The following is a 144,179-nucleotide window of genomic DNA, read 5'->3' as shown; positions in this document are numbered from 1 at the left end:
CATTGTCAAAGTGGATGCCACTTTCTGTTTTACTTCTCTCCTTGCCTCTTATGATTTTGTTTGTAGGGATACCCATCACACTTTCATTGCGAGAGTGGATGATACCATCACTTCAGTGGCACCCATTGCTGCCCAAACACAAGGCATTCTACTTGCAATTTTATGGGTGACTGAAATGTAGTGGCAAGAAGTAACCATTGTTTCAGATTGCAAAGCAGTAGTGGAAAACATCAATAATACATAATTAACAATACACATGATATTCTAATCTTTATGGAAAATGCAGTGAATTGCTAAGAAGTCAAGGAAGCCTTTGTTTGAAGTTAAGAAAAAGAGAACAATTGATGGAGGTGGATTGTGTGGCAAAGAAAGCCAAGGCCCAACTGAGTCTGTTCCATCAAGGAGTTGATCATCAACTGGCATTTCTTTTTTAGAAACAATCTCACTAAGAAGTATTTATGCCATTGATGGCTGTAATTTGTTTCAAATGGAGTGGAAGTTGATGATATCAATACAAAGTAGTTGTTGTATATTCTAATGTTTAATTAATCAATGCAATGACTCATTTTGACCTAAAAAAAAAAAGCTAACCACCCCATGAGGTCAGTAATGAAAAGGCCAAAAATTTCAGGAAGAATGGAGAAGTGGCTGCTCAAAGAAACTACAACATCGGGTATGAATCCATGACTGCTATAAAATTCCAATGTTTCGCTGCTTTTGTGGCAGATTTTAGTCCAACACTAGAAATTGAAGCCCAAAAGGAAATCCTACTGCTTACCGATCCAAAGGCAGAGCAACACTAGACACTACACACTGATGGCGCTTCTAACATTAGAGGAGTACGTGGGGCTCAAAGAAGTGTTGAAATATCCAAAGGGATATATGATATCACAAGCAGTGAGGTGTAACTTTCAAGCCACAAAAAATGAAGTAGGGTATGAAGTTAATTGACTATTAATTAACTAACTAAATACACAAAGTAAATTAAAAAAAATAATAAAAGAAGTTACTTTGAATGTACTTTTATGATTGCAACTTGGATAAAGAGATCGAGATTCAAGAAGAAATCGACTTACTAATCTAATTGTCCTGCCATAGAAATCTACCACACCATATATCTTCCATTCTATCACTTTCTTCGATGTAGATAATGTCAACCTTTCCAAATGCAACCCATAACCAGAAACGACTCCCACCATCTAGACCTCCTCGTTTAACAAGTCCTCAATCCCCCCATGGAAAGGTTTTAATAATCCAACCTTTAGATGGAATTTTCCTATAATGGTCTCTTGTGACCAGTTATCTGAACAATACGTAATAATTTTTTTTAAAAGTTTTTCGCACATAAATGAAGAGTGGCAACTGTAATCCCTTACGGCCCTAAGAATTTCACCAGTTCCCTTCTCAATTCAAAATCCACAAATTTTCAACAATAACAATCACCCTTTAAACCTCTCAACCAACTTCCCTCCACTATATCAGTATCCATATTCCTTATATGATGAAATACAACTAAGGGATGAAGTCCATTACCTCAATTCTCTCTGGCGTCGAGGCCCTCCTTTGATCTTAAACCGTCCTTCTCAAGCTCTACACTCTCTTAAACCTTCAACACCAACAATATTAAAAAAAACTAGGAAATTCCCAAAACCCTCAACCCCAACCTCCATTATTCAAATAAATGGCCTGTTGAATCAGAAGCGCCCAAATATCCATCACCATCTGGGTCAAGTTGGCCTGAGTTTAAGCCCCACTTGACCCCCGTTATATCAGTCGGCGACGACTGAAGAGTAGAAAAGTGTCTTGGCTGTGAAGATTCAGTTGAAGGGTTTGCATTATTTCTATGGGTTATTTCATAAAGAGGGATGAATTCCACCAGTTTCATCATAACCAACGGTTATTACCATCATAATCATAATCATCGCAAAAAATTTGACTTTTTGATACAGAGGAACCAATGGAGAGAGGGAGGTAAGTGGGGTGGCAGAGGGTTGCAACTTGCAAGTTGTGGTAGTGGGTGGCCATCGGCACTGATTCCACATAGAAGAAGAGAGAAAAGGAGGGAGAGAGAAGGAAGAAAATCAAGAGAGGAAGGGAGGAGAGTCTATCCATGCTGGTGGAAGGAGAGAGAGCGAAGATCACATCTGTAGGGCGGTGGTGGAAGGAGGAGTTGGGGGGGTGTCTTCGGTGGAGGAATAAGTAGGGGTTCTCCCAGCTGATGGAGAAAGGATAAGAGGAGAAGGAGATCGAGGGGGGGGGGGAAAGGAAAGAAAGAAAATATATTTTGACTAATTAGAAATCAACACGTGTATATGTAACATGTTATAGCGGGTACGTGAGTTACCTGACGAGACTGTTAAAAGCAAATTAGTCTACAAGTTCAGATTATTTAATAAAAACACATATGTACACTTAATAAAAGAAAACCGGCCAAATGTTGGATTAATATTTACAAATGTTCCTAAAAAAAATACAAAACATGCATTAACAAAGAAATAAAAGTGAAAAAAACCACTTTATCTTTTTTGTTTAAAATTTTAGGATAAGTAGCGTTCGTTTTCTTATTTATTTGTATTTTGCGATTTTTACGACTAGTTTTTGCTTCTGTCGTTAATGTTTGGTTGCTAAAAGTGTCATTTCTAGTAGTGAAAACTTTGTTCATTTTGACACATGAATTGTAAATAATCGACTAGAGTAGAAAATTAAGTAACGGAGATAATATTCATATTACAAAATATAACGATGTATTTTATATATTGACGAGGTACAAATACAAGTAGTACGATTATCACAGAAATCGTACGTGTTATTCCATTATACAATAATAAAACATACATTATTATAAATTATTGCATGCTACGTAGTACGGCATAGAAAGGTATCCAAGATGAAATGATATTAAAATAGAAATATATTTTTAATTAGTGCCACCAAAGAGTCCCTTGAGCTTCTGCACCTGTGCAGCATCAAACAAAGTGATCCTTTGAATTATTTCAGTTGGTAGGTCATTTGCTCCTATAGAAGTGGTAGTAAATTGGAAACCAGGATTCGCGCTGTTTAAGCTAACGAATGCAAGAGCAGGAGCATCGCCCACGTTAACTTGGAAGTGAAGTAAAGTGTGTGGGAAGATCATAACATCTCCCTTGTTCAACGTTTTATAGTACGCGGTGTTATTTGAGTCTATAAACCCAGCAATTATCGTTCCTTCAATCATCAAGATAATTTCCGACACTCTGTGTGAGTGGATCGGAACAGCTCCACCCACTCCTATATCTAACCGTCCCAATGAAAGGCCTAAACCGTTCAAGGCAGGGAAAGTAAGGTCGATTGCTAATGCCCCAACAAAATCGAAATTGTTGACTAATGGGTTACCAGGGACACCCAAGCCTGAATAAACAAAGTCATCCGCTGTGAGGTTAGCAGGATTCCTACAAGGATATCCTGCCGGTGTAACAGGAAAGTTGAAGTCTGCCACACAAAAATCAATGACACTGGTGGCGGACGTGAATGAAACAAGGAGAGGGAAGATAATAATAATTTTCGTAAGGTCCATGCTTGAATGTGTTGAAAATGAGTGTAGGTTGTAGTTGTGTAAGTTTGTAGTTTGTATGTTGTCTTTCATTGTGGGAATTTGGGATCCTTTATATAGAGGGGAAAGGGCGTGTGGAAGTGTTCTTTAATTTGTGTTTTCAATTGGCATCCAACTATGCAAGTGACTTTTATGATTTCATTGTCGTCATTTCTTATATGGATTGGATTATGTGTAATCTTGACATTGAAAAAAGTTGCCTTTCTCCTTCATTTTTTAATCGATGCTTATAAGATTATCCCTTTCATATAAAAATTGTTCTTTGAATAGTTGGTGAAAACAACTAAAAGTTAGATTAATTACTAGTCCGTACTAATTTTTTTTGTTTTTTTCATAGAAATTAATATTCTAACATAAGAAAGAAATGCTTAAAAAAAGTGTTACATATAACACTACAAAAATTTGTATCATTAAAGACAATCTAATAATGACGGGTCAAATAACCTAATAAAGACGGAAACAACCGTCACAAATGTCTTTTACAACGGGCTAATGTTGGAATTTTCCATCAATAACGACCCCTTTTATGACAGATTCACGATAAGAAATCCCCCCACTATTGCCTTTTAGCGACGAAAGTTCCTGTTGTTAATGGTACAATTTTTTGTAGTGATAGAACCGACTCATATGTGATTAGACAATTATTGCTCTTACGTTTATGTTCATTTAAATTAGGTGAATTCAAAGTCCAAACCCGAGTCTTCAACCGAACTTAAAAACTGTTCAAGCTTTCTTTCATTAAGATAATCTTGCATGATATCCAAAAACCTACAATTACTAAAATATCCGATCATTACCGGCTATAACTAGATTTGTGATCGACTTGTTTATTAAATGAGCTTTCTCATAAACGTGCTTTTTTTTAGAAAACAAGATCTTCTTGTTTGTGTTTTTAACATTTGTAAAAGCCAAATATGAAGTATGTGATTTTTATATTTCAAACTTCTTTTTTTGAGAGGTAAAAAATCCAATAATTTTTGTTTATGAGTCTCTAAGTAAATTAGTTGTTCATAAAATAAACAAGTAATTCATAAACTTAAATGAACAAGCATATTTATATTTATGTTTAAGATTATTTATTAAGTGAATATTAAAATTTGGTCAAGCTTAACTCAGCTCATTCATTAACTAAACGGATATAAAAGATCTTTTGGCCAAGCCTAAGTCTATAACTCTACAAGGCAAAGTGATAAGGTTACAATTTATGATCATTAAGACGTGTCCCAATGATAATATGGGACACTTACGTAGTTACGTGTCATATTTTAAATCGAAAAGTAAGATGTCTAATTTATATACCATATTTTACATGTTATGAAATAGGGAGGAAAACTTTAATATCCTAATTTACAAATTAATTGAATAATGTAATTTTGAAAAATCTAATATTATTATATATATGAGAGTTTTTTCAAGAGATTTTGAAGTGCCACGTAAGATTTCCATGTCACCAAATTAAATTATAAAGATTAAAAAGATTAAGAAAATGATAAGTCAAAGTAAATTTAATCTAAATAAAAAAGATAAAGCCCAAAAAATAAAGTCAAGGTAAATTTAATCCAAACAAAAAAGATAAAGCCAAGGTAAATTTAATCTAAATAAAAAAGATACTCGTAAAAAAATAACTTGAAAATAGAGTTTGGTATAGTCATTCTTCAATTAAGTTGTCCTATAAAAACCAATTAGGAACATTTCAAACTAAAGTGTAGTTTTAGGTTTGTTGAATTATTTTGTTTAAATTGGTGATCCTGTTGAATACTTCAAGTTAGAGATTTATGGCATGGATGCATGATGGATGAATCGTCCGAGTTTACCATATGATTATTTTTCATTATAAACTAATATTTTTCAAAGAGTATTAATAATACTTTTAAAATGTAAATTTGTTAATAGCAGTACATTAAAAATACACTTAAAAGTTCATATACGAAGTACTATATATTTTCATCAAATATTTTTCTTATTTAGAGTAAATTTTTTATTTTAGCTTTGGTATTACGATTAGGCCAATTAGGGATATCATAGACGAAGTCTAAGATTTTTTTTATAAATCATACTATAAGTAATTGTATTTTAACTATTTTTTTTGCCGTGCATTGCACGGACTTCAAACTAGTATTTATAATTTGTAATTTTGTTTTTCAATATTTACATATAAAATGTAGCAATTGTAATTGCTTTCAATCTCAGCCTTTAAAATTCTAGTAATCAGTCTTGTCCACCCATATATTTGACTTCAAAAATCTTAAACTTAAAAGTAAAAGAACCAAACAAATATTTGTCAAATTTACAATTAAATTGTTTTCCGTTTGCTGGCCAAATGAATGAATGCTTGTGATCGAAAAAGAACATTTTTTCCCTAAAACAAATTGTTTATTGTTTCTCACTTTCTCTACCTTCAAACCAAAGCAAATCTCCACTAAATAAGTACTGTAGTACGTTTGAAGAATCAAAATAAGAGTACTCGGTATTATATTTCTTCCAATCTATAATTAATCATAAATTCATCATCTTCCCCTTGCAATTTGGGAACTTGTTCCTTAATTTTCATAAAATTTTAAGAGAAATAAAGTCATAAACAGTAGTAAGGTTGATAAAATATATTATTGATAGGGAAAATATAATATTGTGTTGTCTGTTATACGTGGTCATACGCCTCTATTTATAATACAAACTAGATCTCATACTCTTCATAGGTTTCCTAATTCATATAGACTTATATCTTATACTTCCTCCGTCTTTTAATACTCGCAACGTTTGTAAGTTTCACGCATGCCAATGCACAACTTTGATCATTTATATCTTAAATTCTCTTTATGCAAAAATTATAAAAAGTTGATATTTTGATAATACTCATTGAGACAAATCTAACAAGATCTCACATGACTATGTTTTATCTTATATAAAAAATACTACGAATAGTCAAAGTAGATTATATGAATAGTGGCAAAAGTCCAAACGTTGCGAGTATCATATAGCCGAGTTATAACATAACTCTACTATATTCGATATTCTATCATATAGGATGACTGCGTTATCCTCAATACCCTCCCGCAATCGGAACGGCAGTTTAACGAACGTTGCGATTGGAGAAATAAAAAAATATGCCATATGCTTGTCCTGTCATGTCAAGGAGCCCGGTCGTTACTGTAGTTTCAAGGAGTCTTGTCATTTCGTACAAGGAAAAAATGTCATATGTCTGTCTTGTCGTGCCAAGGAGTCCTGTCGTTACTGTCGTTTCAAGGAGTCTGGTCGTTTCGTACAAGAGAAAAAATGTTATATGTCTGTCTTGTCGTGTCAAGGAGTCCTGTCGTTACTGTCGTTTCAAGGAGTCCTGTCTGCCTTGTCGTGTCAGGGATTCCTGTCGTTACTGTCGTTTCAAGGAGTCCTGTCGTTTCATACAAGGAAAAAAATTGCCAATATGAAAAACCTCTCTTACGGCAGATGGAGAACCGTCCATGTCTTACGACAAATGAAAAAGCGTCCATATCTTACGACATATGGAGAACCGTCCATGTCTTATGACACATGGAGAACCGATAAATCATGACAACTTTCGTGGAGTTTTAGTAGTACTCCAACATGAAGACAAAAACCTTACTATTACCCAAATCATCCACTAGCCATATTGTTAGGCATAATTGGACATAACAAACAATCGAGCAAACCACTTCGGCCACGAACACCAAAAGGAGTAATAATTTCAAAGAGCAGCGAGAGGAAAAAATAAAACAAAGAAATTGCGCAACGGAAATAATTGAAAGAGAGAAAAATCGACAAACTTTTTGTAAATTTCGCCTGCCGGTGAGCTTAATTTTCTAACCCACCGGCAGGGGGTATATTTGTGTAAACGATCCCAAGATCTAACATGCTCTTGATACCATGATAAAATATATTATTGATAGGGAAAATATAATATTGTGTTGTCTGTTATACGTGGTCATACGCCTCTATTTATAATACAAACTAGATCTCCTACTCTTCATAGGTTTCCTAATTCATATACACTTATATCTTATATCGATCATATAGCCTACTTATAACATAACTCTACTATATTCAATATTCTATCATATAGGATAACTGCGTTATCCAGTTATCCTCAATAAAGGTCTACAATGAAAGACATCATATGAGAATCACATAGAGTACTGATTTAGTTTTTGTTTTCTTATATTTAAAGTAATCGATTGATATTACTAATTTCTTCAATTAAAATATATTACGGAGTACTTCGTATTAGATTATAAATTGATGCATTTTTTTTAATTATTACACAAAAATATTACTCCTCCGTTTTTTAATGATAGTCCCTTTTGGAATCTAAGATCATCCAACTTAAGTACACTTGTCACATGAATCTCAATAGCATCTAATCTATGTGGGTAGGAGAGATAAATAATTAAGGGGTATCATGGAAAACTTTGGGAGTAAATAAGTGGGTCATTTGGATGTTTCGAAGGGTATAATGGAGATAAATGTTGGATAAATAAGGAAAAAAATCTAAAATAGACTAACAAACAAAAGCAATTAATTAAATACGGAAAGAGGACTAACATTCAGGAACAAAGGGAGTATTAGATTATAATTTATTTATTTTAATTTGTAATTTACAAAATAGAAAGAAATATACATTTACTATAAATATATTAAATATTTGTTTCATTTCTTATATCGACTACCTAATAAAAAGAAATATACATTTTCATAGTAAAGCTAGTGCATAGCTTGAGCGATGCCCCAATTTTCTAGTTTCAATAATATAATTTTTTTAGCATGAATAATTATTCCTTTGATTTTCTCCTTAAAAATTCTTTGGTATCAAATTAAAATGTTTTTCCCATCAACATCTAATGAAAGTATAAAATAACTGTAAGAGTTATTACATAGTACTTGAAATAAACATTCATAATTTTAAGTTATATATTTATTGAAGTAATTATCATATTAAATAATTGGCTAAGATGACAAGAATTCTACCTTACATCTTGTTGGTCCTATATTGCATGTTCAAGCCTTACTAAGATTTGTTTTTGTATGTGTATATCTTGCTAAGTGGATGAAATGTCATGTTTCTAGGGAAAGAGGGTTCAACGTGGTACAATACTTTATTATAAACGTCTTTCAATATATTAGTAATTTAGTATAGATTTAACATTGATAGCAAAAGTAAGTTGATGACCTTGACCTACGTGGCGCCCATGTGGCACAATTAAGACTTGTTATAAGTTGCGACCTTTATCATCACCCATTTAAGAGTATTTTTCCCAAACAAATAAAAATCATAGCCTACGCTCAAATTACCGGCCTTTCAATTTCTATAAGTGTACCTCCAAGAAATAATAAAGAAATTAATAACATGTTACGTAGTATATATATTAATTAGATTTTAGCCCATGCGATGCACGGATTCTATTAAATTGTTAAGTTAAAAACAAACTCTTTTATACACCAATCGCTATATTTTATATATACTTCCTCCGTTCCGGAAATGTTGCACCATGTTGACTTTACGCTTCCCAACACATGACTTTGACTCGTTATCTCTTGAATTATGTATAAGTAAAAATTATAAAAAAAAAATTGATATTTAGAAAGTATATATCGATATGGATCTATTAAGATCCTACATAATTACATACTTTTTACGTATATTTTACAAAAGATGGTCAAAGATACGACTTGAATAGTGTAAAAGTCAACATGGTGCGATATTTGCGGAACGGAGGAATTGAAGTACTATATTAGATTAGATTAGTTTTTGATTTTGGATTGAATTTCATTTTAGATTTATATTTTAATTATTAGTGTGTTTGATTTTGGAAGAAACCGTATATGGGTAATATAAATAATTAAATAATTAAAATATCTATGTGGCACCCAATTATTTATCTACGTGGAATTGGACTTTTATAATTCAAAAATAAATTCAAAATCTTAATTTTCATTGTCCGAAACCATTAGCTTTCATATGTGGCACTATAATATTGGATTAGTGTTTGATTTTGGATTGAATTTTATTTTAGATTAGTATTTGATTTTGGATGAATTTTATTTTAGATTTTTTTTATTTTATTATTAGAGTGTTTGATTTTGGATGGAGTTGTATATATTAGTCATTAATTAATTAAAATATCTATGTGGCACCTAATTAATTATCTACATGGCACTCAATTTTTTTAATTCATAAATAAATTTGAAATGTTATTTTTCATTGGTCGAAAACATTAGATTTCCTACGCTGCGCTCTAATAATTCAGCAAATATGCCTCTTTTACATGTATATATATGGAAAATTTGGTAATATTAATCCAACATTTTGTCAATTTTCTTTTATTAAGCCCACCTAAGACATACTTTTTAATATCCCACATTTAATACCTAACAACTTTTATTGGACCTAACTGGCTGGTTTGTGGATAAAAAGTCAACGTTTTTAAAGTTGACAACCCAAACTTGTTTTGTTCTCTTTTCTCCTCCATTTTTCGAGTAGGACAATTCACCGGATACAACAGGTCTATGACCTGTTAGGACTAATAAAAGTTGTTGGGTAATAAAGGTAGGATTATTAAAAAAATATGTCTTAGGCGGATTTAATAAAATAAAATAGGCCAAAGGTTGAATTAATATTATCAAATTTTCATATATATATATATATATATATGTATATATATATATATATATATATATTAGATTTCTTTAGTTCGTGGATAAATTGAAATTTAGCTTTTCAATAAAGAAATGGAGATAAGGATGTGTACGTGTAACTTATATGAAATAATTGGTAAGATAATTAACATACCAAACATTAATCATTCCTCCCTCTAAAAAATAAAAATTTCTATATTGAATTATGGATAAATTGATTGTTACCAACTAAAAGAGCACCAATCTATTTTTACACCTACTAATTTCAAACTTTTTGATTTTACCATCTAGAAAACATAAAAACGGATTTTGCTACTGTTCATCAATTTTATTTTGACCAATTTTTGTGATTTATACGTAAGGAATAATAATTTCATGTTCAATTTTGTTGGAATCGTCTCAATATTAGCATAGCAATCAATTCAAAAATTTAACAATTGATAATTTTTGCCAATACATAACTAGAGATACTAATGATCAAATATATACATTGACTAACGTGAAAATGTATAATGTACCCTTATTTCGAAACAGATAGAATATATTGTAGTTATTGAAGCATATATAACATACTCTATCCTCATTAAGTGCTGAAAAAGAATACCAAGCAAGCTCGATAAAGTTAGATGGTGGGAAGTTGTTACTATAAAATTAGAGTATTACTAGAATATTACACATATTGTACTATATATAATTGACGCTTATCTAGAATAGATGAGAGCTTTGGCACTCTCATCTACTCTCTTGGAGTCTGGAAGGCCCATCTGAATCGATTAGTTTTACTTGGATGTCATAATTTTGAGGCTCTTCATTTGTTTGCGTTTGCGTTTGCGTTTGCGTTTAGAGTAACGTTTTTCTTATATAAACCTCTTATATAAATAGGTTTACGTAAAGATCGGTTTTACTAACTTTATGGCAAATGCAAAATTAAATATCGTCAATGACACTGAAGAAACCGCTGAAGAACTTACTTTGGGACATCGATTCTAGGTGCACAATCCTCGTGGTAATAAAAATTTGTTTCATAAAATTACGTCAAAGAGTATTTACAATTTCATCGTAAATGCAAGAGATGCGGTAAATATTTAAAACTCGATATATTTTAGAAACACTATGCTAATGTCAAATTTGCACACAATATGTAAGAGGGAATAATTTAGAACTACATAATGAATGATATATTCATAAACATTAAAAAAGACTCATTCTTGATTACTTTCTGGAGATACATTAGAATCAAATTTTCTGCATCAACATTTCCTTTTTTCATCCAGAAATTGAATTTATTACAAAATTCAGTATACATTATATCAATCTTACAATCAATTAGACTTAAACCGTTTGATCAATATTTCCTTTTTTTCATCCAGAAACTCAATTTATTACAAAATTCATTGTACATTTATATCAATCTTTTTTTTGGTAAGCAAGAAATATATCAATCTTACAATCAATTAGACTTGAACTGTTGAAAAACTACAGATGATACATGGAATGGGCCATGCATGTGTCTCATTTATGAAAAAAGGCACGAGCACACACGACACAACTTTCCCTTGTTAGGGTACGAGGCACAAGGGCCTGACATGTGGTCCCACAAGGCCCGACTATACTACTGAAACACAAAAGTACATGCTTTACAGAAACGTGTAACCTAAATCGTGTCTCCCCTAAGGGGATGATGACGATACTATTATCCTTGCTAGGTGGTTGGTGAAAATTCATGCGGAAGTCCCAATTGCTAAAATGTATTCCAAAATCCAAAGTCCAATCCCCGAGCTCGTTCCCATTAAGTAACTCGGGACAAAATTCAATTTTAAAAAATCAATTTCAAAATCTAAACACATTCTCACCCAATGGACCACTCCATTGGATTTATACAAGGCCTTTTCCAGTCAAAATGACACTAAGCAATATAAATTCGTGCGCCGACCCAAAAAACTGAGCATGTCGGGCCCCGTCCCGTAAAACTGAGTCCAAACACAATTTCGAAATTCATAACGGCTTGTTTTTAGACGCAAATCAAGCCTTGAACTTAAGCATTCACTACGTGCCAACTTCGTACAATTTGTACAAAGGTACACCCATAAGAGACAAATGCAAGGACGGGGTCATCGTCCTTGCTTTGGTGGATTCTGAGCCACGTCACCCCCGCCAGGCGCAGGTGGCTTTTGAGTTTAGCCGGATAATTCTCTATTTAAGCCCTCATTTCTTAAGCATTTGAGGCAGCAAATAAAAAATACAACGTCGTAATTTCAAAATCTGCTCTCAAAATCCAAATACAAAATTCAATTCTAAACTACAGTTTCCTATACAATTTTAAGCATTTAAGAAATTGGGAGCACTAATCAAAAATCCAACCTAATCCTAAATAGGTAATTCCGAATCCCTACTTAAATATATAATATTTTCTACTCTTCTACCTTTCTAAATCCAAAATCCTATGATGTTATCATTAGGGTTCACACCTTTGATTAACTATGAAAAACAATGCCAAAGGTGTCATCTTTGGGAGGTTTCACCCTTGAAACCGTCTCCAAATGATTTTCCAAAACACCACTTCCATTATGCCATACAAGATTCAATATTTATTTCAAAAATGATTAGTAAAGTTGACACTATTACTCTTAAAAGTGTTACTTACAACAATCACACATTTTTACAAAATCAAAACCCTTTTATGATTCAAATACAAGTTATGGATTCTATGATGTTTAAGGTTGTTTGTAATCACTTCCTTAAACTAGAATCAATGTCAAAGTTATGGAGCACATTAAAGTTGAGATCTTTTTCACATTAAAAGATTTGGACTTTAAACATTTAGCCTCCTAAGTTCAAGATTTAATATTCAAGATTCAATATTCAAAGTTCAATATTTCAATATTCAAAGTTCAATTTCAATAATCAAAATCTTAGACACTTTTGGATGAGCAACTTATCCTAAAGTTGAGATTTTTATAATTGAATCCGTGTCGGACGCACTTATTATTAAGTAGTCGTTTGGCGTTCGGATCTCAAAACCATAGTACAATTTCAATGCCGCAATTTCAATATCGCACCTTTCAATATCGCATTTCAATATAGCACCTTTCAATACCGCATTTCAATAACGCACCTTTCAATATCGCATTTCAATATTGCACCTTTATTCTTGCTATTTCAATTCCGCACGCTTTACTCACCTTATTTTAAAGTGATGTGGTTATGTACGCATTTTAATAGTTCCTTTATTTCTTGTGATGATGTTTTACTTGTTTATTGCTTTCATCACCTCACATGCTAAATTCAACAACATACAAAAGGTCACGTCACGCTCAACAAAGAAAATTCTTGCACAAACCGGCCCTAGGTTCCTTTAATTAACTTTAAAGCAAGTGATCACGTACAAGTAGAAAATTTGATGTTATAAATGTATGTTCAAACCAACATAGTGTCATGACTAGGGTTATCCGAAAATTCTTCTTGTCATGTACTCGAATACAATTTTAAAAGCTCGCAAAATAAGCATCTCGTTTCCTTTCCCGGATCTTACTCATCCGTTTCTAAGATTCAATGCCTTATCCACAATAGATTCATTTTTTGTCTTTCCAAACGGGACCCTAAAAATTGTTTGGTGGCGACTCCTTCGAAATTCAAAAGCTTACAAAATCCCGTAGGGAGATACAACACGAAGAAACACCCCTACAATTCTGGCGACTCCACTAGGGAGTTCTGATTTCAAATTCGATTATACGAGCAAGCCTTGAGCAAGCAGCCACTGCCAAGCTCAAGTCCTGGATGCCAGCAGTAGCGCTGGGCGCAGGCCCCTGCGCCAGGAACTGCTTCCTACATTCAGTACAGTGGCTGGTTGCCCATGCTGCCCAAGTTTTCGAGTGGGAGTTCAGTTCTGATTTTGAATTTCGAAGAACGCTCCCAAACCTTGAGAATTAATGCCGAAAAACGAGCTTTTCAAATACAATATCTGAGTATAATTTTCAATTTCAATTTCTAGGCATGACATACATGTTTTCGAAAACCATATTTGTGCAAAACAAATTTCTACCTTGCCCAGCATGAATGTGTTCTACATTCGGGCTAGCCCCGGGGGTAACGAAATGGTCATTCTTCATACGGTTCCTGACCAAAGTGCTTGACCATTTCCGCACCTACCGAAACTTGGCATTTGCTTGACATTCCTGATGTCAAGCATGGAGGTCGTCTGCCGACACACACGTCCCTTTGGTGGATGTGAATGTTGTTGCCTGATCCGCCTCTTAGGCAAGTACCCTTTCGACACCCAAAGCCGACCACTTGCATCATACAAAACTTAGAACAACCTTAGGTTGAGAACTTTGCATGTCGCATTCATATCCATGCTAGTGTGACAACGTGCTATTTGTGCATTGTGTGGCCGTCTTTGCACGCGTGAATGGCTAACCTTGAATTCTAGCTTCGCCCAAAACCATTAGCCTCCAACTAGGAAACCTAACCCCTAGGATCATCACTCAAAGCTCATGCATCTAAAAATCTCCGATTTAGGGTCTTTTAGGAGTGCCACTCCATTTCATTCAAAACCCTCAAACACGCCTCACGTGCAAATGCCAAATTCAAAATTCCAATCCAACGGCGTAATAATGCCGGATTTTCCAATCCAAATTTCAATTTCCAAATTCAAATCCCAATCCAACGACGTCATAATGCCGGATTTTCCAATCCAAATTTCAAGTTCCAAGCTCCAAATTCAAAATTCCAATCCGGCGGCGTTATAATGCCGGATTTTCCAATCCAACGACGTCATAATGCCGAATTTTCCAATCCAAATTTCAAGTTCCAAATTCAAGTTTCAATCCAACGACGTCATAATGCCGGATCTTCTAGTCCAAATTCCAATTTCCAATTTCCAATTCCAAAATTCCATTCAGCGACGTCATAATGCCGGATTTTCTAGTCCAAATTTCAAGTTCAAAATTCAAATTCAATCCAACGGCATTGTAATGCCAGTTTTCTAAACCTCCACTTCAAACTTCAAAACCTCAAGTTCAAATTCCTAAATCCATAATTCACTACTACAAAAGCCTTGGTTTCTAGACGCTAGGAGCTCGACACCGGGCTATGAGCGTTGGTGCAAAAATTATTTTCCGCTATATGACGACGCTTTATGTCGTCCAAGATTATCTCGACAAATTTTGGCGTCGCGAGTACACGTGCTATCCACGTGATGTTGGCTTATTAGCTACATGTTGCCCCAGCTTCACTTTGTTTGATAAAGAAAAACCACCCCGTTGAATATCACTCACCAGCTCTCATCTCCTGCTCAAATATCTCAGATCTACTCTCCTCTCATCGGAATTGTAAGCTCTTTCACGTATTTTCCGCATGTGTCTTCTCTTGTTGTTGAATTTCGTTGTCTCACCTTTCCATTTTCGTTAAAAAAAATCATTATCTAAATTTGTAGATCTTGTTCGTCATATCAATGGGTTTAACATCTTCTACCTTATAAGTCTCGTGAAAGGTAACATATTTTTTTTGTTTAAGATTTCGTTTATTGTTTAATTTTTCAATTTTCATTCTATTTTTTGAAATCTGAATTTATAGGGTTTAGGTATTTCTTTGCAGTTGAATCATATTGTTTGATTTTTTCATTTCATATAATTGGTTTTGATCTGGGTAATTCCGAGTTAACTTTAAATAGGGTTTAGATTTGTCTGGTTGAGTAGAAATTTGCGATTATATCCCTAATTTGTGTTACTTTTTTCGTTTTGAGTGTTGTTGAGATATTTGTTCTTTTCAGCTTGATATTTTGTCCTTACTGAATAGCTAAAGTGTTTTAGATTTAAGGGACCTAATAAGCTGAAGACGTTGACAGCGTAGTATGCACTACATATGCTTAGTGTTAGCTACAATTGAGTTGATTGCCTCTTGATCCTTTGTATCTAATGCCTTTTGTCTACTATTAAGAATAATTTTCTTTCTAGCCTTGTACAAGCCAATTTTAGCCCGTATCTACTGTAAGGCTAGTTTGTTTTTGTTTCTTAATCAAAGTTTTTGAGTGTAATAAAAAGCACTAGCAAAAACCTAAGCATGGACACTTCGTGATGTAAGATCATGTAGAAATTTGATGTTTAATTCATATTTTCTTAAGTATTAGTAACAATAGCTCTTTCTCATTGAATATCTTATGAGAAATAAGTTTAATTGTATGGCATATGAACTTAGAAGCACTAATAAGACAACAAACAAGTCTTATTAATGTTATCTCTACATTAGATAGCAAGGAAATAGCAATTGATAATTTATGCTCCAATTGTTTCCAAAGATATTTCCTCTAGTAAAATGTAAGAGCTACATAGTAGGTTGATTATTTTGTTCATAGTTTATGTAATGAAGTGGTAGAGTGAAAATAATGACTCTTTAGGCCTTGTGGTACTTGATTGACCTTTTCATTTTAGTTAATGTTTTGATTCGTAAATGGTTATTTGACACTAGAATTGACTACAACAGCTTTATAGTAAGTGAGAGTGATTGTAAATGTGGTTAGAGATTTTGAAAGCTATCTATCTGCAAGTGGATCAAACCAGGAAATCTTATTGTGGGGGGAATTTGAAAACCAAGAAAGAGGCATTGTGGTGGTCTTATAAGATTAGGGAAAGATAAATATAAAAAAGTGTCCTATGAAGGGTTTGTCCATAGTAGCACAAAAAAGGAAAATTTGTCAAATAATGAAGATAAAAGTTAGCTAAAGCCAAGGCAAAAAAAATTGATCTTAGGCAGAATGTGGATATTGGACGTTATATGAAAGAGAAATACAAATGAGAAAAGGACATATCCAAGCTGGCTAGAGTTACAAAGGGTTAAACAAGGGTTTTGGATCATAGGCGTATGAGGGGTGGAAGGGTAAATACTTGAATATATGTTGAGATCAATAAAGGGTGGTAAATGTACTTCTATAAGTTTTTCAATGACGTGAGAGATATGTTTAGGTGAACTTATTATGTGGGATGGTAACTGATTGTTTTTTTAGGTTGTGGTATTAATGGAGGTTGAAAACATTGTTTGCGGCTTAGTACATTGGCATCTGTATAAATCTAAAAGAGATTCTAACTTTCTAAGTCGTAGCTACTAATAAGTCTAGAATCATCGACACTGAAACCAAAAAACCTATAGCAAAAACTGAAACAGTTCTCGATTTAATGGTTGTGTTATTGGGCGAACCCAACTCATCTAAATAAAGGGGTTATTTTTCTGGGGTTTGTGTTTGAGAGCTTCACCAATTAAATGGGGGTTTCATGCCAACCCATATACTAAAGAGGGTTTATTTCATTGACCCAAACTTGCTAATTTTGTGCTGGTTTGAGTCTAATTGTCAAGTCGTTTCAGTTCTTGTCAGCTAGTCAATCATCCAAGGAAATGTTGAGATCAAACGAGATATCATATATCATATCAGTTCAAGGGAGTGTTTTGGTCCCTTTTGGAAATCTCGTGCCATAAGAGAATACAAGTTGGAACTCTAGGTGAAATACACTTACCTGACTGGCTATTTAAGTAGAGTTAATTCATAAATATCTTGTGTTGAAATTTTCATTTTTCTGTCTTTTTCAGAAAAAAATTCTACTCGTTCAGGTTGGTAACTGATTAGAACGTAGGATGCATAATTGTTGTTCTAGTTCCTTTTAATGGTTGAGCTTATATTTTAGGGTTGTTTTTCAGTTATTTGGTATTAAGTAATATTAGCTTAACTCTGGTTTGACTGTCTTTGCAGACACTTGGAATAGGACATGCATTTTTTTCATTTATTTGGCAGTGTGGCCCTATCACAGGTCTTGTGGTAGGTCATGGCCCGGTAAAACTCTTCATTGGTCTCTGATGTGTATTTACTTTGATATGGTTGTTCTTTTTTTATGTAATGTTGTATTTTCATCTCCCTTGTTACTGTTTAACTTCTCCATTACATCAGCTATCTGTATAGTTGTATACAGCAACCCTGTGAGGTTGTGATTCCGTGAACACACTGAAATAAAATTATCGTTTTGTCTTCTAGTCTTTTGTTAAGAAGGAAGATTTTTCATAGATTACTGGATTAGGCATTAAGTCTTTTCCGGTGTGTTGTCTATATCTTTTTAAGAAATTGTATTTTTCTTAGGTTTATGATTTTTTTAATAAACCTGCAGTGTTAATCGGAAAGTAATAACATACTACCTATAAAACTAAAAAGGTATACACTAATTCAGTCGGACAACCCTGGTAACTGCACTAAGGCTACTGCTTCGGCAGGGCTGGCTTTTAGTTTTGTTAAAAAGCATGGTGAAGGATTTAAGAATGGCATGCTGCTCCTAGTGTCTTATCATTGAAAGGTCCGGAATCTATCTCCAACTGGTAGAATCAATTGATAAAAGTTAGCTAAAGCCAAGTGCTTATCAATTGTTCTAAGGTACTGGTTCAAATGTATCTGAAGTTTTCAGGCCAAGTGCCAATCTGTCATTACTGGTTCAAATGTATCTGAAATTTTGAAGTCGAACTTCCAACAATAGACAACTGCAATACTATTACTATGTTACTGCTATCTTATTCAGTACCGCCGTCTTTCTTGACGCTACTTTCTTCTCTCTAAATTCAGAATGCGGCCTTGCACCGGAACAAAATTGATAGTGTATTTTGCAATCTCAACTATAGGTTCCCCTATTGCACCGAGCACCCCTTCCCTATAACTATATGTTTTTTTTGTATTGAAACTATATTATTGTGGTGTTTAGTTTTCAATTTGTTGAGCTACTCTTTGATTTGAAAATTCATTTTTGCTCCATAGGTAATTCTTGTGGATTTTGTAACAGGGTCAAAGGTTGGGAAGTAAGAGTTTGATAATGGTGATTAGACAATACTGTCCACTTTTCACACAAGATGGTTGAGGTTATTACATACGGGGTATATCATCTTTGAACTTGCCCAAGTAGCTGATAACTACTTCTATAGGATTTTTTTGGTTTAAATTATTTTATGCAACACTACTAATAAAGTATAGTTTGAGCGGTCTAATTCTATGTTTTAACCTTTAACATAATGCTTTCTTTATCTTTTTTATCTGATGTAAGATAAGAGTTCAATTGTTACCCCGTAATTCTTTATCCTAGCTATATAAATAGAAAGTAGAAGATGTAGAATGCTCCAATGAACTGAAAAATAGCATTTTTGTTGATCACGAGGGAATCCTCCTGATTTTAGCATCCTTTCTGTGACAGTGATGATGATATTGTTGCATTCCTTGAAACGTCTGAAGAATCTTTGAAAGAATTAAGTCTTAATAAAAATTAGTGTTCAGATGCCTGCTGATTCCTGCTGTCTGTCTTCTTTTTGATGCTTGTTGTGTCTGTCTTTCTCCTGTTGTTCTTGGGAAGTCTGAATGGCGGAGCCATCTATAGTTGGATTCTCAGAGTATGCTATTTTCTGTAGGTTGGCCAGAATACCACCATTTCTCTTGATAGGCGTTACAAAAATCTCGAGTTCTTAGATCTTTAATGGTGTCGCCTCCTTAAAGACGAGGCACTAGGAATAATTGCAGACGGCTGCTGGTCTCTCAGGTTGCTCAAAATTTTTGGTTACACACAGGTAAATAATTTTTTGTTCATGACTTGTAATGATAAGCAGCTGGCACTATTCGTTATGCTTTCCTATTGCCATTGGTTTATAGCTGACTTGTTTCTTAGCAAGTTTCCGGTTTATAATCTATTTTTTATTTTCTGAAGCATGATGAGACACTTCACAAGAAAGTAAACAATTTTAGACGCTGATTATGGAACTGAATATTCCATCATCAGCCTGGGTCTTTGTTATTAAGTAAGGACATTGTGAATAACAGGAGCATAGGTGTTCCTTAAAAAGAACGGTATTATTATGTATTTAATTTCCTTCGTTGTTTTGGTTTCCAACTTACTATGTACTTATTACATTTTAATTGTATTTTTCTTTGAAGGTCGTCCAACGTGATAAGTGCAAAAGAAGCATGAAGGCCAAGACAGTTGAGCTTCATATGAGCTAGTACCATTGATATGTTCATATTTTATAGTGTTTTTACCCCCGTCCCTTAGTACTTTTTGATCTCAAATGAGCTCTTCGGAGCGATTTTTAGTACTAATGTGCTCCTTGTAGTGTGTTTGTAGTTTCAGGTTCATCATTGTAGGAATTAGCATGTTTTTGTGCATTTTCTACTCATTTTAATTAATACAAGAGATTATGTACTTTCGAGAGCACACACATTAAGTTGGAAGAGTTTTCGAGCAAAGCGGATAGTGAAAGAACTAGAAAACCGACACTCGTCTACTATTTTGATCATAACTTTCGTTCTACAACTCCAAATGAAGTGATTCTAATTGGGTTGGATTCTAGACTTCTATAGCTTTCCAACGAGTGGTCACTCGTCTAATTCTGACGAATAACGAAGGAGATATGGCGTTTTAAAGATAGAGGATTGTGCAGTTTGTACGCGCGCCCGGCGGGCGAATGGTTGCCCGACGGGCGAACTTCTGCCCGACGGGCGGGAGCTGCCCGACCGGGCGCGTGCCGATGATTTCCAGAATTTCTCCCTCCGCCCGGCGGGCAGACCTTCGCCCGACGGGCGGGTTACGAGCTGGTCGCCCGACGGGCGGAAGGCTGCCCGACCGGGCGACGACAACCCAGGGCCCTTTTTCCGCGGTTTTCTTCCGATTTTTCCTTATGTTTATGGGCAAACTATAAATACTAGGCTTAGTTATTTTAGTTGGACATCTTATTTTCTAGTATTAGCCCCTTAGTTTATTTCTCTTAGCTTTGTTTTCTCTCTAAATTTATGCAAACACTTAGTTTTCAATTTCAATAAAAATTCAAGCTTTCTATTTCTCTTGTTCTTCAATTAAGGTATTGTTCTTTATTTCAATTCTTTGTTTAGCTTTAATTATGTTTTCAATCATGCTAATTGCTTTGTTTATTGTTAATATGCTTGAGTAGTCTATTTTCTAGGGTTTGGGGATCCATGAATAATATGAAGGGATATTGAATAATTGTGATTGTTGGCATTGTAATTAATTCCTATTGATTGGTTTATTTCACTATACAATTAGATTTGCGCAGGTTTAATTGTGGTAGTTATGCAATATCAAATTAAGATTCGAGAGATGCAATTTGATGTTTAGGCTTGTGTCAATAGGTGGAATTAGAGTTAATACGTAGCGAGAGCCCGTTAATTCTAAGTCTATGATTAGTATCGATTCGAGAGAGCAAGCTAGTCTAATTAATTACTTTGTTAAATATTGTGATTGTTCATTGTCCTGGATTGTTATCTGTTGGTGAACCTATGCCCTAGATTCCTTAATATATTGATTCCTAGTTGTTTAAATATCGCCGTAGTTTTAGCAAACCATCAAACCAACTCTTGTTCACAATAGTCTAGATTAATTAATTGATAGTTGAAAGAACGTCTGTTTCCCTGTGGATTCGATCCTGACTTCCCTTGCTACCTAGATAGTGGACCTTAGGTTATTTTTGATTAGGTGATACGACTTTAGCCTGTCAAATTTTGGCGCCGTTGCCGGGGAAACGGTTTAATTTTCTGCTATTAATTTTATGATCTAGATTATTTTCTTGAGTCTCATAGAACTTCCAGTTCTTTGAGACCATGTATATATTTTATTTTCTTTAGTTTATTTTTTATTTTTTATTATTTTTTTTAACTTTTATTTTTTATTATTTTAATTTTTTTTCCTCGAAAAAATGGATTATTATTCTTTCCCTCAATTCGTAAATGAGCCTTTTTGGGTGTATTTCGATAGGCTAAATGATTTCATTGGTTACCACAATCTTAATCTTTGGGATTCTTGTGGTTTTGCTTATGGTGGTTTAAATGAGTATACAAGGAATGTGATAGAAAGTAGATTTAATGGTGATTTTCGAGCCTTGTCTTTGGATGATATGTGGGATTCCTATATGTGGTTTGCAAGGGATTCGTATGAGCGTGAAATGTCCATTCATGTTACATGTGCTAATCCAAATTATGAGCATAATCTACATGTTTCTACCCCCTCTCCCTTGAATGCTTGTTATAATGAGGTGCATTCTAATGTTTATGATAATCATGTCTATTCTAATTACTTATCTAACCCTTGCATGGATATCAATGTTTTGTCTCATGATTCCATTGTTGCTTCTCCCGTGTATTATTGTGAACCCTTACCCAATCCTGTTCAACCCGAATCAGAAAGCAGAGATAGCTTCTTAGAGGAATTAAGAAGATTAAAATCTGAGATTGAAATTCAGTGTACTAGATCTCAAGAGACTACTAATGAGATTATTAAAGCTAGTAAGGCTACTCTTGAGAGATTTAGAAAAGTTCAAGAAATTATTGAAAATAATGATTCGAGTTGTGTTGGGGATGGGGGTCAACTGAGTGAACCCATAGGCAACCAAAAGTGGGAGGAACTTATAACAGAGGTTGAGGATGAGTTGGAGGATAATGATGTGATTGTTGGATCAATAGATGAAGGATTTGTTGAAACTGAAAAGCCATATGTTATAGAGCAAGTCCATGAGGAAGTTGAAGTTGATAAAACCCTTGTTGTTGAGTCAACCCCTACCCCTCATATTCCAAGTCCAGGAAGGGTTTATCTTAGCCCCGTTTACACCGTCTCACTCCCCTTCTCTTTCCCCATAAAACCTTTACTTGAGGATCTTCCTCCTCCCCACGAAAATCAAAAGCCCAATGACCCAATAGAGTATGTTCCTCTTTGTGAGTCTTTTGCAGGTACTTACAGTACTTACAAAGAAGAGGTGGATGCTTTGCAGAGAGCTCTATATGGTGAAAAGCCTGTCCACCTTGAATGCCAAAACAAAGAGAGAGTTATTTCATTGATCATTGAGGTTGAAGATTCAATAGTCCGCAAAAACAACTTCCATAAGGAGAGTATGCCTACTTTCTCTTTTCCTTCTTTTTCTTATTCTTCTTTTATTATTGTTTTTTCTTTTTGTTCTTCTTCCTTTAGGCATCCTACTCCTTACTGGCATAGAGCTCATTCGGACTTTATGCAAATGTTGCTGTTGATTATCATGCATGTCTTGTTGCACGAAAGATGTGCGAGTGCGCATGACAAGCTTCTACGCTCGTTGGTTGGTTATTTACTAACCAATCGCTTTGCGGGAGGCACATAAGAGTTGGAGCCGGAGGGGTTCAATGAATATTGAGACCCTCGATCTCCACTCCTTCAAGCACTGAGGACATTGCTGAGTTTGGCTTGGGGGAGGTATGTGTTATTGCTTTCTAGAGTAGTTTATCGCTTTTGAAAAAAACAAAAACAAAAATACGTTCCGATAAAATACAAAATCATGCTTCCATGTGCCCCTTGATTGAAAATTGTTTTGATTATTGGTATTTGATGATGAGCAATGTAAATGTGTTATCCATGATTTGATATCCGATTGCCTTGATGCCTTAACATGAGTCAACTCTGACTAACTATTTGTGGACTTGGTGCTCGGCTAGTTGATTTGGTTAGGAATGTGTGATAGATTCCTGGTGTGTCATTGATTTTGAGTATTGATTTGCAACTATTAGTAGTGTTTTATGACTCATATACATGCACATTGTGGAGGACGAAGGCATTTTTCTATTTAGGTAGCCTTCAGATGAAATTAGATACATTCGTTCCCTCCTTTTCTACCCATGTTGTTGCTTGTGCCCTTTATTCGGTGACTAGCCACATTACAAGCCCGCGAAAACCCCATTGGTTACTAGTCCCAAGCCTAGCTTGGGGGAGCTAATAGTAGTGAGGTGAGGGAGTTGTAGTGTTGTTGAAAAAGGAGTTCGTCTTATCATGTTTGTTGTTGAAAAATGAGTTGAAAATGAAAGAGATGAAAGAACAAAAAAAATGTGAAGGTTTCTAAAAGAAAAGGAAAAAAAAAAGATTGAAAAAGAAAAGAAAGAGAAAAATCTATTACTCTCAGAAAAAGTTCAAAGCATTGTTTCAATCGAGTTTTGCAAATTCATATCCTTATAAGTGATTGGTAATAATTGTGAAAAAGGCAAGAAAGTATGGTGTGGTTTGTTTGTTGTTTCATCATGTGTTGAGTGGGAGAGTTATGGTCATTATATTGGTTGATCATGGTTGTATTTAGGATTTATGCTCCCCAAAGCCAAGGCTTTAAGCTCACATTTTTCCCAAATTTACCGCACCCTTACCTAAACCTAACATTACAAGCTTTGAAGACCTTCTGACCTTTGTGCATAGAGTCGTACTTATGTGAAAATAGTTGTTTATCAATGTAAGTTATGACATGACACATTCCGAGTCGACTACTAGGTTGAGTGTATGTTTTTCTAGACACACGAGTGTTGTGAGTTTGGGAGGGCATTGTTCACTTATATGTTCGGAGGAGAGCGAATGGGTACATCTTTTATCCGCCACATAAATGAGTGACGAGAGTGTGAGCACTAGTCTTGAATTCCATTGTGCATTTGTGGTTCGCTTTGCGTGACGATTGTTAAGGTGGATTAGCGGTCGAATAGATTTGATCGGTTGACATTGATGCATGCTTGTTGGATTTTACCTTGAATCGTATCCATTGTTTTAAGATGTGTTTGGGGTGAAGTTGATTTATGTATTCATCGATGATTTCTTTGCTTAGGGACAAGCAAAGATCTAGCTTGGGGGAGTTTGATATGTTCATATTTTATAGTGTTTTTACCCCCGTCCCTTAGTACTTTTTGATCTCAAATGAGCTCTTCGGAGCGATTTTTAGTACTAATGTGCTCCTTGTAGTGTGTTTGTAGTTTCAGGTTCATCATTGTAGGAATTAGCATGTTTTTGTGCATTTTCTACTCATTTTAATTAATACAAGAGATTATGTACTTTCGAGAGCACACACATTAAGTTGGAAGAGTTTTCGAGCAAAGCGGATAGTGAAAGAACTAGAAAACCGACACTCGTCTACTATTTTGATCATAACTTACGTTCTACAACTCCAAATGAAGTGATTCTAATTGGGATGGATTCTAGACTTCTATAGCTTTCCAACGAGTGGTCACTCGTCTAATTCTGACAAATAACGAAGGAGATATGGCGTTTTAAAGATAGAGGATTGTGCAGTTTGTACGCGCGCCCGGCGGGCGAATGGTTGCCCGACGGGCGAACTTCTGCCCGACGGGCGGGAGCTGCCCGACCGGGCGCGTGCCGATGATTTCCAGAATTTCTCCCTCCGTCCGGCGGGCAGACCTTCGCCCGACGGGCGGGTTACGAGCTGGTCGCCCGACGGGCGGAAGGCTGCCCGACCGGGCGACGACAACCCAGGGCCCTTTTTCCGCGGTTTTCTTCCGATTTTTCCTTATGTTTATGGGCAAACTATAAATACTAGGCTTAGTTATTTTAGTTGGACATCTTATTTTCTAGTATTAGCCCCTTAGTTTATTTCTCTTAGCTTTGTTTTCTCTCTAAATTTATGCAAACACTTAGTTTTCAATTTCAATAAAAATTCAAGCTTTCTATTTCTCGATCTTGTTCTTCAATTAAGGTATTGTTATTTATTTCAATTCTTTGTTTAGCTTTAATTATGTTTTCAATCATGCTAATTGCTTTGTTTATTGTTAATATGCCTGAGTAGTCTATTTTCTAGGGTTTGGGGATCCATGAATAATATGAAGGGATATTGAATAATTGTGATTGTTGGCATTGTAATTAATTCCTATTGATTGGTTTATTTCACTATACAATTAGATTTGCGCAGGTTTAATTGTGGTAGTTATGCAATATCAAATTAAGATTCGAGAGATGCAATTTGATGTTTAGGCTTGTGTCAATAGGTGGAATTAGAGTTAATACGTAGCGAGAGCCCGTTAATTCTAAGTCTATGATTAGTATCGATTCGAGAGAGCAAGCTAGTCTAATTAATTACTTTGTTAAATATCGTGATTGTTCATTGTCCTGGATTGTTATCTGTTGGTGAACCTATGCCCTAGATTCCTTAATATATTGATTCCTAGTTGTTTAAATATCGCCGTAGTTTTAGCAAACCATCAAACCAACTCTTGTTCACAATAGTCTAGATTAATTAATTGATAGTTGAAAGAACGTCTGTTTCCCTGTGGATTCGATCCTGACTTCCCTTGCTACCTAGATAGTGGACCTTAGGTTATTTTTGATTAGGTGATACGACTTTAGCCTGTCAACCATCGATCATCTATATTTAGTATATATAGTACATCCTAGCTAGTTAGTTTTTCTAGGTTTTAGTTTTAGTTTTAATTTTAATTTCTTGGGTTTGATTTATGATGTTTTGGATTGTTTGGTTATGATTTCAGTTAGTGATATAGATGTGTGTATGTTTGGATTCTGGTTAGTAACATACGTGTACGTACTATGAATTTTAACTACTTAAGTTTTTGTAAATTAATTTTATTGTTAATTGTAGACTAGTTATTCACAATTCAAGTTCCATTGATCTATCTTGTGATGAATAATGTTTTATTATGAATATGTATACTATATATGCGATATAGGAATAGGTACGAGGAATAAAAAGAGCTTATATGCGATACACGAAGAATACGTGAAAAACAATAAATGTGGATGCTTATTGGAGTTGTGTTATTGTAATTAAAACGATTAAAATTCACGCCAATGGAAACTTGTAGACGATATAAAGCGTTGAGAACAAAAATTTCTGGACGCTTTTAGACGTCAAGAAAATTAAATAGCTAAAAGGTGGGCATAGCGGGAAAAGATGTTGCCGACACCAATATCAAAGTTCTGGACGCTTAAAAGCGTCGAGGATCTCGACGCCTCAAAAAAAATGGGGACTGCAAAAGGCGTCTTCCTTCTCAACGCAGTGAAGCGTCGAGAAAATTCTCGACTCTCATTTTCTCGACGCTTCTAGAAAGCGTCGAAGGCTAAATTTTCGACGCTTAAAGGCGTCGTAAAACGGTCAAAAAAGCGTCCGCAACAAGCGGGATTTGTAGTAGTGATTGTCCATTTGACCATTCAAACCTCAAAACCTCAAGTTCAAATGTCCAAACTCATGATGGCGTAATGCCGAATTTTCAATTCAACCTTTCAACCCTCAAGTTCGAGTTTCCAAGACCTTATTCTTCAATTCAATCTTTCAAATTTCAAGTTCAATGTTCCAAACCTCAAGTCCCAAATCCATGATGACATAATGCCGGATTTTCAATTCAATCTCAAGATTCTATGTAACAGACTTGATTTTAAGCAGCCTTTTAATATAATATAAAGAGTAATTACCGTCTTAAACGCGTTGTTAAAGTTTCTCTTAAACCTAAATTGAGATTAAGATCTCAAAATTTTATTCAAATTGGTGAATGAATTTGAATTTTTATGATTAAAGTTAATAATTTTCCCGAATTGTTTCTCGAGATTTACCTCGAGATAATTTTATTTTGTTTTATTGGGAATTTATTCGTTTAAAGTATTTAGATTTTGTTAATTCTGAACAAATTTATCTATACTCAAATTGTCTTATTTTTCCCACGCAATTAGGATTTTTATTTTAAGTCAAACCGGTGATAATATATTATTTTATGTTCGTTAATTTATCTAGTTAAAAGAATATTATCCAAATTACTTTAATCTAAGCTTGAGTCATCAATAATAAAACCATCAAAAAATTTCCAAAAACCATTTGCTTGAAAGAAAAAGAACAAAACCCCCCTTCACTCATTTTCTCTCACCCCTTACTCGTGCTCCTCTCCCTCCCTCCTCTTCACTCGGCTCTCTCTCTCCTCCTCACTCCACTGCGACGCCCCACCACACCGCGCCGCTGCTCCGCCTCCCCTTTTTGTCGGTCGTTGTTGAAGCGGTTGTTGTTGCTGAGGTTGTGTGTTGTTGATGATCTGTTTTCCTTGCTCCGCCTCCCTCTCATCCTTCGTGTCTCCACCGCCGCCAACGGTGGCAATAGAAACCACACCCATCTATGCACCATCTTTAATTGGTAATTTATCCTATTTCCTCTTCTAGTAGATTATATTAAATTGAATTCATTTGAAACCCCCAAATTCATGAACCCTAACTTCTCTCTTCTGCATGTGGTGGTGCGGGCCCATTTTACGGCCGACGTGGGGGTTTGCCGGCTCCCACTGTTGTTGTGCTCGTCGGAGCTCCGTGGCCCTACTGAAGTTACTGCTTGTTGATGGGGTTGGGTGTACCTAATGTTGTCTCTTGCCTTCCTATTTCTCTAAGGGTATAACTCAAGCCTAATCTCTTCTTATCTACTTTAGTTTAGCCCATTCCAACAGTAATAGCCATATAAGATCGAATTACTGATCCGATTATTAGTTTGATAGTATAGAAACGATTTCAGAAATTAATCTCAACTTTTGTAAACAAGGAATTTGAAAGTATTAGTTTGTTTCGAGAAAGTTTTTAATAGCTAAGAAATTAAGATTTTCAATTTTATAATTTGATTGATTAATATTCATTAAGTACATAAATATAATTATTGAATTTTATGTTTTCAATCACGAATTATGATTAGAAAATCCAATATGTTTTTCCTTAAAATAAAATATGTGCTATGCTAATTCTAAATTAAGTTCTTCGAAAATCAATTGAGATTTCAAAATGAATTCATCAAGTTCTAGTTACATTAGAGTGAGTAGTTTATTTATTAACTTAAGTTGTTCTTGTTGAGGTAAATTGATGGAGAATGGTTTAAGAAGATTTGAGTCATGAAGTTAAGCGATGGATGATGATCGAATATGTAGCTTTCAGATTTATGAATGGTTATTGAAGGTACACATCGTCCAACCATCTTCAATGTTTGAAAACATATCTTGTGTTTAAGTATTATGTATATATATATATATATATACATATATATATATATATATAAATTGAATGTTGTTTTGCGAATTGAATATTATTTTGCGAATTAAACTGTGTTTTGCAAAACTGAATTGTATTTGCAAATTGATTTGTTCTTTGCAAATTGAATTAGATTGTAATGCTTTTAAGAATCATGATTCTTTTAAAACGAATGTTTGTGTCAATGAGAACCCAAGTGAGAGATGGTTTGAGTTGAGGCATTGAGCGGCTTGAGAAATTGAGTTAATTGAGTATCTTGAGGTCGAACTTGGGAATCGAGAGGTATGTGAAAGAGCCAAAAGGTTAAGGGAGTGTTAATTAAGAGTTAATCATAAGTGAATACGTTAATGATCAGGTAAAAGTCCTTGCATAATGGAAGAAGTCCTACTTGAGTTTCTAAGGAGTTTAGGTCTTAGTGTTAAACTATATAAGAGATCCTAAAGTAAGATTTAGTGGAACCAAGGACACCATTTTTAATTCTAAATTCTTGTTTCAATAAAGGTTTATGTTTTCTTTCAACTAGGTCATACTTGTTTTTAATTTTCTTAAAAGACGCTTGTTTTCTTAATCACGTGTTAATAATAAAAGAATTCTTTTAATGTAGTAAATGAGAATCTTTAAACTATTTTAAGTATAACAAAAGCGGAGTTTTTAATGATTCTTGAATGAGTCGTTTCAAGGTTTTATAATCTTTCCTAACAAGCCATATTTATTTTAGAATTTCCTAAAATCCACATGTTTTTCCTAAAACCATGAATTATGGAACTTAAACTAGCTTTGAACACTATTAAAGTGTTTAATGAACTTAAAAGTTGGAAAGGTTATAACGAAAGATATTTTCAGTTTTATTTTGTTTTCTATAAATGGCAATAGTTTGCAAATAAAGAAATCATTAACACGTTTTAAAACGAGTTTATTATAGGAATAAAAATATATACTTTAAAATAAATAATCAAGTCTTCATATTTTTTATAACCTAATAGTTTGAAATCTATCGAGAGGATATTTTAATGAATAATAAAGATTATGTTTGAGTAAATATGTTTTATGTAAATGTTTACAAAATACATTTCAAGCACACTAAGCTATTAAATAACGGTTTTTTCATGAAATGCCCCTGAGGTTTGCAATAATGCACCAAATACCCCTGCCCGTTTTAAAATTCATAGAATACCCCTATTTTTTCCAACTGTTCATAAAATACACTTGGATTTAACGTCCGTTAGTCCTCCGTTAGTATGAATTTACGTTTTTACCCTTATGTGGCTCAAATCCCATTCATCTGTATACTTTCTCTCTTTCCCACCCAACCCACCCAAACTTTCTCTCTCCTCCCACTGAACCAACACCACTCCTCACCCCGTCACCATCTTAGCCCCCACTACCGTCGCCAACCTCGGTCAGGATTTGACTTTCTCTGGTGCACCGTCGATGGCATCGGTGACCCGGTCAACTCTCTATCTCCTCCATTGGCGTTGTCGACGAGTGAGATTTCATCAAGGTGAGAGGTGTTGATTAAGGGGAGGAGAAGACGGCGGGAGGAGTTGATCCCGGAGCGGAGGAGAGAGAATTAGAAAAAATCGGGTTGGCGGAGGAAGAGGAGCTTCCACCATCGTTGGGCGGAGATGACGGAGGAGGGGCAACACCAGAAACGTCCGTTGTTGGAGTGGTCATGGTGGGTGAATTCGGCGGCGATTTCGGTGGGAGAAATTAGGGTTTTGAGACCGGGTCGTTTGCTAGGGATGTTGCTATCATGCTATGCATCCTGAGACTTGGATTGATTTCCCTTTGCCTGAGGATGACGAGGATGAAGGTTTGATTCAACTTTCCTTCTTTATTTATTCAAGTTGTGAGCTGCTAAATTGCCAATTGTGTTTTTATCTTTGGTTTGATTCAATTTTTCTTATAATTTCGTTGAATTGTTGAATAATTTGTGCAAAAATAATGACCAGGAAGTTGAATTGCATAATTATAAACGGATAACGGGGAGAAAAAATGTGTGATAGATCCTGCAATGACCTCAGTTTGCGGTGCACCAGGTAATTTTTAGTGTTTTCCAGTTAAAATTTTATAAAATTTCGGCTAAAATTTCAGAATATTTTGTTAAAATGTTATTGATTTATTGGATTATAATGAATTGAAGCTAGATTGAGTGTGGTGTGCTTATTATTGACAATTTTTATTGTTCATTGTTCTGTAATTTTGTTTTTCCAATTTTATTACTCATGTTAGGGATAATTTTCAAGCAATTAGAACTCAGAAGGAGATTTCTTTTTAGGATTAGGTTTGTGGTTTTTCTTTGTGTTTTGGGTTGTATAGTTAGAATTTAGGTTGAGTTTCGTGTATGCGACAGTATGAATGTATGATCATATTAATTGCGCAACCTATGGTGCTTTTGGGAGCATTGAAGTATTGTGCTCGAAATGAATGCGGTTTAGAGACTCTGGACGCTAGCTGTACCTATATCTTCGACCAATTGGGACTGCAGGACTAATTTGCGTTCTACCGGTGTGGTTCTTTCTATTTAAGGGTGGAAATGGCTCAAGCAAGGTAACCAAGAATGTGATGCATTGTAGTACAAGAGTGATTGTAAATGTTCATTGCAAGGGTATTATTACCGGCTTACTTTGAATTTTCAAGAGCTTTTATAGACTTTCAAATGTAATGGCAATGGCAATATAATCAGAGTTTTTGTAAAGCTACTCTGCAAATTAATCGGCTTTTTATGGAATATAATTCCTATTTATTGCTGGAAATTTGTTACAAACGGTTCTACTTCATTGTTAGGAAAATTAGAAATTCAAACTAGCCGTTGAATTCAAATTCTGTAGTTTTAAAGGAGTTTGGGTATTTGGTGCAAAGAACTTTATAAATTGGTGTATATTATGCAATAACTTTATATGTAGGTGTATTTTATGAATTATAAACATGACTTAACGGAGGACTAACGGAAAGTCATAATAGGGGTATTTTATGAACAGTTTGGAAAAAATAGGGGTGTTATATGAATTTTGAAACGCGCAGGGGTATTTGGTGCATTATTGTAAACCTCAAGGGCATTTCATGAAAAAACCGATTAAATAATGAATACGGATTCGAGGAAAGTATACCCTAATGATAACCTTGGAATCTTAAATGAGTATCACTTACTAACAGTCAATTATTAATCAATGGTCTAAGAGTATAGCCCAAGATAAGGAGTGATTCTAAGTTAAAAGGGAATGGTTGAGAAGATTGTCCAAATTTTAATTAGATCGTTACAGTTTGATTAAGTGTAAGAGAAAGTGTCAGCAAGTCTTGAGATTGATATTTAATTGGGTTGAGGATTTATTTTGAGAAATAAATTAAGTTAAAATATAATGAGAATGAAGCTAATACATGAGTAAGGGAATGCGAATGATATTTTGAGAACGAAATTGCATATATTGGTAAAAAAATTCTTAAGTAGGGGAAAGTAGCCGTGTATGTGTTGCATAGTGCTCACATGTGTAGACACCTACTTTTGTCCCCATTCCCGAAAGGGAAGGTTCGATGATGAGAACATAAATCTCCACTTGACAACGCATCTCCTATAAAATAACGAATCTCAATTCCCCTTTTCATTTCACCCGAAACCTGCTATTTATAGAAACCTGCTATTTATGGAAACCTGCTAAAATAGTAACTGCCGAAATGGGTAGTTGTTAAAAGTGGCAAGTCATAAAAGATAGAAACCTGTCAGAATTAGGTGTTGCACTCCAACATAAATCCTAAATGAGATAGAAATTGCGAGAGAATCCTATTCCTAATACGATTCAAAAATAAGAGTTACGTATTAATTAAAATCCTAACGAGCCTAGAGTTCGTAACGGGCCCAGATGCATTCCATCATAAAATTAATAAGCACTAAAAGACTCGATTAAAGTCTCATACACTCCGGATTCTAAGAATCCGAATCTGACAAAGAAACGGCCCAGGCCCTATTTTCAACGCCTAGCTCTGGGCGCCGAAATCTTCGGCGCCCAGCCTTGGGCGCTGAAATTACCTGGGACGTGTTCTTTCCTAATTCCTCGTGGATTAGAGTTCTACAATTCTATCTTTCCACGAACTCTTTTCTATAAATAGGGCCCTAAGGTCGATGTGAAAAGAACACAACACACAATTATTATTCTGAGTATTGACTCTAAACCCCTAAGCCTAAGCCTCACGCTGCGAAACTGATCATGCGTTGTATCGCAATCGATCCAAAAATCGAACAGAACGTATCCTGTCCCGTAATTTGAGATTCGTTAAATAAAAGGAGAAATAGCAAAGTCAAAGTGGTTAGTTTTCTGAGAACCGTGACGCACCTCTCAAGGGTGCGTCGTAATGTGTCCTTTTTCCATGATTTAATTGCTTTCCTCGCCCCTTTTATGAACTGTTAAACTAATTAAATCTGATTGTTCTATCACGCTTAATAAAGATAATATGTTGGGAAATTGGATTATCATGCTAGGTCCCTTAAAACAATCTAAATCAGATAAACGCGATCGATCTAGTATTATATGTTGCATATTGTTAAAATCAACTCAGATTAGTTTAATAATTAACGCATGTCCCTTCAATTATTTATGCTGAGCTAGTAAGGATATCCTGCCTCTGGAGTTATCGAAGAGCGAGTACTCCTCTCGGTAGTTACAGTCCCCGTACCCTTAATCTCTACCTTGCGGGTGTATGTTGAGAGATCCCCACACCAGGGATCACAAGGGAACCTACGGCCGTCGTGGTCAAACATAATTGCACTCCCTTTATATCACGATAACCGGGTTTTGTCAGTTTTTCTCATTGTCGTTAAAAACTGAATGGCGACTCCTATATTACTAGTCAATTGGGTGTAAACTCACAGGAAATCCAATTACACTTGATTTGACAAAAAGAAACGTCACACCCACGAGGGACAAGGTCACCCATTAGCCTCGTGCTTTTTCGACCCCCTCACAGTGGCGACTCAACTGGGGATAGTGAAGGAAATACTCGTGCTTGTAGGTAATCAAAATAGCCGAAGGGTGAAACGATCCTACCCCGCGTTTATTTCCCCATCAAGTTGGGACGACCTGAAAATCAGCATATTAATGTGAACGGACAGAACCGCATAACGAATCTTGGCTCCCTTGGATATTTCATCTCGGGAGTCGGGACTAAGGATACCCATCGCCAATCGGGGGGGTGCATACTCTTCGGATGTTGTCCATTCGGCACTTTCGCTAGTAGTACACCCGTCCCAAACCCAATCGCTCGCCCATTAGGTCCCTCTCATTGGTGCATGCCCCCTTGGCTTACATCGTGATTGGCCTCTTAGGAGAAATTCGTCTGTTGAAGGCACTACCTCGACCGGGGCATGTGTTGGATCTGCGATAGAAGCGGTACCAAGCCAGGCGCAAATACTACCCATAGAAGCCTATCATAAACTACATGACATAATATTATTTCCTCATGATGTAATGTTAGTTATATGTAGCGAAATATGTGATTGTGTGTGACAAACAATGTTAGAAAACCCACGACCTTAAAAATTGCCCAAACATTCATAAATCAATTGGCCAAAGAGTTATACCGAAGTACGTGTTCCGCAAACCCGAACGATCGCCACAAAAATAAGAGACACTCGGGATGGCCTGTAACGAATCCCACAAATGTTGCACAACGCGTAAAGGACGTTATAAGGCAAGCACGCAAAATCAAAGTCGCATAAACAAAAGTAGACGTAAACAGAAAACGAGAACCAGCCAAGGACGCATTTTCAACGCCCCTGGCTGGGCGCCATAATTTCTCACGCCCTACGCTGGGCACTGAAGTTGCTGCCTGGCCTTTGGGTCAGGCGCAACAGCCTCGGCGCCCGCGCGAAAATTAGGTAGCAAAAAAAACCATTCATAAAAAAATTGCTGCAAGGGCGTATGAAAAGCACTCGATTCTTAAAGCGACTAAAAAAAATATATAAATAACTCTTCGAGTCGTTGTTAGGCCTCCTACGACGATAATGCTTGGCACCAAAACCGAACATGCCAATAACTATGAATGTCACAATGGGCAAGTGTTTCGAAAATCCAAAGAATGACTAAAAGAAAGAGCCAAAAGTGTACCAACAAAAGAAAGAGCGAAAGAACCAATAGAGAGAGTCAAAGTCTAGACTAAGTAATGCTTGAAACTTTGGGGCTTGAACTTTAGCTTATCTTATGCATAGGACTGGTCCTGCCACTTGGTGTCGATCGGGAAATCAAAGGTTAGTGCGTCTCGAAGATACATCGCCAACACCAGGTTTAGTGACTCCAAGCTCCGTCTGTCATCCCTCATTTCAAGGATATCCGCTTCCCCAACCTCGATTCGCACCCTCAAACATGTCCATCGAAGAATTTCGAGACCAGATGGCCCAAATGACCCAACTCATGGGCCAACTGAAAATGGAAAACGAAACCTTAGTTGCTGCACAAGCCAAAAATGACCTCGATAACGAGAAGATGATTGAAGAAATGGTCCTACAGCAAACCATGGGGAGCAAGTACTTCTCCCTTGATCCTGAACCTTTTCCTGGCAAACTACCAGAAAAGTTTAGTTCATCTGACTTACCAAAATTTAAAGCCACGGACAATCCCCGTGATCACCTATTGAGCTTTGTGAATGCCATGAACTTGAAAGGCGTGGACAAGTCCATGTATTCACCTGCCTTTCCTTTGTCCTTGGAACCTGTGCCGCTCAAATGGTACTATCACCAGGACCCTAAGCTCTTCCCCACTTGGGAAGACTTTGTCAATGTCTTCATCAAGCAATACTCGTCGAACATGTATTTTCAAGTCACCATGCGCGAGCTGGAAGTTCTCTTCCAAAAGAAAAATGAAGGTTTCACAACCTACTTTTCTAGATGGAGGGACCAAGCGGCCCAGCTAATCAATAGGCCACCCGAAACAGAATTGGTCCAAAAATTCATTGACAACCTGGACCCGGCTTACAGACAACACCTTAGGTACCTGGGACTTGACACTTTCAAAAGAGTTTATGATGTGGGAATAAAGATCGAGGATGATCTCGCAAAAACAATACAAAGTAAACCCGCATACAAAAGCAACACCTACAACAAGGGCAACACATCCCAAGCCCAAGAAGTCCATGCCGTAGAGGAGACTCCCGCCCGAAGAAACCCTGTAAGATGGGTCCGAGACCGAAAGTTTGCCCCACTCGGGTCGACTTTGGTACAAGCCTTTGAAAGACTAACCAATCAAGGAAAGTTGAGGCCTATAGGCCCCACCCGTGACCCTCCTGTCAAGAACAAATACTGGGTCGAAGGTACTTACTGCAAATTCCATCAAGGAAATGGGCATGACACTGAAAACTGCTGGAATCTAAAACATACGATCCAGGACATGATAGAGGATGAAGTGATACCGCTCCCTAACGCTGGCAAACCCAACAACAACAAGAGCCCACTCTGCTCTTGTCACGTCTCTCTCGACCAACCAGAAAATGAGAACTTCGACCCTACGGTGTATATTACACCTCAAGGTGCACCACTTGCTGTGGTCCCTATGGATCGAATCGAGAGAGAAGTGTGCGGTGTGTGGGATGATGATGCTGAAGATATCTACCTATCTCAAGTCTTGGGCCAGGACCTCTTTACTGAAACTTGGCCCGGGTATTCTCTCATCGACACCACCCCTCGGGAACCCGAAGTCGACAATCTCACCCGATCCGGAAGGATATATCAATCGGATATTCGCCCACCTCCTATGGACGATATCCCAGTCAGACAAACTCCTGAGAATGGACGGCACACCACCGTCGCGGAAGTCATTGAAAATCCTCTCTTGAAGCAGCTAAAAAGAACCAAGGCCGAGACTACCATCTGGGACCTCATGTGTACTTCAAAGGAACATCGCGAAAAGCTTATCCGCTCACTTGACCTCATCTCGGTGCCTACAGATATCACACCTGACTTATTGGTTAGCCACGTCATGAGAGATGCTGGAGAAAAGGCCATAGTTTTCACTGACAAAGACTTGCCCAAGGAGGGGGGTGCTCATAATAAAGCCCTCTATCTAGTGGTTGGATGCAAAGGACAAAACATCCCCCTAGCGCTCGTAGATAACGGTTCAGCGGTCAACGTTTGCCCATTGCGAACCGCCCATTGCTTTGGGCTAGGAAACGATGACTTCCAAACCTCCACACAAGGGGTACGAGCCTATGATAACTCTCGAAGGCCTGTGTTGGGAAAAATCAACCTTACCATACAAACCGGGCCTGTGGCATGCACCACGGAGTTTCAAATAATCGACATCAAGACCACTTTCAACCTCCTCTTGGGGCGACCTTGGCTCCATGACTTAGGAGGTGTGGCTTCTACCTTGCACCAAATGGTTAAACTTAACCATAACGGGGTAATACTGGAAATCCGTGCCCCTCCTCTCGACGTCAATTGTACTATGGTTGGAACGACCGAAACTGCAGACGACCTTTATGGGTTTCAAATGGATGAAGCAATCCAGTTCATCAAGATTATGACCCAGCATTCCTAGACCCGCGCGCATCCCGAGTCGTCCCTAAAATGCTGTTATCTCAAGGTTATTTTCCAGGAACCCCATTGGGCATAAGGAAGAAGGAATGCACATTCCATCTTTTACCCAACAAATCTACTCCCTTTGGCTTAGGCTATGAACCAACGGAGGAAGATATTGCTGACCGCCTGTCTGGGCTACGCCTCAACAAGGCCAAACAAATCACCCTCCTTCCCCCGTATCAAAGGACCCTTAACGGGATGTTCGTTCGGGAAGGAGAAGAACACCCATGCTGTGATTTCCCTGAACCCTTCGTTCAAGATGGCTTGCTAAAATCCGGATTTGAAATTTTCCATGACTGCCACACCTTGGATGAGGCACCCCACCTCACCAAGACCAAAACAGCTGAAATATTGGACAACCAGGCTCTATGGACATTGTTTAACGAATCGAGGCCTATAGAGGACGAGACTGTGATGACTACCCTAGCTTTACAAGATGAAGGTTTTGATCCAACCCGGTTAATCTCTCCTGCATCAGCACTATAAGAGATCGAGAACGGATGAGTGAAGACATATGAGTGGGTCAACGCAAAAGGAATAGAATTCAATATGAGTACCGGTGAAGGACCAAAGTTTTACGAGACTAAACCCAAGGTTTGAGCCATAGAGAGCACCTTAGTAAAAAAAAGCGCCTAGTAATTCTTTAGATTGATGAAAAAAAAATAAAGGCTTTAGATGGTCCTAAGACCCCTTAGAATATAGGTTAACTTTGTTTCAGTGTTTTCCTTACTTTCCAAATTAATAAAGGCGTAAGATTTCTCCTAAAAACTTTTATCTAACACTAAAGAAACACCAAATGTACTTGCAAATACAAAAACAAAGAGGCTGCCCACTCTAGGCCCAATAAACAAGGCCCACTCGGTCTTGAATCGTGACATCGAAATGAACCACACTATCATATTGCCACAACATAAGGGTCTAACCCATGCAACCCAAAGAAATCAAAAGGAAATCAAATTCAAACAATACAAATGTTGGTCAAGAAAAAAAAAAAAAACTCATTAATTATAGACACCGCCCCCCGCATCGATACGCATCTCAGCCCACTCAGAAAGCCTACATAAAGATCCTCATATCTTCCACACACTAACCCCATTCTCAAAACCGTTTCGAGTCACGAATAGAAAAAAATAATCCGGACAAAAATACGTCTCACACTAACAGTCAAAAAAGCCTCCGAAATAGCCTCAAAATTGATTTTAATACGAGTAAAAAGCAAAAGCACAAAACGGAAAAAAAAACAAGAAGAAATAAATGCAAGAACATGTGAAGCAAAGCGTCAAAAAAAGACCGCCCAGAAGTCATTTTCAGCGCCCAGGGCTGGGCGCCGGAATCTTTGACGCCCCATCCTGGGCGTTGAAACTCTCTGCCTGCCTAACTTTTTTCCAGAAGTGCTCGTCATTTTATCCGCACATAACGGAAAAATAACGAACACTTGGGGGGTACAGCACGTATCCAGATATGCGTACCAAAAAATAGCCGTACAAAAAACTAAAGGAATTTCATTTTTATGAACAGATACGCGGCTTACGGTAAAAAAAAAACAGCAGACTAAAATAATGATAACACTTCACTCATTTTACCAATTAAATAATATGTTTCCACCTCAGGGCATATTTATTAAAATTCGGCATCCTAGAATTTATTCTAGCTAGAACTACGCGCGACCTGATTCTAACAAAGATACGTAGGCAATCATATTCATGGATTCGGTCCAATCAAGTAAAATATATATACATTGTGCAAAAGTGTTAGACATATATAAAATATAAAAAGAAAAGGGAGAAGCAAAAACGAAAGTAAAAAAATAAAATAAAATACGCCTTTATTAAAAAAATAATAAGAAGGAAAACAAAAGTGCTAAGAAGGAAAAAAACAAACACAACTGGAATAAACAAAGGGCACCTACACCCTAGCAGGAACTACACTACTCTAGTTCTTCCGGATCATCAAATAAAGTTATGTAGAGGGCAATGTTCGCAGGATCCACCCCCACAGTCTTCTGCGCTGCCCCCATATCAATCTCCATAAGAACCGGCTCCTGGACACTAACTTCCAAACATGCCAAGACTTTAGAAGCATTCTCAGTTACAGCCTGCTCAGCCTCAAGGGCACAGACAATGGTGGGAGAAGGATCATCAACATCAACTAGATTAGTCACTGTTTCTGCAGGTGGCTGAGCCTTCATGACCCATACATTGTTCCGGCGACGATCTCCGTGAGAGCCTGCATTTCTTTTAGTAATGGCAGGCCCCTTCATGTTAGGCATCTTCTTAGGCCTAGAACTGGAACGGGGAGGAACTTCCTTTCGCTTTCGATTAGGACGAGCTTTCACAGTCTTAATACTATGGGTGCGAGGATTGCCAGAATCACGGCCCTCATATCTAACCCGAATACGAGGTATCAAAAGCTCAGCCGGCTCCCCATTTCGAGCCTCGATCCTCACAGCTTTATAATCGGAGCTCATCCACAACTTGTAGTTTTCAGAAAGACCCACAAAGCAATTTGTAGCTACGGCCCAACGCGGGAGACCATCATAATACTTAGCCCATGCTTGAACCCGTGCTTGTGAAAAGGCCGCTACTTTAGGTGGTACCGTATCAGAAAAGGGGATAGTCTGTCTTAAGCCGTATTGACGCATGACTCGGTAAAGAAAGATATAAATGGGCCGGGATAGCCCCAACAAAGAAACATAAACCGATACATAAGAACCCCCCCGTCATAGTAGTCAAACCCCACCACGGTACCCCCCACTTAATAGAACAGATACCATGAATAAAAAGGAGGCCCACTCAGCCTTGTCCTGGCCTCGGTGCAAACACTTCCGGTTACCCAAGGCTATAGGGCGATAGTGTTTAGGATCGGCAGGAATTTCTAAGAGCCTAAGTCGTTCCATAAGCCAAATCTGCAAAAAACGGGTACGATCAGATCAAACAAACAAAGCCTGGGGCGCAGTTTCAACGCCCAGGACCAGGCGCCGAAAATTCTAACGCCCAGCCCTGGGCGCTGAAACTCAACTCCAGGCAGGACGAGTAAAAAAGAATGCAAAAAAAAAACATGTGTAGACACCTACTTTTGTCCCCATTCCCGAAAGGGAAGGTTCGATGATGAAAACGTAAATCTCCACTTGACAACGCATCTCCTATAAAATAACGAATCTCATTACCCCTTTTCATTTCACCCGAAACTTGCTATTTATAGAAACCTGCTATTCATGGAAACCTGCTAAAAATAGTAACTGCCGTAATAGGTAGTTGTTAAAAGTGGCAAGTCATAAAAGATAGAAACCTGACAGAATTAGGTGTTGCACTCCAACATAAATCCTAAATGAGATAGAAATTGCGAGAGAATCCTATTCCTAATATGATTCGAAAGTAAGAGTCACGTATTAATTAAAATCCTAACGAGCCTAGAGTTCATAACGGGCCCAGACACATCCCGTCACAAGGTTAATACGCACTAAAGGACTCAATTAAATCTCAAATACTCCGGATTCTAGGAATCCGAATCTGACTAAGGAAAACAGCCAGACCCTATCTTCAACGCCTAGCTCTGGGCGCCGAAATCTTCGGCGCCCAGGCCTGGGCGCTGAAAATACCTGGTACGTGTTTTTTCCTAATTCCTCGTGGATTAGAGTTCTGCAATTCTATCTTTCCACGAACTCTTTCCTATAAATAGACCCTTAAGTTCGACGTGAAAAGGACACACAACACACAATTATATTCTGAGTATTGACCCTAAGCCTAAGCCTCACGCTGCAAAACTGATCACGCGTTCTGTCGCAATCGATCCATAAATCGAACAGAACGTATCCCGTCCCATAATTTGAGATTCCTTAAATAAAAGGAGAAATAGAAAAGTCAAAGTGGTTAGTTTTCTGAGAACCGTGACGCACCTCTCAAGGGTGCGTCGTAATGTGTCCCTTTTCCATGGTTTAATTGCTTTCCTCGCCCTTTTATGAACTGTTAAACTAACTAAAATCTGATTGTTCGATCACGCTTAATAAATATGATATTTTTGGGAAATTGGATTATCATGCTAGGTCCCTTAAAACAATCTAAATCAGATAATCGCGTTCGATCTAGTACTATATGTTGCATATTGATAAAATCAACACAGATTAGTTTAATAGTAACGCATGTCCCTTCAATTATTTATGCTGAGCTAGTAAGGATATCCTGCCTCTGGAGTTATCAAAGAGCGAGTACTCCTCTCGGTAGTTACAGTCCCCCGAACACTCAATCTCTACCCTGCGGGTGTACGTTGAGCGATCCCCACCACCAGGGATCACAAGGGAACCTACGGCCGTCGTGGTCAAACATAATTGCACTCCCTTTATGTCACGATAACCGGGTTTTGTCAGTTTTTCTCATTGTCGTTAAAAACTGAATGGCGACTCCTATATTACTAGTCAATTGGGTGTAAACTCACAGGAAATCCAATTACACTTGATTTGACAAAAAGAAGTGTCACACCCACGAGGGACGAGGTCACGCATTAGCCTCGTGCCTTTTCGACCCCCTCACAGTGGCGACTCCACTGGGGATAGTGAAGGAAATACTCGTGCTTGTAGGTAATCAAAATAGCCGAAGGGTGAAACGATCCTACCCCGCGTTTATTTCCCAATCAAGTTAGGACGACCTGAAAATCAACATATTAATGTGAACGGACATAACCGCATAACGAATCTTGGCTCCCTTGGTGTTTCATCTTGGGAGTTGGGACTAAGGATACCCATCGCCAACCGGGGGGTGCATACGCTTCGAATGTTGTCCACTCGGCACTTTCGCTAGTAGTACACCCGTCCCAAACCCAATCGCTCGCTCATTAGGTCCCTCTCGCCTGCATGCCCCCTTGGCTTGCACTTGCGGGTTGACCTCTTGAGGGAAATTCGTCTGCTGAAGACACTACCTCGACCGGGGCATGTGTTGGATCAACGATAGAAGCGGTACCAAGCCAGGCGCAAATACTACCCATAGAAGCCTATCATAAACTATATGACATATTATTACTTTGCCTCATGATGTAATGTTAGTTATGTGTAGCAAATTATGTGATTGTGTGTGACAAATAACGCTAGAAAACCAACGACCTTAAAAATTGCCCAAATATTCATAAACCAATTTGCCAAAGAGTTATACCGAAATACGTGTTCCGCAAACCCGAACGATCGCCACAAAAAATAAGCGACGCTCGGGATGGCCTGTAACGAATCCCACAAACGCTGCACAACGCGTAAAGGACGTTATTAGGCAGGCACGCAAAATTAAAGTCGCAGAAACAAAAGTAGATGAAAACTAAAAACGAGAACCAGTCAGGGACGCATTTTCAACGCCCCTGGCTGGGCGCCAAAATTTCTCACGCCCACTGCTGGGCGCTGAAGTTGCTGCCTGGCCTTTTGGTCAGGCACAGTAGCCTCGGTGCCTGCGCATAAAAAAATATACGTAGCAAGAAAAAAAAATAACTTTTCGAAAAAATTGCTGCGAGGGCGTATGAAAAGGCACTCGATTCTAAAAGCGACTTGTAAAAAATAAAATAACTCTTTGTGTCGTTGTTAGGCCTCCTATGACGACAATATTCGGCTCCAAAACCGAACATGCTAATTAAATGACCTTGAATGTCACATGGGCAAAGTATTCAAAAAATGATGTTCGAATAAAGTTTTCAAAGAAAAAAAAAATGTTCAAATGAAAAATAAGTAAATCCGAGTCTAGACTAGGCTATGCCGAAGTACAATCTAAATCCTAAGTCTTAGTTGTCTTATCCATAGAATCGGTCCTAATACTTGGTGTTGTTCTGCAAGCTAAAAGGTTAAACCATATTGAGTCTCCCTTCCTAACATTTAAATCAATGAGCACCCATATGTAATTGTCATCCCTTGCTAGGAATCCACGGCCTCAATACTCTCTCTCACCAATAAAAAGAATATATTATAGTATTTGCGAAATGAAAACGGTCACATTCTGGAAATCATTCCCCCATAGTCGCACAACCCCCAAAGTGAACCTAAGGTGTTAATACCATTGGCAAAGAAAAAATTAATGGCCCCCAAGGCTTATAATCACATTGGGTCACGACTATCATAGTCCTCTCGAGTCACTCGCTCCTTGAAATACTACTAAGTACGGACTAAAAAAATTTCCATGAATGCAACATGACCAACCATGAAAATACCCAAATCCGCATACCATAAGGCTACCATTGGGGTAAAGAAATACACACTAAGAGAAGCCGCACTAATGATTCTAGTCTTGCAAAAATAAAAATCCGATCTCCCCAATTAACTACCTTGCCAACATTAAGCAAAATGGCGCATGACAAATGAACACCCAAGGGTTAAAATCTAAAGTGTCAACCAACGAAAGTTATGGTCCAATTAGCCTAAGTCTGAGAGTCACTTAGTCGAGTATTATAGGCTTACACCATGTCATTATTTTGAGTCTAGGCCACCTCCTTGCATTCATACACGGGTTATAATCAGAAAGATTAATGAAACTTTGAGTCTAAATCACAACTTCCAATTAAATCCCAGAAACTGGAATCTGAAAAGAAGCAAAAAGTTATTTTCGATGCAATTCTTTCGTTAAATTTCAATAAGGTAAAAACAAGATCTCGAATCTACGCTATTTGCACATTTTAAGAAACGACTAAATACGCTTGCAAAGTAAGATAATTTAAAGGTCCACCCTAGGCCAAATAAAATTAAAGGTCCACCCTAGGCCAACTAAAATTAAAGGTCCACTATAGGCCCACCAAACGAGGCGAGTCTCGCCTCGTGACTCAAAGACCACAACCATCTACCTTCTAGCCCAAATTAAAAAAGGATTTATGTTGGGGAGGAATCCCAAGCAAAAAGAAAGAAAAAATAGAAAGAGAAAAGGGAGAGCGAAAAGAGCAAGCCATGGAATACTTATCCCGTAGTGCAACATTTACCCAAGTAAACGAATGAAGAGAATTGAGTCAACCAATCCAAATCATAAAGTTCTACGATGTCTACCCTTTCCAATCCTCATGTTCTTAGACGCCTTCGCTCTAGGGCCCCTGTTCAGCTCATCTAACCCATCCATGTTCTCATTGCCATAACCCAAGAAACCATTACCTCGACTCTTGTTCTTGAACTTGTTGTCAACAGCAAACCACGCACGGCCATTGACACGTGCGTCATACCCATTATTTCCAAAGCCCAAAACCCGTTCATACACCACCATTAGCATAATGACCATATAACTTGTGTGGATACATCCTGTTGATATACCCTTGAGCCGTCCCCATACTACTCATTGGCCTTGATTGATGTAAACTCGTGACACTAGCTTGAGGCTGCAAATTGTGAGTCCTAGCAGATATAATCCTCATGCTTGACCAATGCCTATACAAATTATCCTATCTCATTCAACCCATCTTTCAAACCGTCTTGAGTCACGAGTAAAAAAGGAAGACAAATGAAAAGTACAAAAAAAAAATTAATAAATAATAAAAAAGCAAACTTTGCAAAGCGCCTTTAAAAATTCGTCTAAAAAGAAAAAGAAGCATTTAGCGCACCAAAAAAGATCCTCCCAGAAGTCATTTTCAGCGCCCATAGCTGGGCGCCGAAATCTTTAGCGCCCCAGCCTGGGCGCTGAATCTCTCTGCTTGCTAAAATTTGTCCAGAAGTGCTCGTCATTTTATCCGCACATGCACGGAAAAATAACGAACACTTGGAGGGGTACAGCACGTATTCAGATATACGTACCACCAAAGAAATACATGTACTCAATCAAAAAAAATATAAAACAAATTTTTGGCTTACGGCAAAGCAGCAGATTAAAATAATAACAAACTTCATTAATTCTACCGTTTCAAATAATATGTTTTCACCTCAGAACATACTTATCGAATTCGGCATTCTAAGAAACCATTTTCTAGGCTAAGAACTACACAAGACCTGATTCCAAATTAAATCTATTTAAGGCGGATACGTAGACAATCCATGATTCGGTCCAACCAATTTGCAAAAATATTAAAGCCTATAGAAAAACAAGAATTAGAAATAGAGTCCCTTATTGAAATTTAATTACTTGCAATCCAAGTTGAAAGAAAAATTTAAGTCAAAGGAAGAATCCAAGTCATCAAGATGCCAAAATTAATGAGCACACATCGAAAAATAATAAGGGCACGTACCCTTGCCAGAAGGAGCACTCACACTCCTAGGCACTTAGCCAAGACTCAAAAAAATCGCTTTGCCTCAATTGAATTGGGGCTAGCGCAAGCATCCATGACCTCTAAAGTACTCGACTTGACCCTCCCTAAAGCGAACCAACTCACTTAAAGACTTTCTTTCACAACTAGACATAGTCGTTCGCTTAAAGACCTTCTTTCACCACTAGACACAATCATAATCGCCAACAAGTAATAAAGGCAGTAAGCTTGCAATAAAGAGGATTGTTCTACGGCGTCGCCCCATCGTTCCTTCGAACTCAGGGCACCCGTCCATGGTAATTCGAATGCTTGCTAATCCCCTTTGAAAAAAAATATCAGACATTGTCAATAAGACTTGGCACTTAACCAAGGCTCACCCTACTCAGACAGATGACACGGGCATCTAAAATCGAAATCTAAAAGCATCGTTAATGAGAAGACATAATAGCAACTGGGGGCTAAAAGATTGAAATATAAGAGCTAGGGAAAGAACTAAGTATACCTTGACCTTTTGTACAGACATACACCAAGTAAATCTAAGTCGATTTGAAAACGGTTAATATTCCCGAAATTCTGGAAAATATGGCCCTAAAAGCCTAAAGCATATGCCAAACGGGCACAAGTGTATCTTGACGCCTGCACCCTGGCCTCCAGCAAATCGTTAGACAACATTCCAAAAATCGTAACAGTATTTTGATTCACTCAAGTAATCCTGTGCGAACCCTTCTATAAGTCAACTTACTTAGGACACCTCGGATTGTACACAGTAGGATTCGGATTTTAAATAATGTCAAATAATTTTCAAAGACTTCTTCGAACATAATAGAGTGTCGTTGGTTTAAGCTAAGTAGGCGTTTATCTCAATGTTACAAGCGAGTCAAAGATATTTCTAAACATGATTATGGGTAAAGAAAGGCACCTAGCTTTTGGTCAAGGCACACTTCAAGATGTGACTACCTTGACCATGGCGATGTCGCATAATACGATATTTACAAGAGAAGTAGCAGATCACTACTCGAATGTACCTCGCACTAAACGAGTCTGGTTCAAACTATTCATGATCCATGTCACCATGAATGCATAAAGACGTATGCCAAGCATTATAGCACCAAGCCAATCCCGTAGCTACAATTGGGGGCTTGAGAAAAACACTCTAAAAATGCTCGAAACGACGATTTTATAGCAAATTCTCGACGCTAATGCTATGCACACGTCATAGGGGCACAATCCTAAGGTCCATCGTGTTTAACGAACCTTAGAATGGCTACAACCCCTCCCAAATTCTAAGCGTTACTTAGAATATATAAAGTCGCCCCACTAACAATGGTAATTGAAAATCGCGAGTGACCAAAACTCCGATCAAACTACTGCACATAACGCTCGCCCTACAAGCGCCCGTTACACAGTCTACCTCGTTCCAAGGCAAAAGCGAAAGAAAAAAAATCAAGGATAAGAACTGTCAAAATATACCCCGAAATCAATTTCAACGCCTAGAGCTGGGCGCCGATATCTTTGACGCCCCAGGCTGGGCGCTGAATCTTTCTGCTAGCCATGGTTTGCCCAGATATAAAAATAAGAAAGAAACACCTATGAATCCTCGCATCGAACGAAGTAATAAGCCGTGCAAACCCATGCAGAAGGTGCTACACTTGTTCGAGCACCTGAACGAGGCGTGATGAAGCACTCCAATGCAAAAAATAATAATGATATCCCAACACCTGGAGAAATGTTCTAATACATGCGGTTAGGCCACACAAGCCTACGTCGCACCATAAGTTCAACTATCCAACGGTACAAGTCTAAAAAAGAGAGTAAGGCATATTGCACTAATGCGGGCACGACCAAAGAGCATGTGTAAAAGAGGCAAAAACTACTTATCGCCCAAATTCAAAATGCAAGCCACACGACTCCTACATTAAGGATTAAAGGTGGCAAAATATTACCTACCACGGAAGGGATACCTCGCACCTACACGAGCGGGACCCCAAGGCATCTTTCTCAAAAAGAACCTACAAAATCATACGCCAAAAGAAAGCATCCCAACATGCATACTTGGGGGCTCCAAGCTACGAAACGACCATAGCAAAATAAAAAAATCTCGAAGCAAATGTTTGAACGATCAAGAAGGGCACGATGTTTGAGCCCACTTCATGAATGGGCCTGAACCCTATCAAGCTTCTAAGCAAACTATTCAAAATCAGTCATCGCTCAAAAAAAAATGATTCAAGCAAACTGATTAATGGACCGCACACAACGGCCATTCCATGAACGCTCGTTCGCACATACATATCATCATTCTAAGTATCGAACATTCACGAACGCGTTCAAAAGGAAAAATATACAACAACAAGAGCGGTCAAAGTCTCACGCCTCAAGGTATGTTCCTCGGGCCATATAGACTCGCCCAACTATCACAATAACTGTACGCCTTAAGAGCAACAGGTCCTTAAAATAATGGCCCCAAAGCGACAAGCACCGTAGTCCACCAATCAGCTACGGCTCCTCAAGAAAATCATCACGTTCTAAAAATAAAGAAAAAACAAAAGAGAAGAGAATACATAGAACTTCCAAGTGAAATAGATGAATGAACAAGAGGCCGACTGTCTCATCAAAAGACCAGCCCAAACAACACTTTCAACGCCCCATCTGGGCGTGAATTATGTCAACGCCCAGGCCTGGGCGCCGAAATAAACCCAGGCTCAAAAAAGGCCCTAACTTCTATTGGGCCCTGCCGCATCCATTTGACTCGGAAATTACTGATTTTCTTACTGAAAGTCGCACCTCACGACTTTGTTAAGAGTAGCACACCACTAAAAAGATCGCTCGCACTTACGAGCACGATCCCAAACACGATCAAAGACATTACAAAATGCGTAGGAACCTCTTTGACAAGAAATGACCGTCAAGCACGAATGCTTGGGGGCTCGAAAGAAAATATATATTTCAAAAAAAAAAGTATGCAAAGTTAAAACAATATTCCCAGACTACGCTGTACGAAGTCCCGTGTTTGGATAATCTCAAAAGAAAAAGAACCGGTTTACGACTTCAAGACAAAGGTCGCCGTTGATACTTATACATGGTCCCCCAATCAAGGACCCAGGTAGTGGAAAAATTGAGCCGTAAGGACTAGCTCAAAACCATGAAGGAAGATGACCACAAGACAATGGTCCGTCTAAGCACGTTGTCAACCCACATTCAGGTTACAACTAAACCCGAGTATCCCTCGAAAGAATTCGCTCCTACGATAATGAATAAGAAAAGAAATTCTCAAAGAAATCACAAGAACAAATGGAATAGGGACTTGCCCACCTCAATCGGGCAAGATCGTGCCACGAACCGCGCGAGTTCCAAATAGAAAAACGAATTCAGGGATGTCCACCCTTAGCGGATAGGGCTCGCCCACCTTCCGCGGGCGGGGTCTGCGTCACTAACCGCGCAGGTCCTCAGTTTTCGAAAAATAAAATCTTCAAAATGAAACAGGCTCGCCATCTTCAGCTGGCGGGGTCTACGGCGCAAACCACGTAGGTCCTTTTTTTAAAAACAACACAAACAAATTTCAAAATAGATTCGTCCACTTCTATCGGACGGGGTGTCCACCCTTAGCAGACAGGTTCGCCATCTTTAGCCGGCGGGGTCTACGTCTCAAGCCGTGTAGGTCCTTATTTTCAAATTTCAAAAATAGATTCGTCCACTTCTATCGGACGGGGTGTCCACCCTTAGCGGACAGGCTCGCCATCTTTAGCCTGCGGGGTCTGCGTCACTGACCGCGCAGGTCCTTAGTTGCTGCAGCGATAACCTTTATCGATTTTCCCATTTTCCAAAAATTAAAGGATCGGTTTTCCCTTTTTTCCAAAAATTAAAGGATCGGTTTTCCCTTTTTCTAAAAATTAAAGGATCGGTTTTCCCTTTTTCCAAAAATTAAAGAATCGGTTTTCCCTTTTTCCAAAAATTAAAGGATCGGTTTTCCCTTTTTTCCAAAAATTAAAGGATCGGTTTTCCCTTTTACTAAAAATTAAAGGATCGGTTTTCCCTTTTTCCAAAAATTAAAGGATCGGTTTTCCCTTTTTCCAAAAATTAAAGGATTGGTTTTCCGTTTTTCCAAAAAAGAACGATGTGATTGGTTTTCCCTTTTTTCCAAAAATTAAAGGATTGGTTTTCCGTTTTTCCAAAAAAGAACGATGTGATGGATTTTCCTTCGTTTTACGTCCCATAAAAACAAGGAGGTTTTCTCGTTTAACTAGCCTTGAAAATGAGAATCTTTAAAAACATTTTTACCTCGTGGTTGGGCTTGGCCAGGCTCAATTACACTTTATAGTTGTGATTTCGAAAACATCTGTAGCTACTCCCAATGACAAAGTGAGGGAGTTTCTACACTTCTTTAGATCCTTCCAATGACAAAGTGAGGAAGTTTCTATACTATCCGTTGACAAATCCCAATGACACGTGAGGGATATGTCGACACTCCCCTTAAAATATTCAGATTTGGCAGCCTTCTTCAGTTCATCCGCACTCAGCAAAGTCTCGGCAACAACCAACGGCATAATAGAATAGCAACTTTCCATCTGGCTTATCAAGGGGATCAACCTTATGTCACCGAACTCACCATTGTTATTCGACAGCAAATAATGATTCAACAAGCAAAATACAAGGGCTCGAATGTTCAACTTTTGTTCGGTCATATTTTTACTAGGTCTAAAGTGGTGTTTTAAAAGCTTTGCCAAATTAACCTCATCACCTACAAAAATCTCAGCAAGCATGTTAGCATCTAGTCCTAGGAAAGCCCCTATGGTTGTTTTACCCTCTTCAATGGTGCCAGGGGTGGCAGGAGTAGCATTAGTAGGATAAACAAGGATCGCGGCAAATTCATCTGGCAAAGGACATATTTCGTCCTAATTCATCCTAATTCCTCGTGGATTAGAGTTCTGCAATTCTATCTTTCCACGAACTCTTTCCTATAAATAGACCCTTAAGTTCGACGTGAAAAGGACACACAACACACAATTATATTCTGAGTATTGACTCTAAACCCCTAAGCCTAAGCCTCATGCTGCAAAACTGATCACGCGTTCTGTCGCAATATATCCATAAATCGAACAGAACGTATCCCGTCCCATAATTTGAGATTCGTTAAATAAAAGGAGAAATAGCAAAGTCAAAGTGGTTAGTTTTCTAAGAACCGTGACGCACCTCTCAAGGGTGCGTCGTAATGTGTCCCTTTTCCATGGTTTAATTGCTTTCCTCGCCCTTTTATGAACTGTTAAACTAACTAAAATCTGATTGTTCGATCACGCTTAATAAATATGATATTTTCGGGAAATTGGATTATCATGCTAGGTCCCTTAAAACAATCTAAATCAGATAATCACGTTCGATCTAGTACTATATGTTGCATATTGATAAAATCAACTCAGATTAGTTTAATAGTAACGCATGTCCCTTCAATTATTTATGCTGAGCTAGTAAGGATATCCTGCCTCTGGAGTTATCGAAGACCAAGTACTCCTCTCGGTAGTTACAGTCCCCCGAACCCTCAATCTCTACCCTGCGGGTGTACGTTGAGCGATCCCCACCACCAGGGATCACAAGGGAACCTACGGCCGTCTTGGTCAAACATAATTGCACTCCCTTTATGTCACGATAACCGGGTATTGTCAGTTTTTCTCATTGTCGTTAAAAACTGAATGGCGACTCCTATATTACTAGTCAATTGGGTGTAAACTCACAGGAAATTAAATCCAATTACACTTGATTTGACAAAAAGAAGCGTCACACCCACGAGGGACGAGGTCACGCATTAGCCTCGTGCTTTTTCGACCTCCTCACAACATGCGCAAGGAAAAGATCGATTACCTGCAACAATAGGGGGATCCCCTTAAAATATTCAGATTTGGCATCCTTCTTCAGTTCATCCGCACTCAGCAAAGTCTCGGCAACAACCAACGGCATAATAGAATAGCAACTTTCCATCTGGCTAATCAAGGGGATCAACCTTATGTCACCGAACTCACCATTGTTATTCGACAGCAAATAATGATTCAACAAGCAAAATACAAGGGCTCGAATGTTCAACTTTTGTTCGGTCATATTTTTACTAGGTCTAAAGTGGTGTTTTACAAACTTTGCCAAATTAACCTCATCACCTACAAAAATCTCAGCAAGCATGTTAGCATCTAGTCCTAGGAAAGCCCCTATGGTTGTTTTACCCTCTTCAAAGGTGCCAGGGGTGGCAGGAGTAGCATTAGTAGGATAAACAAGGATCCCGGCAAATTCATCTGGCAAAGGACATATTTCGTTGCCTCGAAAGACAAAAACATGATGATCGGAATCCCAAAAGCTTAGGGCTGCATACATAAAGTTATAATCAATATTAATTTGTTGTAAGCCTAAAAGTGCCTCTAAGTGGTATTCTTTCAACAAAGCCTTTTCTGTAGGAGTAAGGGCTCGTAGCCAACGCCTAACAGCTCGTTGAAGTGAGAAAGGAGGAATCGACATGACAAAAGCAAGGAGGGATTAAGACTAAGCAACTACAAGAGAGAAGAAAATTGAGAGTGATAGAAAATAGGGACGTATCTAGCCCCTATATATAGCTGAAGACATCAAGTGACATCCTGATCCCATTCGGAAACGCGTAAAGAAATCCGAAAACCAAAAATCGCCAAGAGAGGACTTTCGGCGCCCACGGCTGGGCGCCGAAATAATTAACGCCCTGCCTTGGGCGCTGAATATGCAGCCCAAGGCCCAGATTTCACAAAACGCGGAACAGGAAAGGACTTAAAACTGTGTCGCTAGGCGCGAGGCCCTATTGAAATTAAGATCAAGCCCAAAAGCACCTTTAGCACCCAAATATCAAAAAATGAATGTTAAAACTTGGTCAAAACTTAGACTCGTCTCAAGGAATATATGTGTACACTTTTCAAAACAAATATGAGCAAAATAAATATCAAGGTCATTCTTCGAAACACCAAAAAAAAAATATATATATATTGTTAAGTCGTTGGTTTCTCAAAATGAAAAATGTTTGTTTGTCAAAAGATTAATCCGGGCCAAGCTAAACCGGATATTATTGGAAAATAAACTTTGTCGCCCGGAAACTGAAGTCGCACTCCACGACTTCGTCAAAATAGCATATCACTATAAAGGCCACTCGCAAATACGAGCATGACCCCAGACATGATTAAAAGACGTTATAAACTACGTACCTCTCTTGGCGAAAAATGACCGACAAGCCCAATTGCTTGGGGGCTCGCGAAAGAAAATATATACTCCAACAAAGAGTGTGCAAAGTTAAAATCATGTTCCCGGACTACGCTATACACAGTCCCATGTTTGGATAATCTAAAAAAAACGGTATTTTAAAAAATATCGTTGACAGAAATATACACAGTGTGGGCCCACTTATAGGACACACCTAATCAGGAAATATTGCGACCCACCAACAGGTTGTAATCACAAAAGCCCTTCTACATAGGCAAAATGAAAAGAAAGTAAGAAATTCAAAATGGGCTCGCCCACCCTCGGCGGGCGGGGTCTGCGTCACTAGCCGCGCAGGTCCTCAGTTTTTGAAAAATAAAGTCTTCAAATTCAAAATAGGCTCGCCATCTTCAGCCGGCGGGGTCTACGTCACAAACCACGTAGGTCCTTATTTTCAAAAAGCACAAACAAATTTCAAAATCGATTCGTCCACTTCTATCGGACGGGGTGTCCACCCTTAGCGGACAGGTTCGCCATATTTAGCCGGCGGGGTCTACGTCACAAACCGCGTAGGTCCTTATTTTCAAATTTCAAAAATAGATTCGTCCACTTCTATCAGACGGGATGTCCACCCTTAGCGGACAGGCTCGCCATCTTTAGCCGGCGGGGTCTGCGCCACTAACCGCGCAGGTCCTTAGTCGCTGCAGCGATAACTTTTTCTGGTTTTCCCTTTTTCCAAAAATTAAAGGACCGGTTTTCCCTTTTTCCAAAAATTAAAGGATTGGTTTTCCATTTTTCCAAAAAAGAACGATGTGATTGGTTTTCCCTTTTTTCCAAAAATTAAAGGATTGGTTTTCCGTTTTTCTAAAAAAGAACGATGTGCTGGATTTTCCTTCGTTTTACGTCCCATAAAAACAAGGAGGTTTTCTCGTTTAACTAGCGTTGAAAATGAGAATCTTTAAAAACATTTTTACCTCGTGGTTGGGCTTGGCCAGGCTCAATTACACATTATAGCTTGGATTTCGAAAACATCTGTAGCTACCCCCAATGACAAAGTGAGGGGGTTTCTACACTTCTTTAGATCCTTCCAATGACAAAGTGAGGAAGTTTCTATACTATCCGTTGACAAATCCCAATGACACGTGAGGGATATGTCGACACTCCAAGTGATGACCCTTAAGTCAAATGTTATCACTCAGGGGCTCGTGAGACCCTTGCAAAAACAGGTCACCATGGCTTGTGTGGCGTGTGAGGGGGTCGAAAAAGCGCGAGGCTAATGCGTGACCTCGTCCCTCGTGGGTGTGACGATTCTTTTTATTCAATCAAGTGTAATTGGATTTCCTGTGAGTTTACACCCAATTGACTAGTAATATAGGAGTCGCCATTCAGTTTTTAACGACAATGAGAAAAACTGACAAAACCCGGTTATCGTGACATAAAGGGAGTGCAATTATGTTTGACCATGACGGCCGTATGTTCCCTTGTGATCCCTGGTGTGGGGATCTCTCAACATACACCCGCAAGGTAGAGATTGAGGGTTCGGGGGACTGTAACTACCGAGAGGAGTACTTCGCTCGTCGATAACTCCAGAGGCAGGATATCCTTACTAGCTCAACATAAATAATTGAAGGTACATGCGTTAACTATTAAACTAATCTGAGTTGATTTTAGCAATATGCAACATATAATACCAGAACGATCGTGAGTATCTGATTTAAATAGTATTAAGGGACCTAGCATGATAATCCAATTTCCCAAAAATATCATATTTATTAGGCGTGATAGAACAATCAGATTTAGTTAGTTTAACAGTTCATAAAAGGGCGAGGAAAGCAATTAAATCATCGAGAAGGGGCACATTACGACGCACCCTTGAGAGGTGCATCACGGTTCTCAGAAAACTTACCACTTTGACTTTGCTATTTCTCCTTTTTATTTAACGAATCTCAATTATGGGACAGGATACGTTCTGTTCGATTTATGTATCGATTGCGACAGAACGCGTGAACAGTTTTGCAGCGTGAGGCTTAGGCTAAGGGTTAGAGTCAATACTCAGAATATAATTGTGTTGTGTGTTCTTTTCACATCGAATTTGAGGCTGTATTTATAGGGAAGAGTTCGTGGAAAGATAGAATTGCAGAGTTCTAATCCACAAAGAATTAGGAAAAAACACGTACCCAGGTATTTTCAGCGCCCAGGGCTGGGCGTCAAAGATTTCGGCGCCCAGGGCTGGGCGTTGAAAATAGAGATCCATGCAATTTCGACGCCCAGGGCTGGGCGTTAAAGATTTCGGCGCCCAGCTCTGGGCGTTGAAAATGATGTCTGGGCCGAGTTCTTTGTCAGTTTCGGATTCCTAGAATCCGGAGTGTTTGAGATTTAATCGAGTCTTCTAGTGCGTATCAACTTTATGACGGAATGCGTCTGGGCCCGTTACGAACTCTAGGCTCGTTAGGATTTTAATTAATACGTAACTCTTATTTGCGAATCATACTAGGAACAGGATTCTTATCGCAAAGTCTATCTCATTTAGGATTTATGTTGGAGTGCAGCACCTAATTCTGACAGGTTTCTATCTTTTATGACTTGCCGCTTTTAACAACTACCATTACGGCAGTTACTATCTTTAGCAGGTTTCCATAAATAGCAGGTTTCTATAAATAGCAGGTTTCGGGTGAAATGAAAAGGGGAATTGAGATTCGTTTTTTTATAGGAGATGCGTTGTCAAGTGGAGATTTACACTTTCATCATCGAACCTTTCCTTTTCGGGAATGGGGACAAAAGTAGGCGTCTACAGTTAGCCCCCACTTTGACTGAGTCTTGGAATAAGACGATGGTCAAAGTATTAGACGGAGTGCGTCACACAAGCCATGGTGTATGTGACCTGTTTTGCGAGGGTCTCACGAGCCCCCGAGTGATAACATTTGACTTAAGGGTCATCACTTGAAATGTCGACATATCCCTCACGTGTCATTGGGATTAGTCAACTGATGGTATAGAAACTTCCTCACTTTGTCATTGGAAGGATCTAAAGGTGCGTAGAAACTCCCTCACTTTGTCATTGGGAGTAGCTACAGATGTTTTCAAAATCAAAGCTATAAAGTGTAATTGGGCATGGCCAAGCCCAATCACGAGGTAAAAATGTTTTTAAAGATTCTCATTTTCAGGGCTAGCTAAACGAGAAAACCCCCTTGTTTTTATGGGACGTAAAACGAAGGAAAATCCAGCACATCGCTCTTTTTTGGAAAAAACGGAAAACCAATCCTTTTAATTTTGGAAAAGGGAAAACCAGAAAAGGTTATCGCTGCAGCGACTAAGGACCTGCGCGGTTTAGTGGCGCAGACCCCGGCGGCTAAAGATGGCGAGCCTGTCCGCTAAGGGTGGACACCCCGTCCGATAGAAGTGGACGAATCTGTTTTTTGAAATTTGAAAATAAGGACCTATGCGGTTTGTGACGTAGACCCCGCCGGCTAAAGATGGCGAGCCTGCCCGCTAAGGGTGGACACCCCGTCCGATAGAAGTGGACGAATCTATTTTAAAATTTGTTTGTGCTTTTTGAAAATAAGGACCTACGTGGTTTGTGACGTAGACCCCGCCGGCTGAAGATGGCGAGCCTATTTTGAATTATGAAGACTTTATTATTCGAAAATTGAGGACCTACGGCTAGTGACGCAGACCCCGCCCGCTGAAGGTGGGCGAGCCCTGTCCGCTAAGGGTGGACGCCCCGCTCGCTGGAGGTGAGCGAACCTGAATTCGTCTTTTTTGATTTGGGAACTCGCGTGGTTTGTGACGCGATCTTGCCAACTGAAGATGGGCAATTTCCTATTTCTTTGGTTCTTTGTGATTTCTTTTGAGAATTTCTTTTCTTATTCATTCTCGCAGGAGCGAATTCTTTCGAGGGATGCTCGGATTTAGTTGCAACCTGAATGTGGGTTGACAACGGGCTTAGACGGACCATTGTCTCGTGGTCATCATCTTTCATGGTCTTGAGCTAGTCTTTACGGCTCAATTTTGCCACTACTTGGGTCCTTGATTAGGGGACTATGTATAAGTATCAACGGCGACCTTTGTCTTGAGGTCGTAAACCGGTTTTATTTTTTGATACATCCAAACACGGGACTTTGTACAGCGTAGTATGGGAATATTGTTTTAATTTTTCATACTCTCTTTTGAAATATATATTTTCTTTCGAGCCCCCAAGCATTCGTGCTTGACGGTCATTTCTCGTCAAAGAGGTTCCTACGCATTTTGTAATGTCTTTGATCGTGTTTGAGATTGTGCTCGTAAGTGCGAGAGATCTTTGTAGTGGTGTGTTACTCTTGACAAAGTCGTGAGGTGCAACTTTCAGTAAGGAATTTGGCAATTTTCGAGTCAAATGGATGCGGCAGGGGCCCAATAGAAGTTAGGGCCTTTTTTGAGCCTGGGTTCATTTTCGGCGCTCAGGCCTGGGCGTTGAAATAATTCACGCCCAGGTGGAGCGTTGTAAGTGTTTTTTGGGCTGGTCTTTTGATGACACAGTTGGCCTCTACATGGCCCGAGGAACATACCTTGAGGCGCAAGACTTTGACCGCTCTTGTTGTTGTATATTTTTCCTTTTGAACGCGTTCGTGAATGTTCGATACTTAGAATGATGATATGTATGTGCGAACGAGCGTTCATAGAATGGTCGTTGTGTGCGGTCCATTAATAAGTTTGCTTGAATCATTTTTTTTGAGTAATGACTGATGTTGAATAGTTTGCTTAGAAGATTGATAGGGTTCAGACCCATTCATGAAGTGGGCTCAAGCATCGTGCCCTTTCGATCGTTCAAACATTTGCTTCGAGATTTTTTTATTTTGCTATGGTTATTTCGTAGCTTGGAGCCCCCAAGTATGCATGTTGGGATGCTTCCTTTTGGCGTACGATTTTTGTAGGTTCTTTCGAGAAAGATGCCATGGGGTTCCGCTCGTGTAGGTGCGAGCTATCCCTTTCGTGGTAGGTAATACTTTGCTACTTTCAATCCTTAATGTAGAAGTAGTGTGGCTTGCATTTTGAATTTGGGCGATAAGTAATTTTTGCCTCTTTTACACATGCTCTTTGGTCGTGCCTACATTAGTGCAATATGCCTTACTTTTTTTTTTATACTTGTACCGTGGGACGGTTGAACTTATGGTGCGACGTAGGCTTGTGTGGCCTAACGACGTGTCTTAGAACATTCCTCCAGGTGTTGGGATATTATTATTTTTTGTATTGGAGTACTTCATCATGCCTCGTTCAGGTGTTCGAACAAGTGTAGCATCTTCTGCGTGGGTTTGCACGGCTTATTACTTCGTTCGATGCGAGGATTCATAGGTGTTTCTTCCCTTTTTTTTTTATATCAGGGCAAAACGTGACTAGTAGAAAGATTCAGCGCCCAGGCTGGGGCGTTAAAGATATCGGCGCCCAGCTTTGGGCGTTGAAATTGATTTCTGGGCAGAATTTTGACAGTTTTTTCTTTCTTGATTTTTTCCTTTCGCTTTTGCTTTGGAACGAGGTAGACCGTGTAACGGGCGCTTATAGGGCGAGCGTTAGGTGCAGTAGTTTAATCGGAGTTTTGGTGACTCGCGATTTTCAGTTACCCTTGTTAGTGGGGGTGACTTTATATATTCTAAGTAGTGCTTAGAATTTGGGAGGGGTTGTAGCCATTCTAAGGTTCGTTTTACACGATTAAAGCTTAGGATTGTGCCCCTATGACATATGTATAGCATTAGCGTCGAGAATTTGCGATGAAATCGTCATTTCGAGCATTTTTAGAGTGTTTTTCTCAAGCCCCCAATTGTAGCTACGGGATTGGCTTGGTGCTATAATGCTTTGCATACGTTTTTATGCATTCATGGTGACATGGATCATGAATAGTTTGAACCAGACTCGTTTAGTGCGAGGTACGTTCGAGTAGTGATTTTGCTGCTTCTCTTGTAAATGTCGTATTGTGCGACATTGCCATGGTCAAGGTAGTCACATGTTGAAGTGTGCCTTGTCCAAAAGCTAGGTGCCTTTCTTTACCCTTAATCATATTTGGAAATCTTTTGACTCACTTGCAAAATTGAGATAAACGCATACTTAGCTTAAACCAACGACACTTTATTATGTTCGAAAAAGTCTTTGAAAATTATTTAAAATCCGAATCCTACTGTGTACAATCCAAGGAGTCCTAAGTAAGTTGACTTATAGAAGGGTTATATGAGTGAATCAAAATACTGTTACGTTTTTTAGAATGCTGTCTAAGGATTTGCTGGAAGCCAGGGTGCAGGCGTCAAGATATACTTGTGCCCGTTTGGCATATGCTTTCATGCTTTTAGGGCCATCTTTTCCAGAATTGCGGGAATATAAACCGTTTTCAAATCGACTTAGATTTACTTGGTGTATGTCCGTACAAAAGGTCAAGGTATACTTAGTTCTTTCCCTAGCTCTTTCATTTCAATTTTTAGCCCCCAGTTGCTATTATGTCTTCCCTTTAATGATACTTTTAGATTTCGATTTTAGATGCCCGTGTCATATGTCTGAGTAGGGTGAGCCTTGGTTAAGTGCCAAGTCCTATTGACAATGTCTGATTTTTTTCAAAGGAGATTAGCAAGCATTCGAATTACCATGAACGGGTGCCCTGAGTTAGAAGGAACGATGGGGCGATGCCGTAGAACAATCTTTTTCATTGCAAGCTTACTGCCTTTACTACTTGTTGGCGATCATGACTGTGTCTAGTGGTGAAAGAAGGTCTCTAAGCGAACGACTATGTCTAGTGGTGAAAGAAAGTCTTTAAGTGAGTTAGTTCGCTTTAGGGAGGGTCAAGTCGAGTACTTTAGAGGTCATGGACGCTTGCGCTAGCCCCCATTCAATTGAGGCAAAGCGATTTTTTTTGAGTTTTGGCTAAGTGCCTAGGAGTGTGAGTGCTCCTTCTGGCAAGGGTACGTGCCCTTATTATTTTTCGATGTGTGCTCATTAATTTTGGCATCTTGGTGACTTGGATTCTTCCTTTGACTTAAATTTTTCTTTCGACTTGGGTTGCAAGTAATTAAATTTCAATAAGGGACTTCTATTTTTATTCTTGTTATTCTATAGGCTTTAATATTTTTGCAAATTGGTTGGACCGAATCATGGATTGCCTACGTATCCGCCTTAAATAGATTTAATTTGGAATCAGGTCTTGCGTAGTTCTTAGCCTAGAAAATGGTTTCTTAGAATGCCGAATTCGATAAGTATGTTCTGAGATGGAAACATATTTTTTGAAACGGTAGAATAAGTGAAGTTTATTATTATTTTAATATGCTACCTTGCCGTAAGCCAAAAATTTGTTTTATATTTTTTTTTGAGTACATGTATTTTTTGGTGGTACGTATATCTGAATACGTGCTGTACCCCTCCAAGTGTTCATTATTTTTCCGTGCATGTGCGGATAAAATGACGAGCACTTCTGGACAAATTTTTAGCAGGCAGAGAGATTCAGCGCCCAGGCTGGGGCGCTAAAGATTTCGGCGCCCAGCTCTGGGCGCTGAAAATGACTTCTGGGCGGATCTTTTTTTGGTGCGCTAAATGCTTCGTTTTTGTTTTTAGACTAACTTTAGAGGCGCTTTTGCAAAGTTTCTTTTTTATTATTCACATTTTATTATTTTTTTTACAATTTTCATTTGTTTCCCTTTTTTATTTGTGACTCAAGACGGCTTGAAAGATGGGTTGATAGGATAATTTGTATAGGTATTTAGTCAAGCATGAGGATTACATCTGCTAGGACTCATAATTTGCAGTCTCAAACTAGTGTCACGAGTTTACATCAACCAAGGCCAATGAGTAGCATGGGGACGACTCAAGGGAATATCAACAGGATGCATTCAAACAAGTTATATGGTCATTATGCTAACGGTGGTGTAATAAATGGGTTTGGGCTTTGGAAATAACGGGTATGACGCACGTGTCAATGGTCGTGCGTGGTTTGCAGTTGACAACAAGTTCAAGAACAAGAGTCGAGGTAATGGTTTCTTGGGTTATGGCAATGAGAACATGGATGGGTTAAATGAGCTGAACAGGGACCCCAGAGTGAAGGCGTCTAAGAGCATAAGGATTGGAAAGGGTAGATATCGTAGAATCTTATGATTTGGATTGGTTGTTGTACTTTGGGAGGTACGGGCTAAGTATTTCATGGCTTGCTCTTTTCGCTCTCCTTTTTCTCTTTCTATTTTCTTTTTGCTCGGGATTTCCCCCCTCAACATAATTTTTTTTATTTGGGCTAATAGGTAGATGGTTGTGGTCTTTGAGTCACGAGGCGAGACTGAATGAGCGTCGTTTGGTAGGACTATAGTGGACCTTTAATTTTAGTAGGCCTAGGGTGGACCTTTAATTTTTGTTGGCCTAGGGTGGACCTTTAAATTGTCTTACTTTGCAAGCGTATTTAGTCGTTTCTTAAAATGTGCAAATAGCGTAGATTCAAAATGTTATTTTTACCTTATTGAAATTTAACGAAAGAATTACATCGAAGATAATTTTTTGCTTCTTTTCAGATTCCGGTTTCCGGGATTTAACTGGAAGTTGTGATTTAGACTCAAGCTTTCATTAATCTTTCTGATTATAACCCGTGTATGAGTACAAGGAGGTGGCCTAGACTCAAAATAATGACGTGGCGTAAGCCTATAACACTTGACCAAGCGACTCTCAGACTTAGGCTAATTGGACCTTAACTTTCGTTGGTTGACACTTCAGATTTTAACCCTTGGGTGTTTATTTGTCATGCGCCATTTTGCTTAATGTTGGCAAGGTAGTTAATTGGGGAGATCGAATTTTTATTTTTGCAAGGCTAGAATCATTAGTGCGGCTTCTCTCTTAGTGTGTATTGCTTTACCCCAATGGTAGCCTTATGGCATGCCGATTTGGGTATTTTCATGGTTTGTCGGGTTGCATTCATGGAAAATCTTTTAGTCCGTACTTAGGAATACTTCAAGGAGTGAGTGACTCGAGAGGACTATGATAGTCGTGACCCAATGTGATCATAAGCCTTGAGGCCATTAATTTTATGTTTTGCCAGTGGTATTGACGCCTTAGGTTCACTTTGGGGGTTGTGCGACTATGGAGGAATGATTTTCAGAATATGACTGTTTCCATTTTGCAAATACTTGAATTAAATAATATGTTCTTTTTATTGGTGAGAGAGAGTATTGAGGCCGTGGATTCTTAGCAAGGGATGACAATTACATATGGGTGCTCATTGATTTAAATGTTAGGAAGGGAGACTCAATATGGTTTATCCTTTTAACTTGCAGAACGACACCAAGCATTAGGACCGATTCTATGGATAAGACAACTAAGACTTAGGATTTGGATTGTATTTTGGCATAGCCTAGTCTAGACTCGGATTTATTTGAACATTTATTTTTTTCTTGAAGACTTTATTCGAACATTATTTTTTGAATATTTTGCCCCTGTGACATTCAAGGTCGTTTAATTAGCATGCTTGGTTTTGGTGTCGAGCATTGTCGTCGTAGGAGGCCTAACAACGACACAAAGAGTTATTTATTTTTTTATCTTTTAGTCGCTTTTAGAGTCGAGTGCCTTTTCTTACGCCCTCGTAGAAATTCTTTTTACAAACGTTTTTTTTTGTGCTACGTATTTTCCTTTTGCGCGGGCACCGAGGCTGTTGCGCCTGACCAGAAGGCCAAGCAGCAACTTCAGCGCCCAGCGTCGGGCGTGATAAATTCTGGCGCCCAGCCAGGGGCGTTGAAAATGAGTCCCTGGCTGATTCTCGTTTTCTGTTTGCGTCTACTTTTGTTTATGCGACTTCGATTTGCGTGCTTACCTAATAACGTCCTTTACGCGTTGTGCAGCGTTTGTGGGATTCGTTACAGGCCATCCCGAGCGTCGCTTATTTTTGTGGCGATCATTCGGGTTTGCGGAACACGTATTTCGGTATAACTCTTTGGCAAATTAGTCTATGAATGTTTGGGAAATTTTTAAGGTCGTTGGTTTTCTAGGATAGTTTGTCACACATAATCACATATTTCGCTACACATAACTAACATTCATCATGAGGCGATAATAACATGTCATGTACTTTATGAAAGGCTTCTATGGGTAGTTATTTGCGCCTGGCTTGGTACCGCTTCTATCGTAGATCCAACACATGCCCCGGTCGAGGTAGTGTCTTCAACAGACGAATTTCGCTCAAGAGGCCAACCCGCAAGTGCAAGCCAAGGGGGCATGCAGGCGAGAGGGACCTAATGAGCGAGCGATTGGGTTCGGGATAGGTGTACTACCTGCACAAGTACCGAGTGGGCAACATGCGCGGCGTATGCACCCCCCTATTGGCGAAAAAAGGTATCCTTAGTCCCAACTCCCGAGGGAGCCGAGATTCGTTATGCGGTTCTGCCCGTTCACATTAATATGTTGATTTTCAGGTCGTCCCAACTTGATGGGGAAATAAACGCGGGGTAGGATCGTTTCACCCTTCGGCTACTTTGATTACCTACAAGCACGAGTATTTCCTTCACTATCCCCAGCGGAGTCGCCACTGTGAGGGGGTCGAAAAAGCGCGAGGCTAATGCGTGACCTCGTCCCTCGTGGGTGTGACGATTCTTTTTATTCAATCAAGTGTAATTAGATTTCCTGTGAGTTTACACCCAATTGACTAGTAATATAGGAGTCGCCATTCAGTTTTTAACGACAATGAGAAAAACTGACAAAACCCGGTTATCGTGACATAAAGGGAGTGCAATTATGTTTGACCACGACGGCCGTAGGTTCCCTTGTGATCCCTGGTGTGGGGATCTCTCAACATACACCCGCAAGGTAGAGATTGAGGGTTCGGGGGACTGTAACTACCGAGAGGAGTACTTCGCTCGTCGATAACTCCAGAGGCAGGATATCCTTACTAGCTCAGCATAAATAATTGAAGGGACATGCGTTAACTATTAAACTAATCTGAGTTGATTTTAGCAATATGCAACATATAATACTAGAACGATCGTGATTATCTGATTTAAATAGTATTAAGGGACCTAGCATGATAATCCAATTTCCCAAAAATATCATATTTATTAGGCGTGATAGAACAATCAGATTTAGTTAGTTTAACAGTTCATAAAAGGGCGAGGAAAGCAATTAAATCATCGAGAAGGGGCACATTACGACGCACCCTTGAGAGGTGCGTCACGGTTCTCAGAAAACTTACCACTTTGACTTTGCTATTTCTCCTTTTTATTTAACGAATCTCAATTATGGGACAGGATACGTTCTGTTCGATTAATGGATCGATTGCGACAGAACGCGTGAACAGTTTCGCAGCGTGAGGCTTAGGCTAAGGGTTAGAGTCAATACTCAGAATATAATTGTGGTGTGTGTTCTTTTCACGTCGAATTTGAGGCTGTATTTATAGGGAAGAGTTCGTGGAAAGATAGAATTGCAGAGTTCTAATCCACAAAGAATTAGGAAAAAACACGTACCCAGATATTTTCAGCGCCCAGGGCTGGGCGTCAAAGGTTTTGGCGCCCAGGGCTGGGCGTTGAAAATAGGGATCCATGCAATTTCGACGCCCAGGGCTGGGCGTTAAAGATTTCGGCGCCCAGCTATGGGCGTTGAAAATGATGTCTGGGCCGAGTTCTTTGTCAGTTTCGGATTCCTAGAATCCGGAGTGTTTGAGACTTAATCGAGTGTTCTAGTGCGTATCAACTTTATGACGGAATGCGTCTGGGCCCGTTACGAACTCTAGGCTCGTTAGGATTTTAATTAATACGTAACTCTTATTTGCGAATCATACTAGGAACAGGATTCTTATCGCAAAGTCTATCTCATTTAGGATTTATGTTGGAGTGCAACACCTAATTCTGACAGGTTTCTATCTTTTATGACTTGCCGCTTTTAACAACTACCATTACGACAGTTACTATCTTTAGCAGGTTTCCATAAATAGCAGGTTTCTATAAATAGCAGGTTTCGGGTGAAATGAAAAGGGGAATTGAGATTCATTTTTTTATAGGAGATGCGTTGTCAAGTGGAGATTTACGCTTTCATCATCGAACCTTTCCCTTTCGGGAATGGGGACAAAAGTAGGCGTCTACATGGCGCACTCCGTCTAGTACTTTGACCATCGTCTTATTCCAAGACACAGTCAAAGTGGGGGCTAACTGTAGACATCTACTTTTGTCCCCATTCCCGAAAGGGAATATTCGATGATGAAAACGTAAATCTCCACTTGACAACGCATCTCCTATAAAATAACGAATCTCATTACCCCTTTTCATTTCACCCGAAACCTGCTATTTATGGAAACCTGCTATTTATGGAAACCTGCTAAAAAGGCCCTAACTTCTATTGGGCCCTGCCGCATCCATTTGACTCGGAAATTGCCGATTTTCTTACTGAAAGTCGCACCTCACGACTTTGTTAAGAGTAGCACACCACTAAAAAGATCGCTCGCACTTACGAGCACGATCCCAAACACGATCAAAGACATTACAAAATGCGTAGGAACCTCTTTGACAAGAATTGACCGTCAAGCACGAATGCTTGGGGGCTCGAAAGAAAATATATATTTCAAAAAAAAAAAGTATGCAAAGTTAAAACAATATTCCCAGACTACGCTGTACGAAGTCCCGTGTTTGGATAATCTCAAAAGAAAAAGAACCGGTTTACGACCTCAAGACAAAGGTCGCCGTTGATACTTATACATGGTCCCCCAATCAAGGACCCAGGTAGTGGAAAAATTGAGCCGTAAGCACTAGCTCAAAACCATGAAGGAAGATGACCACAAGACAATGGTCCGTCTAAGCACGTTGTCAACCCACATTCAGGTTACAACTAAACCCGAGCATCCCTCGAAAGAATTCGCTCCTGCGATAATGAATAAGAAAAGAAATTCTCAAAGAAATCACAAGAACAAATGGAATAGGGACTTGCCCACCTCAATCGGGCAAGATCGCGCCACGAACCGCGCGAGTTCCAAATAGAAAAACGAATTCAGGGATGTCCACCCTTAGCGGATAGGGCTCGCCCACCTTCAGTGGGCTGGGTCTGCGTCACTAGCCGCGCAGGTCCTTAGTTTTCGAAAAATAAAATCTTCAAAATGAAACAGGCTCGCCATCTTCAGCCGGCGGGGTCTACGGCGCAAACCACGTAGGTCCTTATTTTCAAAACAACACAAACAAATTTCAAAATAGATTCGTCCACTTCTGTCGGACGGGGTGTCCACCCTTAGCAGACAAGTTCGCCATCTTTAGCCGGCGGGGTCTACTTCTCAAGCCGCGTAGGTCCTTATTTTCAAATTTCAAAAATAGATTCGTCCACTTCTATCGGACGGGGTGTCCACCCTTAGCGGACAGGCTCGCCATCTTTAGCCGGCGGGGTCTGCGTCACTAACCGCGCAGGTCCTTAGTTGCTGCAGCGATAACCTTTATCGGTTTTCCCTTTTTCCAAAAATTAAAGGATCGATTTTCCCTTTTTTCCAAAAATTAAAGGATCGGTTTTCCCTTATTCCAAAAATAAAAGGATCGGTTTTCCCTTTTTCCAAAAATTAAAGGATCGGTTTTCCCTTTTTCCAAAAATTAAAGGATTGGTTTTCCGTTTTTCCAAAAAAGAACGATGTGATTGGTTTTCTCTTTTTTCCAAAAATTAAAGGATTGGTTTTCCGTTTTTCCAAAAAAGAACGATGTGATGGATTTTCCTTCGTTTTACGTCCCATAAAAACAAGGAGGTTTTCTCGTTTAACTAGCCTTGAAAATGAGAATCTTTAAAAACATTTTTACCTCGTGGTTGGGCTTGGCCAGGCTCAATTACACTTTATAGCTGTGATTTCGAAAACATCTGTAGCTACTCCCAATGACAAAGTGAGGGAGTTTCTACACTTCTTTAGATCCTTCCAATGACAAAGTGAGGAAGTTTCTATACTATCCGTTGACAAATCCCAATGACACGTGAGGGATATGTCGACACTCCCCTTAAAATATTCAGATTTGGCATCCTTCTTCAGTTAATCCGCACTCAGCAAAGTCTCGGCAACAACCAACGGCATAATAGAATAGCAACTTTCCATCTGGCTAATCAAGGGGATCAACCTTATGTCACCGAACTCACCATTGTTATTCGACAGCAAATAATGATTCAACAAGCAAAATACAAGGGCTCGAATGTTCAACTTTTGTTCGGTCATATTTTTACTAGGTCTAAAGTGGTGTTTTACAAGCTTTGCCAAATTAACCTCATCACCTACAAAAATCTCAGCAAGCATGTTAGCATCTAGCCCTAGGAAAGCCCCTATGGCTGTTTTACCCTCTTCAATGGTGCCAGGGGTGGCAGGAGTAGCATTAGTAGGATAAACAAGGATCGCGGCAAATTCATCTGGCAAAGGACATATTTCGTCCTAATTCATCCTAATTCCTCGTGGATTAGAGTTTTGCAATTCTATCTTTCCACGAACTCTTTCCTATAAATAGACCCTTAAGTTCGACGTGAAAAGGACGCACAACACACAATTATATTCTGAGTATTGACTCTAAACCCCTAAGCCTAAGCCTCACGCTGCAAAACTGATCACGCGTTCTGTCGCAATATATCCATAAATCGAACAGAACGTATCCCGTCCCATAATTTGAGATTCGTTAAATAAAAGGAGAAATAGCAAAGTCAAAGTGGTTAGTTTTCTAAGAACCGTGACGCACCTCTCAAGGGTGCGTCGTAATGTGTCCCTTTTCCATTGTTTAATTGCTTTCCTCGCCCTTTTATGAACTGTTAAACTAACTAAAATCTGATTGTTCGATCACGCTTAATTAAATATGATATTTTTGGGAAATTGGATTATCATGCTAGGTCCCTTAAAACAATCTAAATCAGATAATCGCGTTCGATCTAGTACTATATGTTGCATATTGATAAAATCAACTCATATTAGTTTAATAGTAACGCATGTCCCTTCAATTATTTATGCTGAGCTAGTAAGGATATCCTGCCTCTGGAGTTATCGAAGAGCGAGTACTCCTCTCGGTAGTAACAGTCCCCCGAACCCTCAATCTCTACCCTGCGGGTGGACGTTGAGCGATCCCCACCACCAGGGATCACAAGGGAACCTACGGCCGTCGTGGTCAAACATAATTGCACTCCCTTTATGTCACGATAACCGGGTACTGTCAGTTTTTCTCATTGTCGTTAAAAACTGAATGGCGACTCCTATATTACTAGTCAATTGGGTGTAAACTCACAGGAAATCCAATTACACTTGATTTGACAAAAAGAAGCGTCACACCCTCGAGGGACGAGGTCACGCATTAGCCTCGTGCTTTTTCGACCCCCTCACAACATGCGCAAGGAAAAGATCGATTACCTGCAACAATAGGGGGATCCCCTTAAAATATTCAGATTTGGCATCCTTCTTCAGTTCATCCGCACTCAGCAAAGTCTCGGCAACAACCAACGGCATAATAGAATAGCAACTTTCCATCTGGCTAATCAAGGGGATCAACCTTATGTCACCGAACTCACCATTGTTATTCGACAGCAAATAATGATTCAACAAGCAAAATACAAGGGCTCGAATGTTCAACTTTTGTTCGGTCATATTTTTACTAGGTTCAAAGTGGTGTTTTACAAGCTTTGCCAAATTAACCTCATCACCTACAAAAATCTCAGCAAGCATGTTAGCATCTAGTCCTAGGAAAGCCCCTATGGTTGTTTTACCCTCTTCAATGGTTCCAGGGGTGGCAGGAGTAGCATTAGTAGGATAAACAAGGATCGCGGCAAATTCATCTGGCAAAGGACATATTTCGTTGCCTCGAAAGACAAAAACATGATGATCGGAATCCCAAAAGCTTAGGGCTGCATACATAAAGTTATAATCAATATTTATTTGTTGTAAGCCTAAAAGTGCCTCTAAGTGGTATTCTTTCAACAAAGCCTTTTCTGTAGGAGTAAGGGCTCGTAGCCAACGCCTAACAGCTCGTTGGAGTGAGAAAGGAGGAAACGACATGACAAAAGCAATGAGGGATTAAGACTAAGCAACTACAAGAGAGAAGAAAATTGAGAGTGATAGAAAATAGGGACGTATCTAGCCCCTATATATAGCTGAAGACATCAAGTGACATCCTGATCCCATTCGGAAACGCGTAAAGAAATCCGAAAACCAAAAATCGCCAGGAGAGGACTTTCAGCGCCCACGGCTGGGCGCCGAAATAATTAACGCCCTGCCTTGGGCGCTGAATATGCAGCCCAAGGCCCAGATTTCACAAAACGCGGAACAGGAATGGACTTAAAACCGTGTCGCTAGACGCGAGGCCCTATTGAAATTAAGATCAAGCCCAAAAGCACCTTTAGCACCCAAATATCAAAAAAATGAATGTTAAAACTTGGTCAAAACTTAGACTCGTCTCAAGGAATATATGTGTACACTTTTCAAAACAAATATGAGCAAAATAAATATCAAGGTCATTCTTCGAAACACCAAAAAAAAAATATATTGTTAACTCGTTGGTTTCTCAAAATGAAAAATGTTTGTTTGTCAAAAGATTAATCCGGGCCAAGCTAAACCGGATATTATTGGAAAATAAACTTTGTCGCCCGAAAACTGAAGTCGCACTCCACGACTTCGTCAAAATAGCATATCACTATAAAGGTCACTCGCACATACGAGCATGACCCCAGACATGATTAAAAGACGTTATAAACTACGTACCTCTCTTGGCGAAAAATGACCGACGAGCCCAATTGCTTGGGGGCTCGCGAAAGAAAATATATACTCCAACAAAGAGTGTGCAAAGTTAAAATCATGTTCCCGGACTACGCTATACACAGTCCCATGTTTGGATAATCTAAACAAAAACGGTATTTTAAAAAATATTGTTGACAGAAATATACACAGTGTGGGCCCACTTATAGGACACACCTAATCAGGAAATATTGCGACCCACCAACAGGTTGTAATCACAAAAGCCCTTCTACATAGGCAAAATGAAAAGAAAGTAAGAAATTCAAAATGGGCTCGCCCACCCTCGGCGGGCGGGGTCTGCGTCACTAGCCGCGCAGGTCCTCAGTTTTTGAAAAATAAAGTCTTCAAATTCAAAATAGGCTCGCCATCTTCAGCCGGCGGGGTCTACGTCACAAACCACGTAGGTTGTTATTTTCAAAAAGCACAAACAAATTTCAAAATCGATTCGTCCACTTCTATCGGACGGGGTGTCCACGCTAAGCAGACAAGTTCGCCATCTTTAGCCGGCGGGGTCTACGTCACAAACCGCGTAGGTCCTTATTTTCAAATTTCAAAAATAGATTCGTCCACTTCTATCAGACGGGGTGTCCACCCTTAGCGGACAGGCTTGCCATCTTTAGCCGGCGGGGTCTGCGCCACTAACCGCGCAGGTCCTTAGTCGCTGCAGCGATAAATTTTTCTGGTTTTCCCTTTTTCCAAAAATTAAAGGATCGGTTTTCCCTTTTTCCAAAAATTAAAGGATTGGTTTTCCGTTTTTCCAAAAAAGAACGATGTGATTGGTTTTCCCTTTTTCCAAAAATTAAAGGATTGGTTTTCCGTTTTTCCAAAAAAGAACGATGTGCTGGTTTTTCCTTCGTTTTACGTCCCATAAAAACAAGGGCGTTTTTCTCGTTTAGCTAACCCTGAAAATGAGAATCTTTAAAAACATTTTTACCTCGTGATTAGGCTTGGCCAGGCCCAATTACACTTTATAGCTTTGATTTCGAAAAACATCTGTAGCTACTCCCAATGACAAAGTGACTGAGTTTCTACGCTTCTTTAGATACTTCCAGTGACTAAGTGAGGGAGTTTCTATAGTATCCGTTGACAAATTCCAATGACACGTGAGGGATATGTCGACACTTCAAGTGATGACCCTTAAGTCAAATGTTATCACTCGGGGGCTCGTGAGACCCTCGCAAAAGCAGGTCACCGTGGCTTGTGTGGCGCACTCCGTCTAATACTTTGACCATCGTCTTACTCCAAGACTCAGTCAAAGTGGGGGCTAACTGTAGACACCTACTTTTGTCCCCATTCCCGAAAGGGAAGGTTCGATGATGAGAACATAAATCTCCACTTGACAACGCATCTCCTATAAAATAACGAATCTCAAATCTCCTTTTCATTTCACCCGAAACCTGCTATTTATAGAAACCTGCTATTTATGGAAACCTGCTAAAAATAGTAACTGCCGAAATGGGTAGTTGTTAAAAGTGGGAAGTCATAAAAGATAGAAACATGTCAGAATTAGGTGTTGCACTCCAACATAAATCCTAAATGAGATAGAAATTGCGAGAGAATCCTATTCCTAATACGATTCGAAAATAAGAGTTACGTATTAATTAAAATCCTAACGAGCCTAGACTTCGTAACGGGCCCAGATGCATTCCATCATAAAATTAATACGCACTAAAAGACTCGATTAAAGTCTCATACACTCCGGATTCTAAGAATCCGAATCTGACAAATAAACAGACCAGACCCTATTTTCAACGCCTGGCTCTGGGCGCCGAAATCTTCGGCGCCCAGCCTTGGGCGCTGAAATTACCTGGGACGTGTTCTTTCCTAATTCCTCGTGGATTAGAGTTCTACAATTCTATCTTTCCACGAACTCTTTTCTATAAAAGGGCCCTAAGGTCGACGTGAAAGAACACAACACACAATTATTATTCTGAGTATTGACTCTAAACCCCTAAGCCTAAGCCTGACGCTGCGAAACTGATCATGCGTTCTGTCGCAATCGATCCAAAATTCGAACAGAACGTATCCTGTCCCGTAATTTGAGATTCATTAAATAAAAGGAGAAATAGCAAAGTCAAAGTGGTTAGTTTGCTGAGAACCGTCACTACTACAAAAACTGGAATAAGAAACACAAGATATAGAACGGTTAAGTTGGATAAACGTTTTGTCCAACTAAAGAGTACGCTTATCTTAGATCACTGTCATGTGGGAGATAAAATATAAAGCGCGTTCTTAGATAACCGTCCTCTATGCTTTTACCGTAATAAAAAGAAATTAACAACAAATATTATTTACAAAATGCGCAACAGTGATCTACAAACACCCCTTTAGTATTTAACAAGGGAAATGCGACTCGCAAAGTTAAAGTATGTAATTGCAACTTTTTTTACTTTCCATTTTCTTCCAATGAAAACCCTAACTTCCCCCCAACCTACACTTGCTCAACGCGCGGATGGTACATGCGCGTGCACCTAGATCTAGGTGCACCTGCACCAAAACGCAGAAAAATAAGAACAAAACGCAAAAACATAAAAAAGCAACAAAACATAAAAGAACACAAAAACATAAAAGAAAGAACATCAAGAATTAAACCAAAAGAACAATAAGTAAAACAGGAAAGAACAATAGCATTGAAAACCAAAAAAGGTTAAAACAACAAATAAGTAAAAACACGTAAAAGAACAATAAGTAAAAACACGTAAAAGAACATAAAACACTAAAAAGAAAGAACATCAGCAATTAAACGAAAGAACAAATAGAAAAGAACAATCATATTAAAAACCAAAAAGATCAAAACACGTAAAAGAACATAATACACTAAAATGAGAGAAGATCAGAAAGTAAAGGAAAAGAACAAAAAGAAAAAAAGAAAAACACAAACATATTAAAAACCAGAAAGGTTAAAACAAGGAAAGAACGATTTCTCTGCACTTTTAAAAAGAACATGGCAAATGCAACACCAGACGCACAAAAGAAGAAAAGAACCAACGAAAAGAACAACAAAAACGTTAAAAAATGAAAAAACCGCCAAACAGAAGTTTTTTATTGAAATAATGAACGTGGCAAGAAAAAAACCGCAAAACAGAAGTTTTCCTATGAAAACATAAAACGTGGCAGTTAATTTCTCTCTCCTCAAAATCTTTTAATAAAAAAAAATTAAATAAGTTACTTGTATTTCATTTTGTATTTTAAAAAATTAAAAAACAGATTACTGTTTAAAATAAAAAAAATTAAAAAATATAATTTAAGTAAAAACAGTAATAAAAAATAAATTTAAAAATACTAACAACAGATAATAAAAAGAACACAAAGGAGACTCAAACAAACATCATTTTCTTTACTTATAGGCCAAAAGAACAAAAGAGCGGACGAAAAGAACAACAAAAAAAAAGGAAGTTTAAATTTGAAAATACTGTAGCAGTTATTTTCTCTCTCTTCAATTTATCATATATAAATACATCATTGAATGCGACATTTATTTTCACTTTCACACTCAACCTACATGCAAAACCTTCACTCACCAACAATCAAAAAAACAGTGCAAAACCTTTCAAATTATTGCAAATCCGAACTTCCCCAATTTGGAATTCTACTATTTTCACTCTAAAAACTTCCCCAATTTGTTTTTTGGAAGTGATAATCTGGTTACAAAAACTTGAACCCTAACAATTGAAAATGGGGAAATCGAAAAAAGGAGAAGAAGTTGATGCGAAATGTTCTATTGAGTAAGAATTCAACTTCATTTTTCTTTTCTTTTTTCTTGAATTTCAGTTTAATTTTAATTTTTAGAGAATTTCCCATGAATTTTAATTTTCTATAAAATTTCATTTGAAGGGATTATGTTCCTTTGACAACGACTTTATTGAACTTAAGAAACAAAAAGAAGAAAGAGAAAGAAATTACACCAACAATTGATGCAGATTTGTTGGAAGATATCAACAAAGAAGTTTCAGAAACGGAAGAAGAAGAAGAGAGCGAGTAAGTGGATTTTTTAAACAAAAACCTAGGTTCATTTACACCTTCTGTTTGTTCTTTTTGTTTTCCTTAATGTTCTAATTACAATAACGAAACCAAATACATTTTTTAACGAATTTAAAAGTAGATCTACATTTATGTTTTTTTTAAAATGTATTTTAAGTCACTGAATCATACACTTAGAAGAACAATGGTATAGATTTAAAAGAACAACGAATGTTAACTCAAAAGAACAGTGGAAATTTAAATTAAATAAGTAGATCTATGTTCTTTTATTTATTTACTGTCTGTTCTTTTTATTAGCCCTACTGTTTGACGAACAATTCGCCCAGGTTAAAAGAACAACAAATAGACTAAAAAGAACAGTACAATTTTGACGAACTTAAACCTAGATTTATAATTTTGTTCTTATCTATTGAATTTGATCTATGTTCTTTTTTATCTATGTTCTTATCTATAAAAACTTAAAAGAACCAACTGTGCAGGTTTAAAGAACAATCAATGTATGCTCAAAAGAACAACCAATGTACACTCAAAAGAACAGTACAGTATTAATGTAGGCTTAAAAAGAACTATGCATCTAGAAGAAAAGAACAGTCCATGCCTACTTAAAAGATCACTAGGCATTAAAAGAACAATCAATGAAAATTAAAAAGAACAATGTGCTTAGATTTGATGAGATGGTGTTCTTTTTACTTGTTCTTAAATGTATTTTAAAAAATAAAGAACAATCAATCACGGATAAAAGAACAAACCATCTACATTTAAAAGGCAAACCTAAAACTGTTAGCACACAGTAAAAGAACACTTAATAAAAAGAACATAAGAAAAGGAACATATAAGCATACCTTGATCAACAGTTGAACAACATTTATCAACAACATCAACATAAATCCTCAGCAAATGATCACAATCCTCTTGAATTTCATTATCTCCTTCAATTTTCTTTCTACGAAAATTAGCAAATTGTATTTTTTCATCTCCTGAGAATTAGTATTCTGATTAATTCACTAATTCTCAAAAAAACAGGAACAATAATGCGAAAAGTTGGAGAGAGAAGAAAGTAGAAATCGCATTTCACTCTTTCTCTCTCTTAAATTCTCTCTTCTGTTGAGAGAAAATAAAACCTCTCATTTTTCTCTCTCTAAAATGTGTTGCTAAAATTATGAAATGATGAATGAATGAGAATATGGAGGACAAACATTATTTATATATTGTATATGAAAAAATAAAAAAAATCAGATGAATAAGATATTGTACAAGGGTGCAGGATGAGAACTGTGCACTTGTTTTTTGTGTTGTTCCTTTTTTCATAATATGTGTTCTTTCCAAAAGCATAGCTGTGTTCTTTTGTACACGACATGTTGTTCTTTTTCCATTACATGTGTTATTTCAAACATTTTTCTGTTGTTCTTTTTTCATAACATGTGTTTTTGGTGTTGTTCTTTTTTTCATGACATATGTTTTTTCATTATAGACTTTCCAAACAAAGGAAAGCATTGCAAGAACAACAGAAGATGGTGCAAGCACTTCAGGAAAAGCTGCTACAACAGGAAAAGCAGCTGGATCTGATTGAACAAAAAAGAAGGGTGGAGAAGGACAAAAAAATTCCAGCAAAGATCCTGAAAAGCAGGAAGAAACTGAAAAGAAAGAGCATGAAGTAAAAGTGCATGAAGAAGTGAAAGAACCTGAAAAAGAGGAGGCTGAGGTAAAAGTTCCAGAAGAGCTGGATGAACCAGAAAGAAAAGAAAAGAAAACGAACTTAAAAATTACTTTGAGGTATCATCTGTGTTTGTTAATACTATTTCATATTTACATTGTAGTTGTTATTTTCGTTTCTTAAACATACTTTTGCATTTATGTTTTTACTAGAAAGAAAAAAGACGGAGAAGAAGCTGGTGAGGAACCTGAAAAAGCAAAGGGGAAGTCTAGGAAATCAATACCAAACAGGAAAAGGACAAGGTAACTTACATAAATGGTGTTCTTTTTATTTTCTGTGTTTTACTTTTTTTTTACTACTTATGTTCTATTGTTTTGGTCAACAGAAGTCAATTGCTGAAAGAAGAATTTCCCGATCTTATCAAAGAGGTAAAGCAGGAATTGGAAGAGGCACATAAGAAGAAGAGCTTGTTGCCTGCTGAGAAAATTTCAACAAAAAAAGTTGCACCCAATGCTAAGAAGGGGAATGGAGTTACTTTGAAAAAGACTGCAGCACTTAAGGTAAACTTCACATTACCCTTTTTGTATATCTTTTTATTTACCTTAATGTTATATTATAATAGAGATAAATGCTGTGTTTTAAATAAAGAATGTTCTTTTTTTCCTGTCTTGTGTTCTTTACATTATCATTTATGTTCTTTTTTCATTCAGAGGGGTAGCAAAGTTAATCAGATAGTTGTGAGGGAGGTTTATGAAGACGAGGAAGATGAAGAAGGAGGTGAAGAAGAAGGTGAAGAAGTAGAAGAGGAAAGTGAACCCTTAATGAAGAAGGGGGAAAAAGTAGTTGAGAAGGTCAAAAAATTTCTTAAGTTATTTGTTCTTTTTCTTCCTTATAATGTTCTTTTACTCCCTGGCTAATGTTCTTTATATTTTTTCTTTTTTCCAGAGAGCAACAAGAAGTAAACAAATTGTTGTTTCTGATGAGGTCATGGAGGTGGTGGATGATGAGAAACCAAAATCTTTGGTTGTTGCCAAACCAAAACCTGAAGAAAGGAAACTAAATCTAAGGCAAACTCCGCAATTGATGATGCGATTCTTGAGGGGAATTGCATCTAATGAACCAGATGATATAAGAAAACAACAAGCCATCGTGGAGTTAGGCTTTGGATCTCTTCTGCAACTTGACATCCCACAAAACGAAAATCCATTCCCGTACGAGTTGGTTAGGAATTTCAACTCGTCCGACCGTTCCTTGCATCTACCAAAGTCTTCCCTTGATATTACTGTAGAGGATGTATACCTGGTGTACGGTATACCTATTGGAGGAGCTCCGGTCGTGGAATGGACTGATGAACAAGATCCTGAAGTGTTGAGGGTTTTTGCTGAATTTTGGGCATACTGGAAAGTGAAGTCTGGATGCCCAAAATTGAAAGAAATGGTTGAAAAACTGATCAAAGATGAGACTCCAGTTGATGATAACTGGAAGAGATCTTTCCTAGTGGTTGCAGTTAACACCTGCATTAAATCCACTACTAATTTATCGGTATACATCAAAATTCCTTTGTTTCTCATTAATGTTCTTTTATTTCTCATTAATGTTCTTTTGTTTGCGTATTATGTTCTTTTAAATGTTTATTAATATTTTTATTGTTCTTTTATTTGTTTGTCGAATTCCATGTTCTTTCTTTCTCTTTCACTGTTCTTTTATTCTGTATGATATTCCATGTTCTTTCTTACATCAAAATTCCTTTGTTTCTCATTAATGTTCTTTTATTTCTCATTAATGTTCTTTTGTTTGCGTATTATGTTCTTTTAAATGTTTATTAATATTTTTATTGTTCTTTCATTTGTTTGTCGAATTCCATGTTCTTTCTTTCTCTTTCACTGTCCTATTGTTGTACTTTCCTTTATATGAATGTTAGTTGTGTTCTTTTCAGTTGTATTCAATATTCTTTTGCTCTTCTTTCATTGTTCTTTTCATTCTCTCTAATGTTCCTTTATTTTCTATTGAATGTTCTATTTTCTTATTCTATTTAAAATCATAATTAATGTTCTTTTCTTTTATATTTTTCTGTTTCAAAAGCCAAACTTCAGATTCCTAGCAAGCACTGTTGACTTGGAGCAAGTGAGGAATCTAAATTGGTGCCAGTATGCATACACCAGCCTTCTTGGGGCAGCTATGTACTGGAATGTGGACCGTAGCAGATGGTTTGCTGGTCCACTACCATTTCTAATGGTAAATTTCAATCATTAAGCTAGCATTTCCCTTTGTTATATATATTACTTTCATCTTCTTCTTTCACCTAACTAACAATAAATTATGTTGTTATTGTTAAATTAGGTATGTTATTTCGATCGGGTGCAGATCATGGAAGAGTACCCTCCAAGGATCTTCCCCCTAATTTCTTGCTGGACAAGAGATATGATAAGCAGCAGGGTACGCAATGACAATGCTACAGGCTTCGGACATGGCTTGATTCTGGACAGAATTCAAGGTCCACCTGAGCTACAACTGTACAGGAAGGAGATGGAGCTGCTCAAACAGCATAAAGCACTCAGTGAACAACCACCACCACTTCTTCTTCAACACCCACAACAACAACAGCAGCAACATGATGAACAACCATCGCAGCAACCATTGCAGCAACCACAACAGCAACATCAACACCAAGAGCCTAACTGGTCCACAAATGATGTGCCCAGAGAACATCAAGGTGCACCAGTGACTCAACTCGGGGATGACAAAGATTTGCCAGAGCAACAGGCAGACCCCAGTGAGAAAGCAAAAGTCCCTTCTACAATTGAGGTAAAAATTAAATTCACTCAACAAAACCATTGCATTTATTTTTTCAACGTTTTTGTTGTAATGTTCTTTTTCCTCCAACAAATGTTCTTTTACGTCCTCAATATAATCTTTTTTCCTACCATGTTTTTTGCTTTCTGTGTTTATGTTCTTTTTATCAAAAACTAGTTCTTTACGTTCTTTTACATGTTCTTTTAAATGTTTATTCATGTTATTTAAGCATGTTCTTTTTTCTTAAAAAGATGTTCTTTACATTTGAATGTTCTTTTATATGTTTAAGCATGTTATTTACATGTTCATTTATCTCTTTAACATGTTCTTTCGATCTTTAACAATGTTTCTAAGCTCTACTTGAATGTTCTTTTAGGAATCTCTCTTGTTCTTTTTTCCATTCGAATGTTCTTTTTATTTATCCAGTCCTTATTGTTGTTATTGTTAAACAGGAATTCCATGCTGAATTCACTAAAACCACTACTGAACTCAGTAGTGTCATGAACAAGTTCAACGACTTATTGTCGTTGTCCAGAAAGTTCTTTGACACTACTATTGATGTCAAAAAAAGTCTGCCATTCAATATGGCAAAAATGTGGTCAACATGCTCTTGAACTGAAATTCCAGTTACTTTTGAGAAGGGCAACTCTACAGAAGAGCGGCAAGAAGGAAGGAATACTGAGGAGATTGGTTCAATCCTCAGTCAAGATAAAGAATTTTTCAGCTCAGACTACTTCACAATACTATTTGAGGAAGCAGTACGAAAGGCAACAGAAGGAAATGAAAGAAAGGAAATCGAGGAATCTGAGGATATTCCATTTGATTTGCCACCATTTTTAACACCTCCGATCATGCCTTCCCAGCCTAATGTATTTGCTGATTTGACATTGAAGCTTGGAATGGTTTCCGATTCAAATCCTCCTCCTCAGGCACACGACTTTGAAGAGGAAATGAGATTAGAAGCAATCTTGGCAAACAAAACTTTGACTGAACGTGATTTGGAGACAATTTCAGGGGACAACAAAGATGAAGCTGAAAAACAAGAGCCACCTACAGAAAAAACTGAGTATGCGTTCTTTTAAAACAGTTCACATACACATGTATAATAAATATGTGACTGTTTCTTTCATTATTCACAATGTTCTTTTATAAACAATTATTTGTTTTTTTATTCGTTTGATTTGTTCTTTTTATTAATTCTCTGTCTTTATACAATTATTTAATGGATCTTTTGTTTCTTTTATTCGGAATGTTCCTTTCATATATTTCTTTATGTTCTTTCTATATTTACTTTAATATCTTCCTACTTTTAATATTAACTTATATGTTCTTTTTCATTGCACTTTTGTTCTTTAATTCTTCTCATTGTGTTCTTTGTTCCTCCTCACATGTTCTTTTTTTTTTTTTTTGTAATACACAGAGAACCTGAAAATGTGAGATCAGATATGGAAGGTTTAATCCAAGGAGCTGAAGATGGAAAACCAATGTCTCCAACCGTTAGAACTGAAGACTCCGAGTTTCAGACTATGGAAGGTTTAATCAAAGGAGTTGAAGATGGAAACCCCATGTCTCCAACTGTTAGAACTGAAGAATCCGAGTTTAAGACTCCGACTGCCGCTGAGTCGCAGACTGAAATGGAAACTCCATCAATATTCCTGAAGTAAGACTACTGTATTTTATTAAAATATAATTTTCATAATCTTCAATTTAATGTTCTTTTCTTTCTCGCTTTTGTTCTTTTTATTTATAGTAATATATTCTTTTCTTTCCACTCTTTTAGCACTCCAAGTGCGGTGTACTCGCAACCAGAAAATGCACCTACATCTATGAACATAGAGTATGACTACTGAATTTTATTTTATAAGTTATTTTTCGTTTATTATTACAAGTTATTTTTCATTATCATTTATAAAATGTTCTTTTCTTTTCACTTTGTTGTTCTTTTTATTGTTAGTCTGAATTCGTTTTTCCCTCTAATATGTTCTTTTTACTTTATAATGTCTTTGTTTTCATAAGTGAGGAAGATGATCCAGATAACGTACAAGTACCTAAACTTGTTAAGAGAAAGAAAAATGTTCCCCTCAAGTTACTGTCACCCTTCTTAACTCAGTATTCACACCTACTGGTTGGGGAAGAACAGTTGAATCAAAAGGAAAAGGACATGCGATGCGTACTGGATTATGCCTTTGGAAAGGGAAGCCCAACGTAAGAATTTTATACTATTACAAGTATTTGAATGTAGATGTTCTTTTTGTACATGTTCTTATGGAAATTTTATTTTCATTCTTATAACAGTCAGGTGTTGTACACTGATGATTGGAATATAGTTACCAGAGAAGAGTTTCAAACCCTAGGTATATATTTAATTATTGGAATTTAAAATGTTCTTTTAAATGCTGTTGATGTTCCTTTTACTCATATTTTTGTTCTTTTCCTTTAAAACAGCTCCCAATGTGTGGGTGATGAATAATGTTATTGACACTTTTGCAAGAATACTGAATGATGATCCAGATCAAAGTGTCAAGAGTAACTTGAAGTTCTATTTCTCTACAATCCCTTTCGTAAGTTTTAATATCACTAAAAAATCATATTTTCGTACTTCTTCAGTTATTTTTATTATATAACATATATTTAAATTTTTTAATTTTTCGGTGCAGAATATGCTCTGCCAGAATGAACCGTATGGTGGATCACAGGATAGTCAAGCAACCGAGGGCAAACGCTTAGAAAATTTTATTTTAAGTGTATGCCATGAGTATGTAACTGCTGGTGTGAAGTCTTTGAAGGGATTCCATCTGGTAAAATTATAATATTATTCTTTTCTTTTTTACATATGTTCATTTTCCTTTGTTTAATGTTCTTTTCTCTGCTTGTAGTTGTTCTTTCCAGTCTGGTCTGATGATCATTTTTATCTCATTGTAATCAACCAAAAGGCGAAGAAGGTGGAGATCATTGACAATCTCTCCTTACCTGAAGGAATTACATATGATGATAAATATAAAACATTTGCAGAAAGAACTGTAAGTCTATTTGAAGAATTTCCTCTTATATATTTTATTTGTTCTTTCCTTTGTTGTTCTTTATTCTTTTACTAAATTAAATGTTCTTTTTTCCTTCCTTTGTTGTTCTTTGTTTCTTTGTTGTTCTTTGTTCTTTGTTCTTTTACTAAGTTAAATGTTCTTTTTATTTCAGTTTGAAGCATGGACAATATTTTGTGAACAAGAAGGACATCCTTTGCGGAAGGCACAGATTTCAGCATATGAAATTGTGTTGCTTGAAATGCCATGGAAAAACAGAACAAACAAGACTGATTGTGGGGTATATGCAATGAGGCATATGGAGACCTACAAAGGCAACCAGACTTGGAATTGTGGCTTCAAAAACACAGATGAAGATGTAAGTAAATTTTGAATATATGTACGTATATTATTTTAATATATAATCTTTTATTAATGTACTATTTTATGTTTTCAGAAAGACTTTATTTGCAAGCAGAGAATGCGGTACGGTACTGAAATCTTATTATCCGTTCTGAACAAAAGGCATGAGCTAACGTATCTGGCATTGAAGAGAGCTAATCAAGTTGAATAGTTGGTTGTTTTCATGAAGGCAAAATAATAGTTACCTTTTATTAGAAGTATGCTTTAAAAAACAATGGCATATTTTGTAGATGTGGTTATTGCTGGAGTTATGGGTTGTTCTTTTAAACATGTGTGGTGTTCTTTTGGAAACAATTAGATGTTCTAGTAGTTGCAGATAAGTAGTTTGGATATTTTAAACAAGTATTTCAATTAAAGGTTCAAGTTCTTTTCAATCCCAGACCATGTTCTTCTATATCATGGGATATGTTCTTTCCTTTCCAAAATTCTTTTTATTCTCTTTTAGTAAGTTCTTTTCACATTTAAGCATATACTCCTTTATGCAATAATTTTGCAATCCTAATTGCACAAAAATCAAAACAAAAATAAGAATATATACAACTAAAAATTCTCATTTCAAAATATTGATTGAGCGAAACATCAGTAGCCCGTAAAAATATACATCAAAAGAGTAAAAGAACATTATTGAGAATACAAAAACAAATGATTAAAAACACAACAAACTAAAAATCAAAATATTACCAATCGTAAATGAATCTACAAAAGTTGTATGTGTACTCCAAAATAATCATCTGGAACATATGCTTCCAATTGTGAATTTGAAGATGTTGGATGAACCAAAACCCCACCAACAGGTAAATTTATGATACACTGAAAAAGAACAAAGAAACAATAAGGAAAAAAAGAACATGATAAAGAAGAAAAAAGAACAAAATAGATAATAAAAAAGAACAGTTCAAAAAAGAACATAATAAACATTAAAAGAACAAATTGATGTTCTTTTAAAAAATGAACTGTTTAGCAAAAGAACATAAACAAAAAGACAAAAGAACATATAGAAAGAAAAACGAACAATGATAAACAAAAGGAACAAACTAAAGGAATAAAAGAACAAATAGATTATTAAAAAGAACAATTTGCCAACAGAACATAATAAAGTAAACTAAAAGATCATAAACAAAAAGGATAAATAGAACATAAAAATGGAAAAAAGAACAATGATAAACAAAAAGAACATTCCGAAGTAATAAAAGAACAAATAAATGTTTAAAAAGAACAGTTTACCTGATCAGTAGACTGAGTTTCCTCCCTCAAATTATCAACATGTCTTTCTCTTCTCTTGTTCCAACCTTTCAGTTTATTGCGTTTCTTCTCAACAATTCCTTTAGGTCTCACATTCCTCTCATTAGCCTTTTCAGTCCCGTTCTTAATCTTCCTCTTTCGCTTTGGTGGATTTTGAATCATTGTTGGAATGACTTTTTCAGCAATCGGTTCCACAACATCCGGCAAAACTGTGTCTGTTGAAGGCTCAACGACATCAAGTAGAGTTTCTTCTCGCACATACTTGTTTGATACATTACCATCCCCTTCAACACCACCAATATACTCCTTTACTTTGCATGACATATCCAACACACCCAAATCAATAAGCTTCCTTGCAGCCGGACAATGTTGAGCTTCATTTATAACTTTAATGCAATTTCTTATGCTTTGCATCCTCCAAACTGAAGCAGAAACAACACTTACTTCATTATCTCTATCTTCTCCTTCTTCAACAACCGTGTTCATAGCCTTTTTGGTCCATCTCTTCATAATGTATTTTTTGGGAATCTCTTCAACATTATGGACAATGAAAACTCGAAGAATATGAGAACAAAGAACTCCTATCTCTCCATATGACTTGCAAGTACAATCAACAACCATCTCTTGCTCATTAAACATCACAACATGTCTAATAAAATCCTTTGTAGGATGCCCAACAATGTACTTAGAAACTGGAAACTCATAGGAAATGCGTTGACACCTCAAACCAATTGCTTTGATGAATCGTTGCTCAAATATCAAATATATTGCAATGGTATACACATCCCGCGCATGCAAACATAACATGTTATCCGCACATGCGTAATATCTATTTCCAGTAGAAGAATTATAATCTCCCTTGTTCTCCTTACTTCTCCATTCATCAATTACATCTAAAAAACACTTATAAAAATCACATAAACCATTCGTTTTATGCAACCTCCTAGAAATAGAATGATTTGTCGTCTCACTCCTTTGAGAAGATAAAATACCCCCAGAAAACCAGTCTTTGTTATATGCAGGACACCATTTCTCTTTCAAATCATATATTCTCTCTATCCATTTGTGTGTCTTGCAATTGTAATCAGTCATAAGACTACAAAAGAACATATAACAAAAAAAAGAACAATAAGTCACACAAAACGTACACACAAAAAAAACAATAATCTTTGTTATATGCAGGACACCATTTCTCCTTCAAACTATTTAATCTTATTATCCATGAATGTTTAGCGCAATTGTAATCAGCCAAAAGACTACAAAAGAACAAACAAGGAAAACAAAAGAACAATCAGAGACACAAAACGAACACCCTGAGTAAAACAAAGAACAAATGAAGACAAAAAAAGAACAATATACAGTACAATAAAACTTGAAAAGAAAGTACACACAATCACAGTTCAAGAAGTATGGACTCTATTAAACAAAGAAAAGAACATTAATATACCAGATTAAAAGAACAAGTTTCATCAACCATGAAAAGAACACTATTTAACATTACAAAAAACATGTTGTCGAATGAAAAGAACAAAATAAAATTTTAAATACTAATCAGTCTATTAGCAAAATAATTTTTACCTATTCCAATAATGCTCGAACTCAGCAACTGTGTCAGTATATTTCAAAACATAATCAAACCGACGTTTGAAACCTTCTTTGGCCATAACACCTTTGATGTTTACAACAGCATTTTCCTCAATGTGCCATGTACACAACTGATGCCTCGATTTTGGAAACACTTCCCTAAAAAAACATAATCCAAAAAAATAGATAAAAATATAAACTAAACAGAAAGACAAAAGAAAAAGAACATAAAAAATAGTACAAAAATACAAAAGAACAAAAATGTTTGATGAACGAACATACAAACAACCTAAAAGAACTTTACCTTATAGCCTTGTCCATGGCAGAAGATTGATCAGTCATGATAGTCACAAGTTGCTTCCCTCCCATTGAAGTCAAAAAAGAATTAAAAAGCCAGTCAAAAGTACCTGCCTTCTCATTCAATATAAAACCCACTCCAACCATGATATTTTGAGTGTGAAGATTCATTCCAACAAAAGGCCCACAAATCATATCGTATTTATTAGTACGATAAGTTGTATCATGAATCAATAAATCACCAAAAGCTTCATAATCAGACCGCATTCTTCCATCTCTCCAAAAAAAATTGATCAACTGATTCTCTTCATTCAATTGAAAATCATAATAAAAATCATGTTCTTTAGCTTGCCTCATAGCGAACCATCTGATCAACTGATTTGAATCACAACCATCCAACTTTTTCTTCTTCTCTGCCAAAACAGCATCATACGCGTCAGGAACAGTGAAGCCTAAATTCGCCTCACCACCAACTTCTTTCCTCATAGCTCTAAGAACATCAGCAAGCTTCGTGCCACTACAAGTAAAAGTAGTAAGAAAAGCCAATTGTTCTTTTGAAATGTGCCTATGTGACCTAATAAGGTGTCTCTTATTAGCAGGAACCATTGAATGGTTATGCAGACGGGAATGTTTAGAAAGAACATACACTCCAGTTTTCTTATCAACATCAAACTGAACTGAAGCCTTGCATCCAGTTCTCCTATCAATTTTTTTAAAGGATTTAGGCACAACACCATCTGGATTTTTAAACCCCTCGTATGCACAAACAAAAAACCGTTGTCGAACTATTCTAGTACCACTTCTATACTCCTTTTTACCCTTCCTAGTACCAAAACCATTCCTAAATGCATGACTGTTGTATAACTCATACGCCTCATCATCATCCTTAACTACACTTCCCTCTAATGAAACTGGTTCTTCAAAATCTGCATGACGATAAAAAAGAACACAAAGAACATCATAAGTATGATAAAGGAACAAACACAAGACGTAAACGAACATTGTGATAAACAAGTAAAAGTACAATTCATGTACCTTGGCCAACAACCACATAGGATTCTGGATCCTCATTAGCATCATTTTGTTCTGAATTATTAACTGCATTATTTAATATATCTGGAAATTTATAAAATAAAAAAAAATCAGAAAAAGAAAAGAACAAAAGAACTTAAAAGAACAGTAGCCATTAAAAAGAACAATGCACCAAGAGTAAACGAACAATCCATGTAGACTGAAAAGAACACTAGGCATGAAAAGAACAATCAATAAAGAGTTAAAAGAACAATCAATTAGTCAATCAAAAGAACACATTAAAACTTAAAAGAACAATTTGGGCAGATATAAAAGAACAACCAATAAAGAATAAAAAACAACAGTACCTATTAGAAAAGAACAATGCATCAAGAGTAAATTACACACTCCAACTAGACTGGAAAGAACACTATGCATTAAAAGAACAATCAATAAACAGTTAAAAGAACAATCAGTTTTGTCAATCAAAAGAACACATTAAAACCTAAAAGAACAATATCGGCATAATTATCAACAATCAGTTTTGTCAATCAAAAGAACAATGTAAACTCATAAAAACATAAAAGAACAATCCGTGCAGATATAATAAAAAAACCAATAAAGAATCAAAGGAACAGTAACTATTAAAATGAACAATAAAAATAGAGTAAACGAACACAAAAGGTGACCGAAAAGAACACTATGACTTAAAGAACAATCAATGAAGAGTTAAAAGAACAATCAATAAAGAACAATCAGTGATTATTTGAAAAGCTAAATATAATAAGGAACGTCTCAATACGTATTCTAAACATGTTCATTTGATACTGAAAAATGTTCTTCTGAAATGATACAATGTTCTTTTCTGCAAACAGACAAAATTAACGTATATTCCTTAAATATAATAGTTATTACAGAATCAGTTTCACCACATAAATGAAATAAATGCGAAATCAACGAAAAAACCAATTCGTAACCTTCATTATCAACAATCACCAAAATCAACGAAGAATGAGATTCAAAATTAAATTAATCAAACTAATTACAATCACAAAAAACATAAAAAGTACGATTATTATGAAATCGAAATCATAAAATCAAAGAAAAATGCAACTCGTTATTAAAAATTGAAAGAATACCTTCGTAACTCTGATTTTCAGCTGAAGAATTCAGATGACAAGAAGAAGAATCATTCGAAATTGATGTTGAAACAGAGAAATCATGGAATATTTGAGAATTTTCCATCAGTTTCTCTCTCTAAAAAAAATTTATGCACAAATGTAAGCTTTCTCTCTCCTATTCACACTTTTTGAATTCAAAATTATGAAGCACAGACATATAAATACCCGCAAAAAGGAGCGAACAACAAAAAAAATCGCGAAAACTAAACAGGGAAGAACAGAGCACATGATGTTCTTTTGTATTGTGAGACTTGTTCTTTTTAACTGCAGAATTAATGAAAATACGCGTTTTGTTTTAAAATGTTTGCGTTTTAATCCCGGTGCACCTAGATCTAGGTGCACACACCTGCACCATCGAAATTGCGACACTTGCTAGCCACCGTAGCTTTTTTTTACATTTTCTTATCATCTCTTCATTTCTTTCTATCATACAGAGTACTCTAACAATATCACCATATATAATTTTATTCCTATAATCTCTCAATTCATCCCTTCTTCATTTTTTTGTACTCTTTTAGATCGATATCTCTTAATCAATATCCTCTTTCTTAAATTATTGAACGGTTGAATACCTCACGTCCCCAAAACACCACTCGAATAACATCCAATTGAAGGTGAGGTTTGGTTTTTAGGAAAGAGAAAATGGAGGGATTAGACTAAAAACGAAGATATTCAGAAAGTCCTACCATTTGTTGTAGGATCTCCTAGCGTTATTTTCTCTCCGGTAGTCTTCCTCCATATATCCTTCATTGTTGATTGTGTTGTATTAATCAATTGCAAGATTTAAGGTTACCATTATCGATCAATTTGATGGGCTTTTAGTATTTTTCATTAATTAACTTTTTTTGGAATTTGAATTTGTGTGGTAGGTGATTTAATTGGTAATATAGAGCTTTTCATATTGAGATATTGATGATTTTTTTGCGGTTAGATTACATGAAGTGAGCTCTTATGAAATGCAATGAGTTCGTATTTTAATTAATACTTCGTAATTCTTTCTCCGAATTTACTAATTAACAGTGAGCTAAATGGATATTTTTTTTGTTCTCGCAGATCCGTTATATCCTTTATCCCATGAAGTGTTGAAGACACATATAAGTTATATGTCAAAAAAAAAAAAAAAAAAGACACATATAAGTTCTAATTTGTAAATTTTAAAGTTTTTTTTTTTTTTTATTATTTTAGATATTTAACTTCTCAATAGTTCTCATACATGTATCTGATACTGCATAATATTTAAGTTGTATTGTACTCATAATAATTTTAATGTGACTTGAACATGTTTTTATGTATTGATCTACAATTTGTTAATTGTAAATCCGCATTAATGTATTCTTTTGTTCATTTGTTGTTTTTAACTGAATTTTCGTATAATCAGTTTTATTTTAATTTGGTCTTTGAGTTGATTCCTTGAAAGGCGTGATGCCGACATAATAGGCACGCTATTTTCATAATTTTTTTTTAAATTGAAATAAGTATAGAAAGCGGTTGTCTAAAAAACTTGCTCTCTATATTAAAAGGATATAGAACGGTTAGGTAAGATAATAGTTTTGTATTCCAACGCATGAGTTTGGTGCTCTCCATTAACCGCAGATCAGATCCTGAATCCTTTCTTGCCAATGGTTATGTCAGACAACCGTCCTCTATTATTGAATATATAAAACGCCTCTTCCATCTGTTTTATAAACTTTATAGAGCGCTGAGTTGGAGAACGCCTCTAAGGCGTCCTATAAAGCCTATTTCAACAGTCCTCTTTTCCCTTTTCAACACCTCTCAAGGGTGCGTTGTAATGTGTCCTTTTTCCATGATTTAATTGTTTTCCTCGCCCCTTTTATGAACTGTTAAACTAATTAAATCTGATTGTTCTATCACGCCTAATAAAGATAATATGTTGGAAAATTGGATTATCATGCTAGGTCCCTTAAAACAATCTAAATCAGATAAACGCGATCGATCTAGTATTGTATGTTGCATATTGTTAAAATCAACTCAGATTAGTTTAATAATTAACGCATGTCCCTTCAATTATTTATGCTGAGCTAGTAAGGATATCCTGCCTCTGGAGTTATCGAAGAGCGAGTACTCCTCTCTGTAGTTACAGTCCCCCGAACCCTCAATCTCTACCTTGCAGGTGTATGTTGAGAGATCCCCACACCAGGGATCACAAGGGAACCTACGGCCGTCGTGGTCAAACATAATTGCACTCCCTTTATGTCACGATAACCGGGTTTTGTCAGTTTTTCTCATTGTCGTTAAAAACTGAATGGCGACTCCTATATTACTAGTCAATTGGGTGTAAACTCACAGGAAATCCAATTACACTTGATTTGACAAAAAGAAACGTCACACCCACGAGGGACAAGGTCACGCATTAGCCTCGTGCTTTTTCGACCCCCTCACAACATGCATCGGTGATGAAAAACATTAAAAGCGAGTGCTACAAAAGTAGACTCGTAGAAGCGGGATAGACCCGTAGTTCGGGGGGATAGACTCGTGAAAGCGGCTTGGCCGTAAAGCGAGTGCTACAAAAGTAGACTCGTAGAAGCGGGATAGACCCGTAGTTAGGGACATGTCCTAGTTAAGTCTTGCAAGCGTATGTTTATCAGGAGGGTGTCGACCCCCACCAAATAGAGACAGTTGGTTGAATAACACCTCTCTATTCGTGTTCACTTTCCCCAACAATAAGCTAATATGTTGAGACTATGTAAGCTATTATGGTGAGTTTGAGTCGTGTGTTTTCGCAACGAGTTATAAATTTCTTATGACAGTCTATATCTGCATTTGAATTGTTATGAGAACTTTACGAAGAGAATTATATGTCTTTTGAAATGTTGTACCAATGAGTTTCCTCATTGTAGTTAGGAATGTGTATGTATTGAGTTCCACCTTGCGACATAATGATGGTTTGGGAAAAATTTATTTCTGGAGAAATACTAGAGCTATCCCTACGATTAATTGTCAAATAAGTTATGAATGAAAATGATTAAGAGTATGAGAGTAATGATGAATCTTAGTCGTGAGTCTAATTCAGTTGATGTGTTTGTAAATCTAGAAACTTTGTGAGATGATAGTAAGGTGTGAAACTTTTGCAAGTAAAACTATTGTATCGTTTTACCATGTAATATTTTCGAAGTCAGTTTGATAAGCGAAGTTGGTTTTCAAAACAAAATATAAAACTAAAAGTAAAAATATTTTGAGCCACCTATCAAATGCATTTCAGGTTGGATGTGTGTACTCAGATTTCCGCTGATTTTGTTCTATGAACCTGTCCAGGTGGGGGCAGAGTTAAAATGTTTTAAAACAAGAGTCGAGTCTCAGTTCAGATTCAAGGTTCGTAGAGTTCTCCAATGGCCTTATGTGTCCAAGGTTGGATTATGGATTCGCCAAATGTAATTTAGTTTCCTAGAGTTTGTTAATGGGCTGTATAATTTCTCATTAAAGCTTTGGTTTATTAATTATGAATTATATATCTGTATTGGAGTCGTAGTTAAGTTAAGTTTCTTTGGTTTAAAGTTAAGTGTGCTTAGAAGTAGCTTATTAAGTGTGGGCTGTTACAGTGACACCCTGGTGATGTTTTGAGATATGTTATATGTTGGAATGATGTCATTGAAGCAGGTGAAAGAGAATATGACGTAATTTCCTAAATAGTATTTTAGGTTGTCCATATTTAGGGGAAGTGCTGCCGAAATTTTTAATAACTAATTAAGTTTATGGGTCTTGATTAGTGTCTTTGAGATAGGCTAAACCGTGATTAAATATTTGAAGTTGTTTGAAGAGTTAAAGTTTGTTTAGTAGGGTTTAAAGTTGTAATTACGTTGTGTTTGTTTAAATTAAGACTAAGTCTGTTTAGAAAGCAACTCCTTAAGGGCGGGCTTTTACATTCTATGTTCAACACTTCAAATTTCCAAGTCCACGGCGGCATAATGCCGGACTTTCAAGTTTCAAATTCCTATCCCTTTTCAAGAATCAAAAATTCCAAGTCTAATTTCAAACGCCTAAAACCAATGGCGGCGTAATGCCGAATTTTCAAGTCAAAAAATTCTAACCCTTTAAACTTCCAAATTCAAAGTCTCATGTTCTATACAAAGCTCCTCTTTTCAAATTCCAAGTTCAAGTTCCAAATCAAATTCAAATTTCAAGTTCACTTTCAAACTACAAAAACCCTTGCTTCCCATTTCTCCCAAATACAAAATTGAAAAAGCACTTCAAATGGGTTAAAAATCCCCTGAAATAATACAAATTCAATTTCCAAAATTCCAATGGGTTGAAAATCCCCTGAAATAATACAAATTCAATTTCCGAAATTCCAATGGGTTGAAAATCCCCCTTAAATAATACAAATTCAATTTCCAAAATTCCAATGGGTTGAAAATCCCCCGAAATTGTACAAAATCCAATTCTTCTTCTAATGCATGGGTTGAAATTCCCTTGAAATACTCCAAGTCCAAATGGGTTGAAATCCCCCTAAAATATTCCAAATCCGATTCAATTGGGTTGAAATTCCCCTAAAATATTCCGAATTCAATCATGGGTTGAAATCCCTCTAAAATATTTCCAAATTCCAAGCAACGGGTTGAAAACCCCTAGAAATAATACAAATTCGATTTCCAAAAACAATTCAATGGGTTGAAAATCCCTAAAAATAATACAAATTCGACCTTCTAAAACATTTCCAACGGGTTGAAAATCCCTTGAAATAATCCAAACCCCTATACAAATTCCATTGGGTTGAAATCCCCTTGAAATAGTACAAGATTCAATTTCCTTCTCATGGGTTGAAACTCCCTAGAAATAATACAAGTCCGAACTCTATTCCCGGGTTGAAAGTCCCTTGAAATAGTACAAATCCAATCTCTATATTCTATCAGGTTGAAATTCCCCTAAAATATTCCAAACTCGACTATGGGTTGAAAATTTCCCTAAACAGTTCCAACGGGTTGCAAATCCCGGGATAAATATATAAAATCCAACGGGTCGAAATTCCTTTCAATATTCCAAGTTCTAGTGAAATGGGAAAAGGAGGAAACCTCCACAAAAGAATGAAGCTCATTTCAAAAATACTTCCAACGGGTTGTAAGTCCCGATACTAGTACAAATTCTCATACAAATAACAATAGGTTGAAACTCCTTTGAAATATTTCCAACGGGTCGCAAACCCCGGATACAAGTACAGAATCCAAAATCCTGAATCTTCGGAGTGGCACTTAGAGTCAAGTCTAGGTCTCATTCATTGCATGCATATCATACCATGTGTCGGGTACTCCAAGTTCTAAATCCATGTGATGTGGCCTAACTAGGAGTCAGAAGATCTCGTGGGTTCGCCGAAGAGGAGAAAGGTTGAAGAGAGCTTCATCAGCCCTAGCCTCCCTTATAGCCGGCATCGAACAAGCAACAAGTCCACCTCCTACAAATCAAACTTCCAGTCCCTTTCAAGAACCAATTCAAATGGCTACCATCGATCAAATCACTCAGCTCATGGCCGTTGTAGCCAACCATAACACCATCTTAGAGTACGTGAGCAACCGTTTGGGTGTGATAGAGTAGGCTGCACCTCCGGTCGATCTGACCAAAAAGATGGAAAGCATGGTTAACAAGGTTACCAATCAAGAAATCTATTTCGACACTTCAATGGAAGACAATCTCAAAGGGAGGGAAAACTTGCCGGACAAATTCTCTGCCAATGATATTCCAAAATTCAAGTCAACTAACAATCCCAAGAATTTCAGAGCCACCAGGGCCATTAAGGGGGTTGATCCTGAGTTGTACCCCGTGGTGTTCCCAATGTCCTTAGAACCGAACTGTCAGAAGTGGCACTACTCCCTCAAGGACCATCAAACTAGCACTTGGGACGAGGTAGCTCAAGCATTCATGGAACTATACCAGCCCAACATTCAACTTCAAACCACTCTTTGAGAAACGGAGGTTCTTAGGCAAGGACCCCAAGAAGGCTTCACTAACTACCTCAACTGGTGGAGGGAAATGGCATCTCAAATGGTTACGCGGCCCTCCGAGAGAGAACTGGTCAAGATTTTTATTCCTGGGATCCTTCCAAAGTACAACACCCACCGTAGACACCTACTTTTGTCCCCATTCCCGAAAGGGAAAGGTTCGATGATGAAAGCATAAATCTCCACTTGACAACGCGTCTCCTATAAAATAAACGAATCTCAATTCCCCTTTTCATTTCACCCGAAGCCTGCTATTTATGGAAACCTGCTAAAAATAGTAACTGCCGTAAAGGGTAGCTTCTAAAAGTGGCAAGTCATAAAAGATAGAAACCTGTCAGAATTAGGTGTTGCACTCCAACATAAATCCTAAATGAGATAGAAAATTGCAAGAATCCTATTCCTAATAAGATTCAGAAATAAGAGTTACGTATTAATTAAAATCCTAACGAGCCTAGAGTTCGTAACGGGCCCAGACGCATTCCGTCATAAAATTGATACGCGCTAAAAGACTCGATTAAGTCTGAAACTCTACGGATTTCAGGAATCCGAATCTGACTAAAGAAAACAGCCCAGACCCTATTTTCAACGCCTGGCTCTGGGCGCCGAAATCTTCGGCGCCCAGGCCTGGGCGCTGAAAATACCTGGGTACGTGTTTTTTCCTAATTCTTTGTGGATTAGAACTCTGCAATTCTATCTTTCCACGAACTCTTCCCTATAAATAGACCCCTAAATTCGACGTGAAGGGAACACAACAACACACAATTATATTCTGAGTATTGACTCCAACCCTTAGCCTAAGCCTCACGCTGCGAAACTGTTCACGCGTTCTGTCGCAATCGATCCATAAATCGAACAGAACGTATCCTGTCCCATAATTTGAGATTCGTTAAATAAAAAGGAGAAATAGCAAAGTCAAAGTGGTTAGTTTTCTGAGAACCGTGACGCACCTCTCAAGGGTGCGTCGTAATGTGTCTTTTTCGATGATTTAACTGATTTCCTCGCCCTTTTTATGAACAGTTAAACTAACTAAATCTGATTGTTCTATCACGCCTAACAAATATAATAATTTTCGGGAAATTGGATTTTCATGCTAGGTCCCTTAATACTATTTAAATCAGATAATCACGATCGATCTAGTATTATATGTTGCATATTGCTAAAATCAACTCAGATTAGTTTAATAGTTAACGCATGTCCCTTCAATTATTTATGCTGAGCTAGTAAGGATATCCTGCCTCTGGAGTTATCGACGAGCGAAGTACTCCTCTCGGTAGTTACAGTCCCCCGAACCCTCAATCTCTACCTTGCGGGTGTATGTTGAGAGATCCCCACACCAGGGATCACAAGGGAACCTACGACCGTCGTGGTCAAACATAATTGCACTCCCTTTATGTCACGATAACCGGGTTTTGTCAGTTTTTCTCATTGTCGTTAAAAACTGAATGGCGACTCCTATATTACTAGTCAATTGGGTGTAAACTCACAGGAAATCCAATAACACTTGATTGAATAAAAAGAATCGTCACACCCACGAGGGACGAGGTCACGCATTAGCCTCGTGCTTTTTCGACCCCCTCATAGTGGCGACTCCACTGGGGATAGTGAAGGAAATACTCGTGCTTGTAGGTAATTAAAATAGCCGAAGGGTGAAACGATCCTACCCCGCGTTTATTTCCCCATCAAGTTGGGACGACCTGAAAATCAGCATATTAATGTGAACGGGCAGAACCGCATAACGAATCTCGGCTCCCTCGGGAGTTGGGACTAAGGATACCTTTTTCCGCCAATAGGGGGGTGCATACGCCGCGCATGTTTCCCACTCGGTACTTGTGTAGGTAGTACACCTATCCCGAACCCAATCGCTCGCTCATTAGGTCCCTCTCGCCTGCATGCCCCCTTGGCTTGCACTTGCGGGTTGGCCTCTTGAGCGAAATTCGTCTGTTGAAGACACTACCTCGACCGGGGCATGTGTTGGATCTACGATAGAAGCGGTACCAAGCCAGGCGCAAATAAACTACCCATAGAAGCCTATCATAAACTACGTGGCATATTAAATTTTCAAATCCATGTTTGTAATGTAGTTATGTGTAGCGAAATATGTGATTGTGTGCGACAAACTATCCTAGAAAACCAACGACCTTAAAAATTGCCCAAACATTCATAGACTAATTTGCCAAAGAGTTATACCGAAACACGTGTTCCGCAAGCTCGAATGATCGCCACAAAAATATGCGACGCTCGGGACGGCCTGTAACGAATCCCATAAACGCTGTTACGCGTAAAGGACGTTATTAGGCAAGCACGCAAATCGAAGTCGCATAAACAGAAGACAGAAAACGAGAACCAGCCAGGGACGCATTTTCAACGCCCCTGGCTGGGCGCCAGAATTTCTCACGCCCCTAGCTGGGCGCTGGAGTTGCTGCTTGGCCTTCTGGTCAGGCGCAGCATCCTCGGTGCCCGAGCGAAAGGAAAATACGTAGCGCAAAAAAAATGTTCATAAAAAGAATTGCTACGAGGGCGTAAGAAAAGCACTCGATTTCAAAAAGCGACTCGTGAAAAAATTAATAACTCTTTGTGTCGTTGTTGGGCCTCCTACGACGGCAATGCCCGACACCAAAACCGAACATGCTAACAACTATGAATGTCACACGGGCAAGTGTTTCGAAAATCCAAAGAATGACCAAAAAAGCCAAAAAGTGTACCAACAAAAGAAAGAGTGAAAAACCAATTTAGAGAGTCGAAGTCTAGACTAAGTAATGCTTGAAACTTTGGGAACCTAAACTTTAGTTTATCTTATTCCTAGGACTGGTCCTGCCACTTGGTGCCGATCAGGGAATCAACGGTTAGTGCGTCTCGAAGATACATCGCCAACACCAGGTTTAGTGACTCCAAGCTCCATCCGTCGTCCCTCATTTCAAGGATCTCCGCTTCCCCAACCCCAATTCGCACCTTCAAACATGTCCATCGAAGATTTGCGAGACCAGATGGTCCAAATGACCCAACTTATGGGCCAACTGAAAATGGAAAATGAAGCTTTAGCGGCTGCGCAAGCCAAAAATGACCTCGATAACGAGAAGAGGATTGGAAAAATGGTCCTACAGCAAACCATGGGGAGCAAATACTTCTCCCTCGATCCTGAACCTTTTCCTGGCAAACTACCAGAAAAGTTCAGTTCATCTGACTTACCAAAGTTCAAGGCCACGGACAACCCCCGTGATCATCTACTGAGCTTTGTGAATACCATGAACTTGAAAGGCGTGGACAAGTCCATGTATTTACCTGCCTTTCCTTTGTCCTTGGAACCTGTGCCGCTCAAATGGTACTATCACCAGGACCCTAAGCTCTTCCCCACTTGGGAAGACTTTGTCAATGTCTTCATCAAGCAATACTCGTCGAACATGGATTTCCAAGTCACCATGCGCGAGCTGGAAGTTCTCTTCCAAAAGAAAAATGAGGGTTTCACAACCTACTTTGCTAGATGGAGGGACCAGGAGGCCCAGCTAATCAATAGGCCTCCCGAAACAGAATTGGTCCAAAAATTCATTGACAACCTGGACCCGGCTTACAGACAACACCTTAGGTACCTGGGACTTGACACTTTCAAAAGAGTTTATGATGTGGGAATAAAGATCGAGGACGACCTCGCCAAAACCATACAAAGCAAACCCACATATAAGAACAACACCTACAATCGGGGTAACACATCCCAAGCCCAAGAAGTCCATGCTGTAGAAGAGACTCCCGCCCGAAGAAACCCTGGAAGATGGGTCCGAGACCAAAAGTTTGCCCCACTCGGGTCGACTTTGGTACAAGCCTTTGAAAGACTAACCAATCAAGGAAAGTTGAGACATATAGGCCCCACCCGTGACCCTCCTGTCAAAAGCAAATATTGGGTCGAAGGTACTTACTGCAAATTTCATCAAGGAAATGGGCATGGCATTGAAAACTGCTGGAATCTAAAACATACGATCCAGGACATGATAGAGGATGAAGTGATACCTCTCCCCAACGTTGGCAAACCCAACAACAACAAGAGCCCACTCGGCTCTTGTCACATCTCTCTCGACCAACCAGAGAATTTCGACCCCACGGTGTATATTACGCCTCAAGGTGCACCACTCACTGTGGTCCTTATGGATCGAATCTAGAGGGAAGTGTGCGGTGTGTGGAATGATGATGCTGAAGATATTTACCTATCTCAAGTGTCGGACCAGGACCTCTTCACTGAAACTTGGCCCGGGTATGCTCTCATTGACACCACCCCTCAGGAGCCCGAGGTCGACAACCTCACCCGATCCGGAAGAATATACCAACCGGATATTCACCCACCTCCTACGAACGACATCCCGGTTAGGCAAACTCCTGAGAATGGACGGCACGCCACCGTCGCAGAAGTCATTGAAAATCCTCTCCTGAAACAACTAAAAAGAACCAAGGCCGAGATTACCATCTGGGATCTTATGTGTACTTCAAAGGAACATCGCGAAAAGCTTATTCGCTCACTTGACCTCATCTCAGTACCTACAGATATCACACCTCACTCATTGGTTAGCCATGTCACGAGAGATGCCGGAGAAAAGGCCATAGTTTTCACTGATAAAGACTTACCCAAAGAGGGGTGTGCTCACAATAAAGCCCTTTACGTAGTGGTTGGATGCAAAGGAAAAAACATCCCCCTAGCGCTCGTAGATAATGGTTCGGCGGTTAATGTCTGTCCATTGCGAACTGCCCATTGCTTGGGGCTAGGAAACGATGACTTCCAAACCTCCACGCAAGGGGTACGAGCTTATGATAACTCCCGAAGGCCTGTATTGGGAAAAATCAACCTTACCATACAAACCGGGCCTGTGGCACGCACCACGGAGTTTCAAATAATCGACATCAAGCCCACTTTCAACCTCCTCTTGGGGCGACCTTGGCTCCATGACTTAGGAGGTGTGGCTTCTACCTTGCACCAAATGGTTAAACTTAACCATAACGGGGTAATACTAGAAATCCGTGCCCCTCCTCTCGACGTCAGTTGCACTATGGTGGGAACGGCCGAAACTGCAGTCGACCTTTACGGGTTTCAAATGGAAGAAACAATCCAGTTCATCGAAGATTATGACCCAGCATTCCTAGACCCGCATGCATCCCGAGTCATCCCTAGAATGCTGTTAGCTCAAGGTTATTTCCCAGGAACCCCATTGGGCATAAGGAAGAAGGAATACACATTCCATCCTTTTCCCGACAAATCTACTCCCTTTGGCTTAGGTTATGAACCAACGGAGGAAGATATTGCTGACCGCCTGTCTAGGCTATGCCTTAACAAAGCCAAACAAACCACCCTCCTTCCCCATATCAAAGGACCCTTAACGGGATGTTCGTTCGGGAAGGGGAAGAACACCCATGCTGTGATTTCCCTGAACCCTTCGTTCAGGATGGCTTGCTAAAACCCGGATTTGAAATATTCCATGACTGCCACACCTTGGATGAGGCACCCCACCTCACCAAGACTAAAACAGCTGAAATATTGGACAACCAGGCTCTATGGACATTGTTTAACGAATCGAGGCCTATGGAGAACGAGACTGTGATGACTACCCTAACTTTACAAGATGAAGGTTTCGATCCAACCCGGTTAATCTCTCCTGCATCAACACTAGAAGAGGTCGAGAACGGATGGGTGAAGACATATCAGTGGGTCAATGCAAAAGGAATGGAATTCAAGATGAGTACCGGTGAAGGACCGAAGTTTTATGAGACTAAACCCCAGGCTTGAGCCACATAGAGCACCATTAGCAAAAAGCGCCTAGTAGTTCTTTAGATTGATAAAAAAAATAATAGAGACTTTAGATGGTCCTAAGGCCCCTTAGAATATGGGTCAGTTTCATTTCAGTGTGTTTTCCTTACTTTCCGAATCAATAAAGGCGTAATATTTCTCCTAAAATTTTATTCTAACACTAAATAAACACCAAATGTACTTGCAAAATACAAAAATAAAGAGGCGGCCCACTCCAGGCCCAACAAACAAAGCCCACTCGGTTTTGAAATAGTGCCATGGGAACCAATTCCCGAAACCCACAAAATAAACCACACTATCCCATTCATATCCCCAAAACCTGAAAAGCCAAAACAGTGTCATCATAAGAATCAATCCATGCAACTCAGAATCAAAGGAAATCAAAATCCAAAACAATGCAAATGTTACAAAAAAAAACAGATTCATAAAACATAGATTCCATCATACCCTTCACTAACAACACCTCAAAAACCTACACAAAGATCTTCATAACTTCCGCACCCTACCCCCATTTTCAAAACTGTTTCGAGTCACGAATAGAAAAAATTAATCTGGACAAAAACGCATTTCACGCTAAAAGTAAAAAAAAAACAACCTCCAAAATAGCCTCAAAATTGACTTTAAGTACGAGCAAAATATCAAGGCACAAAAAAGGGAAATAAATGCAAGAACATGTGAAGCAAAGCGTCAAAAATTGACTGCCCAAGTCATTTTCAGCGCCCAGGGTTGGGCGCCGAAATTTCTGACGCCCCAGCCTGGGCGTTGAAACTTTCTGCATGCCAAAAATTTTTCTTTTCAGAAGTGCTCGTCATTTTATCCGCACACAACGGAAAAATAACGAACACTTGGGGGGTACAGTACGTATCCAAATAGGCTTACCAAAATATAGCTATACAATTTAGTCGAATTTTACGCGACTTACGGCAAAAAAACGGCAGATGAAAATAATGATAATACTTCACTCATTTGACCAACTAAGTAATATGTTTCCACCTCAGGGCATATCTACCGAAATCCGGCATACTAGAACTTATTCTAAAGCTAGAACTACGCGCGACCTGATTCTGACAAGATACGTAGGCAATCCCTACCAAGGATTCGGTCCAATAAAAAAAACGAATATTCTTTGTGCAAAAAGTGTTAGACATATAAAATACATAAAAAAGGGAGAAACAAAAATAAATGAAAATGAAAAATAAAAATACGCCTTTATTGAGAAATAATAAGAAGGAAAACAAAGTGCTAGGAATAAAAACAAACACAACTGAAATAAATAGAGGGCACCTACACCCTAGCAAGAACTACACTACTCTAGTTCTTCTGGATCATCAAATAAAGTCTTGTAGAGGGCAATATTCAGAGGATCCACCCCCACAGTCTTCTACGCTGCCCCAATGTCAATCTCCATAAGAACCGGCTCCTGGACACTAACTTCCAAAGATGCCAAGGCTTCAGAAACGTTCTCAGTTATAGCCCGCTCAGCCTCGAGGGCACAGGCAATGGTGGGAGAAGGATTATTATCATCAACTAGACTAGCCACTGTTTCTACAGGCGGCTGAGCCTTCCTAACCCATACATTGTTCCGGCGACGATCTCCGCAAGAGCTTGCATTTCTTTTAACAACAGCAGGCCCCTTCATGTTAGGCATCTTTTTAGGCCTGAAACTGGAACGAGGAGGAACTTCCTTTCGCTTTCGATCAGGACGAGCTTTCACAGTCTTAACACTATAGGTACGAGGTTTGGCAGAATCAGGACCCTCATACTTAACACGAATACGAGGTATCAAAAGCTCAGCCGGCTCCCCATTACGAGCCTCGGTCCTCACATCTTTGTCATCGGAGCTCATCCACAACTTGTAGTTTTCAGAAAGACCCACAAAGCCATTTGTAGCTATGGCCCAACGCGGGAGACCATCATAATACTTAGCCCACGCTAAGACCCGTGTTTGTGAAAAGGCCGCTACCTTAGGTGGTACCGTATCAGAAAAAGGAATAGTCTGCCTTAAACCATATTGACGCATGACTCGGTAAGGGAAAATATAAATGGGACGAGATAGCCTCAACAAAGAAACATAAACCGATATATCAGAACCCCCTGTCATAGTAGTCAAACCCCACCATGGTACCACCCACTTAATAGAACAAATGCCATAAGTAAAAAAGGAGGTCCATTCGGCCTCGTCCTGGCTTTGGTGCAAGTATTTTCGGTTACCCAAGGCTATAGGGCGATAATGTTTAGGATCGGCAGGAGCTTCCAAAAGTCTAAGCCGTTCCGCAAGCCAAATCTGCAAAAACAGGTACGATCGAATCAAAAGAATGAAAAAATGGTCCCTGGGGCGCAGTTTCAACGCCCAGGACCAGGCGCCGAAAACTTCAGCGCCCAGCCCTGGCGCTGAAACTCAGCCCCAGGCAAAAAAATATATGCAAAAGGGACGTATACGTGCGCAAGGAAAAATCGATCACCTGCAGTAATAGGGGGCTTCCCTTAAAATGTTCGGATTTGGCATCCTTCTTCAACTCATCCGCACTCAGCAAAGTCTCGGCAACAACCAACGGCATGATAGAATAGCAACTTTCCATCTGGCTAATCAAGGGGATCAACCTTATGTCACCGAACTCACCATTGTTATCCGATAGAAAATAATGATTCAACAAGCAAAATACAAGGGCTCGAATATTCAATTTCTGTTCGTTCATATTCTTACTAGGCCTAAAGTGATGTTTTACAAGTTTTGCCAAGTTAACCTTATCATCTACAAGAATTTCAGCAAACATGTTATCATCTAGCCCTAGGAAAGCCCTTATGGTTGTTTTACCCTCTTCAATAGTGCCAGGGGTAACAGGAGTAGCATTAGTAGGATAACCAAGGATCGCAGCAAATTCATCGGGCAAAGGACATATTTCGTTGCCCCGAAAGGCAAAAACATGATGATCGGAGTCCCAAAAGCTTAGGGCAGCATGCAGAAAGTTATAATCAATATTAATTTGTTGTAAGCCTAAAAGTGCCTCTAAGTGGTATTCTTTTAACAAAGCTTTTTCTGTGGGAGTAAGGGCCCGTAGCCAACACCTAACAGTCCGTTGGAGTGAGAAAGTAGGGATCGACATGGCAAAAGCAATGAATAATTAAAGCACAACAAAAGGAAAAGAAAGAATTTGAGAGTAGTAGAAAATAGGGACGTATCTAGCCCCTATATATAGCTGAACGCACCCAATGACATCCTGATCCCATTCGGAAACGTGTTAGGAAATCCGAAAGTCAAATATTACCAGGAAAGGACTTTCAGCGCCCACGGCTGGGCGCCGAAATGTACGCCTGGCCTTGGGCGTTGAAAATGCAGCCCAAGGCCCAGATTTCACAAAACACGGAACATGAAAGGACTTAAGACCGTGTTGCTAAACACGAGGCCCTATTGCAAGTAGGATCAAGCCCAAAGCACCTTTAGCTCCCAAATAAGCAAGAAAAAAAATATAACATTAAAACTTGGTCGAAACTTAGACTCGTCTCAGAGAATGCTTATGTACACTTTTCAAAAAAAATACAAGTTAAATATCATGGTCATTCTTCGAAACACCAAAAATATGTGTCGTCAAGTCATTGGTTTTCCAAATAAAAAAATGTTTGTCTGTCAAAGGGTTAATCCGGGCCAAGCTAAAACCAGATGTCGCCTGAAAACTAAAGTCGCACTCCACGGCTTCGCTAAAGTAGCACACTACTATAAAAGGTCGCTCGCACATACGAGCATGACCCCAAACATGATTACAAGATGCGAAAAACAAATCGACGAGCCCCAGTGCTTGGGGGCTCGCGAAAAAAATAGACTCCAACAAGGAGCGCGCAATCAAAATCACATTCCCGGACTACGCCATACACCATATCATATCTCAAAAAAGAACAACAACAGGTTAGACCTCATCGAAAGGACGTCACTGACACTTGTGCACGGTCCTCTGATCAAAGACCAAGTCGAGCCGTAAAGACTAGCTCAAAACCACGAAAGCAGACGATCGCAAGACAAAGATCCGTCTGAACACGTTGTCAGCCCACGTTCAGGTTACAACTAAATTTGAGCATCCCTCGAAAGAATTCGCTCTTGCAAGAATGAATAAAAAGAAATTCTCAAAAGAAATCACAAAGAACCAAAGAAATAGGAACTTGCCCATCTTCAGTCGGCAAGATCGCGTCACCAACCGCGCGAGTTCCCTAATCGAAAAAACGAATTCAGGGACGTCCACCCTTACCGGACAGGGCTCGCCCACCCTCAGCGGGCGGGGTCTGCGTCACTAGCCGCGCAGGTCCTCAATTTTCGAAAAAATAAAATCTTCAAATTTAAAATAGGCTCGCCATCTTTAGTCGGCGGGGTCTACGTCACAAACCACGTAGGTCTTTATTTTCAAAAAAAAAAAAGCAAACAAACTTCAAAACAGATTCGTCCACTTCTATCGGACGGTGTGTCCACCCTTAGCGGACAGGTTCGCCATCTTTAGCCGGCGGGGTCTACGTCACAAACCGTGTAGGTCCTTATTTTCAAATTTGAAAAACAGATTCGTCCACTTCTATCGGACGGGGTGTCCACCCTTTGCGGACAGGCTCGCCATCTTTAGCCGGCAGGGTCTGCATCACTAACCGTGCAGGTCCTTAGTCGCTGCAGCGATAACTTTTTCTGGTTTTCCCTTTTCCAAAAATTAAAAGGATTGGTTTTTCGTTTTTTCCAAAAAAGAGCGATGTGCTGGATTTTCCTTCGTTTTACGTCCCATAAAAACAAGGGGGTTTTCTCGTTTAGCTAGCCCTGAAAATGAGAATCTTTAGAAACATTTTTTACCTCGTGATTGGGCTTCGCCAGGCCCAATTACACTTTATAGCTTTGATTTTGAAAACATCTGTAGCTACTCCCAATGACAAAGTGAGGGAGTTTCTACGCACCTTTAGATCCTTCCAATGACAAAGTGAGGAAGTTTCTATACTATCAGTTGACAAATCCCAATGACACGTGAGGGATATGTTGACCCTTCAAGTGATGACCCTTAAGTCAAATGTTATCACTCGGGGGCTCGTGAGACCCTCGCAAAACAGGTCACATACACCATGGCTTGTGTGACGCACTCCGTCTAATACTTTGACCATCGTCTTACTCCAAGACTCAGTCAAAGTGGGGGCTAACTGTAGACACCTACTTTTGTCCCCATTCCCGAAAGGGAAAGGTTCGATGATGAAAGCATAAATCTTCATTTGACAACGCGTCTCCTATAAAATAAACGAATCTCAATTCCCCTTTTCATTTCACCCAAAGCCTGCTATTTATGGAAACCTGCTAAAAATAGTAACTGCCGTAAAGGGTAGCTTCTAAAAGTGGCAAGTCATAAAAGATAGAAACCTGTCAGAATTAGGTGTTGCACTCCAACATAAATCCCAAATGAGATAGAAAACTGCAAGAATCCTATTCCTAATAAGATTCGGAAATAAGAGTTACGTATTAATTAAAATCCTAACGAGCCTAGAGTTCGTAACGGGCCCAGACGCATTCCGTCATAAAATTGATACGCGCTAAAAGACTCGATTAAGTCTCAAACTCTACGGATTTCAGGAATCCGAATCTGACTAAAGAAAACAGCCCAGACCCTATTTTCAACGCCTGGCTCTGGGCGCCGAAATCTTCGGCGCCCAGGCCTGGGCGCTGAAAATACCTGGGTACGTGTTTTTTCCTAATTCTTTGTGGATTAGAACTCTGCAATTCTATCTTTCCACGAACTCTTCCCTATAAATAGACCCCTAAATTCGACGTGAAGGGAACACAACAACACACAATTATATTCTGAGTATTGACACCAACCCTTAGCCTAAGCCTCACGCTTCAAAACTGTTCACGCGTTCTGTCGCAATCGATCCATAAATCGAACAGAACGTATCCTGTCCCATAATTTGAGATTCGTTAAATAAAAAGGAGAAATAGCAAAGTCAAAGTGGTTTGTTTTTTGAGAACCGTGACGCACCTCTCAAGGGTGCGTCGTAATGTGTCCCTTTTCGATGATTTAACTGCTTTCCTCGCCCTTTTTATGAACTGTTAAACTAACTAAATCTGATTGTTCTATCACGCCTAACAAATATAATAATTTTCGGGAAATTGGATTATCATGCTAGGTCCCTTAATACTATTTAAATCAGATAATCACGATCGATCTAGTATTATATGTTGCATATTGCTAAAATCAACTCAGATTAGTTTAATAGTTAACGTATGTCCCTTCAATTATTTATGCTGAGCTAGTATGGATATACTGCCTCTGGAGTTATCGACGAGCGAAGTACTCCTCTCGGTAGTTACAGTCCCCCGAACCCTCAATCTTTACCTTGCGGGTGTATGTTGAGAGATCCCCACACCAGGGATCACAAGAGAACCTACGGCCGTCGTGGTCAAACATAATTGCACTCCCTTTATGTCACGATAACCGGGTTTTGTCAGTTTTTCTCATTGTCGTTAAAAACTGAATGGCGACTCCTATATTACTAGTCAATTGGGTGTAAACTCACAGGAAATCCAATTACACTTGATTGAATAAAAAGAATCGTCACACCCACGAGGGACGAGGTCACGCATTAGCCTCGTGCTTTTTCGACCCCCTCACACCCACATGAAGTATCTGGGATTGGGAAGTTTCAAGAGAACATATGACACCGGGTTGACATAGAAGAAGACCTCATGAAAGCAACTGCAGCACCAACTCCACAAGTTGAGAAGTGGAAGGGCAAGAAAACTGAAGCAACACATAAGGTCCACGAGGTCAACACTCTAGAAGCTCCTCAAGGTCCGAAACCAAGCAACTTCAAGAACAATACTAATTAGCGTGATTTCCAGAGGAGGCCTCAAAGGGTTTTTACCAATATTGGGATGTCCTATAGCGACGCCTTTGATCGATTGGCGAGAAGCAAGTCATCACACCCATTGGGCCTACACCAGATCCTCTAGCTGACAAGAGGTCCAAAACTGGGACCCCAAGGCCTATTGCAAGTTCCACCAGGGGAACGAGCACGACATTGAGAACTGCTTTAAGCTCAAGCATCTAATCCAGAACATGGTCGACAACAAGACTTTTCCCCTACCTCCAGGAGCCAAGCAATCTCCTACACTACAAGCTATCTCCTATGACTATGAGGATGAAGGGGAAGACTTCCCGTTCAACTTAATCTCTACAATGTACAAGCCAAGCTTCGAGCTGATGATTCCAAGCTTCTACCATCTCATTCCACAGACTCAAGATTGGGTGTTCCCCGAACCAAGGGTAACCACTGACATCCAAGAAAACATTTGTCCCCTAGCAACCCTGAAAGCTTTAGGCTTCTTCGAGTAGGACCTGATGCTGACTACAGAGCGGACCGTCAAATTCCATGGCATCACATACAAGATCCTGGGGGTCCTCGATCTGGTCTTCTCTTTCGAGAATTACTACAACAATGCTGAGTTCTTGGTCATCGATACACCAGCCGACTTCGACCTCCTATTCGGGGAACCTTAGTTCGAGGAGATGATAAATGAACCTGCCTGTCTTACACCAAAGGGCTCCAGCTACAATAACACTTCTGTCAAGCATGCACCGGCCCTGCACCAAGAAAAGAACGAATGTGTTCAAGAGTACTACTATAGGTGGAATGCCTCTACTGGTGGAGTCCAACCTGAGCTACCTGAAGGGAAGATGGTGAAAATGTTTCTCCTAGGCCTCAATACTCAGTGCAAGAGCCGCTTTGCTGCATTTCCATACAGTACCTGGAATCAAGTCTGGGATCAAATTTTAAAAATCTGCGGATGCAACGTTGTCTACGATGATGATGGTGATGAGGACGTTTGGGATTACCCCGAGAACTATCTCTATGATTAGTTTCTTATGTTCAAGTCTAGAGTATGTCTTTCAATTTTCGAGTCTAGTGATGAGTCTTAGAGTCTACGGCAAGAGTCTTGCATCAATCAAGAGCCTTTAAAGGCCGAACTTCAAGTTAAAAATTTTTATGTAATGATTTCTAATTTCAATAATACTTCAATTTCCTCCTACTCTTCAAGTCCAAATTCAAAACACATTCCTAATCCAAAACAACTTTGCTTCATAAGAAACTGACCTTGAAATCTTAAAAGCTATCGAAAACCATGAAAATAGGACGCCCATAATTGAGGAAACAGAAAAAGTTAACCTTTCTAATAGCAGTGATCCAAAACTAGTTCAGATTAGTTTAACTCTATCTCAAGCAGAGCGGGACGATCTCATCGAGCTACTTTCAAAGTACATAGACTTCTTCGCATGGTCCTATCATGATATGCCAGGGGTTGATCCAAGCATTGGTCAGCATACAATTCCCCTTATTCCAGGTTCAAAGCCCATCAAGCAGAAACTCCGTCATATGAAACCAGATGTTTCCCTCAAAATTCAAGAAGAAGTCTCTAAGCAGCTAGAGGCCGGGTTTATTCGAGAAGCCAATTATACAGAATGGATTGCAAATGTCCTCCCAATTCCAAAGAGAGACGACAAAGTTCGAATGTGCGTTGATTACAAAGATCTTAACAGGGCTAGCCCTAAAGACGGTTTTCTATTGCCTCACATTGACATCTTGGTCGACAACATAGCAAATCATGCCTTACTCTCTTTTATGGACAGGTACGCAAGGTACAATCAGATTCCCATGGCAGAGGAAGATATGGAGAAGACAACCTTCATTACTCAGTGGGGTACCTATTGCTATAAAGATATGCCATTCGGACTGAAGAACGCGGGGGCTATGTATCAAAGAACAGCCACAACCATTATGAGTGACATGATTCACAGAGAAATCGAGGTATATGTCGACGATATGATAGTCAAATCCAGAGAGCGACATGAGAATACAACAGTACTTCGAAAATTATTCAACAGGCTTAGGCAATAAAATACGAGGCTCAATCCTCAAAAATGCGTATTCGGGGTAACGTCAGGCAAGTTACTCGGGTATGTCATCAGTTCTTGGGGCATCGAGGCTGATCCTTCAAAAATCAAGGCCATCGTAGACATGAAACCGCCAGCGAATGAAGAAGAAATTCGAGGTTTCCTTGGCAAGTTACAATTCATCAGCAGATTCATCTCAAAACTCACCATGATTTGTGAGATAGTATTCCGAAAACTCCGTAAGAGTGAGCCCAAGGTATGGGACGAAGACTGTCAACATGCATTTGAAACTATCAAGAGCTATCTTTCAAATCCATTAGTGTTGAAGCCAGCGATACTGGGGGCTCCCCTCAGGCTTTACCTTACAACAACTGACTCGGCAGTAGGGGCCATGCTCGCCCATGAGATCGAAGGCAAAGAAAACGTAGTGTACTATCTAAGAAAGAAGTTACTCGAGTACGAAACCAGATATACTCAACTCGAAAGACTCAGTATCGCCTTGGTTTGGGCCACAAAGAAACTCCGGTATTACATGCTCTCCCACGCGGTGTATGTGATTGGCAAATCAGATCCTCTCAAGTACCTATTCGAAAAGCCGGCTCTCAACGGACGGTTGTCCAGATGGTTGGTTATGTTAGCAGAATTTGATCTCAAATGTCTATCATGGGTTTAGCAGTTTCAGACTTCCTAGCCGACTGTCCCATCGAGGCAGAAGAGGAGGATTACGATCTACTCGATGAAAAAATCCTAATGACAAGCGATGACCGGTGGTCGCTGCACTTTGACGGTGCCTCAAATTAAAATGGATGTGGTGTCTAGGTAATCCTAGTAGCTCTGGACGTCACTCACATTCCCATATCAGCAAAATTACAATTCAATGTTACAAACAATGCGGCCTAATATGAAGCATGCATTATGCATTGGGCGTCCAGAAACTTCGAGTATATGGGGATTCCTCCTTAATCATCAATCAGATTTCCGGCAAATGGAAAGTCAGAAGCAAAAGCCTAGGCCCATACCAGTCCTATCTCGAGAAGCTGTCTGAGGAAGTAGAAGAGCTTCGTTACACATACCTCCCAAGAGAGGAGAATCAATTCGCCGACGCACTGGAAAAACTGGCATCAATGATCAAAATTACAAATGGCATGGCTGAAATGTGGTACAATTGAAACGCGTCAAGAAGCAACATATGTCCATGCTATTGACGGCGCCGAGCCTGAAGATGAGCCTTGGTTTACAGACATCCAAAGGTATCTACAAAATTCTGAATATCCACCGCATTTTTCAAGCACAAGTCAAAGGGCTTTACGCCTACAATCAGCTAACTTCGTCCTAGAAGGCGGCATTCTATACAAGAGGTACCCTAACGGCCCCAATCTCCGATGCGTTGAAAAACATGAAGCACAGAGTCATGGACACAGTGCATGCGGGGTCTGCGTGAAGGAAATAATGCCCTTGGTCCAAGTATGCATTCAATGCTAAGTCTAATAAATGCGGTTAAGTATTAATTAATTATACAAGTTAATAATTCAGTGAGATCAAGTGAACTGTATGCCTAGCTAGAGGCCGCTTCAGTTCAAGTGGAATTAATAATATTAATCCACAGCTTACTCTTGACTGAACCCGTAGGGTCACACAAATAGTACGTAAACGGATCAAGTATTTAAGTGAATTAAATACTCCATTTATGGATATTCGGAATTGACGGATCTCGGTTCCAGTGGGAGCTGAAATCGTCAAAGGCAAATTATGTATACTCCGGAAACGATGATGTTGCCGGAAACGGAAATATGGATCGTATCAGAAATATAAATATTATCCAAGTCGTAGATGTTGCCGGAAACGGAAACATGGTACGTATCGGAAAATATTATCGGAAATGGAAATATTGCCGGAATCGAAAATATTATCGGAAACGGAAATATTGTCGGAACCGGAAATATTATCGGAATTGGAAAATAATTCCGGAATCGGAAATATTAAATATTTGTTCGAAACGGAAATTAATTCCGGAATCGAAAAAATTAAATATTGTTCGAATCGGAAATGAATTCCGGAATCGGAAATCTAATCGGAAGCGCGTCGTACGAAATAAACATCGGACGAGCTTGCTAGACACAAGGCCCAGCACGAAGCCATTCCTGCGCCTAGCTAGCCCATGCGCGCAAGGCAACACAGCAACCCGCCAAGGCACGCAGGCCCAGCCAAGCAGCACGCAAGGCCAGGCCCAGCAAGCAAGGCAACTGGCGCGCCCAAGCAATGGGCTGCGAGCAGCGCTGTGGGCCGAGCCTGCTCTGCGCGCGCGTGCGCTCAACGATTGTGGGCTGTGCGTGCGTGTGTGCGTTGAGTTCGTGCATACATCGAATCCTTAAGCAATTAGGATTAGATTAAAGATTAATTTCCTAAAGTTACTAGAGTTAGTTGTTGAATTAAACATTAACTTATCAGTTTTAATTAATGTCTAATTATATATAATAGGATTAGATTAATTGAAACCTAGTAGACTTCTAATTCCATTATTCCAACCCTATAAATAGGTGATGGCATTCACAATTTATAATCACCCAATTCAAATATTCATATAGTTTTAAGGTTAAAGCTAAGATAATAATTTGCCACAATTATTCGAATAACTTAAAACCTTAGGTTGAATTCTAGTTAATTAAATCTAAGGCGGATCCGAACGTGTTGTGGAATATCTATGGAGGGACTAAACTTGGAGTCCTAAACTTGTTCTTGTTCGGTTCGGGAGCAGCTAGGGAAGGCACGCTATGTATGCATCCTAAATTATGCTAATTGTTATGTGGCAATTAATTTGGATTCCTGGCTTTATGGTTTTTCCGCATGAAATATATATTCTTTATATGTATCATAACCTAACACTGTGGTACTCACATGAATGGAAAGATGTTGGCCCTCAAAGTCACCAGGGCTCGGTATTACAAGACCACCCTCGAACGGGATTGCTACTTCTTCGTCAAGAAATGTCCTATCTGTCAAAAGTGCGCGAACCTGAAGCACATTCCCCCATGCTTGCTATATTCTCAATCATAACCGTGGCCATTCTCAGCTTGGGGTATCGACGTCATTGGAAAAATCACTCCAACAGGCACTGGGGGTCATGAATTCATACTGGTCGCAATCGATTATTTCACCAAGCGGGTCGAGGCCAGGTCATTCAAAGTATTGGGTTCCAAGCAAGTGGCCCAGTTCATACAAGAAAACATCATATACAGATACAGTGTTCCTCACGAGTTCATTAGTGACCAGGGAACCTATTTCCAAGGAGAGTGTGAAGATCTATAAACGAGTACAAAATTCAACATCACCGTTCTTCGCCTTACCGCCCGCAAACTAATGGGGTAGTCAAAGCAGCCAACAAGAATGTCAAAACCATCATCATGAAAATGACAACCAACTACAAAGATTGACCCCAAAAGCCGCACTTCGCATTGTGGGGGTATCGAACTTCAATCCGCACTTCAACTGGCGCAACCCCATTTTCATTGGTCTATGGAATGGAAGCAGTACCACCTATTGAGCTAGAGATACCTTCTCTAAGGATAGTACTCGAAAGAAAAATCCCAGAAGCTGCATGGGTACAAGTAAGATATGACGAGCTAGTCATGCTCGATGAGCGCCTGCTTCAAGCCGCTCACCATGTACAAGTCTATCAGCGCCGAGTGGCCAGACATTTCAACAAGAGGGTCAGAACCCGAAACATCAAAGAAGGCGAGCTTGTCCTGAAAGCCCTTCGCAAGAGCGTCGTGGACCCAAGGAGGAAAATTCAAACCCAACTGGGTCGGGCCATACATTGTCAAGAAAATCCTTTCCGGAGGAGAAGTCAAATTAACAGAGGTCGATGGGACTCAGTTTCGTTCTTTGACGAACCTAGATCAGCTCAAGAAGTTCTATGTCTAAATTCAAAATTCAAAATTCAAATTCGAAAAGTTCTGTATGTTAGAACTACGTTCAGCCTGATTCCTTAACGGGACACGTAGGCAACCTCATTCCGAGGCCCGACCAATTTAATACAAAAAAATGCAAAATTTCCTCAATTAAGGGCATCCTAAAAATCAAATCAAAGTTCAAAATTTAATTAGTGTTGTTGTTCTTATTCCAAATGTGCAAATAAAATGCAAAGCATGTTCAAGCGGAATTTATAACACAATAACTTTTATTTGGCTCTAAAGCCTCCATGAAAGCTAATTCGATTACAAGGTTGGAATTAAGTGAAGCAAAGTTCAAAGCCTTTTCACTTCCACTAAACAAACTTTCTAAACACTTCTTTCTAAACACACTCTAAACACATCTCATACCAATACAATTTCAAACACATTGCCTACAAAGATTTGGGGTTGGGTGACTATGCTCTTGAGTTTCGACACCTTGAGTACTATATCCCCTGGCCCTTCCTTGCAATCATTCATCAATCTTCCCCTTGCCCAAGCGGCGGGAGAAGGAAATTGCTAGTCTTCCAAGAAGGGAGGATGACGAACCTCCTTTAGACCCAGAACGATCAAGCACCGGACGGGCCACACTCCCGTCACCTTCCTCATAGTCAGTTGATGCAAGGCGTCTAGCTCTAGAACCTCGGGCTCCCGCTGGCCCGGAGAGAGAAATGTCCCTCTAACTTGGACCTTTCATCCATATAATATACCCCGCAGACACAGTAGCATACTCGGGTGGGAATTGAATACTCAAGAATGGTTTGGCAACCCAATACCGCCTTCAAACTTCAAGACGATTAGCATTCAGTACAACAGGTTTCGGATGCTCCTCAGCACAATCCGGGATTTCTTGCTTCAACCCATATTGTCTCATCACTCGAGCAGGCGAGTAGAAGACTAACATTGTAAGGCTAGGCACTCTCAAGGCATTAGAGCCAGGTGCATGTCTCATAGCGGAAATTCCCCACTAAGGAACTACCCACCTGAGACAAGATCCAATAGCCGAGAGTGCGCAGCGCCACTCGTCCAATGAAAGTCGGCCGTACATCATGGGCCGCACAGTACACCCCTTCCTATTATAGCCTACCAAGTACAAATCTCAAAATACAAAAGCTCCAGATTCTTACTTGGAGTAGCACCGGACTTCCCAACAGCATAAAAGAGGGGTCCGACTTCAGCATATCAAGGCCCATCAAGGTCTCGCCAATCACAAGCGGCATTGGGTCCCTACCACTAGCAAACTGCTCCACAATCTCTATTACGGAGGCATCGCCATTGCCGAGCCCCTGCTTTAAAAAGAGGAAGCGAGCAAAGATACAAAAACTCAAGGCCCTCAAGCGGTAGACCTTGGGGACATCAGGACCAGCAAAATAGGGAACAAGTAGGGACAAATCCACCCCTCGGCCGTATACAACACCACTCAAAAGCGGGGGCTTCAGGCCCATATACCTCTCAAAAGCCAAGAAAAAGTGTTCCTCAACAGTAGGCATGCAAGGCTCCATCATAAAGGGCCACCCCAATATAGCACTGAATTCCTTAGGGAGGGGACATACCTCGTTATTTCCAAAGCGGAAGACGTGGTGGATCCACTACTAGAAAAAGGGTTTATAACGACGAACTTTTTCGTCGTTATAAGGCCAAAAAGTCGTCGTTAAAACCTTTAACGACGAACCAAGTTCGTCGTTGGTTTTGTCGTAACAGCTTCCGACGTTATTAGTTATAACGACGATGTTCGTCGTGAATTTTAAACGACGAAATCATGTGTTCGTCGTTACTTATTAACGACAATATACTTCGTCCGTCGTTAACTTATTACGACGACTCAATTTCTTGCCGTTATTAATCATGATATAACGTCGAACAAATAGAAAATAATGACCAACTAAGTTGACGTAAAAAGAAGTTCAAATAGTAAGCGAAATTGAATTAGCATCTAAAAACAATAACACCGCTTAAAATATTTCATTACTGATTCAAATCAAAAGTAACAAATTTAAACGATTCGTATAAAACCAATAGAAAAAATAATATTTTTATTAATAGCCAAAATATGGAAATACAAATTAAAGATCTCGCTCCATTTCACTAATCGAAGAAAGAAAAAAAAAGATCTAACACCCAGTCTTAGTTCTACTGTTAGCTCCACCGTCTTGTGATCAAATTGGACAAATCACCCAATACAATTATTTTTAGTACCTATATAGAGTATGTCAATACTAATACCACAAATGACTAGTATTGGCACTTGCTTCTATTTTGAACACAAGACACTTTTGACATAGACTTCTTTCTCCTACATTAGCCCGAAAATACATAATAAGTACATCAAATGATTTGGTGGTAAAAAAGCGAGTTGTTGACGGCTTGATGTCAGCTCCCTTGTTAAAATGTAAAATACCTACAAATGTAAAAGAAATCGGAAATTGTAAGTAGTAATGTTAATAGAAATAAAATATAAGATCATATACTCTGTATATAAACCATAGCATAAGTAATACATCATGTATTCCTCTGTTTTAGACTTCAAAATTAACCAATGATGCCCAAAAGTCTACAATTTTTCCACGCTTGGAAGTTAAAAAATGGAAGAAAAGGTTCTGAATGGTGAGCATTAGACCTGAGGAGAAATACTTGAGCAGATTATCAGTAGCCCAGTAGAATTATTGTCATTGTCATTCTAGAAATCCGGACTTCACATTGACATCTCCAACCTGCAACAAAGCAAGTTACTTAACTCCCTATTGATTACAAAAGAACCTCCCTAGAATCATAATGGTTATTATCTCTAGAATCATAAAACTTATTCACCACCATTCTGATTATCGAATAATAAAAATATTTTAACTTATGGAACAGAACATAAATAGAAGCATATTTAGTTATGACTAGAACATGAAAATCATGATATCAAAATTATTTATTTCCTGAGTTAAGTTATAGGTTTTGGTAAACTCGATTTCTACGGAGTGTATTAGAATCTAACAAAATTAAAAATTCTTGATATGGATTAATTAGATATATAGAACTTTAAATGTCATTCTAACTTTATTATCAATTGTGTACTAAGTATTATTTTTTAGAATATACGACACATTAATTTGGGGGGAATATTGGTGGAATTCGCCCGAATTGGATATGTAATGAACACTTTGCCAAACTTTCTTAACAATTATCAGAATTAAATAATAAATTTCTACATTGGAAAATTCAAATAAACATGTTTTAAGGAACAACATTGTTTGAATTTATAAACAGAATTATGGGAATTATACTCAAACGAAATTCAATATATGACATACCAGTTTTCTCATGTCTGCTACTTTAATGGCTTCTCCTTGAAAATACCAATAGGTTTTTACAATCATGACTCTAACATGAGCTACTGATCATCATATTCATATACTAATTTCAATTTCACAACAATTCCAAGTTTACAGCAATAACTTGTGAAGAAGATCAACAATTCTTATTCAACAATCTAACTATCACCATAAGCCAAATTGCAAGAAGTAGGACAATTAGAATTGATACCTGCACTATTAACAAATGCAGCAACATGAACTCCACCACTACCCGTAATCTGCACATGATGTTGCGGAACACTTTGTTCTCCAGAAGACGAAGTCGCCATTAAAGAGCTCACCAATTTCTTCAATAAAATTCTACAAATCGATCAAGAATCCAAAAGAAAACCCTCAAAAATATGGAACAAGAATCAAGCTGCAAATTGATCTGAATTTGCAGTAACGAACAAAGAGAACGACTAATCAGTCGCAAATGAAGAAAAGAGGCTCAATCGAAATTTCTAGAAATTCGATTGAACAGTACCCACAAAATTTGGGGAAAAATTACTCCAGATTAACAACTCTTATAACTTGAGATGCCGAATACGGTTTCGTAAACCAGTAAAAGAAATTCAAATTAAATCCCAGGAATTAGAGACTACCAGAACTCAAAACAGTACCTTACAAGAAACTTCAAAGGAGAACCCACCAACAAAACAGGAAAAAGATAACAAATCAGGTTAAATAAACACACAAAACCCAAATGCTATAAAATAGGAAATTATTAACGGAATCAACAACAATCTGAATTCGAAAGAGTTAAGCAATGAAAGAAATCAAGACAACCATTGATTTACCTGGATCAGGTGACTATGGAATTCGATTACTGTTTCCTTCTCAATTTTAATATTAGATCCTCAAATCCTCGATTTTGGGGAAGAAGATTGAGATTGAAAAAATCAACGAAGTTGTGCAAAAGAGGAGAGATGGATACGGTGGCTAGGGTTCACCTCTAGAAGGATTAGAAATGGGTTATAATAAACTTTAAAGCCTTTGTTATCTAAGCAAAGACGACGAACAGGGAAAACAAATGAAATTCCGCTTTTTTTATTTTTCATAAAATTTAAAATTGGATTAACCGCGCCTCTATATATTAGTTATTGCGACAATATTTTCCACATTGTCGTTATTTGGTTGTCGTTAATGTGTTTATTTCTAGTAGTGATCAGATCCCAAGTCTCCGAAGCAGCGTGAATGAAATACATGTCGAGTTTCACAAACCGAAGGGAAACGAGCACCCCAAGATGCATGTCGTCCAACTCCCTTTTTTCCAGCCTGCCTAACGAACCAAGCCAAGAGTTCAAGGCATTTTCAAAGGAGATAGCCATTTGCTTTCTTTTTGTGAAGAAGTAGAGAGTTAGAGAGAGAAGAGAAGGATCGGTGCAAGAAATATGTTACGGATTGCTCCCTATTTATACAAAAGCAAGCACTTATGGTGGTACTCGAAAGGACCACCAGTGCTGGGCGCCCAAGCCTGCGCCAGACGCAGGGCCTGCAAGAAGGACGAGCTCAACGTCCACTTTATGGCTCCAAGTACGCGCTCTTTATAGCTTTGTGCAGCTAGATCGGCCCCAACAATTCAAGCTGAAGATTCCAAAAGCCGCAAGCCGCGCAATTTCAAGATGTCCGAATCAGCACTCGGCTCATTTCGGGTCAATTTCGTGTTAATTTGTTCAAAATTCAAAGCATTCAATTCCTATATCGGCGTCCTATGTCGAGTCAGCATATGCATGGATCAAGTGTTGAATATCCTTTGACTTGCGCTTTTTCTAACCGAAAAACCCCAGTCAAAGTGGGGGCTTATAGTGGGTATGTACACCCGAAAAAATGGGCAATTTTTTTTCTAGAATCAGCATGTGTATAAGCAAGAGTTGAATATACTTTGACTTGCGTTTTTCTAACCAAAAATCCTCAGTCAAAGTGGGGGCTTATAGTGGGTATGTACACCCGAAAAAATAGGCATATTTTTCATTTTGCATGCATACATAGAGCCACAAATTTCAAAAGCACACACAACGCATACGAAATTCAATTCAAACCACACAAATACAAACACATACAAATGTAAACCATACCAATTCGAATCATACCAGTTCAAAACATACAAAATCCAAATTCAAATCATACAAAATCCAACCATACAAATCCAAAATACAACTACAGCTATCCATACAAACATCATCATCCAAAAGCCAAACAAAGGCAAAGCTAGGACTCGCTACCATGCAGGTTCAATCCGAGTCAACATCAGCCACGATATAAATCACAAGCTCCTTGTTCCTGTTCCGGCTCATGTACCGCTCCAGATCCTGGTCTAGCCCTGTCCCAGGGGTAGCTGGATCCTGCTCAGGAATACGAAGGGTACCGGAAGGCCGCTGAGCTCCCTGCTGATAGGGGGAATACTGATAAGGCTGTTGGGTCGTCATAAACCGGCGCTGCACCTGAAAATCATAGGCCTGGCCCCTCCGCTCCATCTCATACCAACAAGACCAAGGATCTATGCTCCAAGGCTGGGAGCTACTCACTCCTAAATGGACACCAGGGGGAGGCGTAAAAGGCATATGGATGCCCATACCTCTAGCAGAGTACAATGCTTGGTAGGCTCATCATAAGTAGAGGGGACAACTCCCCTATCAACATCCGAATGCCTCTGATGAAGGAAATAATGCCCTTGGTCCAAGTATGCATTCTATGTTAAGTCTAATAAATGCGGTTCAGTATTAATTAACAAGTTAATAATTCAGTGAGATCAAGTGAGCTGAATGCCTAGCTAGAGGCCGCTTTAGTTCAAGTGGAATTAATGATATTAATCCACAGCTTACTCTTGACTGAACCCGTAGGGTCACACAAATAGTACGTAAACGGATCAAGTATTTAATAGCATTAAATACTCCATCTATGAATATTCGGAACCGACGGATCTTGGTTTCAGTGGGAGCTAAGATCGTCACAGGCAAGGAATGAATACTCCGGAAACGATGATATTGCCGGAAACGGAAATATGGATCGTATCGGAAATATAAATATTATCCAAGTCGTAGATGTTGCCGGAAACGGAAACATGGTACGTGTCGGAAAATATTATCGGAAATGGAAATATTGCCAGAATCGGAAATATTGCCGGAAACGGAAATATTGTCAAAATCGGAAATATTACCGGAATCGGAAAATAATTCCGGAAACGGAAATATTAAATATTTGTTCGAAACGGAAATTAATTCCGGAATCGGAAATATTAAATATTGTTCGTATCGGAAATGAATTCCGGAATCGGAAAATTTAATCGGAAGCGCATCGTACGAATAAGCATCGGACGAGGCCTGCCGGACGAGGCCCAGCACGAAGCCAGGCCATCGCCCAGCAAGCCAAGCGCGCCGCACAAACAGCCACGCCAGGCCCAGCGCAAGGCCAGGCCCAGCAGGCTGCGCGAAGCGCGCAGCGCGCACAGCGCGCACAAGCACGCGCAGCGCACAGCGCGCACAGCACGCGCAGCGCGCAGCGCGCGCGGGCGCTGAGTGGGCTGCTGCTCGCGCGCACGCATGTGGCCCATCGTGGCTGCCGTGCGTGTGTGTGCAAGTGTTTGTGTTCATGCACGTTTCCTAAAACATGCAGAGTTCGGTTAATGATTAAATTCCTAATTCTATTTGATAAATTAATTAAATTAGAGTTCTTGTAGGATTCTAGGTTTAATTAATTTGTATCTGAATAGGATTTCGATTCCCTTTCCATACCGTTATAAATATGAGGCTAGGGCTCACAATTTATAACACAAGTTTCAAAGTATTCAAAGTGAGTTTTTGAGAGAAAAATTCAGTCACACATTTGCCTATAAAGTGCCGAAAATAATAGTACCTTAAGGGCGATTCTAGTTGGTCAATCTTAAGGCGGATCCGGACGTGCTGTGGACTATCTACGGAGGGACGACACTTGGAGTCCTAAAGACTTGTTCTTGTTCGGTTCGGGCGCAGCTAGGGAAGGCACGCAACAAAGAGTATGCATCTAATCTATGCTAAATGATTATGTGTAAATAATATGTTTTCCTGGGTTTATGGTTTTTCCGCATGATTTATGAATTGTCATATGTATCATAACCTAACAGTGGTATCACGAGCCCCTTATTATTTTCATAATCTAAATTGCATGAACATGGTTAAATATTACAAATTTGCAAGAATTAAAAGGGGTGATTAATTTTCGTAATTGTTAATTAATTACAAATTGCGTTTATTTAATTATACGTACGCAGTTTTTCGGCAGTTTCTTCGTTACTCATCCGAATTGAGTGATTTTTGTGTCAATTCCGCATGTAAAAGGCATTCTAAAATTTTGACAAAAATAGTATTTTTCTGCCGAACCCAGAATTCTCAAATTCGAAGCCTAACTATGACTTTTCGAAGGTTTTAGTTTTTCGAATGCAAAATTTCGTAAATTTAAGATGTTAAATTAAATATTTGCGATTCTTGTTGATAAATCTTGAATTTTTGATTGACCTACTGCATATGTTTAACAAGTTTGAATGCCTAGTCTTGTTAATTATGCAATCTAATTTGTAATTATGATTAATTTGTTGAAAATTAGAATAATTTAGAATTAATTTGATTTTCATAATTAATTGTAATTTAATTAGAAACCTATGATTAAAAACCACCATAAAAATTGTAAATTTACGATAAATTTTAAATTTTTATGACCTAGACTTGAATCCATAACAATCGGAAATCAATTGGATAATAAATTTTCGATTTTTTCGCCCTAAAATTATGAAATTAATATTATTTATTAATTTGTCATTAATTTTAAATATAAATTTTAAATTTTTATGCGATTCGTTCATATAACTTGCACGCACGAAGCAATGGACGCTTCGTGTTACCCTTAAGGGGTGTTGTATAATGCGGGCATGCGACGACGAGCAAGGGAGCTCGTCGCCCATGCGGCACGAATGCAATGAGCAAGGGCGTAGTGCACGAGCACAAGGCAGCAGCCCTGCCTTGTGTCGTGTGCCACGACCAATGGACGAATGGGCATGGGCGTAGGGCGAGCCAAGGCAGTCGCGTGTGGGCAGCAAGCGAGCTGCGCCACAACGCGCGCTGCCTCGCACAAGAGCGCGCAGCCTCGCGCGCAGCGAGCGCAAGCTCGCGTGCCACGAGCGCTGCGCCTAGCATTGCTCGCGCGCACAGCGAGCGATGTCGCCCGCCCAGCGAGCGATGTCGCGCGCCCAGCGAGCGATGTCGCGCGCCCAGCGAGCGATGTCGCGCGCGCACTGCGAGCGATAGCCCGCGTGCGATGAGCGCTGGCGCGCGCAGCGAGCACCAATGCGTGCGGAGGCTTGCGATAGGGATGCAGCAGCTATGCGACGAGCGCATGGGCTGCGCGCACATGGCCAGCAATGGCTGTGTGCGTGCGGCCCATGGGCGTGCTACGCGTAGGGTGTTTGCGTTACGATTAGATCGTTTTGAATGTTTAATTTGAAAATTTCAGTTCACGTAATTTTAATTAATTTTAAAATTAATAATTTAAATTATTTTCTTGGATTTTAATTTTGAATATTATAATTATAATAAATGTTATTTATTCTAATTATTTTACTAAAATTAAAATCATGAATTAATTTAAATGCGACTGAAATTAAATTAAACTTTTTGGATTCAATTATAAATTTATATGAGCTTTAAATTTTAATTAAATTTGTATGTTTCCGGTTAGACTAGAAATACATTTTTATGTTTAAAATTGGTAAAGCATATGAATTTATTGGTTTAAGTGGGAGCGCTTTTTAGTCATAAACTCTTGATTAGGTCTACAAATCCTTAAGGTTAAAACAACTTGATTAGAATTAATAAGGACTGAATAATTGGTAGATTATTGGTGCCCTTGATTAATTGCTGCAAATGTTTACGTGATGCATAATGTGTTTTACTAACCAGCTATGTGGGCCATTCATGATAATGAATGGGTGAATGGTATATATTGTATATGTACTGTTTTGCAGGTTATGAAGTGACTAGTATGGCCAAATAGGATAGAAAATATGGTCTGCGTACCATTAATTTGAATGTAATTGGTCTAAAGTACCAAAGTTATTTTTCAATTCAAATATGGTCTGCGAACCATCAAATAGTTGTAATTAGTTATAGCTTATCCTATTTGAAGAAAATGGTGCCTCCCACGGAGATTTTCAAGACGGACTTTGAAGTCAAAGCTTCAAGATGAAGTCGGGCCATACTAGATCACAAATATCTTATGCATGTTTTAAGTTATTTATTGTTTTAAATATGTCTTAAAATGCATGAGATCAAAAGCTTGATTATGTTGCATGATTAAGGATTTTAGTTCACTTAAAATCTAACCAACATAGTAAGAGCCTTAAGTTCCAAACTTAAAAATTGAATTAAAAGGTGCCATGCCAAAATATACACTTGCTTGGATATCCTTTACATCAATCTAGTAATAGTTTTCGCTCAGCGAGGTGTTACTTATTGGTCCTAAAGGGGCAAGGTACACAAATAATTGTGAGTACATGTTAGTTTTGGTGAAACTCAACGATATAAGTAAGGAGTTCTTTTATGTCGTGGCAAATTCGATAGGTTTACCTAATAAGTTCTTAGACGTACCTATCAACCAAGAATAGTTTCTAGACTATTAGCAAAAGGCTTTTGCTTACCTAAGATGTTCTAGGATTAAGTCGACAAACTGTGCTTAGTTCTTCAATGATTTTAGGATCTTGGAATCATTTTATTCACACCTACCGGAACACATAATTTGAATAAAATGCTTAATAAACATTGAATTATGCATGTATGCTAGAATTTAAGTTTATTAAGAGAAACTGTGAATGGTTATTTATTTGTTTATTCTTTTCAATTGTAGTTTTAATATGGCAAACAACAATCAAAACATCATCATGGGTTCTGAGCTTATGGTCAAGCTGAACCTGACAAATTTTCTTGAATGGGAAGCTAAGCTAGTTGAAATAGTCAAACTCAATGGACTTGAGTATGTACTGTCACATCCCATGCCAAGCTACTATGCCAGAGACATGACCCCTGAGAGATTTTACGCCTGGGATGCGGATCTCAAAAAGGTTATGAGTCTCATGCTGAACAATATCCCTGATGATTGGGCTAGAAGGTTTGTAGCCTATGAACCTTTTACGCTCATCAAGAATCTGAGGGTGTTGAGTAATATAGTGTTTTGATGATTATGAACAAATGATGATTATCTAACTAATGTGTGTATTGTTTAGATGTGCATGAACAAGTAATGACGGTTAATACAGATCATTTAGTTGGAAGATTATGAAGATATATACAAGAAGAAGTGAAGTTCCTGAAAGGAACTCAAGAAGTGAAGGGAACTTCAGAAGAGAAGTCTAATTATATAAGTATACCATTAGACTTAGAGTTTGTGTCCTTAACTACTGCATACTTGTTTATTAGTTTAGTTTTCTTCATCTTGCTTGTATTGGTTGTCATCACTGACTTTATGGTTTTGATGACAACTAGCAAACGACTAACCTATGTTTGAGTTCCAATATGTATACGAAACAAATATAGGTTTGATGAAGAAACAAACATGAAGAGTTCAAGTCAATAAATCAAGTATCCAAGCTGCAACAAAGTTCTTCAAAGGAACACAAACAGATCAGTTCCTCAGCAGATCCTACGAGGAACAACGAGTATAAAGTTCCTGAGTAGGAACAAGCATGGAGAAGTTCCAGAGGCGGAACTATCAACATGAGGCTCTTGAGTTGGAGCATCATGAAGCATGAAGAAGAAAATAAGAGTTTATTTTCTATGATTCATGTAAGTATGTAGAAACTTGAATAATTGAGGAACACGGTGCCAAAAGGAACTTGTCGGAACTTATGAGAAATAACGTCAGTTTATCTTCCTAGAATACTCCTAGTTTTAAGGTAATTTTAAGTGTCAATAACGTGGCTTTTAACACTCCTAGTTGTTAGGGATTTACCTTTGACTTTGAGTATTTATCTCCTAGTAAAACTCTATTTATTTATGTTTTTAAAATAAAAGATAATTTTTATAAAATCTTATTTTAATTAGGATTCTGATTTTTATATCATATATTTATTTATTTATTATTTAAAATTCGTTTTTAATAATGTCCTATTCATTCTAGGATTTGTTTTGAATATCTTTTGTAGTTTAATGTGTTTAAAATTTTATTTTTAATAAATAAAAAATAATTAATCTTTTTGTAAAATAAAATCTGATTGTTAGTTATTTTATTTTAATAAAATTTATTTTTCTATTTTATTAAAATCAGATTTAAAAGGTTTTGTTTTAGAAAATTAAAATCATTGTTTTACGTTGTTTTGGAAAAACTACATTAGTGGAGAAATAATAGGAGATCATGGAAAACCTGATTATGCTTAGCCCTAACTCCATGATTTTCTCTACTGACTAAAGTCATGGGATCATGCCTAAATTGAAGGGCTTAGTGGTTGTTAGTGGAGAAGATTATGGAGAAAGTGGTTGAGGTTTCTTCCTCTATAAAAGGAGAGCTTTCTCATTCATTCAAGAGTGTCTGACTTCTCGGTCATTCCACAGAGTCTGGTTTACGTGGAAGGTAATTAAAGAAGATATATTTGTTCCACGTTTTTTAGTCAGTTCCAGCAGTTCCGAGTTCCTGTCAGTTCCGAGTTCCTTTACAGTTATTCACTCTCTACATATTAGAGTTTAATCAATTATCAAATGTCAATATTTTAAGAGTTGTTCAAGGGTTGAGTGAGCTCTTGTAATGGGTAATTTGTCAAGGGTTTGAGTGAATTCTTGTATCAAGTTTTGGGCTGGAACTTGAGTGAGTTCCTGATGTGTATGGGGCAGGAACGTGAGTGAGTTCCTGATATGTATTTGGGTAGGCTTTGAGTGAAGTCTATGAGAGAGAAGCAGAGAGGCTTTGAGTGAAGTCTAAGAGTCAAGAGAGATTTCTAGGGAAGTCAGTGAGAGCGTAGTTGTTTGAGGGAACAACTATTGGGAACTTGAGTTCGTAGAGGAACTCATGTAATGGCCAAGTTTCTTATAGGATTGTAACTGAGTTGTTGCCCTATAGTGAAAAGAGTTTGAGTTGAAATCCCTAGTGGGTCGAGGTTTTCTTTCCAGTTGGGCCCTGGAAAGTTTCCTCGTAAAATCTCTCTTGCATTGTTTCTCTACTTGCTTATGTTCTTTATAATTCCGCAAAAATTGGCTAGCAAGTTCCATATTACAATTCACCCCCCCTCTTGTAGTGTTCCATCCAAATAACAATTGGTATCAGAGCCGGAACTCGCTGATAAGCAGGCAACCCTGCTGAGTTAAGTTCCTGGAAGGAGGAACAATTACAAGAAACTTGATGAAAGGAACTCGATCCTACCCATTCAAAGGAACAAGGCAGATCTGACTTTTATTGTTGAATAAAAGTCAGCCAAAGTGTAACAGGCTATCTTCTAAGGTAAATATCTATTCCTTTAGACCTTCTTTGTGTGCATACATTAATTTATTGCGTGTTCCTTGCATTGTTTCTAATGGAACTTCTGTTTTGTTTTGATTTAAAATTAAATTTGAAAAATCTAAAATCTATATTTAATAAATGATTCTTCAATTTTTTTTTTTCAAACTTCAGTACATTAAAATTATGTCAAGGAAACGTATTTTGAAAAATGCATATCTGTGGAACTCGGAGTTTTTATTTTTTAGGCAACAAAATATCCTACTTATTTTTTCTCTGCCTAAAAACTATTATTTTATATGCTTCATGAATATATTGAATATCATTTATATGAAGGCATATTGTATCTTGGTAGTAGTTGTTGTGTTGATTATTTTCTTAACAGTTACTACTAACAAGAAGGGACCCAAATCTGTTGGGTTCCCTCGACAAAGAAATTGGTACAGGAACAAACAAAGGTGCACATTAATATGTCAGAGTTCCTGTGAATTTAAGTTCTACATTGAGGAACTCGCTGGATCATTGTTGACCCACGAGTTATACTTAGGAACTCACGAAGGTGCGACATTATAAAAATACATTACATCAGCTCCCCACATCGGAACAAGGATCAAAATCCGAAGAGGAACTTTCGAATAAAGGAACTCATTTAAGCACCATTCCAAGGAACAGATAAAGGCTGCAACGAAAAGATCCTTAATGATACAGTTAAGGTAAACATTAAATTTTTGAGATCTTTATATGCATACGCTATTTATTTAAATCAAGTTCCTAACAACGTTTTATGAAAATTGTTCAAATATATTTTAAAATTTGTTTAATTGATTTTGGATTGTCTCAAACATGTTTTTGTGAGACAAATTTCAGATTCTAAAACTGATTTTGCATTCATGCATTATTTGAATGGTTCAAGGAACAAGACAAAGGAACAATGCATATAGCCACTCTTGGAACTTGGTTTCCCTGCAAAGAGAACTTTATTCTTTGGGCTGCATAATTTAATGTTATATCATTTATTGTCCAAAGAACGATTTTTCCATGTATTATGAGTATATTGAATATTTATTATATGTATGCATGTTAAATCTTAGATCTAGCAGTTTAAAATAATCATTTTCTAAGATGCTACTACTAAAAAGAAAGGAACTGAAATTAAGTCAGGTTCCCAAGACCATGAATTGTTTACAGGTCTGTTAGTATACAATTTTTGTATACTTTAATCTTCTAAATTATGCTACCTAAATATATTTATTACTAATGCATGATTTTGGAAAGTAGTAGAAGAGAAATGATTTTTACAGGTTTATAACTCATGATTGAGTGTGTGTATGAAGTAAAGGAACAACATCAGAATTACACCAAGGAAAAATGAGTTGGAAATCCATTAGATTCGTTGGAATAGTGAAGAGGAACTCAGGCTCGGAACTTGGAACTTCAGATGTAAACTAGTTCCAGTTCCACCAGCATGTAAGTTCCTTCCAAATATGATGGGTCATATCAACGAATCAACTCACATGCACTATATAATTGGAAGTCACTTTGAACATCTCAAAGGAACTCAATCATGTGAAATGCTAGTAAGGTTGTTCCCTCATTTTACTTGTGTTAATTAATGTTGAATATTTTTTTGATAACCTGTTTCCCTTAAATTGTTGTGCAAACTAACCTTATTTGTGTCATAGGTTTTATTTTGAAATTTAATATTTATAAAATGCATAATAATAAGTTCCATTGATCAAAGGAACTCTTCCTAAGATCTGGTGGAACAATCAACGAACTCAAGGTTACAGTAACTTGATAAATGGTACATAAACTATTTGACATTAAATTTATGGTGTCAAAGTTTTTCATGTACAAGTTCTTGATTCTTGTTAACCTAAGTTCCATGGAACAAAATATATGTTTCATGTTTCTTTCGTGAAGTAAATTTTTCAGGAACATTATATGTTGTTATTATGTTTGAGTATATATTTATTTAGACTAACTTGCTAATCATAAATTTGCACAAAAGTATTACACTTGAGTTTTATTTTTTTCCAAATTACTCATATTAAAATAGCTCAAGATGGACAATTTTCATGAATACCATAGGAACATGTTCTAGCTTACTTGAAACATGAAAAATGAGGTGGCTCCAACTAAGGGGGAACACCTCGTTATATCTCGACAACGATTGTTCTATGAGAGAAAATTCACTATATTGTTTGGTTCTACCTACAATGGTTGTAACTTTGGACAACTAAAAAGATCAACTCGATCAATCAATATCATGCAACAAGTTCCACTACTTCTCTAGTAGTAGAGAAATTGCCAATTTCAGTCATCGAGTTCCTATGTGCACTACAACTTTCATTTAATCAATTTATCAATGACATCGGCAAAGGAACTCGGAGAAGGTTGGTTCTTGAAAGGAACAACCAGTAAAAAAAAAAGGTATTGATTTTTAGGAGACTCTCACTCCATTAGCTTGCTTATAAGGTAATTATGTATAATTTTATGTTGTTGCACATATGGGACGTAGGTTGTTCCAAACAGAAGATGACTTCTTTTTTTTCTTATAAAGAACAATGTCAAGTCCCTTCTTGAAAACTGATTTTAAAATTAACATATTTTGTTTTCAAGAGAAACTGATTTATTAGTGATATATATACATAAATGTTGAACCTAACGAATTGTTTTATAAGGTTTCATTATCATAAGTGTTTATATGAACATGATGAAAGAACACAACAACCACTCTCTTAATTTCTATAAAAATTAAATAGAGAGTGATATTTGAGATGATCAAATGACAAAAGCATGTCAAGGAACTTCTGAAGAATGATTGACAATATTCGATTACACATGAATGTTTCCATAAGATGTGAGGGCATCAAGATGATGGAACTAGCACTCAAGGAACTCGAACATAAATTCATCAAAATTAGTCCAGCACCTCAAAGTAATCATACACATGGTGAAAAATTATATAAGGTACATTTTTTTTTGTTATATTGTTTACTTATTAATTTAATTGTACACGTCTTGAAATGCATTATGTGATTATGCTTTCCTTATGATTTCATCTATTCATGGACTGTTTAAAGGATCAATACTTAATGAAGCAATGGCATGAGCATAACATAGTCTTTTCCATGAGTTTTGTTGATTTGGAACTCCTACACATATTTAGATAAGGCAATTATGTATGCTTAAAGTAAATGTGTCACACTTATATTTTGTGCTGTAAAAGGCATACTCACTTGCCCAAAGAGTATTAGATGTCTCATAATAGAACTATATGGATGCTATCAAACAAGAAAATCCTAAGTTGCCAAAGAAACAATGGAAGAAACATTGATGGAACTAGACAAGTAGATTCCCATAAAAATATTTCTTTATCTTGCTTAATATTGTCAGAGGGAACAAACCTATATTTTAACCAACTTCCACTTATCCACACCATATGTATTTGAAGAACAACATCTTTCCACAAGACTGGTTTGTGTGTTCGTGATTGGGTTGAGCATTATACTACATTCGCAAAGAGTGTTCTATTGTGCCGAGCCATTAGCATTATTCTACAACCTTTGGGTTGTGTGTCCGTGCTAAGTACAATCATACTCTACAATCCAGTATTGTATCTCTACGTTGTATTCTTTATTCCTATCATTAACATTTCATAACTTCGAAGATCCTTATTTCCAAAATTATCATTCCACTCATATCCCGACACTTCAAATATACTACTTCCCACGAGCTCTAAGTTAATATTCATCGATTTGTATGGTTTGATGATACATAAAGAGTTATAAATGGATGGATACATTTTGAGGGGGAAGTTTGTGGAAGAAGTGAGAAGCAAGTTTATTATACTTTATCAATTGATATTTCGAGGGAAATCATTAGATGGAGCTACACTTACAAGCTCCAAAATGAAGAGAGGAATGGTAAGGAACTCTGGGGGAATAAGGAAGGAACAAATGTAAATGATTCATATTTGGTGGTGGAACTCAAGTATGTATGAATATATTTTCTCTTTACTGTTGTACTTAAAAACTCTAGGAAAGTGCCACAACGTGTAATGACACCCTTGTTTTTTTAAAAAAAAAAAAAAAAAAATGTATGATGAAAAAAAAAAAAAAAAAAAAATGAAAAGAAAAAAAAAAAAAAGAAAAAAAATAAAATAAACAAGGGTGATCAAATCTTTATTATTTCCTAGATGACATATGATTCTGAAGACGTTTACTCATGGAATCAGTTGAAAGGGGAACATAAGCAAAAATTGAAAGAACTTGATGAAATATGTTCAAGTTCCTTTTATCAGTGTGTTTCTCAAGGAAAGTTGGTGGTTGAAGAGAAGTGAACTTGATTGGTACATATCATGGTTATGTTTAGAAGAAATTTCAAGATTGTGAGGTAAAGTGATAAACTCTAATGATTGTTGAGAACCTCACTTTGAAAACCTAACTATAGAGCACACTATCTATTTCAAAGTTCCCTCTATTCAAATTGCTCCATAAATTTCTTTCATACTTCTTTGAGCCCGATATTACAATATCATACTCTCTTAATCCATTTTTGACTTTCAAATTTGATCTATGCTTGACTTTAATTTATTATTTGTCAAGTTCCTTCAGTAATTTTAAAGTTGGATCTTTGGATTGTGAATTGGAAATTCGTGTAGCATATGCATCCTAAGTTTGAAAATTGAGCATCTTGAGACTTTTAGGACTAACAAGTGTTTAACCTTTATGGTGGTAATTGTGGCATATAGCAATATGTATATATGATTTACCTAAAGCAAATATGTGTAAAATTGTCCTTTTCGATAATGACAAAAGGGGGAAGATTATGTATAATGCTTATTGTCTAATATAGTCAAGTCTAAATCCTCTTATGCATGACTTGATCAATAGTTTCCAGTCTGTATTATTAAGGGGGAATTAATGTACATCTTTAATGTTTAATTTGCGATAAGCATCATTTGTTTGTCATCATCAAAAAGGGGGAATATTGTTGAGTAATATAGTGTTTTGATGATTATGAACAAATGATGATTATCTAACTAATGTGTGTATTGTTTAGATGTGCATGAACAAGTAATGACGGTTAATACAGATCATTTAGTTGGAAGATTATGAAGATATATACAAGAAGAAGTGAAGTTCCTGAAAGGAACTCAAGAAGTGAAGGGAACTTCAGAAGAGAAGTCTAATTATATAAGTATACCATTAGACTTAGAGTTTGTGTCCTTAACTACTGCATACTTGTTTATTAGTTTAGTTTTCTTCATCTTGCTTGTATTGGTTGTCATCACTGACTTTATGGTTTTGATGACAACTAGCAAACGACTAACCTATGTTTGAGTTCCAATATGTATACGAAACAAATATAGGTTTGATGAAGAAACAAACATGAAGAGTTCAAGTCAATAAATCAAGTATCCAAGCTGCAACAAAGTTCTTCAAAGGAACACAAACAGATCAGTTCCTCAGCAGATCCTACGAGGAACAACGAGTATAAAGTTCCTGAGTAGGAACAAGCATGGAGAAGTTCCAGAGGCGGAACTATCAACATGAGGCTCTTGAGTTGGAGCATCATGAAGCATGAAGAAGAAAATAAGAGTTTATTTTCTATGATTCATGTAAGTATGTAGAAACTTGAATAATTGAGGAACACGGTGCCAAAAGGAACTTGTCGGAACTTATGAGAAATAACGTCAGTTTATCTTCCTAGAATACTCCTAGTTTTAAGGTAATTTTAAGTGTCAATAACGTGGCTTTTAACACTCCTAGTTGTTAGGGATTTACCTTTGACTTTGAGTATTTATCTCCTAGTAAAACTCTATTTATTTATGTTTTTAAAATAAAAGATAATTTTTATAAAATCTTATTTTAATTAGGATTCTGATTTTTATATCATATATTTATTTATTTATTATTTAAAATTCGTTTTTAATAATGTCCTATTCATTCTAGGATTTGTTTTGAATATCTTTTGTAGTTTAATGTGTTTAAAATTTTATTTTTAATAAATAAAAAATAATTAATCTTTTTGTAAAATAAAATCTGATTGTTAGTTATTTTATTTTAATAAAATTTATTTTTCTATTTTATTAAAATCAGATTTAAAAGGTTTTGTTTTAGAAAATTAAAATCATTGTTTTACGTTGTTTTGGAAAAACTACATTAGTGGAGAAATAATAGGAGATCATGGAAAACCTGATTATGCTTAGCCCTAACTCCATGATTTTCTCTACTGACTAAAGTCATGGGATCATGCCTAAATTGAAGGGCTTAGTGGTTGTTAGTGGAGAAGATTATGGAGAAAGTGGTTGAGGTTTCTTCCTCTATAAAAGGAGAGCTTTCTCATTCATTCAAGAGTGTCTGACTTCTCGGTCATTCCACAGAGTCTGGTTTACGTGGAAGGTAATTAAAGAAGATATATTTGTTCCACGTTTTTTAGTCAGTTCCAGCAGTTCCGAGTTCCTGTCAGTTCCGAGTTCCTTTACAGTTATTCACTCTCTACATATTAGAGTTTAATCAATTATCAAATGTCAATATTTTAAGAGTTGTTCAAGGGTTGAGTGAGCTCTTGTAATGGGTAATTTGTCAAGGGTTTGAGTGAATTCTTGTATCAAGTTTTGGGCTGGAACTTGAGTGAGTTCCTGATGTGTATGGGGCAGGAACGTGAGTGAGTTCCTGATATGTATTTGGGTAGGCTTTGAGTGAAGTCTATGAGAGAGAAGCAGAGAGGCTTTGAGTGAAGTCTAAGAGTCAAGAGAGATTTCTAGGGAAGTCAGTGAGAGCGTAGTTGTTTGAGGGAACAACTATTGGGAACTTGAGTTCGTAGAGGAACTCAAGTAATGGCCAAGTTTCTTATAGGATTGTAACTGAGTTGTTGCCCTATAGTGAAAAGAGTTTGAGTTGAAATCCCTAGTGGGTCGAGGTTTTCTTTCCAGTTGGGCCCTGGAAAGTTTCCTCGTAAAATCTCTCTTGCATTGTTTCTCTACTTGCTTATGTTCTTTATAATTCCGCAAAAATTGGCTAGCAAGTTCCATATTACAATTCACCCCCCCTCTTGTAGTGTTCCATCCAAATAACAGAGGGATATCTGTCGTGGAAGTACGGAGGACAGGGACCTGAACGTCCATGAGTTGATTGAATCAATGTCTGGTCTAAAGGTTAGTTCTCCCAACAGGTGTTATAGGATGGAGGTCCAAGAAACACATGTTCAGCTCCTTCGCACTAAACAAAGGGTAGGCGTCCCACTGAGGTTCCATGTGGATCTTATGTGTTCATATTTTGATCGCCTAAGTCTACTAGGAACACCAATAAGCGAAAGGATGGCAGTCTCTGTCTTGCTCAATTCACTACACAGTGGGTTTGGTCGCTTCAAGCAACTATACCTAAGTGAACCAAGAGAAGAAACAGTTGCAGAATTTATTCACCTTGTCAGAAAGGCTGAAATAGTACTGGACTGTGAAGCCAAAGATTTACTCAAGGCTAGAAAGAGACCATTCAAGAAAGGTGGAAAGTCCAAGGGCAATGCTAAATCAAAGCAGGACAAGTCCACATCAAGCTGTCTTTATTGTGATGGAATAGGCCATTACAAAAGAGAATGTCCAAAGCTAAAGGAAGATCAGAAGAACGGAACAGTCGTTCCATCTTCAGGTATTTTCGTTATAGACTGTATACTTGCTAATTCAACTTCTTGGGTATTAGATACAGGTTGTGGCTCACACTTATGTTCCAATCCACAGGGACTAAGAAGAAGTAGAAAGTTAAGCAAGGGTGAAGTCGACCTACGAGTGGGAAATGGAGCACGGATTGCTGCATTAGCTGTAGGAACTTACTATTTGTCGTTGCCCTCCGGGCTAGTTTTGGAACTGGAAGAATGTTTCCATGTTCCAAGTCTTACTAAAAACATCATTTCAGTTTCTTGCTTAGATGCTAAGGGATTTTCCTTTATAATAAAAGACAATAGTTGTTCGTTTTATTTTAAAGAGATGTTTTATGGATCTGCTAGATTAGTCAATGGACTTTATTTATTAGATCACGACAAACAAGTATATAACATAAATACCAAAAAGGCCAAAAAGGATGATTCAGATCTCACTTATCTGTGGCATTGTCGATTAGGCCATATAAACTTGAAACGCTTAGAAAGACTTCAAAGAGAAGGAATTCTAGAACCATTTGACTTAGAGGATTATGGTAAATGCGAATCATGTTTACTTGGCAAAATGACGAAGCAACCTTTCTCTAAAGTTGGAGAAAGAGCAAATGAACTATTGGGTTTAATCCATACAGATGTATGTGGACCAATGAGTACAAATGCTAGAGGTGGTTTCAGCTACTTTATCACTTTCACTGATGACTTCAGTAGGTATGGTTATGTCTACCTAATGAAGCATAAGTCTGAATCCTTTGACAAATTCAAGGAATTTCAGAGTGAAGTAGAGAATCAATTAGGCAAAAAGATTAAGGCACTGCGGTCTGATAGAGGCGGTGAATATCTGAGCTATGAATTTGATGACCATCTGAAAGAATGTGGAATTCTATCAGAATTGACTCCTCCTGGAACACCACAATGGAACGGTGTGTCAGAACGGAGGAACAGAACCTTGCTAGACATGGTCAGGTCAATGATGGGTCAGGCCGAACTTCCATTAGAATTTTGGGGACATGCACTAAATACAGCTGCACTCACTATAAATAGAGCTCCGTCTAAAGCTGTCGAAAAGACTCCATACGAATTATGGTTTGGAAAGCCTCCAAATGTGTCTTTTCTTAAGATTTGGGGATGTGAAGTATACGTCAAACGATTAATTTCAGACAAACTTCATCCAAAATCTGACAAATGTATCCTTGTGGGCTATCCAAAGGAAACAAAGGGGTATTACTTCTACAATACATCTGAGAACAAAGTGTTTGTTGCTCGAGATGGTGTCTTTTTGGAGAAGGATCACATTTCCAAAATGACAAGTGGGAGAAAAGTAGACCTCGAAGAAATTCGAGTCGAACAACAAACTCTAGGGAATGCTCAAGATGACATTCAGGATGAAACTCAGAGATCTTTAGAAGAATCTGGTGAGAATCATGGTCAATCTAGAAATGTTACCCCGCGTAGATCGCAAAGATATAGATCTCAACCGGAAAGGTACTTAGGTATTTTGACGAACGAGAGCTATGACGTTCTATTACTTGAAAGTGATGAACCTGCGACTTACAAGCAAGCTATGACGAGCCCTAGCTCCAAGCAATGGCAAGAAGCCATGCAATCTGAATTAGACTCCATGTCTGAAAACCAAGTATGGGATTTGGTCGATTTGCCAGATGGCTACCAAGCCATTGGAAGCAAATGGGTTTTCAAACTGAAAAAGGACAAGGATGGGAAACTTGAAGTTTTCAAAGCTAGATTGGTTGCAAAAGGTTACAGGCAAGTCCACGGTGTGGATTACGATGAAACCTTTTCACCAGTTGCAATGCTAAAGTCTATTCGAATAATGTTAGCAATCGCTGCATATTACGATTACGAAATATGGCAGATGGATGTCAAAACTGCTTTCTTAAACGGCATTTTAACAGAAACTGTGTTTATGACACAGCCTGAAGGTTTTGAGGATCCAAAGAATGCTAAAAAGGTATGCAAGCTAAAGAAGTCAATCTACGGATTGAAGCAGGCATCCAGGAGCTGGAATATACGTTTTGATGAAGCAGTCAGTGACTTTGGTTTCATCAAGAACGCGGACGAATCTTGTGTATACAAGAAGGTCAGTGGGAGCAAAATTGCTTTCCTAGTATTATATGTCGACGACATATTGCTTATCGGAAATGACATTCCTATGTTGAACTCTGTCAAGATTTGGCTTGGGAAATGTTTTTCGATGAAGGATCTAGGAGAAGCACAGTACATATTGGGCATCAAGATTTACAGAGATAGATCTAAAAAGATGATTGGACTTAGTCAAAGCACTTATATCAATAAGGTGCTTGATAGGTTCAAGATGGCGGACTCCAAGCGAGGCTACCTACCCATGTCTCATGGAATGACTCTAAGCAAGACTCAGTGCCCAAAAACACTTGATGAGCGTAGACGAATGAATGGGATTCCATATGCATCATTGATTGGTTCAATAATGTATGCTATGATATGTACACGCCCGGATGTTGCGTACGCACTCAGTGCTACGAGCAGATACCAGTCAGACCCAGGAGAGGCGCATTGGACTGCTGCCAAGAATATTCTGAAGTACCTGAAAAGGCGCAAAGATGACTTCCTGGTCTATGGTGGAGATGATGAATTAATTGTTAAAGGCTATACGGACGCAAGTTTCCAAACCGACAAAGATGATTTCAGATCACAGTCTGGGTTTGTCTTCTGCCTCAACGGAGGAGCAGTAAGCTGGAAAAGTGCTAAGCAAAGCACCATTGCGGATTCTACAACTGAAGCGGAGTACATTGCTGCACATGAAGCAGCAAAGGAAACTATATGGCTAAGGAAGTTCATAGGAGAACTTGGTGTAGTCCCCTCCATTAAAGGACCAATAGCCATGTATTGTGATAATAACGGAGCTATTGCACAGGCAAAAGAGCCTAGACACCACCAGAGAGTCAAGCATGTACTTCGTAGATTTCACCTTCTACGAGAGTTCGTTGAAAGAAAAGAAGTCGAGATAAGCAAAATTGGAACTGATGACAACATATCAGATCCATTAACTAAACCTCTGCCGCAGGCGAAGCAAAACTCGCACACTGCAGCTATGGGAATCAAGCATATTGGAGAATGGCTTTGATGTCTCTGTTTAATGTTTTAAAGTTTTAGAGTTTAAATCTTTCTAAAACATTATTGGTTAATCATTCACAATAAATGAAAAGAATTCATTTTTCCATTTAATTTGTGGTTTATTAAATGATGAGTCCCTTCAATTTGACGATATATTCAAGATAGACTGTCAGGACCAGTCCTGTGACTAAGAAATTTCTATCAAGTGAACTTGAATGTCAAAGGTTGAAAATGGTCCCTAATCGGAGTTTTCTATAAAATTGGACGCATAGAAAACGTTAGACGATTAGAATGCAAGATGACTAGTAGTTCTGTTTCTTGAACTATGTGGACATGGCAATGTCATAATCATTTGCATAGATACTTACTTTGGGAAGACTAGTATCGGACGAGACCTATGAAACTTTACTGTAAGAGATGAAAGTCTGTCATAAGTAAATTTCATTAAATTATTAGACACTAAATCCTCAATACCTGAGTGATTTGAAGATTACTTGTTTGAGAACTGGTTGCTTTGACGTTGACCAACCGTCGCACCGTAAAAGGAGGCTATAAAGGCAACGCTCAGGTAATCACCTATCAAACGAAGTCTAATCTCAAGATCGCAAGATTGGGATTGTCCTCCCATAAATCGGGATGAGATGCTTAAAAGTTGTACAAGGCCACTCGGAGAGCTAGAAACTGTGAAATGCATGGCCGTGCTCGGATGAATCATAGGCTATGATTATCTGTTTATTTGATCAGTTGAACTCTGAAACCGAGGAACACCTCTGGACATAATAAGGATGACAACTCTTACCTTATGTTCAAGAGCAAGCATCGAGCGACAAAGGAATTAGGAAATGCACACTTGTCCCTAAGGACAAGTGGGAGACTGAAGGAAATAATGCCCTTGGTCCAAGTATGCATTCTATGTTAAGTCTAATAAATGCGGTTCAGTATTAATTAACAAGTTAATAATTCAGTGAGATCAAGTGAGCTGAATGCCTAGCTAGAGGCCGCTTTAGTTCAAGTGGAATTAATGATATTAATCCACAGCTTACTCTTGACTGAACCCGTAGGGTCACACAAATAGTACGTAAACGGATCAAGTATTTAATAGCATTAAATACTCCATCTATGAATATTCGGAACCGACGGATCTTGGTTTCAGTGGGAGCTAAGATCGTCACAGGCAAGGAATGAATACTCCGGAAACGATGATATTGCCGGAAACGGAAATATGGATCGTATCGGAAATATAAATATTATCCAAGTCGTAGATGTTGCCGGAAACGGAAACATGGTACGTGTCGGAAAATATTATCGGAAATGGAAATATTGCCAGAATCGGAAATATTGCCGGAAACGGAAATATTGTCAAAATCGGAAATATTACCGGAATCGGAAAATAATTCCGGAAACGGAAATATTAAATATTTGTTCGAAACGGAAATTAATTCCGGAATCGGAAATATTAAATATTGTTCGTATCGGAAATGAATTCCGGAATCGGAAAATTTAATCGGAAGCGCATCGTACGAATAAGCATCGGACGAGGCCTGCCGGACGAGGCCCAGCACGAAGCCAGGCCATCGCCCAGCAAGCCAAGCGCGCCGCACAAACAGCCACGCCAGGCCCAGCGCAAGGCCAGGCCCAGCAGGCTGCGCGCAGCGCGCAGCGCGCACAAGCACGCGCAGCGCACAGCGCGCACAGCACGCGCAGCGCGCAGCGCGCGCGGGCGCTGAGTGGGCTGCTGCTCGCGCGCACGCATGGGGCCCATCGTGGCTGCCGTGCGTGTGTGTGCAAGTGTTTGTGTTCATGCACGTTTCCTAAAACATGCAGAGTTCGGTTAATGATTAAATTCCTAATTCTATTTGATAAATTAATTAAATTAGAGTTCTTGTAGGATTCTAGGTTTAATTAATTTGTATCTGAATAGGATTTCGATTCCCTTTCCATACCGCTATAAATATGAGGCTAGGGCTCACAATTTATAACACAAGTTTCAAAGTATTCAAAGTGAGTTTTTGAGAGAAAAATTCAGTCACACATTTGCCTATAAAGTGCCGAAAATAATAGTACCTTAAGGGCGATTCTAGTTGGTCAATCTTAAGGCGGATCCGGACGTGCTGTGGACTATCTACGGAGGGACGACACTTGGAGTCCTAAAGACTTGTTCTTGTTCGGTTCGGGCGCAGCTAGGGAAGGCACGCAACAAAGAGTATGCATCTAATCTATGCTAAATGATTATGTGTAAATAATATGTTTTCCTGGGTTTATGGTTTTTCCGCATGATTTATGAATTGTCATATGTATCATAACCTAACATCTGACGGGTACCATCACTAGGACCCGGGCCCTGACCTAAGCTCCGCTTGGCCTGCTCTCTCGAAGCATCTACCGGAGGACCCCTGTCCACGGAGTCCCTCCGACATCGACGACGCTCCTATACAAGATCCAAAATTCAAGCATCAGATATCCGTATACATGTTTCAAGAATACAAGCACCTCATAGGCAACAAACTCACCTCTCTGTCCTTGCCAGCAAGCTTCTTGGTCAGTTTGACGCAATGCCTCTTCAAAGAATCAATCACGAGCATCTAGCGACGCACTCTCGCCCAAGGCGACTGCATACAGAATTCAAGATCAACTTTTAAGGATGCAAAATTGCAACCAATTACAAGAAAATACAAAGGCACTTACAGCTGCATAATACTCGGGAAGGGCATCAGTCACCGCCCGATGCGGAGGAGAGGCCATTGGAATAGTAACCTCCACCTGCTCCCCATCTGAGTCCATATAACAGATAACTCTGTCAGCATAAGGGACATTCTCAGGGTCGATCGTCTCCTCCTACAAGCACATATACAATGATCCGATTATACAAGAATATAAGAATACAAGAATACAAGAATACAAAAGTACAATGATACAAGATTCAAATCCAAAAACTCACCAGCGGCACAAAGAGAACAGGTGGGGCAAGCCTCGCCAATAACGGCTCCTCCTATCCACTAAGTTCTCCAATGGGAGACAAATGGACTCGCCCCAGCCTCCATGGCATCCGAGTAAATCCGAGCAACATCAATGCTCTTCGCCAGCATGGACTCCGGAGGATCCATCGGGACAAACCTGCCTCTCATATGCTGAGGAGTCACCCGCTCACCCAGATACCACATGGGACGGTAACCTCTCGGGAACAGCACTCGCCGTCCAGACAAGTGATAGGCCCGCATGGCCGAAGCAGGTGTAACCGCATCATCAAAAGGGCGCCAGACCACCTACAAGACAGATAGCTCAAACAAGTATACAAATACAACAAAGATAAAAATCCAGAACAGTACAAAGGCCTACCTCTCTGACAGGCAAGACCAGCAAAGCTCTGCGAAAGGTCGATAAAGACACATGCTTGCGCTCCGCTCCTTCCAAAGAGGCAGCAAACGAGTAAGCCGCAACCTTGGGGTGATTCGGCGCCAAGCTCGGAAAGTGCTCATACGCCCAAATCTTCAAAAGCAAGCAAGGCATCCATAAGTCTTATGCATACAAAATTCAACATAAAAAGCATGCAAATACAAAATACAAAATACAAGGAGTCCCAAATACCTCCAGCACACTCCACAAAGCAGCTACACTCGCCTTGCTCTCCGGTGCAGTCCGGGAGGCATTCTTCATCTCGTACAAAAGGTGGCCGTATGCCAGACCACCCCAGTTGAGGCCTAAAATAACCCTCAAATCCCTCAAAGACCCCAGGAAGACCACCAGCACGCGACTATTCCTGCCCGGGACCATCACTCTACTCACAAGGGCCAGGAGGAAGAGCCGAACCCTCTGCTCTACCGATATGTCCGCCATGCGAAGCCTAGCCATAATCACCGCCTCGGAGGTATGGGTAACCTTCGAGGTCAAATCAACAACAAGGCCGATCAAGTCCCTGACGCCCTCCGAATGCCAGTTCAACTTGGAATCAAAGGTCACGTCCCTCTCGGAAAAAGGAAGGCCCGTGATCATAGCAAACTCGAAAAGGGTGATGGTGATCCCCCCAGACCATGTGAAAGGTGTTGGTGGTATCCCACCACCGCTCCAGCAGGGCCTGTAGCCGGGCTTTGATGCCCGCCTGCCTTTGAAAGCCTCTAATGCCTCCCAGAAAGGAGCCAAACCCATCTAATCCCAGATCGCTCGAGCCTCCTCGGCGTCGAAAACAGTCGGATAAATGGTCCAAAGATCTTTCAAGGACCAATATGCGCGCATCGCCTCGCCGTCAGCCTACAAAAAGGGTGGATCGGTTCAAACCTATACAAGTTCAAGAAGCAAGTTCAAAACGCATTGCCAGCGCGCTGCCGATGTGAGAGATGAAACTCGGGACGAAATGCCGGTTTGGTCCGTGGTACCATGCCCGGAGGTGGCACATCCGTCTCAGCCGCTTTATTGTCTGAAGCGTCCTCCATAACCGCTCGAACAGTTGAGCGTTCAGCGAGCTTCCTCCGAGTATGACGAGGCATGCTAAAGCGTTCAAAATACAAAAAATCAACATCCAAACCTGGAGGCTATCTTATACTAGCCCATACAAAAATTGAAGTCCAAAAAATCCCAAGTGGCAATACAAGTTTATCCAGGGACCTCTACTTCAATAGCGAATTCTACACCAACGCCTAGGCTATCCACGCAAAAACAGGTATTCAAGTTCTACAACAACGCCTAGGCTATCCATGCCGAAGCAGGTATTCAAGTTCTACACCAACGCTTAGGATATCCAGGCCGAAACAGGTGATCGAGTTCTACACCAACGCCTAGGCTATCCATGCCGAAACAGGTATTCGAAAATTCTACAACAACGTCTAGGCTATCCTAGCCTACTATCCTACAAGACCCCAACGAGGTCACCAATGGAGTCACTATCTACGAAGGCCAAGTGAAAAAATTCAATAAAATAATAAAAAATTCAAGAAAAAGCAAAGTTCAAAATTCTACAAGGTTCCAACAGTTCAAGATCAAGTGGCTACCAAACAATTTTCTTCCTACAAGATACAAGAAGCCTACTACCCTACAAGTACTACATCAACAAATACAAGAATATTTCAAGTGCAAGAATCGAAACTACATGAAATCCTACAAGTTATTTCATAAGCAAAACATGAAATACTTACATAGACAAGAACAACTAGACCAAGGGGAGAGAGCAATCGACCTTTGAAAAAACAAAATAAACAAGTGAAGGTCCTCCTACAGAGAGCTTGGCGAGGGGGTTTATATAGCCCAGGCCCGCGTGGGACGCAGGGCACTGCGCCAGACGCAGCCCCTCTGACGCAAATCAAGCCTTATTCCTTAAGCATTCACTACGTGCAAAATTCGTACAATTCGTACAAAGGTACACCCATAAGAGAAAAATGCAGGGACGACGTCATCGTCCTTGCTTTGGCAGATTCTGAGCCACGTCACCCGCGCCAGGCGCAGGTGGCTTTTGGATTTTAGCCGGATATTTCTTTGTTTAAGCCCTCATTTCTTAAGCATTTGAGGCAGCAAATAAAAAGCACAACGTCGTAATTTCAAAATCTGCTCTCAATATCCAATTCTAAACTACAAATTCCTATACAATTTCAAGAATTTAAGCAATTGGGAGCACTAATCGAAAATCCAACCTAATCCTAACTAGGTAATTCCGAATCCCTACTTAAATCTACAATGTTTTCTACTCTTCTACCTTTCTAAATCCAAAATCCTATGATGTTATCATTAGGGTTCATACCCTTGATTAACTAGGAAAAACAATGCCAAAGGTGTCATCTTGGGGAGGTTTCACTCTTGAAACCCTCTCTAAATGATTGTCCGAAACACCACGTCCATTATGTCATACAAGATTCAATCTTTATTTCAAAAATGATTAGTAAAGTTGACACCTTATTTACTCACCTTATTTTAAGGTGATGTGGTTTTGAACGCATTTCAATAATTCCTTTATTTCTTGTGATGATGCTTTACTTGTTTATTTCTTTCATCACCTCACATGTTAAATTCATCAACATACAAAAGGTCACGTCACGCTTAACAAAGATAATTCTTGGGCAAACCGGCCCTAGGTTACTTTAATTAACTTTAAAGCAAGTGATCACTTACAAGTAGCAAATTTCATGTTCGAAATGCATGTTCAAACCAACATAGTGTCATGACTAGGGTTATCCGAAAATGCTTCTTGTCATGTACTCGAATATAACTTTAAAAGCTCGCAAAATAAGCATCTCGTTTCCTTGCCCGGATCTCACCCATCCGTTTCTAATATTCAATGCCTTATCCACAACAGAGTCATTTTTGGTCTTTCCAAACGGGACCCTAAAAATTGTTTGGTGGCGACTCCTTCGAAATTCAAAAGCTTACAAAACCCCGTAGGGAGATACCACACAAAAAAACACCCCCTACAACTACTTATCAGGTTGTATTACTGTATATTTGTTTACTGTTTGAAGATTTGAATGTCTTGTAGACTTGAAGGTCTTGAGGACTACTTATCAGGCGGTTTACAAGTATTATTTCTACAAATTTGAATTTATCATACAATACATCACATGTTTTAGGAAACACAATATATACTGTACTTTGTTGACCTAAAGACTAAGCTTCATAAAGTACAACTTTCTGATGTGTAACTCGGTAAATAAGGGACATCAAACAGTTCTGTTACAAGATTATTCATCAAGGTTGAGCCGTTCGTAGCCACATGAATACTGAACAAAAAAAAGTGACGAAACCAACTAATCCTTAAAGTTTGATTCTTCATAAGTTGATTCACTTCGGCACCAAATTACTTGTCAGGAAGCTCGTTGAAGATATCCTTGCAAAACCCATATATCATGGCAGTCATTGCTCTCTCATAGTCGGTCAAGTTGACCTTCTCCTATTTTGGATGTGCTAGCTTCGTGCTCGATCCGTGCTGTAGGATTCTTTACCTGTTTTGTGAACATTACATATTCATTATCAACCACACAAAAAAATCCATAAAAAAAGTAATAAAGTAAAACATATGACAAACATGATAAACAAATCACCAAAATATCTCTGGACTTGATTAACTGAGAAAGCATTACACATCTTGCCTATTGCTTTATTAGAAGTAAACTAAAATAAACAACATTGTTTATACTATTAGTCACCTACCTTTCAGTTAACAGTTTCTCGTATAAAATATAGGATTGTATGAGAGGGAAAGACTTCAACATACGTCATACTACATACTACATTTAAATATTTAGAATAACGTAAAGTGTTAGTCATAGAATATATTTAGTATGGTGAGGGGATAACTTTGTCATCCTCCCTAAGGTCATAGAGATTGCCTTCGCTTGCCTTTTGCAATCAGTCCCTACATTTAAGGTAATCAGTCCCTACATTTGATTCTCAATATTTTAGATATTAGAATCAGATAGTTATGCCAAACTTTGGACATACAGAGCTCATCAGATCATGATTATACTCATCGAGTAATAATTGGGAAAGAAGTAAAAAAAACAGCAATCCATAGCAGCACACTATAAAAACAGTTTCCTAACAAGTGGATTGACTGAAAAACATAATTCCTTAAACTTTGTGATAATTGTTGTTCCACGAAACATACATGGGAAGAGAAGGGACTAAATCAATGAGAGCTACCGGCTCCAACAATGATATTTTCGTTTGGCAGCCATGTATTATTCATTTATATATTCATGTGGTTAGTGATGGTCTTTATGGCGGGTTAGAGAAACGTCTTGCGCCATGTTGTTAAGCTTGTTGTGTACAACTGATGGCCACCCATCTTCAATCTTTAAACGAATATAAAGAAACTAATAGTAGAAAAAATTGAATAAACCAGAACACTTGGTACTACCCAATCCCCATACTTTGGAGTATATAGCAGATCCATTTGAGACGAGAATAAGAGATATCAACTCCATAGTAGCAATAGAAGGCATCATGCGGCATTCCCTAAAGAAAAGTGAAACACAGTTAAAAAATAGAAGCAAGATGCATGACAACTTAGAAAAGTAATATCCACCAAACACTTTGATTCCACTTTAGCAATGACCAAGGAATTTAGGCAAAAAAGCAACAAACTCACAATTTAGAAAAAACAAAAAAGGAAATAACACATTTTCTACACTTTCATAATTCAATGCACATGCATGAATTTTTTTTTCTGAATTGTACTTATCCTCTACTGTCTCATCATACCCTCTCCACAATAAGGAATTGTCTATTTTATTTTGTTGCATCAGTGGTGTACTTTATAGATGTTGAAGATGATTTGCCAACCTGAAATGTTTCAGTTTTATGAATAAAATCAATAAGCATTCTAGACTTAAGCTTCCAATCTGCTTGCAGGAGAATTTTAGGCTAACTTGTCATATTTCATGCTTTCAAGGTATAATCGCATCCTTGTAACAGGTATGTTCTCAACATTGACCTGGTAAACACGAATATCAATTATTCAAAATTATCACAATGTAAACATCATACAAAATATCTTTTTGTTATTAGTAAATGGAAGTAGAAATGAAAGCTGTAAGACTATTAAGGTAACGCCTTTGAAGTATTTACGTGCAATTTTGGGCATATTTTGTTGAAATAAAGAGTAGAATATGGAAGTGAAATGTTTGTAGTAGGGGCTAAAGGGAGATCACTGTGTAAAGGCACCCATGTCCTGGCCGATTGGAAGTCTTAAAAATACTGTAAATCAGCAATAAGGGGTTTATCTGCATAACATAAACGAGATATGTTCAGAGTAGTTTAAATAAGGGCTAATAAGTTCAGACAAGTTTTTTCTTAGTCAAAAGAACGAATCCTAAATAAGAAGGAAGTTAGAAAAAAAGAACGCATGCATGACTCTTAAACATAGAAGAATTTCAGAAATAGACTTACAATGAAGATATAGATTGATAGCATGTGACAGGAAACCTTTCCCAGGAATATCTTTAAGAAATGAAGTTATAGGGATAAAGCTTAAGGTGATTACATCAGGCATCAATGAAACAGTTGGAAGCCATTCAACATGGTTGCTGAACGATGGATCTCCTCCTCTTTTAGCACATATCACAGTGATTCTCTGCAATTGATGTGCAAGGATCACTTTTTATCCAAGAAAAATCAACAATTCGGAAGTTCCCCTGCAAATAAGTTTGTTTGAAAGGTCTAAAAAAGTTATAGAAGTTTTGGATTTCGGACACAAGAAAGCAATCAGGTTAGAAAAACA

At 38.4% G+C, this 144,179-nt stretch overlaps 4 protein-coding genes and 1 long non-coding RNA gene across 16 annotated transcripts; 3 read left to right on the top strand and 2 right to left on the bottom strand.

Moving 5' to 3' along the window:
* Positions 1-2,719: 2,719 nt before the first annotated feature.
* On the bottom strand, positions 2,720-3,626 carry LOC110796270 (auxin-binding protein ABP19b-like). The gene has a single exon (XM_022001314.2). The coding sequence runs from the start codon at positions 3,620-3,622 to the stop codon at positions 2,918-2,920; it is 705 nt and encodes a 234-aa protein (XP_021857006.2). The 5' UTR covers positions 3,623-3,626; the 3' UTR covers positions 2,720-2,917.
* Positions 3,627-27,876: 24,250 nt separating this feature from the next.
* Positions 27,877-78,700, top strand: LOC110796266 (uncharacterized). 12 transcript variants are annotated; one of them, XM_056836969.1, is made up of 12 exons: positions 27,877-28,971; positions 30,996-31,082; positions 62,797-62,878; positions 73,491-73,634; positions 75,109-75,410; positions 75,504-75,593; positions 75,677-75,851; positions 76,002-76,142; positions 76,237-76,833; positions 77,374-77,526; positions 77,632-78,096; positions 78,537-78,700. In XM_056836969.1, exons 8-12 carry the CDS (start codon positions 76,113-76,115, stop codon positions 78,696-78,698), a joined length of 1,407 nt encoding a protein of 468 aa, XP_056692947.1. In that variant the 5' UTR covers positions 27,877-28,971; positions 30,996-31,082; positions 62,797-62,878; positions 73,491-73,634; positions 75,109-75,410; positions 75,504-75,593; positions 75,677-75,851; positions 76,002-76,112; the 3' UTR covers positions 78,699-78,700. The 12 variants fall into 12 exon arrangements, 9 of the variants coding, with proteins under 9 accessions (XP_056692947.1, XP_056692950.1, XP_056692948.1 ...); XM_056836975.1 differs by lacking the exon at positions 27,877-28,971 and adding an exon at positions 28,978-30,856; XM_056836972.1 differs by lacking the exons at positions 62,797-62,878; positions 73,491-73,634 and having other exon boundaries at positions 27,877-28,420; positions 28,871-28,971.
* LOC130467916 (uncharacterized) lies at positions 78,700-81,892 on the top strand. The gene is made up of 10 exons (XM_056836967.1): positions 78,700-79,150; positions 79,505-79,744; positions 79,865-79,921; positions 80,101-80,289; positions 80,380-80,438; positions 80,530-80,645; positions 80,742-80,882; positions 80,961-81,104; positions 81,277-81,480; positions 81,559-81,892. The coding sequence occupies exons 1-10, from the start codon at positions 78,936-78,938 to the stop codon at positions 81,673-81,675; spliced, it is 1,482 nt and encodes a 493-aa protein (XP_056692945.1). The 5' UTR covers positions 78,700-78,935; the 3' UTR covers positions 81,676-81,892.
* A 171-nt stretch (positions 81,893-82,063) lies between these two features.
* LOC110796265 (protein FAR1-RELATED SEQUENCE 5-like) lies at positions 82,064-87,012 on the bottom strand. The gene is made up of 6 exons (XM_056836966.1): positions 86,798-87,012; positions 85,683-85,763; positions 84,655-85,573; positions 84,345-84,509; positions 82,749-83,862; positions 82,064-82,334 (listed from the first exon to the last, which is right to left on the bottom strand). Exons 1-6 carry the CDS (start codon positions 86,901-86,903, stop codon positions 82,221-82,223), a joined length of 2,499 nt encoding a protein of 832 aa, XP_056692944.1. The 5' UTR covers positions 86,904-87,012; the 3' UTR covers positions 82,064-82,220.
* Positions 87,013-87,203: 191 nt separating this feature from the next.
* LOC110796269 (uncharacterized) lies at positions 87,204-88,183 on the top strand. Its single transcript, XR_002535541.2, has 2 exons — positions 87,204-87,563; positions 87,893-88,183. It is a non-coding gene; the product is annotated as an uncharacterized lncRNA (long non-coding RNA).
* Positions 88,184-144,179: the final 55,996 nt, after the last annotated feature.

The sequence above is a fragment of the Spinacia oleracea genome, chromosome 2, assembly GCF_020520425.1.
Source record: "Spinacia oleracea cultivar Varoflay chromosome 2, BTI_SOV_V1, whole genome shotgun sequence".
Taxonomy (NCBI): domain Eukaryota; kingdom Viridiplantae; phylum Streptophyta; class Magnoliopsida; order Caryophyllales; family Amaranthaceae; genus Spinacia; species Spinacia oleracea.
This window is presented reverse-complemented; position numbering and strand designations above follow the sequence as displayed.

Excerpts from the sequence above, each read along its gene's own strand:
- LOC110796270 (XM_022001314.2), bottom strand. The coding sequence starts at position 3,622 with ATGAAAGACAACATACAAACTACAAACTTACACAACTACAACCTACAC.
- LOC110796266 (XM_056836972.1), top strand. The coding sequence starts at position 76,113 with ATGAAGAAGGGGGAAAAAGTAGTTGAGAAG. Across the intron at positions 76,143-76,236 it reads GGGAAAAAGTAGTTGAGAAG|AGAGCAACAAGAAGTAAACA; the intron begins GTCAAAAAATTT and ends TCTTTTTTCCAG. Across the intron at positions 78,097-78,536 it reads AAGTCCCTTCTACAATTGAG|GAATTCCATGCTGAATTCAC; the intron begins GTAAAAATTAAA and ends ATTGTTAAACAG.
- LOC130467916 (XM_056836967.1), top strand. The coding sequence starts at position 78,936 with ATGCCTTCCCAGCCTAATGTATTTGCTGATTTGACATTGAAGCTTGGA. Across the intron at positions 79,151-79,504 it reads CCACCTACAGAAAAAACTGA|AGAACCTGAAAATGTGAGAT; the intron begins GTATGCGTTCTT and ends TGTAATACACAG. Across the intron at positions 80,646-80,741 it reads ATTTCTCTACAATCCCTTTC|AATATGCTCTGCCAGAATGA; the intron begins GTAAGTTTTAAT and ends TTTTCGGTGCAG.
- LOC110796265 (XM_056836966.1), bottom strand. The coding sequence starts at position 86,903 with ATGGAAAATTCTCAAATATTCCATGATTTCTCTGTTTCAACATCAATT. Across the intron at positions 85,764-86,797 it reads TGAAAATCAGAGTTACGAAG|ATATATTAAATAATGCAGTT; the intron begins GTATTCTTTCAA and ends ATAAATTTCCAG. Across the intron at positions 82,335-82,748 it reads AAACTCAGTCTACTGATCAG|TGTATCATAAATTTACCTGT; the intron begins GTAAACTGTTCT and ends GTTCTTTTTCAG.